General features: G+C 33.7%; 13 protein-coding genes, 1 non-coding gene and 1 pseudogene across 19 annotated transcripts; 5 read left to right on the top strand and 10 right to left on the bottom strand.

Moving 5' to 3' along the window:
• Nucleotides 1-8281: 8281 nt before the first annotated feature.
• On the bottom strand, nucleotides 8282-14308 carry LOC115974350 (U-box domain-containing protein 5-like). The gene is made up of 6 exons (XM_031094672.1): nucleotides 13894-14308; nucleotides 13202-13276; nucleotides 12093-12278; nucleotides 11749-11856; nucleotides 9685-10778; nucleotides 8282-9351 (listed from the first exon to the last, which is right to left on the bottom strand). The coding sequence occupies exons 2-6, from the start codon at nucleotides 13253-13255 to the stop codon at nucleotides 8610-8612; spliced, it is 2184 nt and encodes a 727-aa protein (XP_030950532.1). The 5' UTR covers nucleotides 13256-13276; nucleotides 13894-14308; the 3' UTR covers nucleotides 8282-8609.
• A 15633-nt stretch (nucleotides 14309-29941) lies between these two features.
• Nucleotides 29942-32208, top strand: LOC115977992 (protein RADIALIS-like 3). Its single transcript, XM_031100023.1, has 2 exons — nucleotides 29942-30478; nucleotides 31921-32208. The coding sequence occupies exons 1-2, from the start codon at nucleotides 30225-30227 to the stop codon at nucleotides 31943-31945; spliced, it is 279 nt and encodes a 92-aa protein (XP_030955883.1). The 5' UTR covers nucleotides 29942-30224; the 3' UTR covers nucleotides 31946-32208.
• An 800-nt stretch (nucleotides 32209-33008) lies between these two features.
• Nucleotides 33009-33081, bottom strand: TRNAA-AGC. The gene has a single exon. It is a non-coding gene; the product is annotated as a tRNA-Ala (tRNA).
• Nucleotides 33082-46772: 13691 nt separating this feature from the next.
• LOC115977725 (zinc-finger homeodomain protein 5-like) lies at nucleotides 46773-48574 on the bottom strand. The gene has a single exon (XM_031099744.1). The coding sequence runs from the start codon at nucleotides 47969-47971 to the stop codon at nucleotides 47006-47008; it is 966 nt and encodes a 321-aa protein (XP_030955604.1). The 5' UTR covers nucleotides 47972-48574; the 3' UTR covers nucleotides 46773-47005.
• A 14601-nt stretch (nucleotides 48575-63175) lies between these two features.
• Nucleotides 63176-64436, bottom strand: LOC115959941. Its single transcript, XM_031078620.1, has 2 exons — nucleotides 63536-64436; nucleotides 63176-63420 (listed from the first exon to the last, which is right to left on the bottom strand). The coding sequence occupies exon 1, from the start codon at nucleotides 64262-64264 to the stop codon at nucleotides 63554-63556; it is 711 nt and encodes a 236-aa protein (XP_030934480.1). The 5' UTR covers nucleotides 64265-64436; the 3' UTR covers nucleotides 63176-63420; nucleotides 63536-63553.
• A 3150-nt stretch (nucleotides 64437-67586) lies between these two features.
• Nucleotides 67587-68977, bottom strand: LOC115977043 (4-hydroxyphenylalkanoate adenylyltransferase-like). The gene has a single exon (XM_031098675.1). It carries the CDS (start codon nucleotides 68951-68953, stop codon nucleotides 68036-68038), a length of 918 nt encoding a protein of 305 aa, XP_030954535.1. The 5' UTR covers nucleotides 68954-68977; the 3' UTR covers nucleotides 67587-68035.
• Nucleotides 68978-73264: 4287 nt separating this feature from the next.
• Nucleotides 73265-78656, bottom strand: LOC115974349 (putative DNA-3-methyladenine glycosylase YfjP). Its single transcript, XM_031094671.1, has 2 exons — nucleotides 77227-78656; nucleotides 73265-73728 (listed from the first exon to the last, which is right to left on the bottom strand). Exons 1-2 carry the CDS (start codon nucleotides 78405-78407, stop codon nucleotides 73707-73709), a joined length of 1203 nt encoding a protein of 400 aa, XP_030950531.1. The 5' UTR covers nucleotides 78408-78656; the 3' UTR covers nucleotides 73265-73706.
• Nucleotides 78657-82754: 4098 nt separating this feature from the next.
• On the top strand, nucleotides 82755-86067 carry LOC115975863 (protein TIC 20-I, chloroplastic-like). The gene is made up of 3 exons (XM_031096896.1): nucleotides 82755-82895; nucleotides 84611-84702; nucleotides 85221-86067. The coding sequence occupies exons 1-3, from the start codon at nucleotides 82834-82836 to the stop codon at nucleotides 85652-85654; spliced, it is 588 nt and encodes a 195-aa protein (XP_030952756.1). The 5' UTR covers nucleotides 82755-82833; the 3' UTR covers nucleotides 85655-86067.
• Nucleotides 86068-89817: 3750 nt separating this feature from the next.
• On the top strand, nucleotides 89818-91487 carry LOC115975164 (xyloglucan endotransglucosylase/hydrolase protein 2-like). The gene is made up of 4 exons (XM_031095851.1): nucleotides 89818-90044; nucleotides 90280-90380; nucleotides 90494-90684; nucleotides 90968-91487. Exons 1-4 carry the CDS (start codon nucleotides 89873-89875, stop codon nucleotides 91335-91337), a joined length of 834 nt encoding a protein of 277 aa, XP_030951711.1. The 5' UTR covers nucleotides 89818-89872; the 3' UTR covers nucleotides 91338-91487.
• A 2718-nt stretch (nucleotides 91488-94205) lies between these two features.
• Nucleotides 94206-96684, top strand: LOC115958681 (xyloglucan endotransglucosylase/hydrolase protein 2-like). Its single transcript, XM_031077061.1, has 4 exons — nucleotides 94206-94380; nucleotides 94581-94681; nucleotides 94797-94990; nucleotides 96303-96684. Exons 1-4 carry the CDS (start codon nucleotides 94206-94208, stop codon nucleotides 96682-96684), a joined length of 852 nt encoding a protein of 283 aa, XP_030932921.1.
• Nucleotides 96685-102002: 5318 nt separating this feature from the next.
• On the top strand, nucleotides 102003-107301 carry LOC115974348 (sugar transporter ERD6-like 6). Its single transcript, XM_031094670.1, has 18 exons — nucleotides 102003-102440; nucleotides 102590-102652; nucleotides 102741-102830; nucleotides 102950-103009; nucleotides 103123-103188; nucleotides 103275-103340; nucleotides 103446-103521; nucleotides 104448-104512; nucleotides 104596-104688; nucleotides 104871-104951; nucleotides 105040-105124; nucleotides 105523-105569; nucleotides 105680-105742; nucleotides 105832-105891; nucleotides 106000-106065; nucleotides 106155-106214; nucleotides 106645-106759; nucleotides 106987-107301. The coding sequence occupies exons 1-18, from the start codon at nucleotides 102249-102251 to the stop codon at nucleotides 107097-107099; spliced, it is 1461 nt and encodes a 486-aa protein (XP_030950530.1). The 5' UTR covers nucleotides 102003-102248; the 3' UTR covers nucleotides 107100-107301.
• A 4599-nt stretch (nucleotides 107302-111900) lies between these two features.
• On the bottom strand, nucleotides 111901-114102 carry LOC115974345 (3-ketoacyl-CoA synthase 4-like). Its single transcript, XM_031094662.1, has one exon. The coding sequence runs from the start codon at nucleotides 113800-113802 to the stop codon at nucleotides 112228-112230; it is 1575 nt and encodes a 524-aa protein (XP_030950522.1). The 5' UTR covers nucleotides 113803-114102; the 3' UTR covers nucleotides 111901-112227.
• A 2361-nt stretch (nucleotides 114103-116463) lies between these two features.
• LOC115974347 (7-methyl-GTP pyrophosphatase-like) lies at nucleotides 116464-122992 on the bottom strand. 6 transcript variants are annotated; one of them, XM_031094664.1, is made up of 11 exons: nucleotides 122844-122992; nucleotides 122384-122455; nucleotides 122233-122307; nucleotides 121574-121657; nucleotides 120645-120725; nucleotides 118673-118742; nucleotides 118480-118571; nucleotides 118227-118268; nucleotides 118034-118114; nucleotides 116906-116968; nucleotides 116464-116874 (listed from the first exon to the last, which is right to left on the bottom strand). In XM_031094664.1, exons 1-11 carry the CDS (start codon nucleotides 122868-122870, stop codon nucleotides 116866-116868), a joined length of 696 nt encoding a protein of 231 aa, XP_030950524.1. In that variant the 5' UTR covers nucleotides 122871-122992; the 3' UTR covers nucleotides 116464-116865. The 6 variants fall into 6 exon arrangements, with proteins under 6 accessions (XP_030950524.1, XP_030950523.1, XP_030950526.1 ...); XM_031094663.1 differs by having other exon boundaries at nucleotides 116464-116968; XM_031094666.1 differs by lacking the exon at nucleotides 120645-120725.
• An 871-nt stretch (nucleotides 122993-123863) lies between these two features.
• Nucleotides 123864-134285, bottom strand: LOC115974346 (annotated as a pseudogene).
• Nucleotides 134286-136193: 1908 nt separating this feature from the next.
• LOC115978008 (protein RADIALIS-like 6) lies at nucleotides 136194-137663 on the bottom strand. Its single transcript, XM_031100042.1, has 2 exons — nucleotides 137249-137663; nucleotides 136194-136435 (listed from the first exon to the last, which is right to left on the bottom strand). The coding sequence occupies exons 1-2, from the start codon at nucleotides 137512-137514 to the stop codon at nucleotides 136411-136413; spliced, it is 291 nt and encodes a 96-aa protein (XP_030955902.1). The 5' UTR covers nucleotides 137515-137663; the 3' UTR covers nucleotides 136194-136410.
• Nucleotides 137664-144179: the final 6516 nt, after the last annotated feature.

Below are 144179 nucleotides of genomic sequence, written 5' to 3'. Positions count from 1 at the left end.
TATCTATCTTGTGAAATAACACCATTCATTTTTCCAAAACCCATGGCAAATATATATCAAGCCCATGCAGAAATGTGAGTGTGTGTCATTAATAATTAAGCCTATAGAAATTATATTCAAAACCTATGGCAATTAAATTTAACTATTTATTTTACGTAACACTATTCATTTTTCCAAAACCCATGGCAAACATACATCAAGCCCATGGAGAATTATGAATTTGTGTTACTAATATTTAAACCCATGGTAGCTATTTATGTTACGTAACACTATTCGTTTTTCCAATAACTATGGCAAACATATATCAAGCCCATGGAAAATTATGAATTTGTGTTACTAATATTTAAGCTCATGGAAATTATATTCAAAAACCTATGGCAATTAAATTTAACTATTTCTTTTACGTAACACTATTCATTTTTCCAAAACCCATGGCAAACATACATCAAGCCCATGGAGAATTATGAATTTGTGTTACTAATATTTAAATCCATGGTAGCTATTTACGTTACGTAATACTATTCATTTTTCCAAAACCCATGGCAAACATACATCATGTCCATGGAGAATTATGAATTTGTGTTACTAATATTTAAGCCCATGGAAATTATATTTAAAACCTATGGCGATTAAGTTTAACTATTTATTTTATTTAACACTATTCATCTTTCCAAAACTCATGACAAACATATATCAAGCCCATGGAGAATTATGAATATGTGCTACTAATATCTAAGACCACAAAAGTTTTTACCTTAAAATCTATAGCCATTATATTAAAAACTTATGACACTTATTTACTTCGTACTTTATTATAAATCCATGGAACTTACCTAAATAAAACCCATGGTAATCATTTATCTTATATCACATTATTTATCTCTCTACTATTCAAAAGCCCCATGTAAATTATTTTAAACCCCGTGGCAATTAATCTTTATCTTACTATTTTACAAACCCATGGCACACATTTGTCAAAAGCCCATGGAAAACTATATTACTAGAGTAATTATTTATTCTATAATTACACTAAATAATAAAAGCCCATGATTCAAGTTCAAGGCAAAACTATTTTATCAATGGAATTCAATCCCATAATCAAAGCCCATGGTTCAAACCCGTGGCAAATTATTCATCAAAGCCCAAGCCCAATAATGCTTAGCAATATCTTATCAAAAGCCCAATACAACTTGGCAATATTTTGAATAGTCCATGGCAAAGTTATTTTATCAATGGAATTCAATCCTATAATCAAAGCCCATGGTTCAAGCCCATGGCAAATTAATTAACAAAGCTCATGCAGTTAAGAAGAAATAGCCAGCGATTCAGCAGTGATACCTACAGCAAATCTAGCTCATACTATTTTACTGCTGGAACTCATACCAACCATACCTTCCTAAGAGCTTCCAACAAAGAGATGAAGATCCGATGCTCTCAATTATCATCATCTACTCAACAACCATTAATAAATTCAGCAAGTCACAAAGTTGCCAAGGAATGAGGAACCATTTATTCAAAAAAAAAAAAAAAAAAAAAACTCCAGCAGTAGTTGAATACATATCCAGCATCTTGCCTGGACAAACAAAACAAGCTCCTTATGGCTGGAAGATCCCAACTATCTCTTTGCTACAAAAAATTGATCATCTCAACTGATGGATACGCCATGTCCTAGTTCACAAAGGAATCTAGTGGTTACATCCAAATCAGAACTCTAGCTACTCATGTTCAGAATTCCAGCAGTGTTGCAGTCTATACAGCACCTCCAGCAGTCATACTTCTACTAATCAAGCATATTCAAGCAAAACATCATCATACAAGATCATTACCATAAGTGTCTGAGCTGTTTCAAATATCAAAGTGCCAAGATCCACCGTTGAGCTTGTCAAGGTGCTTCCCACATCACCCATCTATGCTTATCTAATGCCTCTACACACGTGGGGGCTACAATTGGGTATTGATAAAAAAAGTATCAAATATGTCAATAGAGGCACTTCCACTACATAACTCTATTGGTCCAACAATCTCTTTCAAGAACATTTTGATTGGCATTCATCACAAAGATACAAGCACCAAATAAAGCTCTATTTATCAACAAAGATTTATGTTGGAGTCCTATTATATCAAGTCGTGGCAGCCCCCACACATATTTGAAGTCATGATAATCATATCCATCATTCCGCTAGAATCCTTAAAATCTCATTCATCACCAAGGTTGCGGTGATATTACGCTTGGGGGCTTGGTTTTTAACTATTACAGCAGCTCATTCAAGAAAGATACACATGGATCTAGATAAAGATCAATCAATCTACCAAAAAGAAAATGAAGCTTTTAAGTTCAACGAAGCTACTACTCCATCTATGGAAGTTTCAGCTACATCAATCTATTATCGCTGCACCTATGAGATAGCCAATGCAACCCACATGTCCAACAATGCCTATTTTACTACTCTAACAGTACTATCAACCATCATCTCTAGCAACCAGCAACATTAGATTCGCTCATTTACAAAGCCTTCAAGAAACATCTTCACTCGTGCATGCCCTTGCAAAAACAAGCCCTTGCAAAGCAAGCCCATGCACTCGGGGGGCTGAATGTTGAGGATAAATTTTTTAACATTACATGGCTTCATTTCATTGGCAACCCGCACCACGTCAACATTATCATGGATTTTGGGAAAACCTCTTTTAAAGCCCAAAATAGCCCATATTTACACAAAAAGGCGTCAAAGCCCATGGTTCAAGTTCATGGCACATCATCTCATTTTTGGCTCATGATCCAAGCTCATGAGTCTCATCGTGGGAATTTTGGGAGTCGTGGTTTGGAGGGCCAAGAAGTATGTTCAGTAAAGCTCCAGTGGTTCAAAGTTGATAAAGGAAAGCATGTTACTTGGTATGTCTTCCCCAATTCCCTGAACTCCGAGGGGTCAATGTGCAATAGATAACATTTGGGTAAGTCTCTCATATCACATAACACTTAAAATGATAAAACTCCTCATGCTCTTTACATAAAAATTAATATTCATCATATAATATAAGTTTAAAGATGTAATTATAGTATTTCATATCATTTATATTATTATCATCTAAATCAATTCCAAGCACATGGCTAAATATATATTATTATCTCATATCTAGCATTAAAATGCTTTCCTTACTCTCCAAGATTTGGTTAAGATACAAAAAGACTATGATTACATCTCTAAAACTTCATCAAATATATTTTCCAAAAGAGAAAACTTAGCCGAAAACACCAAAACGGCTCCAGCGGAAGCTGCAACAACTTTTGCAAAAGCTGTAACAGCTCCAGCTAAGTTACAGACAGCTCTAGCAGAAGCAGAAATACCTTTTGCAGAAGCTGAAACAGTTCCAGCACATTCTGCAGTAGCTCTAGCTGTGGTACTAGAAAAATCTCATAAAGCTTATCTCACCATTTTTAGTCAAATCATGAATTTAATGCCATATACTTTCCTCCAAGCAAATGATGTCATTCGGATGACATCATCCAATTGTAACAGCTGTGATCGACAGCTGTTACAATTATAACTTCAGCCATTAAGTTTCAAACTTTCTTCTTTTAGCCAAAAAACAAAATACCACTTACTTTGTCAAAGATTTTTCTTGATTTGCTAATTTTCCCTTCAACTAGTTCTGATCTAGTTATATAACTTGGCTCTATAAAAAGAGGACCAAGCCACACACTAAGGGGCTCCTCTTTTTTATCTCCCTCTCTGATCTCTGCCCTCTCTGATCCATCTCGCCCTCTTATGCAGAAACTTCACTCATTTTGCTACAAAATACACATTTTTACACTTCTCCATCTCCCTTACAAAAATATCTCTTCTTATAGCACACCATTACACGCTATCCCTCTCTCATCTTCAATATTCTGAAACTCTATTCATCTTGTTGCCATATCTCTAAAAGATCTCCATATCTTTCTTCATCCCTCTTACAAAACCTCTCTTCATAGATAACAACACAACACACATATTACAACACCATTACCCATTACCCATTATCCATCTTTCCCCACTCCATTATTTTGAAGTATCATCATCTTGCTGCCCAAAAACATATCTCCATCTCATTTTTTATTTCTCATACAAAATCCCTCTTCTTAGAAAGTAACATAACTAATGTCATAATACAAAAAAAATCCCAACAGCAGCTTTTACTACATTTAACCTTCATTTATCTATCTCATACTTCCGTTTATTTTACAAAACACATTCCTTAAAAAATACCCATGCATACTTCTCATATATCTCTAAGCTCCATGTCTTACAAATTATACATATACAAGATCTATATCCAACAAAGTATCTACATATAATTCCCATACATATTACAAACACCATATCTCACAATATATACACATTCCTTACCATCTCCACGCATCTTAAAACAAATCAAACACCCTTTCAAGAACTTATTACTAAAAGCCCTTTCTTATGAAAGATAAAAACTTATAAAATCAAAAGCACTTCTTATGGAAGACAATATCACTCATATTTGATTAAAAACTAAAAGAGTATTACATGGAAAAAGTCATTTAAGCGTTTGATAAAAGGGGATAAATTTAACCAACCTATGCACACTGCTGGACATGCTCTCTCTCCCTCTAGTTGCACCCATTTTATCCCTTCAATCATAAAGTCACCATGGAAGGACTCATAATATCATATTGTACCGCTGGACTCATTCTATCACGCTGCTGAAATGTCTAAGTCCACTGCTGTCCTGCTGTCCTATGGCTAGAGCTCCAAACTATGAAGATAAGTCATTATATTTTACCTCAAACCTATCTTATCAAGTATATTTTGTTCATTATTATTATATCACTCAACTAATGTCATTATACTGCTGAAATCTTACTAGCTCATCAACACTATAAGGCTAGAGCCACAAACTATGAAGCTCACCAACATTATACGGCTGGAGCCACAAATCACATGAAGAACAAGGTGAAGCTACACGGTTGGAGTCAGAAACATAAAAGATAAGTCAATGTTTTATCCATCTTTAAAATTACATTATTGAGTATATGTTAACTCATTATCATCTTACCATTATTTCACCATTTAATAAACATGGTCTCACTAATAATAAACATACATATTAATAAATTGATATAATACCAATGGACATATATTACTTGGACATAAGCTATTATTGGACTTGTATCATTTGAACATCTACCACCAATGAACATATATTATTTGGACATGGACCATTGCTAGACGTACCTTATTATGATGAACATGAACCATGAACCGTAATTAGACATGGACTATTGGATTCATCCCATTGTTGGACATTTGACATCTAATTAATTATTTTCTAATATTGGACATCACTCAATATACATAATAATAATGTATCAACTTATTATTTAATCAAAACTATCATGCTAAGCATATTATTTATTTATTTCAACCATTATCATGATTCTAAGACTTTGAGTTTTATCTATTTTGTAGGCTTAAAAATACACCGGTAGCCATTGGTCTATGCGGCTTAATGTCGAGTTTTGGGTTGACCTCCCCAAAACAAATCCAGGCTTAGTAAAGCCACACCTCCAAAGGCACGTGGCTGTGTGCAAAAAAAAGGCCCCCGACAGCTAATCCATCATCACATTCATATATAGATCTTGCAATTAGATAATAGATCCCAGGCCTGTTTCCCATCTAAAACTATAAAAACTTGGTGTGATTTTGGATAGCATTGAATGCGTGTTTTAGCTGCGTTTGACCTTTTTTTTTGGGTCCCACAACACTGTTTATGGGATCACAAAACTTTGCAAAATGCGCATACCCATGCATTTTTGGGTCTCACAACACTATTTACACTTCTAAAAATTATTTTGCTATAGTGTTTTCAATAATAAGTTTTTAGCAAATAAACGGTATTCAAATAGACCCTTAGTGTGTGTTTGGGTTAGGATTAAAAATTAAAATTATTTCATTATTTAGCTTATTTTTGTTACTAGGGTCTGTTTGGAATCCACTTATTTTGCTAAAACTGAAATTTTTTTGCTGAAAGTACTGTAAATAAAGGTAAAAGTTAGTTGAAATAGTACACTGTTTATGGGATCACAAAACTTTGCAAAATGCGTATACCCATGCATTTTTGGGTCTCACAGCACTATTCACACTTTTAAAAATTATTTTGCTATAGTGTTTTCGATAATAAGTTTTCAGTAAATAAGCGGTATTTAAATAGACTCTTAGTGTGTGTTTGTGTTAGGATTAAAAATTAAAATTATTTCATTATTCAGCTTATTTTTGCTACTAGGGTCTGTTTGAAATCCATTTATTTTGTTAAAACTGAAATTTTTTTGCTAAAAGTACTATAAATAAATGTAAAAGTTAGTTGAAATAATACACTATTTATGAGATCACAAAACTTTGCAAAATGCGCATATCCATGCATTTTTGGGCCTCACTATTCACACTATTAAAAATTATTTTGTTATAGTGTTTTCAATAATAAGTTTTCAGCAAATAAATAGTATTCAAATAGACCATTAGTGTGTGTTTGGGTTAGGATTAAAAATTAAAATTATTTCACTATTCAGCTTATTTTTGCTACTAGGGTTTGTTTGGAATCCACTTATTTTTCTAAAACTGAAATTTTTTTGTTGAAAGTACTGTAAATAAAGGTAAAAGTTAGTTGAAATAGTATAATGAGGCCCATGAATAGTACTAAAAAGTGCAGTGAGATACATGAATAGTAGAAAAAATAAACTGAATGGTAAAATAAGTTGGAAAAAATAAGCTAGCCAAACAGACACTTAGGTTTGTTTGGGATCTACTTATTTTGCTGAAACTGAAAACTTTTTACTAAAAATATTGTAAATAAAGGTAAAAGTTAGTTAAAATAGTACAGTGGAACTTATGAACAGTAGCAAAAAGTACAATAGAGCCCAATAGTAGTAAAAATGTGTTTGGATATCGCTTATTTTGCTGAAGTTAAAAAATTATTACTGAAAGTATTGTAAATAAAGGTAAAAGTTAGTTGAAATAGTACAATGAAACCCATAAATAGTACCAAAAGTGTAATGAGACACATGAATAATAGAAAAACAAGTTGAATAATAAAATAAGTTAACAAAAAATAAACTAGCCAAACATACACTTAGAGTCTGTTTAAGCTACCCCAGCTTACAGAATAAAATTTCTTTCAAATTTTTATGACTTGTGTTTGTCTGTTTGATGGTACTATGAACATTTGACTATTAAAGTAGTAAACAAAAGAGAGACAATTGAGAAATTAACAAGTAAACAAAAGAGAGAAAGTTGAGAAATTAAAAGCAGTAAAATTCATAGAACAAAGGTAACCTGTACAATGAAATTGAGCAATTACATTGTTGCAGCTAAACAAAACTGCAATACCAAAATTGCATTTAAAAAAAAAAAAAAAACAAGTTGTACCTGGATAAAATGTGGGATACAATAAAAAAGTTTGCTTGGAAAAATTTTGTATGGTTGTTTCCAACACTCTAAACTCAAAAAATTAAGTTTGAGCAATGAAAACTGAAATCAAATTTTTCGTGTTATCAAGTTATGAAATATGGGTTATTGAGACAAAATTGTAAGAAAATCAAATTTGTGGACCATTTTTCTGACTTGTCATTGTCAAGTCATTCATACCGCTTTGCTCTTTTTTCTTCTTTCTTCTCCTTTCTTTCTTCAGACAACTCCACCACCAACGGCCCTTTTTTGTCTTCTTCAGACCCACTCCACCGCCAATGGTTTTTTATATTTTCTCTTCTTCTTGCTGGTTTTTTCTTTCTTTCTCTTTTCATCTTTCTACTCCACCACCAATGGTTTTTTATTTTTTCTCTTCTTCTTGCTGGTTTTTTCTTTCTTTCTCTTTTCATCTTTCTTTTTCTTTTTCTTTCTTTCTTTCTTCTTCAGACTCACTCCACCATGTTCACCGATCAAACACACAAACACAAACTCACAACCATGGCTGAGGACGGGTTTTTTATCGCGTTGAATGGGTCGGGTTTGCTTAACAAAGGGTTTTCAGACCTGTCTTTGGTGAATTGCTTGCTGGGTTTGGACGATGATGGTGTTTTTGGCAGCTTGGGATGGGATTTTTGACTTATGGGTTTCGGTCTCTTTCTGGGTTTTGTGACGAGCATGGCAGAGCAGAAAAATGAATTGAAAGAGTGAGATGTTACCGTTCTGTTTGTGGCTTTCGGTCTCTTTGTGGGTTTTGTGATGGGTAGCCATGTTTACCGTTCTGTGCAATACCAGTGGGAGATATAACTCGGTTTTGGAACCAAACACAAATTGTAGAGAGATTTGAATTATTGTGGGATTGGAGATACAAGGTTTTGAGATACGGGTTATGAGCAATCCAAACACCACCTAAACTCCCATTTCTACAAAACAAATTTTTCATTACTGGATTTTACAATTGCTGCTTACTACAAGTGCAGCAGGACTCTACATTCCTATATAAGAGAGGTTTATCTAATTCTGAAAGTGAAACTCATCTGCTAGCATGATTAATGGTCTCAAACTCTACAAAACCACTCATATCCTATCCTACGTTTTGACTGAACATCTGAGCTATTTTAAGCTATCAAAGATAGCTGGCTATACAGACATCTTATTTCCAAAGTACCGAAATGCCTTGAAACGTGATTTCTTTTCTTTACAGTGCCTGCCAGAGTCGCGTGAGGTTTCTAGGCCCAAGCCAGCTTTAGGACTTGTTGAACATTCTGAAACTTCAGTTCTGATATGTTCCAAGAACTGAAGCAATTTGATAGCAATCCCCTTCCCCTTTGAATTCTTATTTTCAGATAAATTGAATAAAGGCTGCATTATGTTCTCTTTCATGACCAATTGACAAAACTCAACACGCTCATGACATAGTGAAAGAAGAACATCTACTGCATGTTCTTGTTCCTCTTCTGTTCCAGTTTCCAATACTTTGGCAAAGGCACTGATACATGAACTAGTTTCAGCAAGTGCAATTCTTGCCTCCTCAATATCGCACAAGTTTCTTATAATCTTGATGCAAAACCGTGCTTGATTGTGATCACCCAAAAAAGTAACCAGTTTTGGAATGAAGTCTAAATATACAATATGGTATCCAACATCAGCATTGCAGGACAACTTACACAGTATCTTCATAACAATACTGTGAAATTCCCTGTACTGTGTATCAAGGAATTTTAGAATGGAAGGAAGAACACCAGACGCCACCATCATAGACTGGTACTTGGATTGGCAAGACAAAATTTCAATGATATCAAGGGCTTCTCCAGTGATTTCAGATTCAAGATATGATGCCAACACGTAAATCTCATCTTCATCGAAGGGTGGCATTTTACTTCTGCATGAAACAGCAGATAGTTGGTTAGCATTGGATCTAGTGATTTCTCCCGTCACAAAAATAATATTGCCATTAATTTTCACTCAAAATCTTCTATATTTTTACACTCAAATGTTAATTTTCACCATCTTTGTCAAAATTACTGATGTGTCAAATTGTAATTAGAGTAATATTACTTTTACATAAGCCTACTATTGACATTACTTTTATTAGCACCAACCACCTTAGCAGCCATGAAAATTGTTGGGTCCCTAGACTTGTTGCTCAAAAAAAATATTAAAATAGTGCCACATAGGATATGAGAAAAAACAATGCCCACAAAAGAATTATCACCTGTTTTCGCTCAAAATCGCCAACAGCAACTCTGCAGCATCTCTCTGAGCTTTTATATCTCTTAATTTAAGTGCATCCTTCAAAAATTTAATCAACGGTTTGATGCACCCATTGCAATTTGTAGAGTGGCATGTGCTGTTTTTGTCTTGCAGTTGGTTTTTCACATTTTCCACTGTCCTGCACTGTGACCCCCAAGAAACTGCAGCAAGTGTGGAAAGAAAGTCTAAAACCTTGCCATAACAATCTACAGATTGGTGAGGTCTTTGAGGCTCTGCATTCATTTGAGTGAGCCTATAACTAAAGCAGTCATCACTTTTCTCTTCGATAATTTCTGAACCATGACTGGACCCTAATGAGGATAGTGACACACTGCTAACTTGAAGGTGCAAATCTTTCAAAGAACTACCTATGCTGACAATGGAACTGGAATGTGAAGATTTCATGGATTCAAAAGAATCAAGGTGTGGTTCTAAAGACGGGTCAGGAATAGTAATTCCATGCTCAGAAGACCACTTTGATATGAGGGCCTTCATTGCAAAGTTTGGAGTGAGGGACAAATGGTCCAGCTTCATATGAGTTATTGGGCATGTCTCATTACCTTCATTAAACCACTTCTCTATCCAAAACCGTTCAAATGTTTTCCCAGATGCAATAATTATTGGTTCATACATCAGTCTCATAGAGATGGGGCATTTGAATTCCTCAGGAGGTTCAGATGTCCCAAAGCCAATGGACTGATAGGATGACTCATCATGCTGCACAAGGGTACTGTCATTCAGGTTTTGTACAATTATTTCCCCATACTTCTTCAAAAGATGAAAGAAATACCTCAGTATGCTCCTCTTTTGGACCACGTGGTCAGGGACCTTATCAAGTGATCTCTGAATAGATATTTTCTCTTTTGAAAGAGCCGAAGGGGTTGTAATATTCAGCCTCAAAGCGGCAAGTTGAATAGGTTCAAGTTCTAAATCATTTATACAATTTGACGTAGGAATTTCCTTCAGAATCAGTTCTCGTACAACCTTCCCAGCCTCTTCTGCAGCAGAGTCAATGGGAAACTTTGCATCCCTAAGATCATGAACAATTCCAGATATCTGCAGACAATTTTCAATTTCGACATTTAGTAATGTAAAGGAATCAAAAAGGATAGTACCCAAATAAATAATAAAGTTACTATGACTGCTGAAGGCAGAATCTGCAATATCAAAATTAGTTTGCCCAAAACACAACCTACAGCATTTTAATTAGAAGTGCCATGGCCATCAAAAATTTTTTTTTTTTGATAGGTAAGACTAATTTTATTGAAAAGAGACTACATCATAAAGAAAATCAAAAAGAAAAACATGAAGTAGCCTAAGAATTACAATTGAAAATATTTACATATGAATTGACTCTATGAAATTATGAAGAGAAGTCTTTATGAACAGGACCATTCATAAAGAGCACTAATGAAAGATGCTACTCATGCTAGCAATTCCATTGACATGCACTCTACATCTTCAAAAGTATGTCAATTTGTTTCCCTCTAGATAGTCCATAGCACACATAAGGTACAAGGTTCTAAACAACTGATAAAGGATTAGAACCCCCAATCCGCTATCTGCATAATAAATCAAGGATTTTCTCAGTGATATCCATTGAATCCCAAACACCCAGAAAATATAGCACCATAAGTCAAAAGCCGAACTGCAATGTATTAAAAGGTGATCTACAGTCTCCCCATTGCATCGACACATTCAAAAACTGTCTTTACAATGGAGCTTGTATTTCACTAATGATGACTTATTGCATTCCAAGAATTTTTAATGGGAACTTGTATTTCACTAATGATGACTTGTTGCATTCCAAGAATTTTTAATTTTATCAAAAAGCAATAAGAACATAGACCTTACAAAATAGGAACAATTTGATACCTATATACAGTAAATAATATTTCATAACAAGAGGAGGCATGAAGAAGGCTCATACAATCTACAAAGTAATATACTCATTAATTTTGAAACCTTTAAATTACATGCCATTACCAAAAATAATTATAAATTAAGGACCTGAAGTATTGCAAACCTTTGCAGCCAACAAAGTTGGGACCATATTTTGGATTTGACTCAAACATAACTTCAAGGAGCTCTGTAGTTTCTCACATCTCAGGATGATCTTACTCGTTGCAAATGCCTGAAAATATTATACCCAAGTCATTAGATACTTAAATAGTGAAGAGTGATGGAAATAAAAGCTATGAGGACATAAGTAGTTGCGTGACTATATAAATTTTAAGAGCAACATTTGGAGAGTATGAAACATTTGCTTCTACTCATTACAAATGCAAGATTTGGAGAGTAAATATTGTGTGAGATATTTTTCTTTCCAAAATGCAAGTTATTTGCAAATTATAAGAGTGAAATGCGTACCAGGTAGAGTCTACTAGACTCTGAGCAGTATTTGAGAAGTAATTTTGCTTTATCCATGGCAGCATGTAATGAGCACAGTGCCTTTATCCCTGATGTACATCGTGGTCGGGCAGACTCAATGTCTGGAAGTATTTTTGAAATTCTATCAACGAATTTTTTAAGCTCTAAACACATTAAACAATGAACCTGCAAAAAATGAGATATAGTCATAAAAGGAAAATTCTGAAATAGACAAAGTTAAAAAAAAAAAAAACAAAAACAAAAACAGAACCATTAAGACTTATCCCCTTCCTGGGGTCACTTCATGGTTCAAAAATGTGATCAATCCCATGAATGGGTGCTAGCTTGGGATCAATCCTTTATGAACTGATAGAAAATTCCAGAACAGTTGCTGATAAGGGAGGGGCAGGGGCATGCTGTGAACTCTAGCCCATAGCCCTCCACATTTGTTGGAAAAGGTCCTAAAAATAAAAGTGAACATTTGAATGTTGTATATTTCCAGATTTTCCATAGTATAGTACCGCAATTCGGGGAGACTTATAGTTACGCTCTCTGTTTTATAAATTTAACTTACAATACTACAGCTATATACAGAGTCACCCAGCCTAGGAGTGACTACTTTTGCTTAATTCTTACTTCATAGTTGGCTTTCTATGTGTTCAAACACCACGCACCTATCTAGAAATGATAAATCTTCAACTAAAAGACTCCATTACAGTAGACGTCTGCTCAACATTGTAACTCTAGTTCCATAATCAAGCTTGAGCCCTATAATGAAACCAAATAGGAGTTCTATTGTTTGGTAAAAAAATGTAAATGACTAACTTTTTATACAACTTGCTAAGATGCGAGTAGCGGACAATTTAAGTAGCGTTCCTGGTGGGCTTATATAAAAGTAATTGTTCACCTCTCACACCTTATCATCTCAGAAAATTGTGAAAAATGTTAATTTTAGCAAAGTTGGTAAATGAAAGGTTGAAATGCATAATTAAATAAATATCTCACTTATCAAAAATAAAATAAAATAACTATCTTGATTCCTTGATTGGTAACAGTTGAATTTAAATCTACCCCAAGCCCACCCTCAGTGTCAAGAAATGATTTTTTACCTTAATGTTACAACCATATGGATCCATGATTTCAGCACCATTCTTCCCCATCATATGTATATCCTCAATCGCAAACTGGTATAAACAACTTGATTGTTTAAACTGAGGAATTGTTATAGAAATTAACAAATCCAAAATAGGATCTTTACACATCAACATTAAATAAATAGCGAGATGGTAAGTCAAACAAGAAACAATAAAAACACAAAACCAACTGCCCCGCTTGCAGACCCAAAAAAATTTGTTTTTGATGGAAGAGGGGTCTATTGTACTTGGTGATTACAAAGGCTCTTTGGAGAGAATATTGACACAACTAAACTTGGCTCACCCTCTTCATTTGTGCTTTGTATACAGTATGAATTATTTTTGAAGTTACATGTAAAATTATTTGCATAATTTAACTGCATATTGACTAAAAAGGGATCCATTTTTCCACAGCAGAAGTTGCAACAAGACTTTGATTCACATTATTCAATCACACAGTGGCTCCTTTCTTGTCACAAAACTAGCATAGAAAGACCAAGGATCTCTATGACAACCATAAAACAAAGCAATAAAATTATGATAGATAATTCAAAGTTATACCAATATCAATATGTATTCACAAGGTCATATTATAAACTTCACAGTCAAACAAGCTAGGACTAAAAGAGCAAGTCTTTTTTATGCAAAGGAGTAATAGAGAAAAATACCCAGCAGTTCAAGTGGCATACTACCAACGCAGAACTTCCGTGAGCTACAAAGTTGGTTTATAGCAATAAGTAACAAGCAGCTGTTGTGTAGTACTAGTATTAGCCTAGAGGAAGCCAAGAACAACTTCAAGCATAGCCAAGCAGCTTAAAGAAACCCAAAGGAAGTACGACAACGCCAAAATCCTTCATTTGGAGAATTCATACTCACATGGTAGTAAAGAAAGCAAAGGTTATGAAAATAGAAATAGCTGAAGATAATACTCATATATGAATGATAGAGTTGGTTGCTATTTGTGGCAACAAAGAGGTTCCTTCCCAGTAATTATCTTAGAAGATTTTTCTTTACCCAAAAGAAATAGACTATTAATAGTAGCTAGTACAACGGAACTCTCTGAGATTACTTGTGTGTTTTGGCATTAGGAGCAAAAGAGCATATTAATTATTATTTTTCTTTGCATACGTACGTACATGACAGTCACCGGTTATGGTCTTGTGTCGTCGTAAAGACATAATTGTCCAATGACAGTGACATAAGATAAAAACTACAGAAGATTACAAAATAATAAAACTAAGACTAAACTCAGACCCAGTCCATGGATTCACATACCAAAATTTTCTGGACTCAGCCCGTGTGACAATTATTCGACTTATAAACTTGAGTTTTCAACATTAAATAAAAAAAAAAAAATGACAAACTTGAATTTGAATGGTACATAGTCATCAATGATATCACCGTGTTTTGATCTCAATCTTGTATTTTTATTTATGAACCAATGATGGAGATTAAATCACTTAAGTTCATGTTTAAATCACAACCTAAACATTCGCAAAAAAAAAAAAAAAAAAAAAAAAAAAAAAAAAAAAAAAAAAAAAAGGGCAAAACATATTATTGGTCCCAAAACTTTATCCTATATGCGATTTTAGACCATGCGATTACTTTTAGTCCCTTGTATAACGTCATCACCCACTGGATGTATTAAGAATTAAAAACGATCACTTTAAATTTATTAGAAATTAAAGGAATAAAAACAATTATTTTAACTTGGTGAACTAAAATCATTGATAATTTATGACCAATCATTTATTTTGGCAAAACATGACAAACCAGTGATCCTAGTCCCTAACTTCTGGAACATATGACAATTCAAAAATAATTTTTTAAAAAATTATAAAATTTTTGAACTTTTTTTTTTTAATGGATACTGAAAAGAAAGCGTATAATAGCACAACCAGTAAATTGCAAGTCAAGAGAATTGCTTAGTCGTCCTTGTTGCTTTGTACTCATCTAATTAATGGGAATCCAGGACCAGCTAATAAGCCAATCAGGATGTTCAACCAAGAACAAGAAGACTAGAAAAGGCTAAACGACTTACGTAGTGGACTGGACCCAGAAAAAATAACAAAATTGGTAGTCTCAGTCAGGATATTGCAGAACTGTGTGAAGATTTCCTATAGTGGGCGGCATTTTATTGTTGTTAAGTTAGGCATTTATTCATTTTTTTTTTTTTTGATAAAAGGCATTTATTCATTTGTAACTTGCATAATGTTCCAGTAAATCTAACAGAAATCCTCTTAGCAAAAGACAAAAGGAAGTAAATATAATAAAGTACAAATTATTTGGTCAGAAATTTGATAGAACTTAGAGAGTTTTCAAGACAACTTCTCAGTGAAAATGAAAAAGGAAAAGCTGAAATTGTAAATTGATGTTCAATTTAAATATTGAAGCTCTACTTGATAGGACTTGTTCGTGGCCCAAATAGAGGCTCGGAATCCCACAAAGAGGCAATGATTCGCACACAAGAAAGAGATTGTTGAGGATACTAGTGAGTAAAGAGTGTATCTGTAAATTTTATGAATATGCAACTTGCATGAAATATAGCCCATCATGATCATATCCAATTTATTGCATAGGCCAAAATTGAGCTTAATTTGAAAAAAGAAAAAAGCAGTGGAGGTCATGGCAATTCTGGGTAGTTAGAGTGTAATAAAGATTTATACAAGTTGAGCATCAGACTGCCAAAGTTTAAACATGCTTTGGATAAAGCCAACTAGATTTAAAAATATTAGCACGTTTTTTGAGAATAAAATATTAGCGTGTTGCGGTGTTGGATAGTCATGTTATTGGGAAGTTAGCATTATAATACACAAGATACTTCTCATTCAAAAAAGGTAGTCAAATCCTGGTTCATTAAAAAAAAGGTAGTCAAATCCTTAGTGAAAATGGGTCAAAGGAATCCCAAAAGGCAAAGCAAGGAAAATTCCTTTAAAAGGTAGTCCTTTTTACCTTCTTGGTAATGGATTATTTGTGTATTTTTAACTAGGCTGTTTATTGGTCGGGTCGGGTCGGATTGGGTTGATTTTCGATCCAGCTCGGATTTGACTTGCCAATGTCGAGTGGATGGTGGAGGGATCCGAAACTGACCGTCGGCGTCAATCGGTCGAGTCGGTTTCAGGTTTGGGTAATGTTCGGTCGGTTCAGAGAGTTGCCGGATTTTGCAAACGTTGCCAGAATCTTCAAAAATACAGTACATTTGCTTTGAAAATCGCTGAAATAAGTTTGGATCTCCTCAAATCTCGCCGAATCTCACTAAATATGGTCGAGATCTTGTGGAAATCAACTTGGATCTCCTTGAATCTCACCGGATCACACCAAATATGGTCGAGATCTTGCCGGATCTCCTCGAATTTGAGCTTGATCTTGCCGGAGTTGTTGGATTTGTATATTACATCGGTCGGGTCGGGTGGCTCGGGTTTTGGAGAAGAAAACCCGCCACTCGACTCATCGGCGTTGGGTCTTGGGCACGAAAACCCGTCACCAACAGACGAGAGCGTCGGTTCAGGCTGAAATCAGGTTGAAATCGGGTGGGTTTGTCGGGCCGACAAGTCTGGGTCTGGTCTGGACTACCCTAATCTTAAGACTTATTTTTTGTTAGTAAGTTTACAAACACGTCATTTTTCACTGTTAGGGTTTGTGTAGATACAACTTATTTTGCTGAGAATTGAAAATACTGTAACAAAATAATTTTTAAATATGTGAATAGTGCCGTGAAACCTATTTTTAATATTTTTCTTGAATAAAGTGGTTGTGGGTCTCATGAATAGCGCATAAATAGTGTGTAAATAGTACATAAACAGTAACTTTGTGTACGTGAACAATAACGGTCTCTTATCCAGAAATGCGTGCATAAAAAAAAATAAATAAAAACACTAGACCCTAACTTGTTTTTTCAGCCAAATCTAAACAGTCACTTGATAACAACATACTGTTACTAACCGTGAAAAATAGAAAGAAAAATAGTGTCGGTAACATTGAGAGATAAAGTAGTAAAGGTTTTCAGTTTTGCTTGGTGCCAAACCACAAAGAGAAGGGTAAGTAGAAAGAGGGTAGATGAATAAGAAAAGAAAGGTTGGGATCCTAATAAATGAGGCCAGGCAATTTCATGTGAAGCTGGTGCACCCGATCAAGGCTACTGCCCTAGGCTAGAATGAATTTTTTTTTTTTCGTTTTTGCCCAGTGATCCACAAGTACTGTTATTATCATGACATCACGATAAGGAGATAAATATTCTTATTATTCATTAATTATTGAAATATCTTTCTTATGATTTTTCTCTGGTGGGCGTGAGCATGACTAAATTCCATGTATTTATTTCACCTAGATGGTCAATTGAAAGGGACTCTGTATACGTATTATAGACTCTTTTTTTTTTTTTTTTTTTTTTTGGAATTATAGACTTATTCTATATAAACCAAACTAAAAGCTAGAAACGAAGCTTTTAACGAAAACGTGGTAATATATCTTTATTATTATTTAAGGGTTTTTTTTTACCAAATTTTTTTGTTTCAAAATATCCCTATTTTTTTAGATTTAAAACTTTAAGTAGAGACAAAACTAAAAGATAACAAAGTAAAAATACATCTTTAATTCCCACTAAAACATTGCCTATAAAATAGGACCACCCTCCCACTAACAAAAAAAAAAAAGAATATTTTTCAAAAGCAAACTTCACTTTTAAACTTTTCTCTTTCTTTATTTTTTTTTAATTAATTGGCCGAAAAAAAAATATTTATAAACCCACATTAAAAAGTTTTTTTTTTTTAGAAATATTATATCTACAATATTTTCACAATATTACCTATAAAATATGATAAATTTAAAAGTTTTTTTTAGAAGAAAGTATTAAGAGATTTGAATTTCATCCATAACTCCACATTTACACTTTTCTCTTTGGTTTTTTATTTTTATTTTTATTTTTTATTATTCCTTTTTGATATTAGGTTCTTTTTTTTTTTTTTTAATTTACATTTCCCTTACTCCTACTCCCTAATATGAGATCTCACATTTTTTTTTTCCAAATCAATTTTACTTTTTTTTTTTGGATAACAATTCTTCTTCTTCTTCTTCTTTTTTTAATTTTTTTTTATAACAATTCTTCTTATTTTGAAATTGAAGAGAGGAATATAACAAAAAAAAAAAAAAAAAGTGAAGAGAGGAAAAAGAAAAACACTCATACTATAAAACTATCACTATAACTTTTCATCCATATCCCTTAAATTTAGACACTACTACTCTCCTGTTGGTTTTCAAATTGCTAACCATATCACCACAATTTGGTTGAATCATTTTTCTAAATGAAAACTCCCACATCAATCACTCTCATATCTCTCTCCCTTTTCTGCTTATTCCATACCCATTTGTTTTGGCACCCTCACATGCATTCTCCAACTTCAATTTCAATCCATGATCAAAACGTTTAGTCTTGTTTTTAGACTTGTTCAAAGTATTTGTATGTAAAATTGGAATCGAGTAATTGCAGAAAATTATTATTAACTTTTTGCAAGGCTCGATCGATCGAAAATTAGACTCGATCGATCGAAACTCGTGCAGATTGTTTTTCTACAGAATTTCCAAATCAGCTCAAGCCCGTATGACGTGTAAGGTTTTATGTTTTGCCTTAAGTATAAAAGGAAAAACCCTAATCACGTTTTATGGTTGTTGTTTATGCTGTGTGTGTGAATCTCTTGTGAGATCTAGAGGTGTTTGCTTTTATACATATTTAGGGTTATCAAGATTGAGATTGATGTCGAGAGTTTGATGATCGTTTCAATTGCTGTATAAAGAGCTTAAAGAGAACACAAGTAGGAGTACTTGTGGTTGCTGTGAATCCAAGAAAGAAGTAGTCTATGGACTTGGAGTTGTCATGTGGTCATGGTAGTAAGTTTCCTACTCGAGGTACTAATAGGATGTTAGTGATCTAAGTCGCTATTGTGTAAACGTTAATTCTTTTATGATGGATTTGTTTTACCTTGAAGATAGCTAGGTTAAATCCTCTCCAGGTTTTTTACCGGTTTGGTTTTCCTGGATTATCAAATCGTTATGTTATTTATTTTCCGCACTGTTTCAATGATATGATTTTTCTGTGTTAACCTAGATCTGCATTATTTATCTAAGTTAATCACTTTGCTAAATAACTAGGTTAATCTGTTTGAGTTTAAGGGGTTTAAAAATGCACACTTTGGTTGATAATGGGTTCTATTTTTTTTCCCCCATTTTATGAACCTTTTTTTTAACACATGAATCTTATTTATACTACTATTTAAAGGGCTTTCCCTGTTTGGACCGATTTTTTTTTTTTTTTTGGTTCCAAAATACCCATACTGGATATATTTAAGTAGGGGCAAAACTTGGAGACAATCTAGTAAAAATGTATTGTCTACAAAGCAGGACCACTTTGCTGTTTGTTTTCAAATTGTTTTATCTACTTATAAACAATTGAGAGAGGGTGAAGTGGTGGTTTTAATCAATGCTGGTGGATCTATGTTGGTATTTTGTCTCTGAAGAGAAGCAGAAGCAGAATCTGAATATAATACCCATATTCATGTTGTCCAATGAATTATAAATCTAGAAGTTCTGTTACATGGTTCTAAACATGTTTATTTCTCTTATTCTTATATGTTGGAAATTTGTAGACATTTCCGCAAGTTGAAGTGGAGTATTTCCCATAGCCTACTGAGCTTGATGATGGAATGGATAAAGAATTTAGAAAGATTTTTAGCAACTTCCAATTTTTGTGAAACTACTACTACTCAGGTTAAAGGAATCCTCCCGTCCCTTCTTTTTATGTAATATTGACTTTATGTTATTCTATTTTTCCGCTAGGAGAAGTATGAGCCTGACATGATTCATTAATTATTCTACCGATTCAGAACAATGATAACAAGGATAAGTCTGCCGAAAATGCAGCCTCAACCAAGAAGGTGGACTCAGACTTAGAAGAGGAAGATCAGGATAACCCACAAAAAGAGAATGGCGTGTCAAACAAGAAGAAGGTATATATATATATATATATATATTACATTTCACGGTAGATGTATGTGCCACATTTATGAACTGTGGTGGCGTGAAATATATTTAACAGTAAATGGAAATCATGGAACGAATGGTCAATAAAATAACGACTTTATGGAATTTCAGTGACAAAATACCATATTGTGATAATCAAGAATGTGTATTTAGTGATTGGTGGATAAGGAATGGTTTTAGAAAGTGTTAGTTAAAACTTAAAACTTTGTGATAGCTTTTTATGTTGAAACTTTTGTGTTGCATGGAGCATATAATTTAAAGGTATTTTTTAAGCAGATTTTCGAATAATTATTAACCTTTTGTTTGTTATATTAGAGGTACATCACATGCAAAACACTTCTATATGAAAAACTTATTTTACCCAAGCAAAACACTCATCACATCTCTAGGTATTTTTGTAGTTAGAAATGTTTTGTAGTTGGAAAATGTATTAATCAAGATGAATTTTTATTATATCAATATTGTAAAATAGAAAAAAGAAGCAAACTCAAACCAAAAACAAAAAGATATCAACAAAAAAAAAAAAAAAATCAAAAGTCTTGAACCTTACACAGTAATATAATCCTAAAATTTGAGGTAGATGCCCACAAAAATTGTTAAATTCTATTGATTTTTTTTTTCCTTTGTTTGACATAATCTACAACTTTCTTGTCATAGAGTACATTTTACCCTTGGCAGAAGTTTGTGATGGTTAATATTAAAAATTATTAATATTTTTTTGGTTGTAATTTTAATAACAAATGATAATGGGAAATTGTGAGAATAACACGAACATGATAACTGATAAGTAGTTTGTGAGTGTTATGTGTTTGTGAGTGAAATAATTTTTCATCACACCCCAAATTAAAGTTGTTATTTCCATCAAGTTGTTATCATCACACCCGTTATAATTTGGGTAAAGGTTAAAATAACAATTTTTTCTTCCGGGCTTATGTAAAGGAAGCAATTGTGGAGCTCAATGTCATTGAATCAATGAAGTTTTATGATGTTGATTCAAATATAATTTTGTTTTCTTCAGATTGATGAATACACCTGGACATCAAATCCTTTCATTCCAAAGGCATTACTAGGATTCACAAGGCTATGAGGAGCATTGAATGAGAGAGAGAGAGTCCATTGGTTAAGACAGAAGAAATTTCTTACCCAGTGATAATTTTTGTTTGATGAACTATGTTTGCAATTTGTTACTCATCTCTTTTATGATTCTTTTACATGTATAATTTTAAACATATATATATACTTTTCCCTGCTTTTTTCAAAACAAGATCAATAGATCTAAAATTTCCCTCTCTTAAAATTTTGAACCTTCTTTATCTTCCTTCCACTTTTGCCTTTTCTTTTAAGAAATATGTGGGTGTTTCACATGAAATTGAGACTCTAGCACTCAAACTGGCTGTTGGCTATCCGATAGGGAAGGGTTCTCATTGCTTGATAAACAAAGTTTTCAGTTAGGAATTGATTTGGAATTGTCTCTATCTAAGGTTCTACCAATATTTGAATTCTATTCTTCATCTCAAATTTAGATAACTAGAAAAGCAAAACTTTATCCTTTTTTTTAAATAAAAAAAAATTGTAACGGTATTTTTTTTGGATAGTAAAATGTTATAGCTCCAATTAAATGTTGCAATGATGTGATCAAGATAATTTGTGTTTTTTGGACACCATAAACTAAGAAAGAAACTATTTTTAGACTTCTAATGACACTAAGTATCCTTTACCCATTGTGTTGAGTTTCTTGGTTTGGAAACTTATTCTAGCAAATAGGTGTACTTACTACTTACTAATAATCTTATAACACCACCCCCCCCCCCCCCCCCCCCCCCAAAAAACCAAAAAAAAAGAAAAACAAAAAGAGGCAGCAGCTAATAGGTGCAACTGTGCAAGCTGATTATAAATGTGATTGCAGCTTCACTACTATACGGCCAATCTGCCATACATACAATCACATAATAGTTCTAGCCTCATACAAAATATTCACCAAGTAGCTGAAAGCATGAAACTTCCAACTCCAAATTATTTCCAAAGTTTCTTAATCTTTTTTCTTTTTTTAGAGAACCTTGGTCCTTGATCTGTCACATACTAATTTTATATGATCATATGGATTATGCATTGTTGGCTTTTGATATTGAATACTTATAAACACATGGGTCTTACGCTTACAATTTTTTTGGAGGGTTTTATTCCATAAATAATCGAATGGGTTATCTCTAACTATAGCCTCTGAGCACGCACTCATGAGTGTACTCAGAGGCTCTTCTATTTTTTGGGTAAGGTTTAATTTAGAGTATTTATTATAATTTGGGATTACTACATTTTCCAATCACAAAAAAAATCTAGGGTGTAATGAAAAATTATTTCACCATATATAATACTCATCACATCCCTAGTTTTTTTTTTTTTTTTTTTTTTATTGGAAAATTTAGTAATCCCAAATTATAATAAATGCTCTAAATTAATCATTACCCAAAAAATAGAAGAGCATCTGAGCACGTGCTCAGAAGCTAGTATGCAATAAGGTTGATATCCCTCTCTAGACTCAATAGACTTTGTAGAATGCATTTGCACATCTTTTGTATACAAGTCTCTTCACAGCATGTGTAGCATTCAGGGACTCTTCACAACGTAATAATATATTGGGGAATTCAGGGACTCTTTTTATATAAAAAAAATGTGTAGCATTTTTGTTGTTAGAATAATTAATTCTAGTTTATGTTTTAAAATGTGTATCCTAATTTCATGAAATTCAAATTCAATGAATTTTCAGTTTATTACTTTTTAAAAATTTAAAAAGTTTACAGACTTAATTTATTTTATTGTAAAATCATTTTCAATTAAATAATGAGATTATTTTTAAAAGTGAAGAAAAGTGAAGATTAAAGAATTCTATTTCAATTATATATATATATATATATATATATATATAAATGTACACAATGTGCACAAGAAATTTTAGAATAGCACTGTTTGTGAACTTTACATATTTGTAAAAATATGTCAATAATATTTCTCTTTTACAATAATGGTTAAAACTTTTTTCCAAGCAAAGAAAGGTTACAGATTAAAATGAAAAGAGATGATAAAGAGCAGAATTAGAAGGTGATTTTCAATTTTTGATTAGCACAGATTTTTTTTTTTGGAAAGAGTTTAGACCTTTTAGGTTCAAACAACACTACTCGTAGAAAAGGAATACTTTCTACAATTTTCTTGTTCAAATATTCTAGATAGAAAAATTGTTATAGCCACTATTAATTTATTATTTACAAATTAACATGATACTAAACGTAATGACTGTCATATGACATATATACAATATTACTTTTTTGTTTTGTATTTAAGAATTGATATGTCGGTTTGTAAAATTTATAAAAACGCTATCATCACTCTTCGCATAATTCAGCTGTAGAATCTGTAGTTTCTGTTGCAAATCTAATGTTCTCCAGCTTGGAGGACAAAACCTTCCAAATAAGTACTCTAAAAAAGAAGTAGGAATATTAAAATTCTTAGGTACTCTCTAAACATGGAGAAATTGTGTTCTCTCCTCTTACATTCATAGTGAACTCCACCATGAATTTAATGAGTAGAGAGCATCATTCTCCTAACTCTAGAAGTACCTAGGAATTACTTGATCAAACAGAGAATTTGGATGCCAATAAGATATTGAAACATAAAATTAACTTTAGAATCTATCACGTATATTATGCTCCAATTTATCTCCCACAATCTCAAGTTGTCCTTTCCCTCCTTTCCTATTAATGGGGAAAAAGGTGTAATATATATCCTCTATCCGAATAAAACCATAAGTCGTTGATTGAGGGCTTAATCAGACAAAAATTACTGAATTTCATGCCCAACATGTTGAGAAGCATATTCCATCTCTCATCGAGCACAAGATTGCAATTTCTCATTGGTTGGTAAATGAAATGTAAGGCATCCCAGTCCTTAATCCTTATCTTTTCGAATATTCATTACTGAAACATCCTTTCACTACTTTCTCCGTCCAAGAAGATTCATTTATAAAGATCATTTTGCAAAACATATTCTCGTCTCACTTTGTTTGCAAATTATCTAGGTCAAAATTGCAAAATACCCATTTCTCACAAACTTTTCAACAAAATACCCCCTGTCTAAAATTATTTAAGAATATGTCCCTATTTTGAAACTCAATTTTCTAAAAATCGAGTTCTAAATGTAAAACTCGATTATGGAACTCGAGTTCCTTGAAAATATTCAAGTGAAACTCGAGTTTCATGAACTCGAGTTCTTTGAATGGAACTCGAGTTCCACAATTTATTTATTTATTTTTAAGTTTCATTTATCTATAATTCGATTGGCCAAAAATCAAGTTTCAAAACAGAGACATATCCCTAAATAGTTTCAGACAGGGGATATTTTGCTGGAAAGTTTGTGAGAAAAGGGTAAAACCCCATTTTGGCCAAATTATCTAGCTTTTATCTTTTTGTAACACATTTAATATAAAAGTTATGTATTAAGAACTATATCTTTTGATAATAACTAACAAATAAGCTACCGAAAAAAATCAATTCCTAAACAGTTTGTTAGATGATCCCACAAGCCTTAAGAAGCTGGTTTGCTGTGAATCAAATCAAGGCCTTCATTTTGCTAAATTAGTTTGTTTACTTTTCTTCTTAAAAACAGTTTGTTTACTTTTAATCTTGATAAAGATTCTAAGGAAGTTTTACGTTCAAACTTATATCCCACGTGAATTTAATTCCAACCGCATAAAAGTTCGAAGGACTACAAAACAAAGGAAATACGGTTGGTTTTTTTAAAAAAAATTGAAAGGAACCCATTGAGACAACTTTTGGTAAGGTGAACTTCTGATGATAAGGATTTTTTTTTTTTTTATTTATTTTGAAACACTGATGATAAGGATTCGAAATATCAGATATTTGTTCTAATTTATGAGATGCTCCAACATTTGAGCATCTCAATCGAAGGACCTAAACAAGTTGTAAAGATGACACCAAGATCCTCTTCATTTCAAACGCAATTAATAGTCTATTTTAAGGTTTAAATTGCTATAAAATAAAGGAAATAGATCAATCATAGTGAATTGAATAAAAAGGAAAATGTATAATAATTTTATATTAAGGACAAGGTCAGTGTTTATTACACACTCTGTTTGCAACAAATACAAAGCATTTGCAGAATACAGATCCATGAAAATGAAACTAAGCAACTTCTTCGCTCTTTAGGTAGTCGAGCAAGCCAATTCAAGCAATATACTACAACCTGTAAGGGAAGAGAAAGGTTTCAGAGACCATGCATGTCATGCGACTGCAACCTCCATGCATCAATTCAAAGGGATCAATGGTTCTAATTGACTTGTATTCTAATGCCAAACTTCGTTATGAACATCAATAATAGAATGAAAACTGTTAAAATATTGTTAATTATCATAGATGATAGACCTTAACTCCCATTTAAAAAGTTGGAACACGTAGTAGTTGCAGTTTATAAAAAAACAAGTCTCAACTTCAATTTTGAGAACCTTTGATAATTTATTGAAAGTTTAAAACAGATAATACGATAAATACAAGATGAAATTTTTGCCCCGACCCGTGCGACAGGGCAAGGACAAGTTTTAACCGTCTCACCCCTAATCACATTTTCTAAAAGACCTTTACATATATATATATATATATATATATATATTTTAGAAATATCCTTATATAAATGGGTAAGTTAAAAAAATTATTTAGTATTATTATCTAGTAAAGACTTTGATTTATGTATTATATTTTGTAATTTTTTTTTCTTTATTGTTTTTTTATTAATTTATTAATATTAAAATAAATTGTTTAGGACAATGCCGGATAACTTGGGGTTAGGCCTCACATGTTGGAGACAAAATGTGATCATACAAGACAAGTTTTTCGACACCTAGGGTTAACGTGGGATGATATTTGATGTGATGCAAATATATAACATTTACATAAGGATAAGTCTCATACTTATGAGGTTCACCTTGATGTAAAAGAGATGTTATATACACTAGGTACATAAAATAAAAATTCAACACACATAATGCAATGAGAGGACAAAGTCAAATAACCTTTACATGGGGGTAGGAACAAGGGACACATAATGTGCCCTTTGTCCTACTGAAATAGGTTAAATTCAATCAAATTCCCCGACTCATTCAGGACTCTAGCCAAGTAGCACGTTTGCATGTGTTTCCAGTTAGAGACACTTGCAGCCACATGATTACGAAGAAGCTGTACCATGACCATCTAATGGATATTTTTAAAAGTAAAAGAAAAAGAAACCAATTATTAATAGAAATTTTTTCAATTTACGTTGTATTAAATACAACGTAAAATTTACATTATACTTTTTTTTTTTTTTTTTTTTGGTGGTAAATGTGTACAATTATAGATATATATATAATATTATACATATTTATTTAGTTTACAAAGTAAGATTTATATTTTTAATAAAACGTAAACCTAGAATTTCCCTTATAAATAAATTAAGGAAGAAATCGCGTGAGCTAAAACTAGTCAATAGGCTGACCAATTGCCAAAAAAAAAAGAAAAAAAAGAAAAAAAAAAAAAGAAGGTAATTCCTACTTCAAGGACCATAATAGAAAGTCTATGAGAAACATTTAGGTCCACCAGGTTTACTTCCGATGTGAAAGTCTGAAAGAGGCTTCGGGAAAACGTCCAGGAAACTAGCATTTGGCATCATTGGTAGACTTATTTATCATGATATAAGAATCACATAATGTCTATACTTATAGTAAATTTCACGTCAGTTCCGGGGGACCACACGCTAGCTGTGGAAAGTATGAGCCTTGGCAAGTTGGCATTGTGTTTGGCTTTTAGAAAAAGAGTAAAAAACTAGCACATGAGTATGATATCCATGGTGTTGAAATTGAGTCCAAATCTTCTTTGTTATTTTTCCTGTTCTACCCTATACTCTACCAATAAAAACTTGTCATATGTTCACTTAATTAATTAATTACTACTATTAATTAATAATAGTAGTATTAATAAGTCAATAATAGTAGTATTTAATTAGTTAGTGAACATGTGGCAAGTTTTTATTGATGGAGTATAGAATGAAGTAGGAAAAGTGAGACAGAAGATTGGTATTAGTTGAAACTAGGATTATACTTTGAATCACACGGAAATATTTGTACAAAACTATCCTATAAATAAGCCAATTAACTTACTATTTATTGACAATACAATAATATAAAAAATACAGCAGTATAGCCGTAAACACAACAGGTATGATTATTAGCACACCTATGGATGTAAACACATTAGGTATGACTATTTTAATTCTATGTTTTAAACATTGAAATTTCTCAATTGGTATTACTGAGTGAAATTTATATTTACCAATTTATCTTAGAGCAATTTTTTTTTTAATAATTTAATAGTTGGGACCGGAAGAAATTAAATTCTAGATATCTTTGTTAAAAACACAAAAAAATGTTAACCAATTAAATTACAAAACTCTTGACTAAAAGAATTAACAGGGAAGAATTGTCACAAACTTAGCCCACACATAATGAGATATTTATATTAAAAAGTTCAAATTGCAAAATTTAACAGCAAAAGGCATAAATCATTACAAATTAAAATTTAACGATTTAATTTGTAATTAAAGTGATTTATTATATAATTATCCCTTACAAATGTTTAGAAAACAAATAGTAATAGCTCCGAGCCTTGAAATGGGAAAGCCAATCCCATGTTAACCTATTTTGTCATTACCTCACATTACGGAAAATAATCATCTCAATTTCTCTTGTAATTAAGATAATTTATTTCTGTTAAAATTTTATTTTTTAAATTTGATTGTATAAAGTGTCATATTATTTAAAATTTGAAATGATATATATATTAGATACACTTTTAGGTCTAAAATATTTAATTTGAACTATAAAATTGATTCATTTCGAATAGAATTCGAAGACTTGTTAAGGGAGAGAGATTTAGTACAATATTATCCAAGGACTAACTATTCGGAAGAAAAAAAAAAAAGTTAAAAAATTCTCTGATCCAAGGACCAAGAAAAGAAGATGACTTTTTTAACTTTACATCTCAACAGTTAGATCATCCCATTGGTTGAACCCTAGTTTGTTTAGCAAGGGCAATAAAGTCAAGAAGCTCATTCTAGGCAAAATCTTCTAAAGGAGCAACACCATGTTGACTGCTGAATCAACCACAAAAAGTGAAGAGTTTGACCACGCGTACTCAGAAGACCAATGATCAGTGATCACCCGAAAGAAATCGCGGAATGTTGCTTAGGAAAAGTCAATAAAACACTAGTTCCAAGTTCTCTCAACTCAAAAAGCAAATCAGTCTACATTATCATGAAAGTGAGAAGGTCATTTCGGAGTTTGATCAGTGTCCCGTCCTCGAAAGAACATCAACAAGCTGGATCCCTTTTTGTAATAAGATAGTCTTTCAAGATCAGATGATAAATCATCTTACTTTATTTTTCGATGCCTAACTCTACCTAAAATTTCACTAGCTTTCTTGGCTTCTAATCTAAACGTCCATTCCTACGCCAATACAGTATAGTAATTGATGGCACTTGTCCAAGTGATAATTTATCATGGTATTAGACGATTTGGTCTTAAGTTTGAATTTTGTTTTTGCTCTACCTTCTAATTAAGAAGCTAAAAATCCTCCATAAATCTCACTAATTAAGGGAGAATTTGGAGTAAAGAAGAATGTTAAAATCATAGTAAAATAATTAAATACACAATTTCCTAACCATTTCATTTTTTGGACGGTTGGTAATTTATCAATATTAACAAACCATGCAAAGACATCGCAATTTTTTACCAGTAATATTAGTAGTGATGACATGGCCCATTTATGCAATGATCTATATAACTAAGTCTAGTATTAAACACAACTCCGCGGTGATGGAATACACATTCTGTGATCAAATATTATACAGAGACTGTCTAAGAAACCAGTCATATCATATGACATGTTAATGATGAAAAAACAGCACTTATGTCGACATTTCACAATATCTATAAGGCATTATTGTTGCTGTTTGTTGTTATATATATATTTTTTTTAATTTTAATAAAGAATGAATCTTATGCTCATTAAAGAGGTATATTATCACAAAAATTTTTTTTTTGGAGAGTATATTATATCACAAGTTGCTCTTATAAGCAAGACAGAAAATTCCACTGACCCACTAAAAAAAGGAAGATAATCTATTAGAAAAAGTTTAAAACTATCTTCTTTCAACTCATTATGTGACGATTATAAAAACCATTTATATATAGTTTTAGTCGATCTCTTTGAAAGAGTCACGTCACTTATTTAAATAATTTTAGTCTTGTAAATGGTTAAGTAGTAGATTTGAGAATATAGCTCTGGTTTGGAACTAAAACTTTGTCCAATCCTATTTGTGTCTTTAGTGGGTCTTAAAGGTCTAGGTGAGTTTATCTTGGGAGGGGAAAAAAACAAGGGGATTGTGATGATAAGCGCATCAACGTTAATTGGTAGGCTAAGAATCTGGATCTAATCCCTACCAGGCTGTAAATTATCAAGAAATTCCACTTGCTGATGATATTATAAAAGACAAGTAAAAGGCTTTGAAAATGTAATAAAGAGAGGCTGCAGTCCTTCGAAACTGATTCTCTTTATTACCCCTTTCTAGGCGAATCAAATCTTGTCGTACCCCTAAAAAATAAAAGAATTCCCAACTTGCATAACCTCACCACCCTCTCCTCCAGTTTATAAGGAGCAAGCATGCATGGATCTCTTACTCAAAACCATTCCTTGACTTAAGCCTCTTCTCTTTCTCTCTTAAGTTTCTTTCACTTTCGTGGTCTTTAGCTTTATTAACCCAATACTCAATTCCTAGCTGAATACACATTGCTCATCTTATCTTTACACCCAACCCAACTCCCCTAATTAAGCTATCTTATTGTCTGTCACCTTCTACTGCCTAAAGAGGAATGGCATCAAGCTCTCTCAATTCTTCACGCGGTTCTAACTGTTGGACACCAAAGCAAAACAAGCAATTCGAGAGGGCTCTGGCTTTGTATGACAAGGACACCCCAGAGCGCTGGCAAAATGTGGCCAAGGCTGTTGGTGGGAAATCTGCAGAGGAAGTAAGGAGGCACTACGAGATCCTTATACAGGACCTGATAAATATAGAAGCTGGTCAAATCCCACTGCCCAATTACAAGAACTCTGGGAACAATGAGAGGTAATGTACTGAACTCTTTTCCCATTACATCAACCATATAATGTCCATGGCTTTATGTTCCCATATCTAATGTTTTTTTGCCTAAGTTTAATAAGATATGCCATATATATAAATGGCTCATCCTTGTGGAGTTCCTAGTAGAGAATGTGTTCAGGGATTGATCACTACCACAATGTCATCTACTATGCTAGATGTCAATTCAATAGCAGGGCAATTAATAAACATTCAGGACATATGAATTGTACTTATCAACAAATACCTTTATGGGGCAGTCCAGGACATTTTCTAGACAACTTTTCTCCACAATCTTGTGCATCTTATTAGACTAGAATAACCATCAGTCTCTAACATATGCTACACGTTCATCAAAAAAAAAAAAAAAAACATATGCTACACATGATGACCAGAATAAAGTATTGACTATATTTGTTATATCTGCATGGATCATGCAAGCATATGTCATATAACTAAATGCGTGAAAAAGTTTTCTGATCCAACCGTCCCTTTCCTCAATAAGCATCAGTCTCTCCAGTGTATAGGAGCATTGGATGGGATACTAAGCCAATACATGGTCATTTTAGGATACGGGTGTGTCCGTGTTGCCTTCAATGCACAAGAACATTGGAAACAATCCAAATTTTACAAATGGGCATGGCTTCTGTCCAGTGTTGTTATGCACTAGACAAATATGTGATCATATTATATTAGGACACGTTCATGACAAGATGCAAAGAGCTTGTAAACTAGACACATTCCCTTAAACATGTTATCCACATACCTTTCCTTTCCTGGTAGGTAACTCACAAGTTCAAATCAAACACCGACCCTGCTGCACTCAAATTGAGAAATAGTTTAATATTTTTTTGCTATTTTCGATCGCTATTTTATATTATATGGCCTATCCATTTCATACACAATTGTGACTTCCTAAGAAAAGCCCACATGAAATCTAATCGTAATGGTTTTGGACCATAGTCACACGGTTCCTATTATTTGGAGCTGAGGCCAACCCAACATACATAAAGTATTTTTTATTAACCGGTGCTAAAAAGATGAGCATCATTCTATGACGCAATCACATTATTTTCTATCAGATTTCACATTCCGCGGTAACCCTTCATTCATCTCCAAACTTATTCACGACAATGAATCTCGGACCTAGCTAAAGAGCTAGTTCAAAAAGAAAAAGAAAACTTTGCCCAAACAAGAAAATAGCCAAACTTGGACATTTAAAATTACATAATACTACTAATAATAAACATATATATAGTTTCTATACCCCTTAATATAATATTTTGATGAATCAACGGTTGGATGCATTACCTCCTTATAATGATTGAAGATGAATCACTGTCTCATATTAAGAGCTACAAAATTATCCTTTTTTCTTGAATAAACTAATGGCATTGTTTTATTTCATTTTTTTACTTTTCCTTCTGCAGGCTCATGAAGAATCTAAGGCTCTAAACTCTAATGAAGTCAAAAAGCATCAGCCATGTGGTCATAAGATCTTTATAAAGTATGTGCACAAGTACAAAAACCAAAAAAGAAGAAGAAGAAAAAGCTATATCGCCAACTGTGGTTCTGCTGCCTTTAGCCGTAAATTTGAGTATTGAACCAGTCCAAATGTATCATAAAAAATAAAAGGCCATGTTTATGAGCTCAATAAACTTGTACCGATTATCATTATGGACTGTCTAATTTGAAGAATTATTTTGTGCGTTGTTTAATGTGTGGTGTTTTATTAGATCTTACGGATTCTTATTCTATATCCAAAATTCCAAATCTCAAGCAATAATAAAGCAGTTCATGTATTCAGATCAAGTGGAATAGGGTAGATTATTCATCGAGCAGTTTCTAAGGATTCGATTATTGACTAAGAATCAAATTAGATGATATTCTGTGCTATCATCAAGTGCATACAATAATCACAATTCAATCAGAAAGTGTTTAGATCGTTCGCTAACCAAAATTCATCTAATATGATTCTGATTCTATATCCAAAATTCCAAATCTCAATCAATAAAGCAATTCATATGGTCAGATAAAATGGAATAGGTCATATTATTCATCGAACAGTTTCTACGGATTGGATTACTGAATAAGAATCAGATTAGATGCCATTATGTGCTATCAAGTGCATGCATGAATCACAATTCAAAACCAGAAAGTGTTTAGATTGTTTACTAACCTTACAAAATCTAAAGCTGAAGACCAAGAACCAGTGCGATCGGCAACAGCTTGAAGATACAGGAACAATGAGAGAGAGAGAGATCCGGAAGATTATAAGAGCAAGAGATTTTTGAGTAGTAAATTTGGGTAGAGAAGCTGAAGTGGCTTTTTATTTTGAAAGAAGAGGAAAAGGCGGGAAAATTGTAATATTTGGGGAGGTTGAACTGGGTGGGTGGGCCCGAGATTTAACGATCTGATCTTGTGGAAGATCAGGGCCGTTGAGTTGTGGTTGATGCGTGGGGATTTTAACGGTTGATGAGGGAAAAGTAGTTGAATGAGGAAATTGTAAAAACGGATCTGGAGATGCGGGGTATCGATCCCCGTACCTCTCGCATGCTAAGCGAGCGCTCTACCATCTGAGCTACATCCCCTGACTTACATTTCTGATATGAACTTTTAATTATTTAATCGTTTCTTTTACTACCTTTGTCTAGTATTTTATTTTATTTTTTCCTTAGTCCATGTCTAGTTCTTGAAACTTTACACAATATGCCATACTTCTTTCCCAGTTACTGCATGCATCATGTCCTCACGAGAAGAAGCAACTAATGTTGAATGGTAGGGTTGGACAATTTTTATTTTTTATGTATATATAATTTTAATTGAGAATTAGAATGATAATAATACCAATACAAAATAAGAGCAAAAGAGTAAATAAAAGAGTAAATTAGTGGGATATCAAGTAGTTCTATTCCAACTCAATTGATAAACAAAAGAGTAAATAATAAAATCATATAATATATTTTTTAAATATATATTAAATATAGTTGGATCGGGTCGGGTTAGGCAGAGTTATGAATCTGATAACCCACGCTCCACTCTACTCACCATAAAAAGAATTTTGACAATCCAATTGAACCCACTAATCTCTAAAAATTGACCCAACTCGACAAGTTTGGTTGGATTGAGTTGGTTTTGTTGGATCAATGGATTGTCTACACACCCCTACAAATTACACATATGAAATCCTTTTTAAAAAGTTTTCCAATGGTGTAATTTGTAAGGGCAGTGTTTCGTATTTTTTTTTTTTTTGTTTATTAATTACACTTTAATTTGTTTATTTTAAAAGTGGATTTAAATTTTAAATTAAATCTACAATTCCAAATTTTAAAACTGTTACGAATTAAAACCTATACTATTGTTAGCTTCAAATTTGAACCATTGACTTATAAAATCGTATAAATTTAAACCACCCAATCAAAATCAAAATTTCCATAGATTGATATGGTTTTAAAAGTTTCTTGCATTTGGGTAAAGATTTTTTATGAATCATGGCAATTTGAATTACTCTCTCCATTCCTAATTGTTGCTTCTCTATTCTATTTTGGAATATCCTAAAATCTAGCCGTCTTTGAAAAATGAATAAATAGAATTCGTATTTTCTCCATCATTTAAAAAGTCAATACCATTCTTTCTTTAGATTTTAAAATAATAAGAGTAGTCTTGGAAATTTATACACTTTTAACTGACAAACAATATATTACATGAATTCTCTGTAAGATAAATTTAGAGTTGCGGAATAAAATAAACATACCTCCAGCCATAGTTGTTTAAATCTTTGGAGAAAAGAAGACTCACTATATGATAGCGTATCTATAAAATGTGTCTTCTAATCTATGGCATTTACCTCACATATTTCCTTTTGATGGAGACAGTCTATATATATAGGCTAGACCAGGGACTTTTAAAATTAAAATTTGTTTCATAACCCTCCTTCCATCAAGGAGTTTAAAACTTGTAACTTCAAGGTACTTATTAACCAAATGAGTTATACCAAATGAAAGATACTTAGAAATTAGTATTCACCATAACATCTTTCATAAATAAAATCTTTAAGACATGAGTTTTCATTTATCATTTAAATGTGGGCCACATAAAATTTTCTTAAAATCTTACATTCTCCCACTTGGCCCACTTGAAATTTAAATTACTTGATAAATGATATTAACTTTAATAGGGCCATGATATTACTCATGTCAACTAGTTGTGAAATGCTTCTACTCAAATAAAGAATCCAATGCATGAATCATGGCGGTAATATCCTCAATTATAATGAGTACTTCCTTTCATGTATTATAATGTATGGTAATCCTTATGTGAGTATTTTATGAGCTATTAATTCTTTATGAATGAACTACCTATTAGCCATTCAGGTCCTCTTTTATACACCCCCATGGATATATCATCCTTATGTATCTCCACAGATATATCTAACTTAAAACATATACTTTATGTGCACAAAATAAAAATCATATATTTTCTTTTCAAAAAATAACAAAATATGTGTCCAAAACATAGAATAATTAGAGAGAAATTAAACATCAAATGAGCTAACAAGTTCCATATGTCCAAAAGACTTTTATACTGCTTTGCTGGCAAACCTTTAGTTGTGAAACTAACAAATATTAGCTCAATAATTTTAACACAATTGACACTTTCAATTTCTTAAAATTCTCTCTTAAGCTGAATTACTCTATGTCGATATGTTTATTTCAGCTTTCACAATCATTGTCCTTAGAGAAGAAAATTATAGCTGAGTTATCTTTAAAAAATCTTTAAAGGTCTCATCATAAAATCGACTAACGTAAAACCTATCCATAATGCTTGTCTTATAGCTTCATAGCATATAGGATATCCTACATGACAAAATCAAATCACTACTTCCAAGTAGTATGTCATTCATATTTAAGAGTAAAAACAATACATTTACTCCCACTGATCTTAAGGTGTATACATTGATTAACAATGTGCCTAGTAAAACCAAATGGCAATGCTATGAAACATAAACTTTTATTCTAAATTAAACAATGTCAATTTAGTAGTAAATTCGACTTTTCTATGGGCAAATGCGCATCATGCATGGATTTACTATAAAACTTTATTCACAAAACTAGTAAATATAAACACTAAGAATCAAATTTTCCATACCTATGGGCCTAGGAAAATCTCATCTTAATGCTACATTCACCATCTTATTCCAATTAAATCATAAAAATAATAACCCCCCTATGGGGCCAAGTCATTATCTTCATGAATTAATTGTCACTTAGATGCCTTTATTCCTAATGAAGCCTCATAAAAATTTATTGATGTGATTACCATCATGGCTTAGGATGCTATGGCTACTCCCATGTCATTTTGATATTCACTACTTCATATGACATCATAAAGATCAACCAATCCTAATATTAATCATGTCAATTAAAATAAACCATAATATGATATTTAAAGACAAGTGTAAGAAATTGTAAATACACTAAAAATATCATATATTTTAATGATGTAATGATCAAATTTTCATATATAGTCACAGACTTTAGAAAAAAAAAAAAAAAAAATTCACAGCACACTATATGTAAGCCAGACAATATAAATTCTACTAGCCCAAACATGTTTTATTTCTGTCAAAGAAACATAATAATCTATATGCAAAGTTATTGTGACAGATTTCCACTTTCATGAGAAGCTTAAATTTGAAAAACCAATCATGATTTCCATAGAAACATTCGGCCAATGCCAAATACAAAAGGAATAATTTTCCATAGATAGTCGTCTATATCCGAAAACTATCTCGTATTAAAGCCATCCAGCCCAAACAATGGTAAAAGCTATTTCAGTGATAGGCTTCAATACTAGATGCTATGGCCCACGCATGAGATACATGGCATAAAACTTACCATTATTCCATGCCTCTTAAAACTGGGTTTGCTGACGTTGGTTAAAAGTCCTAATTTTGATGTCATAGTTAATTTAGCTGAAAGGTCCCAGGACAAAAGAATATGCAATGCAAATACTTTGTTCACAAAGGCATTACCTCAGAATTTCCCAAAGACACCCATAGCCAAAAAAAAAAAAAAAAAACTCTACTATACATTGTATACAAAATATAATGTCTTCTCTAATCTTCCTCCGCCATTGTACAATTGTGGTGCTTCTTAACATTCTCAGCTTGCTCTACCTTGCGCCATTGCCTCAAGGAGACATCATGTTAAAGTTTTGATCACACCTGAAAAATCCTATGACTAGTGGCAACTCTACCCACCCTTCAATATTCAAGATCTTGTCAAGGTGTTAATTTAGAATCCAATAATTCGACACTACACCACAATAAGATAATTCATTAATTTGATTGCAAAAATTAAAGTGTCTTTCCCAAAACATTTACAAAATGGATTATGAATATATTAAACTGTTTGCTTGTCCTTACATACCAAGCAAAGTTAGGCTGGGTGCCTAGCATAGCATTTTGATCCAGTTTGGTTATTACGGTCTAGTTCAATCTACTTCGGTTTATTTCGGCCTTCTGCCCATTCAGTCCACCTCAATCTATGAGGTCTATGTCGGGTTATTTTGGTCCACTCGATCTATGTCAGTCCAATTTGGTCCACTTGGTCCGTCGGTCCAGTTCGGTATTTTGGTCCATTTCGGTCTTCTATTCATTCGGTCCAATTTGGTATATTAGGTCAAGTTTAGCCCATTCGATCCATTTCAGTCTAACTCGGTCCACTTCGGTCTTTCTGTCCATTTCGGTCTAATTTGGTCCATTTCAATCCACTTGTCTACTTCGATCCATTTTGGACTAATTGGGAACTTAAATTGATTTCTTTTTACTTTTTATTTATTTAGGTTGCCTTTTAATTTTTGGGCTCAACTCCCCCCTCCCCCTTAATTTTTGGGTTAAAAAAGTATGAAATTTTATTATATTTGAGCCAAACTCTTTAGTTTTTGGCTAAAAAATACGAACAAAAAATACATTAGAAATTAGAGATATAAGCACTAAAAAAGAAATAAAAACAATAAATATTAACAAGATTACCTTCAAATTTAAGTTTCAATAATATATACATTAATATTATATTTGGGGAAAAATGCTCAAATTCTAAACTTATATAATAATCAAAACTTAATGTAACATATTACATGTGTTCCATGGAATGGGGATGTACATTTTTTTCTTCAATATTATTGGTGTAGGGTCCTTGGGCCCAGAAGTGCATTAGCTATTCATATGTTGGGCCTATGACCCAAGTCGAGGACAAAGATCCACCCGAGGATGAGATGTCTTTGTCAGTGGAAATTACATTGATGAATAAATTATGGAGTTTAGTCCTAAAGGCTTCAGAAAGTTTGCCGAGAATGAAAACTTCCTCGGCCGAGCTTGGCCAAGGTTCTGGGAAATGGATTGACAGCAAAGATGGCAATCCCTGAAATTTGTTTGGGGTGGACAAGCACGGTAGAGATATGAGATAAGGATGAACCTCAAAATATCTGGGGAGAAAACTGTTGCCTCCGCATTAAATGCATTGCAGCTAATCCTCTAACCGCATTAATGTGGAAGTGATGCCTGAACAGTGTATTTCAACCTTACAGCTACTGTTTGAAGACTTATGAGAATGAATGATTGGACAAGTATCAACCCTAACCATCTAGCATATAGGTGGACGGTTGAGGTGAAGGGAGAAGGGAGTATAAAAGAAGAGGAGAAAGAGCAATAAAGGGGATCGGAAATTAGAAAGAAAAAACATTGTAGCAATCCACAATCAAACTTGTAACACTTTCTAAGAACATTATATTAGAACTATTTTCCTAGGACCAAACCGAGGACGTTCCTTCTTCATTTCATAGGAGTTCATTTTTATCTTTTTGTCATGAAGCCTATTCATGTCGTTGTCTGATTAACTAAAGCCTAGTGTTTCGACCCATTTCTCTACAAATTCATTGTTTTGGGCCTCTTGGGCCAAAGTCAGTTCACATTCTGGGCTAGCTTTTTCAATTCGGGTCCTTACAATTGGATATGTTCAAATTATTCAACCGATTATGATATATTAAAAAAAATCTTTTTAATAACGTCTTCTCCATTTATATTAAACAATATTATAATTATGTAATTTACATATTTTTATTAAATTATGTTTTTCATATATATATGTGTGTGTACTTTTATTTAATAAAAAATACATTATATGTTCTATTACATAAAACTTATAAAAATAAAAATAAAAACACTTTTAAATTACACATGCACTATTTAACTTACAAATTTTACATTTAAATTTATAAAATAATTATATTACATTTTCTCATGCATCGCGTAAATTTGCAACTGGTTTAAAAATAAAGAGAGAATGTCATATTTGTGAAAATAAAAGGAGCCGAAAGGTTAACAGCTAAAATTTGAATTTTAATAAAATGGTAAGCAATTGGCACAACCATAGTTACTTTTAAAACTTAACTTTTATTTTATCTATAAATATATATATATATATATATATATATATATATATATAACTCAATAGTTGAGGGTGAGGAGATATGGATAAAAACTTCAAAATGTATCAATTGAATTGCAAAACTGTTTTAGAATAAGGGAGTTTTTAATAATTAGGGGTGAGGAGATATAGATAAAAACATCAAAATGTATCAATTGAACTACAAAATTGTTCTAGAATAAAGGTTTTAATCGTTGGGGGTCAAGGGATATGAGAAAAAAAACGTCAAAATATGTCAATTAAACTAGAAAACTGTTCTGGAATATGGGTTTTTAGAATTGGTCCAAGTTTAGACTTCGGTCTGGGCTGGGACATTGTTAAGCGAAAGCCAAGTGCTAGTGTGTAACCACCTGCACCTCAAATTTCAACCAAACCATGCCACAATGGTTTCCATTTTGTTATGGAAGAACAAATTGATTCACCAAACCAGAACTTCATCAACAAACAGCGATAAAACATGGATTGGTTTCCAACTCTAAACCCCTAAACAAGGAAAAAGAAAACAGACTGTAAGTCCCAGAGTGACCGTTTCTGTAACCTCTAAAGCCAATCCATCACATGAACCACTTGTACCTCAAATTTCAACCAGCTTTGACACGTCAATTTAAAATCGAACCATGTAACACTGGTAATCAAATCTAGGTTTACAACTGAAACCCCTAAACGAGGACAATGAAAAAAGACTATTCCAAAAATTACATATTTGTTAACCAGAGACACGGCTATGGTTGTTTAAGCAATACCCAACTTTGCTTATCCTACACACTATATATTCACATTCTCAGCGCACCTATTCATAATATTACTAGACAATAATATAGAATTTTACGTGAGTTGCTTATATTCATTTATTATTATAAGTAGTCTTGTTTTGGAGGAAGGAAGAGATATGGCAAAGATAGGTGTTGTTCTTGTTTTTGTGCTTTCTTTGGTGCTTGTTTTGTCGATCCACTCGGTGTTGGCTGATGATGATGTAAACCATGTGCAAGCTGCTGTTGATAATGTAAATGAGGCCGTCACCACGGTCCATGAAGCGGCAACGAATACTGCAAATTCTGTGAATACCGCGGTGGATAATGCTAAGGAAACCACCTCATCATGGTTTCAATGGTTTCGAGACATACTAGAGTAAGTTTGTAGAATTTTAGTTCATCCTAATAATTTTTGGTTTTAAATTATTAATTACTTGTGTTAAAATGATAAAACACCATCTTTTAGAAGAAACATGACTTTAATTTGTAGTAAAATGATATTCAATTGGCAACATATTTGTACTCTGTTAGCATAATTATCTCATTAACCATAAATTAAGTTGAAAAATATACTGAAGCATTTTTTAGCAATGCATGATTTCATGCCAACATATATAGGATTCATAAGCTTGAAGTTCGAATTGGTTTTTCTCCTATTTTGAGTACTTTTTCCTTCGAAGGTACTGACCACTCTGTTGCTTGATATGTTTACAGGTTTGTTGGCATTGAAAAGTCAAATGACTAGAAAGAACTGGCAGGAGCAACCTAAGCAATGGGAATATGGATAGTGCAATAGTCCTTATTTCATGTCATATCTCTTCTAAACTTGTGTCCTTCAAACAATACTCAATAGGCTCTCTTTCATAGCTCTAAGATTGAGAAATATGTTCAGCTATGGGCAAAGCCAGTATTTCAATGTAATCGTTGCTACTATATATGTAATGAGTAATGACTTCAAAAAATATCATAGGCTTTGCATATGAACCTTGTTATATATATTTTTTACTATGCTTGGTGCATCTCACACACATAACATACGACACATGATTACAAATGATGAGAGATTATGAGCGAGGCACAAAGAAGATGACTGACCTACCAATACCAACATTATTTGGGTGATTATTATGAGAAAAATCCTACAAAAGGTACTCGGTGGGAGTGATTATGGACATGGCGTATATAGATGGACAAAGCAACACCATATAAAGCTGACATATCCAACTCCATCCATCCTATCTTACATCATAAGAAAGGTTTTCGGTACTTTGAAAGTTGAATGTCGAATTTGATTTTTTTTTTTTTTTTTTTTTAAATCTTCCACCACAATTAAGATGTTTTACCTTCATTCCCTCAAAAAAACAAAAAAGAAAGAAAGATGTTTTACCTTCGGATATCATTAACAAGTATATTTGAAGTTTGAACATTTCAAAACTGATCGAAGAAAAAAAAAAAAAACCTATCAATATATTATTGACCAACAAATTTCAATCATAGCAGAGTTTTACGTCTGTTACAATTTATTTATTTATTTATTTTAATAAGAAGATCAAATTTGGTTTCTTTTCTTTGTGTGTGTTTGCCGGTATTTGATACGCTTGCAGGGCTCTTGGCATTGTTGGAAATGCAGAGGCCTAGAAAGAACAGGCAGGGGCATACTAAGCATTAGAAAATTTGGATAGTGCAATCACATCTCCTGCACAATTATAATCCTGATTTCAAGTTATTTTTTCTTCATGATCGAATTGTGTCCTTCAGAATTCAGATAATATCCAACTGGCTCTAAGATTGAGAAATATGTTTAGCTATGGGCAAAGTCAGCATGTCAATGTACATATACTCATTGCAAATATATGAAATTGATTCCAGAAAAATATAACAGCCTTGCACATAACCCTTTTTTTTTCAATAAGGAATGTTTTACCTCACACACATGGCGTGCAACACATGATTATAAATGGTAAAATGATAGAAGATTATGAGTAAGAAACAAAGAAAAGGACATGCCCACAGCCCACACATGGGTGATTATATGGGTGTGATTGATCATGGACTAAACAGATAGATGGGACAAGACAAGGATACCATATAAGCTTTTAACCTCACTAGACTACAAGAGCTAGCAATAGTCTCTCACTCCCTATCCCCTGAACCAAAACTTACTTATAATTTAAGAAAAAATAACAAGCATATATGAACATTTCAGAACCGAATAGATATAAGCTTTTTTGGAAAGAAAAATTCATTTCAATCAGCATGATACTTTACATCCTTGGAGTTGAGTAACCAGAAAGCCTGGCTCCTCCTCCACCCAAACACAAAAGAGAAGCAACACATTGTACATGTCTCTCTGTTCGGTGTCACTTTTATTTAACGCAAAGTTAGACTAAATCCCATTAATTTTCCTATAATCCTAAGTCATAAAATTTTACGATATAAAATTGATTCCAAATCAAAACTTCATTCCAGCTTTACAATAATGTTAATTATAACAGAGCAAATAAAGGGTCTCAAATAGTACAAAGTAATACCGAAAGTAAACTCCACAGAGCTTTATGGTAAAAAAAAAGTTTGCATGCCATGCCTTTGTGAATCCAATGTCATACGGTCAAACAGGTAAGATGAGCCAAACAAATTTCATAAGTTGAATATAAACTCAACATTTATCAATCGTATCAATCTGAATATGACACAAACTCATTAAAGCTCAACTCATAATCTATTAATTTCATGTCCATAATTTGTTAATTTCGTTTCATGTCATGTTTAGTTTGTAGGTCATATCAAATTTTGTTACCCTAATGATTAATTTAAAGTACAATGACCTAGAAACACAATTTATTTTTACAATTATTTAAGATAATAAATAAATTGTGATTAGAGGAACACACCACCTGTATAGTTGTATTATGTAACAATCACCATATACTATCTTCATACTTGTTAACAAAAATTGTGCATTTCACCCAAAAAAAAAAAAATGTGCAAAAATATCTACCACCAGTCAATGGTCTTCTACTTAATTTTATTCTTCGTCATCAAAGTCAATGCTTGTAATCACACCGTTGAAAGAAGACAAGCAAAACCTCTTGGACCGGATACCTAAGCCCAAACAAGACTAGGAATTCAAAACCAAAGACACCCCCAGTGCTCTTGACAAATCTCCGCAGCCGTCTGATAACATCATGACTTTCTCACCAACGGCCATGATCTCTCCCCACGCCCTCATCACGAACACGTCATTGACCGCGACACACGCTATCTAATCCCAACTTTTCAATTTCGCCGATTCAACTCATTTTGAGGAAGTGAGTGCAAGTTGGAGAAAAACACAGCCGAAACGCCGACCGAAGCAACCTTCTCTCCTTTACAATGGGGATTGTGATTGGTTTGTGATGTTGTTGTTTGGTGATGTGATGGTGATGGACGGTGGAGACTGAATGGAGAGGAGGTGGGCCATAGAGTTTAATGAAGGTGGATTTTTGGAAATTGGGTAGGTTTGGTATGGGGGTTTAATTTAGTAGATATGGATTTTTGTGAGATTGAAAGAGGAAAACTTGTTTGCTTCAATGAAAGAAGAATTTGAAGATGATGATGTGATTTGTAGAATGGCAAATGTAGTTGCAAGATTGTTAATAGAGGCAGACATGGTGTGTGTGAGAGAGATATGAAAGTGTTGATAAATATTAAAATTTGGTTTAGGGTATAAGAAGACTTTGACCATTGTATGTTATTTTTACATAAAGTTACTATTTTTTATCTACCACTTATAATGTGTCCTAAAAAAATTATGACACAAAATAGACGTCTTTTGACTGAATATTGTAGAAAACCAAGTTTATTTGTGATATAAGTACTGTTTAAACTTATTTGGAAAAATGAGGAGAGAAATGAATTTCGGCAACACCATTGCCGAAATTCTGAAAAAAAAAAAAGTAAGAGAAAGGACAAAGGAGAGAGAAATGATGTGATGGAAGTGGGAGAGAGAAAAAAGAAATTTCGGCAATGGTACTGTCGAAATATGTGCCCAAAAAAACCTAGTTGACCTACCCGAAATTGGGGATTGACCTGATTGAAATTAAAAAAAAAAATTGTGGCAAGAGTAATGCTATCGCCACAAACTATTTTATAATATTTTTACAAACTGTTGTTATGGCTAACTTCTTACTAGTTCTCATCAGGGCCCACGAATAATATCACTTTTTTATTTATCAACAATCACTCATCACATCAGCAGTTTGTGAAAGTTTTTGTAAAAAAAAAAAAAATTGTATCTCTATCATTATGCTTAAAGTAGATGATTACCAAAAAAAAAAAACTCAATTGTGGCAATTGAATTGCCAAAATTGGAGGAGAAAAAAAAAAAAAAACCCTCCAATTTCAACAATTCAATTGCCACAATTGATTTTTTTTTTTTTTTTAATCATGCAAAATGATAGAGATAATTTTTTTTCTTTACAAAAACTTTCACAAACTGTTGATGTGATGAGTGATTATTGATAAATAAAAAAGTGATGTTATTGGTGGGCCTTGATAAGAACTAGTAAGAAGTTGGTCATAACAACAATTTGTAAAAATATTATAAAATAGTTTGTGGCGATAGCATTGCTCTTGCCACAATCGGCAATTCAATTGCCACAATTCTTTTTTTTCTTTTTTTTTTTTTTTTAATTTCGGTCAGGTCAGTACCCAAGGGTTTTTTTGGGCACATATTTCGGCAATACCATTGCTGAACTTTCTTTTTTCTCTCTCCCACTTCCATGACATCATTTCTCTCTCCTCTCTCTTACTTTTTTCTCAGAATTTTGGCAATGGTGTTGCTGAAATTCACTTCTCTCCTCAATAAGTTTAAACAGTATCCATATCACATATAAACTTGGTTTTCTACAATATTCAACCAAAATACTCCACAAAATAGTGTCATCCAAGAATTTTTATGTCTAAAAACATCCTCTAAAGTCAAAATTTGAGTTGTCTCCTCGTAATTCACACACCAGTTTGAGTATATTTATGGAATTTGAGAGAGACAATGGTTGGCTTAACAAACATTCAAGAGGAGCCAAATGGAAATTTGCCATTTGGCAAAGAGTCGAAGGCAAATTGAAAATTTTGTCATAAATTGAGTTCTAGATCCTATGATATAGAAACGTGACGAGAGTCTATTGGTTTGTTCCCAGATCTTTAGTTCTTTACATTTTTTCTTCTTCCCAGGACCCAGATCTTTAGTTCTTTACATTTTTTCTTCTTCCACCTCCTAATTTTGATAAAGTCCGATGAATGCTTTATTAAAGTCTCATCATTCTTGCCAAGAGCCTCTCGATTTATCCAATACTTCCTTGTATTTCAAAATATACTCTTTACATAATTGTTAGGGTTCATTTTTCTAACGAGCCTGACATAAAATAGTCCAAATAAAAATAATAGGTTTAATACTACAAAATTACAATCTAAGTGTGTGTTTAGGTTAGGATTAAAAATTAAAATTATATGACTATTCAGCTTATTTTTGCTATTATTTATGAGCCCCACTGTACTATTTCAACTAACTTTTACCTTTATCTACAGTACTTTTAGTAATAATTTTTCAGTTTCAGTAAAATAAGTGATATCCAAACACACCCTAAATCATCTTAAACCTACTATTCTTACATCTCTTTCATAAGGTCTAAGCCCACATAGAAAGCCTATTGGAGAACTAGGAGATGTAATTTGGAGAGCAAGTTCTCAAATTATCAATCACTGATTTTGAGAAGTTTTTGACTAATTTTTGTGTACGTAGGTTTTTAGCTTGGACCATATCTCTTTATGCATTGAATCATAGTTAACCTAATCCACCGGCCAATGTAATTTAAGTTTTAAAACAATGAAATTGACATAACTCGATTCTCAAAAAAAGAAAAAGAAAAAAAAAAACATAACTCATATTCAAGGAAGAAAATAGAACTTTTAACATATACTTTTAGGAAAAAAGTCATAGTTTTTCATAATAATAAAAATGGTTCTTTTATAGTTTTACATTCAATCATCGCTTATTTTAATTTAATGAAAAAATTACAAAATCATAATGATAAATGAATATTTTGTTTCATTGATAGAATTGAGAATTTATATTTGATAGAAAATAAGTTTACAAAGCCTTAGTCCTAGATATAGTCTAAAAATTATATGGCTTCGCTCCTAGTTATATTCTAAAAAAAAAAAAACATAAATAAATTTAATTCATGAATTATTGAGTTATTGAGTGGAAATGTATTAGACACCCACCCTGCGTGGGTGACCAATCTTCTAATATATGGTGGTCATGGTCTGAGAGAGAGAGAGAGAGAGAGAGCAAGAAGAAAGAAGGTCATAAGGGGGTCAGATTATGAATGAATCAACCAACCCATGTTTAACCCATCTCTTCTTTTATTTTTAATACAAATCTAAGTTGACCAGATTTCTTTGAGCCAAACTTAACCATAATCAGAATCCCACCCCTCTCTCTCTTTCCCCCCCCCCCCCCCCCTTTTTCATTAGACGTATTATTTGCAAAATAATAAATTTGTTTATATTCTATTTGTTGGGAAAAAAATAGAATAATAATGTAATTGTAGTTGTTCCTATTATGATTGTTTTAGAGTTCTTAAGATAACTTTACCTCTGAGTCACTAAATTCTTGTTCATTGATTTCAAAATGAGTAAGTTATATTTTGTCACATTATCAATTTTTAAACTAACTCTAACTATCATCATTTTTGTATTTATTTAAATTATTGAAATAACAAATTTCAATCTACTGTCATTTCAACCTTAGGGTTAGGTTGTGTTTGGATAGGAAAACTCCATGCTGGAGTAGATATACTAAGAACTTTTAAGTATTTTAACATAATCGTCGACACAAATAAACTTTCTTACACAATACTGATCAACTAATTATGCAAACCTGCCAGCATATTTAATTGGGTTCATGCCAACCTTTGTGCACCATAAAGTCTGACCAAACTCATGTTGTTTCTGACATAAGAAAATGTCCGTGCACATCTGAATGGTTTCAACCAAGCATTAAACAAAATGAAGAAAAAAATTGCATAAAATGGAGAATAAAGAAAATGTAGGAAGAAGAAAGGAGAGGGCTACAATAAGTGAATTGGGAAAATAATCATTAAGACAAGGCAACAATAGCTAGGGATTTTTAAAAGAATTACACTAATCCCACATCAAAGATTCTGACATAAAATTCTTGATAACCCACCACCCCATCCTATACAAACCTTATCCTAGTCTTTCTAGTTTTTCTACATCTCAGCCTCTATGCCTCCCTCCACTGCCACTGGTTTGGCATTACCCATCTCAAAAGTTTGCCTTTCAGTCTCATTCGGCTTCTTCATTGAATTCTTGTTATTGTGCATCCAAACCTTAAGAACCTGTCTCTTCACTCCAATCTCAGCACAAAACTTCACCACTTCCTCTTCATCTTGTTTCTGAATCCTCCACCCAACCTTCTCAGCAAACTCTAACATCTTGTCCTTCTGTTCCGGTGTGAACTTAGTTCTGAACCTCTTCTTTGACACAGAAAATGGTGGCTGTAGCATTGCCTCTGCATTTGAATGGAACACATTGAGGTCTTCACTTGAAGACTCAGTCCCTCCCCCACCACCACCATAAGCTACATTCATTGGTTGAACAATGGGAGCAGTAGGGTTTGTATGAAACCCCATTGAGAATTTTTGATGGTGTAGCACTCCAGCTGGAGATGAAAGTGGGGGGATTTGAAGAGGGCTTAGCACTATACTTCTTCTTGAACCAGGACTGAATTGAGTCTCACCATTAACCTCTTTTCTGTGAAAGTTCCTGTGGCAATCACAAGCAGCACACTTCAAAGCTTCTAGGGACCCTTCTTCACCGCTTGGCATGAACTCTCCACAGCCATCAAAAACATTGCCTCCAGTGCTCGCTGCGTGATTCCTTAAGCATTCTCGGTATCTAACTGTTGCTGCTGATTGTGGGTTTGAGTTGGATCTGCCTAACATGGGTGCAATTGTTGCACTAGTAACTGGATCTGGGACTGTGACTGTAACTCTTGCTTGACTAGGGTGTTGTTGAGGAGCTAGGGATTGTGTACGACTGCGGCTTGTAGTTCCACTTCCACCATGAAATCCATCTCTTCTTCTCTCAACTTCTAGTGATCCTCCAATGAGATGACCACCATAGCTTAAAGATCCTGGGGTTCCTAGTTCTTTTTCTTGCGCTTTCATTTCCATTATTTATGCACTGATGGAACCTCTCAATCTTCTATCCTAGCTTAGATCTTGGACCGCTACCAAGATTTTGTACCTTGTAACTTCTCTTCCAATCGAAAAGGCCAACAATTTTTCAAAGAGATAATTAGAGGTAGCTTAACTAATTATCGTGTTTTTTTTTTTCTCCCACTTCCACCTTATTTAGAATTAGGGTACTGCTAAACCCACCAACCTATGCTGCTAATTTCAACAGTTCTCACTTACAAGACGCGTGCTTTGAAGAGAAAGAGAGAGCATAAGATATAAAATAATTGGAAACAATAACTCAAAATAAATACAAGAAATCAAAACTTGGACCAAACTCACAGTTGTGCTACTGAGAAAAGCAGCAGGAGCAGCAGCTTTACCATCTATTTAGCTTGCACTTGTGCACAACCACAGAATTAGAGCTAGAAGAGAGAGAGAGAAAGATGGTGTTTTGGTTTTGGTTTTGGTTTTGGGTTTGTGTTTCAGTGCTTCCAACAAGCCAGCTACACATCCAACAAGAGACAGCTTGGTTGCTTGTGGTGAAGCCAGGGAGAGATAATAAGGACTCAAGTGCAAAGAGAGATACTGATGAGAGCAAAGGGCTCACCCCCTCTGTATAAAACAACCGACAACGTCACGTTCATCCTTCTCCCACGCCCTGCCATTTGGGTCCCACCAGGTCCGACACTCCACCCTTCATTATTGCTCCTTTTCTCTTCCTAATCCTAACACAATTGACTCTCCAAATTACACAAAGACACATCATGTACTGCAGTAACATACCCCCAATAACTACCGTAGTGCGACGTAGCTTTTGCTAGCTTTATCATTCTCTTAACAAATCCATACTTCCCTTAATAAAACACTTAAAATAGTAGTGTGGCACATTAGTAGGAGTTTTCATATTATTTCACTTGATATTTAACAGAAGTTGATTGAGCGATTTGAGCTATGGCGTTTTAACAAATAAGTTATATTCATGATGATAGCTTCATTAATATAGTATTATCCATAATTATCATGACGTGTGGTTGATAATTTTATACTACAGAATCTTTTTATTTAGAAAATTAAAAAAAAAAAAAATTAAAACACGTACTTATTTATTAGAAACTAAGTAAGAACAGAAATACAGTACATAGTAGTGGGATCATATTGACATGGGTAAAAACTTGGAAAGTGAAAAGTGGGAATGGTCCACAGTGATGGAGTTGTCGTGTTGTGCTTGTGTCTCAACTCTCAAGCATCGAATGCTAATATGCGACCCTCTGCACCCTCTGCAGCACCACGCTTGCCCCCAAGCAATGTCTTTACTTTTCTGTGATGCTATCGATTGCTTTATTTGTCTCTCTTTCCACGTCTTTGCTTTGGTACTTGGTTGCTAAATATTTGCCTAGTGACGAAAGGAGGAGCGTAAGCCTAGTTTTATAGGGTAGTTAGCCATATGCACCAGAATTTTGTATTTAAAAATTACTCTTTTAGTCATACTCTAGTCATGTGAAATCATCTGCTACATTTATTTAAAATCTCACCCCAAATTTTAGTCAAAAGTCATTTCTTTATTTTAACTAGGCAAAAATTTACTTTTGGTTCCAATAATTTAGGGTTTTTTTTTTTTTTCCTTGTGCTTTTTAAATTTTTAGTTTTGGTTCTTCGAGTTTCTCAATAATATTTTATTTTGATCCTTACCATAATTTTAATGTAGAAACTTACTTATGACATGGCTGACAAAATACTCACCTGACACACACTCACAAAAAGTAAAGAAAAGAAAGTAAGGAAAAAAAAAAAAAAAAAAACAATGAATCTCTAGTCCAGGACAAAAATAAGCGAATAATTAACCAATTTAAAAGCTATTAGGACTCTCTTAATTTTCTGGTTCAAGTCATAGGTAATGCCCACTCATATATGTTTCTTTTGGTTAGTGTTAAATTCTTCAGAACCCTATCAATAACTTTTTCGCTTTGGCGGCACACCACCTCACCAAGACTCCTGTTAATATCCAATTAGCTTAGCCGCACGAGTTTGGCTTATCTTTTTAATTTCTACTTTTTATTTAGTTAATGAATAATGTGTCAATTTTTCATTAAAATAAAAAAATATTTGAGTTAAAAAAATACTGGAGGTAAGTCAAATCTAGCCGCACTAATATGAGATTAGCGATTGAATTCCAAGTCTCTTAAATTAAAAAGGGTAAATTGTAAATTGCACCCCTAAAATTTGAAAGTGTTTGGATTTTATATCTTGAAGTTTTAGAATTTAGATTTTAGCCTCTAACATTTTGGAGTGTTTAAATTTTATACCCTAATATTTCAAAATTTGAATTTTACCCACTAAATTTTAGGAGTGTTTGGATTTTACTCCCTAAAGTTTAGAAATGTTTAGATTTTATATCCTAAAGTTTTAGAATTTGGGGTATAAAATCCAAATACCCTCAAATTTTAAGGAGTAAAATCTAAAATTTGAAAATTAAGGGTATAAAATTTAAACACCCCAAATATCAAGGGTAAAAGCTAAATTTTAAAACATTAAAGTATAAAATTTAAATACTCCCAAATTTTGAGATATAATTTACAATTTATCCCATATAAAATAGAATTATGGTTCACAAATAGCGAGTGACATTTTTGCTTCCATGCCGCACGGCATTCTTTTCTAGTATTCTTCTACCAGGTTCAATGCTTTTGATTGTGTCCTTCACAATTGACAATTCACAAACGACAGAACGGTGATTATCAAGGAACCTATCGCCCTAATTTTGATATCCACAGTACATATTTTCAACATGTCTTTTGGCTCAAGTACTGTACAGTTTCATCGTCCACACCCCCAACCCCAAACAGTTTTTTTCCAGAATTAAACCAAATTCTCTTACATTATCTATATTTTATAATATTTTGTACTTAAAAGAATTTCTTCTTCTTCTTCTTCTTCTTTTTTTTTGTTGTTTTTTGTTGTTTTTGTTTTATATTTTGATTATTTAGCTATAGATTTAATCTACCCCTTGTGTTTGTAACTTTGTATCATGTATGGCTTTGGTTCTAATTTGGTCTTTGTTTTTTTTTTTAAATTCTTACAATAATATAAGAAATTAATAGTTTAAAAGCATCTCCAGCAGATTAGCCAAATTTTTGTACTATTTGGATAATGAAGAGTGACATTTAGCTTTTAGCTGCCCACTTTTTCACTCTATCATTTCTCTATCTCATTTAAATATTATTTCTTCATTTATTCTTTATTCTTTTTTAATCTTTATTTTTTCTTCCTCTATTCATTCTTAACAATTATATTTTCCAACAAAAATTGTTACATTCACAATATTTTTTGCAATACTTTCACAAGAATCATAACAAAATCTTATATGAAAAGTTGTTATTAATTCTAATTTGAACCTACCACTGAAATTATATTTTTACTCACCAATATTAGCTAATAACAATATGTTACTTAAGATTTATTGTGAAAATATTATAAAAATATTGTGATTGTATTTCCTTTCTTTCATCCATATGTTTTTTTTTTTTTTCTCTTGTTTTTTGTCCATTGCACACGTATACCCATATTTCTCCATCCTCTCCTTTTCTTCTCTACTTTCCACTTGATTCCAGAACCTCCCTCTCTCTTTCTTTCTCCAGCTCTCTCATTTTCTACTCTTTTTTCTTTTTCTTTTTCTACTTGATTCCAGAACATTCTTTAGCTCTCTCTGTGATACGTCTCACATAATCTTGCTTGCCTTTTGGTGTCATTATCTTCAAACACACACAGACACGCATGGAGAGAAAGGAGAAATAGCCTTTGCTCCACCTCACAGCCATCGCTGCTCCTCTTCCTCACTGTAGAGTGCATGCAACCAGGGGTCATATCGGCTTCTATTTTTTTTCCTTGTTCTTGATTAGTTGTTGTTTTTTATTTTAGATTTGTCAGATCAGCTTCTTCTTTTTTTTTTTCTTGATCTTTTATTGTTGTTCTATTTTTTTTTTTTTCTGTTCTTGATCTGCTGTTGTTGTTGTTTTGATTTTAGATTTGTTATTTAAATTAAATCAGTTTTATGAGAGCAAGAATTGTTTTGTGAGAAGAAACAAAGAGAGAGAGTGTAAGACCCAAAAACAAATCAAAGAAGAAAAAGAGAAGTGATAAAGGGGGTGTTTGGTAGAGGAGTTTGAGTAATGTTGTTTGTAATTTTTTGAAATACTTGTGGGTGAAAAAGTGTATAATATTGTTTAAAATGTGAAAATGTGAGTTTGAACTTGCCTACCAAACAGACCCAAAATATTAAGGGCTGAAATTTTTTAATAAAAAAAATTAGTTGCTAATCTACAATAGCCCATCAAGTTTGATGGGCTACTGTTCATGAGCAAAATTTTTTTTTTTTCTAGTTTTAGAGAGACGTTGGAGCTCTCTTTTCCTCTTTTTTTCCGGTTTCATTCTCTATATTTTGGATTGAACTTATTGTTGCTGAAACTGAAAACTGAAAACAATGTAGCAAAATAATTTTTAAATGTGTGAAAAGTATCGTGGGACCCATTTTTAATATTTTTAATACGTGAACAGTACTGCCACAGTACGTGAACAGTACTGCTACAGTACATGAACAGTAATTTTTTGTCTCTTCACAGTAAATTTACTGTTCATGCGCTGAAAAAAAAAAAAAAAAAAAAAAAAAAAAAGGACAGAAACGTGAACGTTGGTTTCAGCTGAAACCAAACGCTCACATTGAGGCCGTTTGGATTCCACTGAATCCGGAGTCTGCGTTTTACAGGTTTTTTTTTTTTTTTTTTTTTTTTTTTCCGCATTTGTTGACTTTGGGTGACAGAATTTACTGTTATGAACAGTGTATGCACTGTTCACATACTATGCATACACTGTTCACGTATTAAAAAATATTAAAAATGGGTCTCACGGTACTATTTACACACTTAAAAATTATTTTGCTACAGTGTTTTCAGTTTTCAGTTTTCAGTTTCAGCAACAATAAACTCAATCCAAACGGACCCATTGTTTGTTGATAAGGCTATGATTTGTATAGGTGCACAGTGTAGTATTGTACCATACATCTAGCCACGCTTGATCGTAGCTTATTTTTTTTTGGATAAAAATTGATCGTAGCTTATTGATTGATCTTTACTAGTTGTGAAGCCGTATCAAGTCACCTATTTCTATTTACTACTAGAAATAGGTCCGTGTACGGTTGCTGTTTGATTTCTACATAAATAACACCTATGGTATAGGTTGGTGTGTGTGGGTTGAGATTGAGACAGCTAGGACCAAAAGATAAATAAAAATAAAGAGCTTTTTCAATTTTAATTGACTATAATTCTTTTTGGTGAGATTTTTGTTTTTTGCTATTAATTCATTGTGAACTAAAATGGCATTTACATAATTTTTTCTTCTATAATTTGATGTTTGCAATGGGGGTAGAGTATTACAACTCTGTTTCATAATTTACTAATTAATTAAGTTATACGACTCTATTTAGATAGAGGAGGAGTGGAAGGAAATAGAGTAGAGTTAGCTAAAAATAAACTAATTTTATGTTAAATCTACTCTACTCTACTCCCCCTCTCTCTCTCTCAATCTAAACGGACCATTAGTTCATGCATGAATATTATAATCATTCATATTAGCAATTCTTTTCTTTGTATCAGAGAGTTTCCTACATGAAATACTTGACTACTTAATTTAAGTGGTACCTTTTTTTAAGGAAGAAGATAGAACTTATTTAAGTGATTTTTATTTTCACTATTCCTTGTTTTTATTCATTTCATTTTGTTAGTTTTGCCAAATAGGGTTTAAGTTTGTATATGTAATATGATAGCCGAAATTTAACAAGTCTCCTTGTCATTAACAGGGATATAGTCCGATTGATGGAAATGGATTCAAATGACCATGGAAAGAGGAAACAAAAGTTGGACACACATATTAGATTTGAAGATCCATGTCGAGACATTGTAGAAAAAATCGTCTCTTAGATCCCCTTAAAACCTCGTACCAGAATGAAGTGTGTATCAAAGATTTGGTGTGTTGTAATAAACCATCTTCGTCACTCTAGTTCTTTAAGATCTTCGTCAGCCTTAGTGTACATGTGCCATAATTTGAAGCACGAAAGCTCAAATTTCGTAACATTTGAAGAACAGAGAGGAGTCATCTATGCACAAAGCTCACTCTCACTCAGTCACTCATTCCATGGAGCCAGGTTGGTCGACTCCTGCAACGGCTTGCTTCTTTATGCTATGAAAGACGAAGAACATTTTACAGAGGATGAAGAGCTTTTGAGAAAGTATGTTGTTTCAAATCCAGCTCTTAACCAGAATCTAGAAATTCCTACCGGAAAGAGCTTTTTCTCTTATGGAACTTACGTGTTTGCAGCAATTGCCTATGAAATTTCTCAAAAGCACTTCAAGGTGATATGCTACTCCCTGAACAAATTCACTGTTCATTCTGAAGTAATCGAATGCCGCATATTCTCATCTGAAACCAGGGAATGGACAACACATGAAGCTAGAATTTTCAACTCCACACGTACAAATATTATTGACAAATGTTGTCATACTTCACTCTATTGGAAGGGAAAACTATACAGCATATGGGGGAAAAAACAAGAGTGAAGTCATGCTGGTTTATAATGTTGAAAAGGGGTTCTTTGAGAAAACCACTCTCTATCTCATTGTTATTGTATTAACCAAAACAGAAATGAAAAAACTGAGACTAAAAAATAAACTGGAAAAGCTCAAGTATTATTGCTATGGAAAAGAACAATACAATTCAATCATTTACAAATGAATAGATACTCATATATATAGTTACATCAGAGAAGGAGGGAGAGAGAAGCCCAACGGAGTCTGGTATAACAAACTTGTAACTGTCTCACACGAGTCATAACAGATCCTTACACGTGCGTGATCCTTCAGACCTTCAATACTAATATAATCTAAAACGGCATCGTTGGGTTTTAATGAGAAACGACACCGTTACACTTTAGGCATGTTTTGTATCTAACCACTTTACTACACGACACCGTTTTGGACTGAGAACTAGCCGTTGGAACATTTGCTTCTTCTCCTTCAATATTTGATTCTGAGCTTGCACGGTCATCCCCCCTCAAACGAATGGGAAATTTCCACATAAGTTTGGAAGTAAGCCAATTGAACTGGGGAGAGGGAAGGCCCTTGGTAAACAGATCAGCAAGTTGATCATGAGTGGAAATGAATTTAATGAGCAAGTTATGCCTGAGGACCTTTTCACGAACAAAATGATAGTCAACCTTGATGTGCTTTGTGCGAGCATGAAACACAGGGTTGGAGGCAATGGCCAAAGCACTAACATTGTCACACCAAAGAAGCGGAGGTTGAGGAAGAAAAATACCAAAATCTCTAAGGAGCATTCTAAGCCAATACAACTCAGCTGTAGTAGAAGCTAAAGCACGATACTCAGCCTCTGTGGAAGAACGTGACACAGTGCACTGTTTCTTAGAAGACCAGGTTATGGGAGAATTACAAAAAAACACTACGATACCAGTAATAGATCTTCTATCCACAGGATCCCCAGCCCAGTCTGCATCACTATAATCTGATAAGGAGATGGGTCTTGGAGTAAAAGCAATCCCAAAATGAAGGGAACCTTGAAGATACCTTAGGATACGTTTATCAACCTGAAGGTGATTTTGGGTAGGAGTGCTCATATGCTGACAGGCCTGTTGAACAGCAAAAGACAAGTCCGGCCTGGTGAAGGTGAGATACTGTAAAGCCCCAACAAAACTCCTATAGGATTTAGGATCAGATAAAAGAGGGCTGTCATTGGGAAGGAGATGATGATTAGGAGAGCATGGTGTCTTACAGGGCTTGCAATTAGTCATGCCAAACTTCTTGAGAAGATCAAAGACATATTTGGACTGATGCACAAACAAACCAGTGGATGTATAGTCAATCTGTAGACTAAGAAAGTAGTGAAGCAAGCCAAGATCTTTAAGATCAAACTCTTTGCCCAGAAGGTTGATGATGGTAGAAACAAAAGAAGAGTTATTACTAGTGATGATAATATCATCTACATTGAGCAACAAATACACAATGAAAGAGTGATGCCTCAAGATGAACAAATTGCCATCAGCAGCTGAAGCATAGAAACCCACATGAAGAAGCTGAGAGGTAAATCTCTCAAACCAAATCCTAGGAGCTTGTTTGAGACCATAAAGGGCTTTATGGAGAAGACACACATGATTAGGAAAAGAAGGATCAACATATCCTTGAGGTTGAGCCATAAAGACCTCCTCCTTCAAAAGACCATGTAGAAAAGCATTTGAAACATCCAATTGCTTCAATTGCCAACCATGTTGCACAGCCAAAGCAATAAGAAGTCTAACAGTAGCAGGCTTAACAACTGGACTAAAGGTTTCATCATAATCTAACCCATACTGCTGAAGATAGCCCCTAGCCACTAATCTGGCCTTATACCTGGCAACAGACCCATCACTATGCCTTTTGAGTTTGTAAACCCATTTGCAAGTTACAACATTTTTATGTGGAGGAAGAGAAACCAAAGACCAAGTCTGTTGCTTCTGTAATGACTGGAATTCAGCATCCATGGTAGCCACCCATTGAGGATGCTTGGAAGCAACATCAAAGGAAGGAGGTTCTGCTTCAGTATAATCACATTGTACCTGCATAACTTTAGGCCTATATATTCCATGCTTAGACCTTGTAACCATAGGGTGAGTATTGGTGGAGGAAGGAACAAGAGCAAGAGGAGCAGGATTGGAAGATGATAAAGAAGGTTGGATAGAATCTGGGAGCATAGAGGAAGAAGGTGCAGACACTGAGGAAGGAGTAGTAAGAGAAGTAGGAACAACAGGGATTGGAGAAGAAGTAGAAAGAAATGAGAGAAGTAGAGAAGATAACAAATCAGAATATGCTGAAAAAGAAGAAGAATTAGGAGTATCAACAGATTTAGGGGGTGCTAAAGAAGTAGGAACAGGAGGAGATAACCAATCAGACAAGGAAGAAGAAATAGGAACATGAGGATTAGTAAGATTGGGATTAGCAGCAAAAGGGAAGAGAGATTCATTAAACAGAACATGACAAGCAATATAAATTCTGTTGGAAATAGGATCGAGGCAAATATACCCTTTAGACAAAGGTGGATAGCCAAGAAATATACATGGTGTAGACCTAGGTTGTAGCTTGTTCTTATTATAAGGTCTAAGAAAAGGATAGCAAGCACACCCAAAGGATTTAAGAGCATGAACAGAAGGTGTTTTAGAGTACAATTTTTCCCAAGGAGACTGAAAACTTAACACTGATGAAGGAAGCCTATTTATAAGATAAGTGGCAGCAGTGAAAGCATATGACCAGAAATTAAGAGGAAGATGTGACTGATAAAGGAGAGCAAGACCTGTTTCAACAACATGTCTGTGCTTCCTCTCTGAAACTCCATTTTGCTCAGGGGTATGAGGACAGGAAGATTGATGGAGAATGCCATGAGCAGAACAATAGGATTGAAACTCAGCATTAGTATATTCAGAACCATTATCAGTTCTTAAAATTTTAAGTTTGGAATTATGTTGAGTTTCAACCATGTTCTTGAAGTGCTTAAAGACAGATAAAACTTCATGTTTAGACTTAAGCAAAAATAGCCAAGTGAAACGAGTGTAATCATCAACAAACAGTACATAGTAATTAAAGCCAAGCAAGGAAGTAATAGGAGAGGGACCCAAAACATCACTATGCGCAATTTCAAGAACTGAAGTGGAAACAATTGAAGATTTATTCAAATGAAGTTTGTGCATCTTAGCACTTATACAATGTTCACAAGAGGAATAAACCTCATCAATCATGGACAAAGAAAGAGATGAAAATACACTCTTAAGAACAGAATATAAAACTCTAGAATGAGGATGGCCAAGTCTGTGATGCCAGAGCAGAATCTGGTGTGGTTTGACAGACACAAAGGCAGAGGACTTGAAATGGTTCAATGATGAGGATAGGTCAGAGATGGATGGAATAGGATAGACCCCATCTCTACTCAACCTTGCATAGAGGATCTTCCCCGTGGGCAAATCCTGAATTAAGAACTTGTTGGCATCAAAATAACAAAAAACATTATTTTGGAGACACAGTTTATGAACAGATAGAAGGTTAGAAGCAAGGTCAGGCGCCCTTAGAATATTATCAAGCCTTAAATTATGAGTTAGGGTTTGAAGCTTACCATTACCAATGTGAGTGACTAGCAGTTCCTGACCATTCCCAACAGTGACAGTCTCATTGCCTTGAATAGGTTGATGGTGAAGAGACAACTGTGACAAATCGGGAGTTACATGATCTGAGCAGCCTGTGTCAGTAAAGCCAAGAGTTGGAAGCCTGAACTTGAGCAACATTGGCCACCATTGAAGCAAGTTTAGCAGGGGCATGCCTTCCTTGATATGCAAAGTCCATGTGATGGCAACAGTCAAGAGCTGAATGACCATTCTTTCCACATATCTGACAAATAGGCCTATTGGATTGACCTTGATTTTGAGAAGGTTTAGGTTGATTAAAAGACTGAAATTGAGATGGAAAACCTTGATTACCAGGATTAAAATTCTGGAACTGAGAGCCAGATCCACCAAAAATTAGAGTAATTTCCCCCTCCAAAATGAGAATTCATTGAATTCATTCCATCAGAGTGATTCATTCCAACAGAGTGAGGTCCATGTCCACGAGCACCTCTCCCTCTCTAGTTGTAATTTCTTCCTCCTCTTCCTCGAGGAAAGCCTTGTGAATGAAAGTTTGTAGCCATAGCCATAGCAACTTGATCAACACCATTAGATCTCTTCTTTATAACTCTCTCTTCAGCATTAAGTAATGCATTCAATTCTTCCACTGACAACACATCACTCCTAGTTCTAATAGCAAAACTAAAAGAGTCATAACTAGATGGAAGACCATCAAGAACAATGTGGAGAAGTTCCTCATCATCCACAAACACAGACACAATAGCTAATCTATTACGAGCTTGCTTAATTTTCTGAAAATAACTATCAATTGATTCATTCCCTTTCTTAATTGCATTCAATTCATTACGGAGACTCATAACATGAGATCTTGAAATTGATGCAAATCTCCTCTCTAACACTCTCCAAACACCTCTGGCAGATTTTTGCCCAACTATGAGAGCAAGAATTGCAGGAGAAAGAGTTGAATTCAAGAATGTGAACATTGCTTGTTCACGATTCTTCTAAGCTATGAACGTTGGATTAATTTCAGTAGTAAAATTACCAGATGAATCCTTAAGAAATCTATCTGGAGCAGTGACTGAGTCATCAAGAACATCAATCATGGAGTAGGTATCAAGAATTACCTCGATTTGATGTTTCCATACCACATAATTCCCATAATCCAGCTTCACAGTCATCATAGATGACATATTTGATAGCAACAGCAACAAAGAATTCACTAGCAGACCTGAAGAAACCATAGCAGGCACAACACTAGAAGAAGATGATGAAGAAGATGAACTGGACTGAGTAGAAGCCATTGATATTGGATCAATGCTTTGATACCATGAGAAAACCACTCTCTATCTCACTGTTATTGTATTAACCAAAACAGAAATGAAAAAACTGAGACTAAAAAATAAACTGGAAAAGCTCAAGTATTATTGCTATGGAAGAGAACAATACAATTCAATCATTTACAAATGAATAGATACTCATATATATAGTTACTTCAGAGAAGGAGGGAGAGAGAAGCCCAACAGAGTCTGGTATAACAAACTTGTAACCGTCTCACACGAGTCATAACAGATCCTTACACGTGTGTGATCCTTCAGACCTTCAATAACTAATATAATCCAAAATGGCATCGTTGGGTTTTAATGAGAAACGACACCGTTACACTTTAGGCGTGTTTTGTATCTAACCACTTTACTACACGACACCGTTTTGGACTGAGAACTAGCCGTTGGAACATTTGCTTCTTCTCCTTCAATATTTGATTCTGGGCTTGCACTGTCATTCTTTGATCTCGTTCCATTACCAAAGATGAGTTCTAAGCTGCGAAGTGATTTGGACGAAAACTGTTTGTGGGAGTCCGATGGACAACTACAATTTTGTCGATCAGGATTTTATGGATTTCATATATGGACCTATGAAGACCTAAACAATGATGATGTTTTTCATGGAGATAGAATTGCGAACAGGTGGTTGCTTAAGCTGAGAGTGGAAGAAGTTGAATTGAAATTGAGACTTCGTGAGTTGTTATTTCCTTGTTGTGAGTCTTGTGAGCAAGAAGCGGAGCGTATCCGTCCACATCTAAAGGTTATTGCCTTTGACGACGACCTGCAGATACTTTATGTTAAAACTACAGGATTCATCCTTTCTTATAGCCTAGAGACTCGAAGATTAGAAGAGTTAATGTGGTCAGATCTTTCTTCAATATTGAAAACATGAACTGCCACTATGCATCCAAGGCTCTTCAAGTGCACCGGTTTGTACAATGGTCTTCTTACATGTACAGGCCAAGAGTAAAAGATGCTTTGCGTTTTTATTTGATTCAAATGTATTTGTCAATCTATTCTGAACTTACTCTTGTTTTGACGTTCTACGGATTTTTAAACTCAATTTCGGAAATTCAACTTATCTATGGTGTGGGAGGCGGTGAGAAATTAACAGTGGAAAAGCAATGCATTGTTTTTTTTTTTTTTTTTTTGGAAGTAAAGTAAGTACATGGGGGTTTGGGGTTGGGGTTGTTTATAGTGGAACTTTTGAAATTGTGTTTGTCAGATTTTGTTTTGGGGGGTTGGGAAATGAGGAATTTGAATATTGGAGGTTTCTATTAGATAATATTAAAAAGTATAAACTGAGTTACAAAATTCTTGATAATTTTTTTTTTTTTTTTATAATAAAGTGAAATATGTTTTTTGCTTTTTAAGAGTGAGGAACGTTTCTCAGAATGTTACATATACGGTAAATCACTACAAATCATCCTCCCAATTGTAATTTCTCTTGCTCTGTCCCCATTTCTCTATGCAAATTGACCATTAATCGTCATCGACTAAATGTTGATTAATGACTAGCATTGATTGACAATTGACTTTCTGTCAAACTTTTTTTCACTCAAAATTATGGCTATCCCATAATTGTTAAGAGTAGATTATGAATTTGGAAATCAATTTTCTATTTCGGGCTCCCAAATGGCCTTAAAATTTTTAAATATATACCAATTTGGGAGATGTTTAGTGAATGAAAATTTTTGTATATAAAAAATATTTGGAATCATAAGAATCATTAATGATTTTCCATGCAAGCCAAATAACAAAATGATTTGTTGTTCTTTTTTATTGTCGCAACAAAAACTGAACAGTTTCATTGCAACAAATTTAGTAAGACTTGTAGGCAGCAACTGTTGTATAAGTGAGAAATTTTATGTCAACATGAACGTTTGATTATTATAATAGTTAAGAAATGTTTATTTGATCAAGCTCCAAAGGTATATTGCTTAAGAAACAAAAAGCTCAAAAGGTATATAATAGAGCTTCTAAGTGTAATAACATGATGTGCAAGTCAGAGCCCGTTCGGTTTATGGGTTTTCATCACCAAGTTTTCAGTTTCGATCACTCATTTTCCAAATTTTTAGACCCCACACCAACTTTGTTTGTTTGGATTAGTTTCTTAACTCAATTCTCAAAAAAATGAGTTTGAGTTATGAAAACTGAAAACAAATTTTTGATGTTTTCAGTTTTTGAGAATTGAGTTTCAGTGGCATTTTTGTAAAATTAAAAAAATAATGGGACCCACCCGTATGACTTGTCCCATCACGTAACGTCTCTATCCAAAAATCAGTTTGGCATTCTCACTCTAACCCATTCTTCTCTTTGTCTCATCTCCTTCATTTTGTTTTTCTTTTACCCAGAGCTCTCTCTTCTCTCTGAACCTTCATTGCTCCTCCACAAGCCACCACCACCACACCAGTCATCACCATCACAAGCAACTACCACGAGCCACCGTGAGATCAGTTCAAGCTTAGCCCAGATCGGGCCTTCGTTTTTTCTCTCTCTCTCTCTCTCTTTCCTCCTTTTGCCAATTTGGTTTCTCTCTCAAGCGTTTTTTCTCTCTCTCATCCCTTTTTCCAGATCGATTCATCTTTGTGTCTAATTTCATGATTTGGGTCTTTGATCTAAGGATTTTGAGTTTGAGTTTGCTATGTTTGTGGTTTGGGTTCCCTATGCATTTGTGTGCTGGTGGGTATTGATTTTTTGTTGTGGTTGGTAAGGCTTGGGCAGTGGTTGTGATTGTGGTTGAAGGCTGTTGGTTGTCTGGATTTTTGGTTGTGGTTATGGGTTTCCTGTGCATTCTTTTGGATTTTTGTGTGTGGTTGTTGGTGGTATTGATGGTAATGGAACCTAAGTTTGTTGTTGGTGGTGGTGATGAAACTGGGTTTGGATGTGGGTTTCATGTTCTTCGTGTAGAGTCACGCTGGTAAGGAATGAAGATAGTTGAAAAAGACTGATTGGTGGGCTCTACCATTTTGACAAAAGGTGAACTTAAAAGTTGAGATATATGACTGGGTTTTGTTACCAAACAAAAATTTTAGAGTTTTTGAGTGATAGTGAGTTTCGAGTTATAAGTGATGGGCTTTGAGTTTGAATTGAGTTATAAATACTGAGGTCATTCTCCAAAATATGTTTGAACCTCTCTTTCAAGCTTGTGCTTATACATAACACTTGCAAATGAGCTGTATAAAGAGTCTCGACAACTGATATAGAAAACAAAGGTATGATAGAGTAAAGATTCAATTAAAATATAGGATAGTCTATTAGGAAAATGAGCAGAGCAAACTTGGATTTCTTAGTGTCCACCCTAACACTACATACAAGGTATGGTTCATAGAAAAATTAAGTTGCAATTGAAGGGTTGAATTCATGAATGATTTACCATGATGCAGCAAGACAAGTGGAGCTATAGCATTTAGAGAAGATCTCATTAACTCTGCATCATCCCTGCCTAGTACAGATTTCAAACTTAAGCTACATATAAAATAGTTCTAAGAGACAAATTAAGAATATCAACTTTATTTGCAAAATTATATGCTATTTTTGTTTCATGAAATGGGTTAAGTATCAAAATGAATCTCACTTGGGGCTTAAAGGACAGAATAAACCACGATAAACTAAAAAGAAAGAAGTCACAAGGCATAAACAACAATTTTGAAAATTCATACACTACAATAACATCTCTGTTCAGAATATGAGATCAAATACATTCCATTGCTCTTTCCCTTTAAAAGAAAAGAAAAAAGAAAAAGAAAACAAAGAAAAGGTACAAAGAAAACAACAATCTTGAAAATTCATACGCTACAGGAATCATATTCGTCTGACATGCACAAGTGGGCGCTCATTCATCTAATCTATCCAACAGAGCATCAATTTCATTCACTAGGTGAGCAACTCTAGAATCTGTAAGCCACCTTAGGTTCCTGCCATTTATGTAAAAGCAACTATATTCTGAAAAAGGAAAAAGGAGGGAAAAAGTAGAGAGAACAAAAATCTTGAAAATTTATAGTATGAAATGAAGCCAAGAGTAGTCAAAACCTTTACAATATTACTGATCTACTCTGGTCCTCTTCTCTTTTTTGGAGGAAGAGGAGAAGATTCACGGACAGATTTTTCTTCATTAGGAGCCCCGTTTCTTTCTCTATTTTGAGGAGCAGCTCCTTCAGCTTCGTTTTTCTTGGGCCTGAACTTCAACTTCAACTTCTGCTTCGGTTGTGGTTGTTGTTGTTCGAAACTACTCTCATTCAGAACTTGGTGATCAGCCACATTAACCTGATTTCTAGTCTCATCCAACTTTAACCATTCATCTACAATACCAACCCACCTGCCCACAAGTACGCGAGTTGCCAATAACCTTTCATTTTCAGGCTTCTTTAATCGTCTCACTTGCTCTCCAATCATGTCTACTATACTCTCGAGCAACTCAACCAAAGAAGCTTTGGACTCCTGATGATCAAGACTACCAAGACGCTCCTTTATGTCAAGAATCTTGTTCTTGTGCTCATCCAATTTTACCAACACATCGTGGTACTCGTGATCATCACCATCGTAGTCGTTGTAGAGCTCAACCAACTCAACCATAGCAGCGTGGCACTTTGTTGGGGACAAAAGAGGACCCATTGTTGCCTTATTGATCAGCTCCACGATACTTTCCTTTCGATGCTTTAATTCACTACGGTACTCATCCCAAGAAGCCACGGTGATTGTTGCTTCCATGAGCATCCACAAATCTACGCTTGACCTTTTCAGGAAATCACCCAAATCCATCCTCTAAAATCTGTTCACATGCTACTAATCTCTTAGTAGTTGAGATATATATATATATATATATATATATTTTTTTTTTTTGGTTAAATAGTAGTTGAGAATTGAGATATTAAGCCTGACCTTATGGTTTCTCAATTCTCAGCCCTTATATATCTTCTACAGTACATTTCCTTATCATCTCTCTCTCTCTCTCTCTCTCTCTATATATATATATATATATTGGAATGGGAGGGCTTTGGCACGCGGTTTATAACTGTTTCTTTTTATTTTTTAAGGATTTTTTTATTACTATTATTATCTATTGTGAAGTTTAATCTACTCTATGTATAACCAGTGAAAACTGAAAAATGCTAGAACTTTATTTATTTTTTATTTTTTACTTAACGTGGATATAGTGAATAGTTATTGATAAGTTAGGAAGCACAAGCACAAGTACGATCGAGCATGGGTATGGATATGACATGATGGCATGAGTAATTTTTGAAAAATTATAACATGATACAGTAGATATTATACCAGTATGACATGGATATGTCACCTCAAATAAAGTGTTCGTGCTTCTTAGTTGATATGTGAAAAAATGATATTAGTAATGGGTTTAAACAGGAATAAGTAAAAATTTGTCACATTCAAAATTTGTAAAAACTTTTATGGCTATAACATAACGGGTAGTATATTATAAGTATATTAATTGTCCCACACACTATGTTTGTTAGATTTACAAGACAGTTAAAGAAGTTAAAGGTTTTGTAGCTGAATTAGCATGTCCACATATACAAAGTGTTTAAGAATCTAAAGGGGAAAGGGTTCGAGTGTGATTTGCAGCATATAAGTTCTTAATGGGTATTTTTTTTCTTTGTTTCACTTTTTTTTTTTTTTAAGGATTAGCGGCCTATAAAATGTCTTGTCTATCTGTATTACAATTTAAACATTTTAATTAAGGCCCTAATAAAAATTATTTTTAAATATTATACTCTTGTCAAATGTTCAACATTTTACTAATATGTTTTACTATATTTACGGTAGTTTAAGTAAGTTAAAAATTTGAATCTTCCAAAAATTTTACTCTTTCTTTCTCTCTTTATCAAAATTAAAATTAAACCTAATAATTCATTGTTCAATAACTAAAGTCTAACATTGCCAAGAGAGACAATAACCATTTAAAAAATTATATTTACTCTGATACTAATTATTTCGATATTTTTAGAATTAAAAGTTTTAAAATATGTTTTATAAATATATGAAAATAATCTAGTTAATATATTAAACTATATAAAAAATGTTGGATTCTTTTTTTTAATTCATATATCGCTTATAAAATATCAAGTAGCAATACATTTAGATTTGCATCTGAGCCCAAAATGTGTTAAGTTGGCCTAAGACTAAGCCCTATTTTGTGGACCATGAATTTGAATGAGTTATAAAAGAATAAGCTAAATTAAGGTATTTAATAAAAATGATACAATTTACAATTACAAACTTTTTTAAAAAAATTATTTTATATTTAAAATAATCTACACATATGAAAAATCTTCATAAAAATGTGGCCACGTCTTGCTATGAAAGACATAGCATGCCAATAACATGGTTAATATTACATAATTTTGGCATGGTCATAGTGGTAGTAGTACAAAGAAATCAATTCAATCAAGGTTAAAGTTGTACTTAATATATATATATATATATATATATTAAATTGATGGCTTTTTTGCAAATAATAGTTCAATGATAATATCACCATCGAGATATTGGAAGAAACTAATAACTTTTTGTAAAATGCCTCACTTCAAATTATTAATTTAGAGCACAAAATATATTGAGTCGGTCCTGCTCTAGCTCAATATATCTTCTTTGTGATTAGGTCGATAATAGTTTCCTTACCATGCATAAACTCGCTATTATATAAATCCAATTGTCCACAACTTGGTTCTCCAATAATCTCAAATTATCAGTCCAAGGGAGCATTTTTTACTGATGAGTGCTGATACTATGCCCGATTTACTTTCAAAGAACTCAAGAAAAATTTCTCCTAACTCGTTAGGATTGCCAAGTCTTTCTTTTATATCTACAAGCTTTTTTCTTGTGGTTATTCAACGGCATCAATATATTTCCTTTGCTCCCATTGACTTCATCTATGAAATCCGTCCACTTTTGGATTACTTGAGAAGCCAAGAAAATTACATTTTTGCTCCATTTCTGATCCTTTGACCTCTTATTCAGCCGTCCTAATTCTTTTCCAATTCCGGTTTCAATGATCACTTTGTAATTGAAATCCATATCAAATAAGCTTTGAAGAATGTAAACCAAAGAAGCGTTGGATATATATATATATATATATATATATATATATATTTTTTTTTTTTTTTCTATGGCTTCAACCTCAATTATTTCTTCACAAGATTTGATCAAGGCAGATGAGGCATCTAGTCCACTTTTTCTACACTATGGAAAAAGTCTTGGTGCCATACTTAAGCGAAAGGTTCTTTGTTCTTGTTTTGAATAAATTTTTTCAATCCCTTAAATACTTTAGCAAATAGAGCCCAAAACCCAAGTCATGGCCGAATGAATGTCAAGCTAGGTTTCGAGCTCTTAAACACTTCCTTTTGCTTGTTGTACTATGTGAAAGCTAGTTGTGTTTAATCTAGATTATGACTTAACCCGATATAAAGGAAGTCATTCTTGAAGGTGAAGTTTTGGGTGTAATCCATGCCATTTTGAACCCAACACAATCCCCATATTGGTGATTATCGAAATCTTTCCAATCTTGATCTAGGTACTTTTGGTTTGCTACCTAATGAGTCCAGAAAATCAGCACCGTCCTATAGTCATTGATGAAGCAAACATACGTTACGCATTTATGGTGAGCATTAAAGTGGAAGAGTAACAGACGGAACAATGGTAACAAAGAAGCAATGCATATCAAAACACCGGCTTGTAACGCCTTAGCCGTTGCTAATAAATGCAGAGATCCGTTGCCCATTACTGCAGAGGTAACTATAAAAATGAAAGGAGAACAAGATAAAGGTACACACAATTCTCATCTCAAAAACTACTCCCAAGTTGAATTCTCTCTAAATACACATCGAATGAATATTTTTCTAATTTAATCATCGGAGAGTTTTTCGCAAACACCACACCAGTGTATTACTTTCTGTTTCACTTTCCACTACGGGTTCTACTTTGGACGAACCTGTTTCCATCATCCATCTGCACTGACGAAAAGTTCAACGATTGATTTTTTGCATCATCAAAAAATAAAATAAAATAAAATTACAATGGACCTATACGGACTTTATTGGCTTATATATTCTAACAAAAAAAAAACGGAAGAAGGTAGAATTAAAGTGTCTCCGATGGTTTTCTTAAAAAAAAAAAAAAAAAGGGTCGGCTCCTATGCTCTCACAAGTCATAGGAGAGAAAGGATCGACAGGGTAAGACTTGGAGTACGAGTGAGAGAATTTTCTTCTCTCACTTCTGTTGCCACTTTTCTCTCCTCTTGTCCTCTTTTTCCTCTCCCTTCGTCTTTCCCGTTATTTCCATGAACTCTTTCTGACAAAAAGTTACTATATTGGCCAAATCGAACCTCCATTACAACACCCATTTTGCCACCTAGAGCTTATTCTTGGCTGCCCATCTTTGTATTTTACCTGAAGTAGTTTTTGGCACACTCCCACTTTTAACAAGAACCGCTAGTCCAGCTCAATCTTCTCTTCCTCTGAAACCTTTTTCTTGATTCCTTCACATATGCTCCTCAACACCGTCATATCTTTTTCACTTCTCTGCAACAAGCACAATTGCATTTGAGACCTTAAACGCGGCAAGGCAACCTCCTCTAAGAAACTTTGGACAACTATTGTAAGCCGTAGTTTCTATGTAATGAAGATGGATTTCTAGGTTGTTATGGAGCTTGATGGTGTCTGAACATCGACCAGTCACAAAGAGAAACCTCTCTTCTCCTATAACAATTCCTCTATCGCCTGTCCGGACAAAGCACCGGCTCACCTTATTGCTGAGTCTCCCTTGAAACACCTCGCGAGTTAAAGACGGGTGGCCAAGATAACCAGAGGCATTACTAGGGGATGAAATCCAAATCTCTCCTTCAATCCCATCCTCAACTGGCTCACATGTTTCTTCATTGACTACAATAATGTCCATGTCCTCTTCTTCATTATTCATGCACCATGGAGCTAGTCTTGCACTAGGCAAGAGCTTGTTGTGAGTTGGAATGTTTGGAAAAGAAGTAGAATCTTCATTGCCTCTCCACGCTGTTGAAACAAACGTGCAATTCTCTGCTAATCCATAATATGGGGATATACATGATGGGTTCAACCCAAAAGGCTTAAACACATCCACAAATTCTTCAATTGACTCCCTGCAAATAGGCTCATTAATAATAATTAGGTTTCTCAAGCTCCATAGAGTAATAGGTAGTGTTCCTTTGCCAATACCACCTCGCTTGACCACAAGTGGCAACGCGAAAGATGGAACCGGAGTGCAAGTTGCACTGAACTCTGAAATTAACTCAAGCCATAGCCTTGGACGATTAACAAATGCTCCTGGTGATGTTAGCACACATGTTGCAACAGATACTATGGTCAATAATAGAAACATAAGACCACAGTCATGGTACTGAGGCAGCCAAGAGACTATTATACTGTTTGGATGAAGATCATAGGATTTTCTAGCCATTCTAACGTTGTGAGCCGCTGATACGTACAATGAAGAGGAAAATTTAAAGCCCGCCTTGTTATCTTTGACATCATCCGTGGAGATCCATTTGAGATTTTGCAACATCTGTGCAAGCTTCTTGTCATTGAAAGGTGATGAAATGTATTGCTGAACTTTTGTGATGTAATCCCGGTGAGCTATAGCGGCTTTAGGCTTTGTTTGTGAGAGAGCTCTAACAAGATGGAGATAGTTTTGTTTTGGAAAAGAAGGGTCTGGTGGGAAAATCGGTACGCTCAAGAGGCCAGCTCTTTGGCACCCAAAGATGATTTCAACGAGCTCAAGTCCAGGTGAGCATAAAATCACAACTGTGTCACCTCTTTGTAAAGGAATGAGTAGCTGAGAAGAAATGGACTGCACAGAATCATTGAGTTGAGCATAGACGAGTGTTTTGGTTGCATGGTTCGAGCCATCCTCAGCCCAAATCAAGGCTGGCTTGGACCGGAAGGCAGGTAAATTAGCCCAAAGTGGAAGGTACAGATCGACCACAGGTTGGTCGGGGAAACAAGGGTCATAATTCTCTTGGTTCATATTGTTGTTTGTTTTACTCTCTGTATTATTGACACATGAAGCTCTCTTTTGGGCCATTTTATAGTTGCAAGAATTACGTGCCTGTTGAGGATAAGATGCCTGTTAGAGCATCCGTAGCAGATGTTTCAAAAATTATGTCATTTTACCATATCAAATGCCTACTTTATTATTTTACCATATTATTTTATAACATCTCATTTATCAGATGTTTTATAATTCAATTCTATACATTAAAATAATATTTATTACACATTAAAATAATATCTACTACTCATCAACATAATAAACAAATAATAAATAATATACCACACATCTTCCGTACCGTGGCAAATTTGTCACGGTACTATTCAATGTTGCAAAAAAAAAAAAACCATATCCCATGTCTACTAAATGGGTGAAAAATGGGTTTGGTGTGGGATATGGGCCAAATATTTAGCATTTGGCACATTTCCCACATCTACTGTGGGTGTGGGTGCTCTTACTGTCGCGAAAATTACAAAGACTGGAAGAGAGTACAATGCATAAAGTATAAAGAGATATTCCACATAATATATTTACTTATAATTGTGACATATATGCAGAAAAAACGTGTTCATATTGATGAACCGTTAACCACAATGCTTTTTTATGACTATTTCCAGTATATCTCCCGCAGTCCAATAATATAGTTTTGGATTATTAGGAAATACGAACAGTTTCCCTAATATCATAATGCACCTCTCTCATCACAAATACTTCCAATTTGCAAAGTTTAGAAATGTTGCCAGATAGAAAACAGATCAGAATTTGGAACTTAGTACAATTGAATGATTTGACAATACATATTATCTCTCTCTCTCTCTTTTTTTGTGTGTGTGTAAGAGTGTGCGCTGCGTTACAATGGTTGCTTTATGTGATGTGATCTAGCTAGGCTACAATACAAAAACATTGGCCAATAATAACCAAAGATTCTACTTTATACCATACCGATGCCCAACCCATAATATATGCTACAACGTTGTCCAATAGAGAATGTATACATTTACTTTGTTCACATTTTTAAATGTCATTTATAAAAAACAACATGATTGGATGTCATGTCGTTTTTCTCTCTTTCTTCCAACGTTAAATACAGGGGGAGCGGCTCTTCTCCTGTTTCAAAGTCTCCGGTTCTCTCCTTTTTTTTTTTTTTTCTTTTTTTTCTTTTTTTCAGATTAAAGACACGTGGAATCTAAACAATCTAAGGGTCTAAACAATTTCATAACATTATTTTTCTTTCTTTCTCTCTTACTTTGCCCCTCTCTCTTCCTGTCTCTCTCATTGTGTCACCAAGTTACTGTGCAAACGAAGAAGAAGGAGGAGGAGGTTACAAGGTAAATTCCTTGGCTCTAGCAAGTGTGGACAGAATCTTTGGAATTTTTCTGCACATTGGAATTTCTGCAAATTTTGCTCTAAATCCCCCACTAACCCTATAATTAGATTTTGTTTTTCCTTCAAAAAGAGAACAATAAAAAAATAATAATAATAATAATAAAATAAAAAAAAAAGATGCCTAAATCAAAACTTTAGCTAGCTAGCTAGCAAGAGTCCCAATCATGGTGGAGAAGATCAAAACCACACTGAAGAGAGGCCAATTGATCTCAGTTCTTCTTCCTCTCCTTCGTCTTCTTCTTTGCCTTCGTTTGTACAGTAATTTGGTGACTCATGTATGAGAGACAAAGGAAGAGAAGGAGAGGGGCGAAGAAGACAGAAAAAGAAAATAGATGAAAATTGTATTTAACGTGTCTATGTTCTGACCCTTAGATTATTTAGCTTCCAAATGTCTTTAATCTGTAAAAATAAATAAATAAATAAAATAAAAAAAGAGAGAGAGAATTGGAAACTTTTAAACAGGAGAGGAGCCGCTTCCAAATAGAGGTTAGCTTAGTTTCACCAAAACACAAAAATTCATATTATAGCAGTGGAGTTAAAGATAAAAAATTTACCTTCATTGCTACAGTGCACAGCTATGTATGGTTGTACACCATAGCTAAAAAAAAAAACAATTATTTTGCGTTCACACTACTTTTTTTATTTTTTATTCTTTCTGCATTTCATTCTCCTTTCTTCGTGTCTCTCTCCTCACTGCCTCTCCATCTCTTCTTTCTTCCTCCACATACCCATCGCCGATTTGCACGAGCCTAGTTGCCACAGGCCCATCGCTGATCTGCACGAGCCCAGCCGCCACAGACCCATTGCCGTCGACCTGACCCATCTTGGCCTCTCTTCTCTATTTTCGGTGTTTCGGCTTGTGTTTTTGGCTTTGTGTTTCAAGCTGTGCTTGTGTTTTGACTTTGTGTTTCAGGCTGTGCTTGTGTTTCGGCTTTGTGTTTCGTGCTATGCTTATATTTCTGGTTTGTGTTTCAGGCTGGGTTTTTGTTTTGGGCATGGGTTTCGATTTGGCTGTGCTGATTTTTCTGCTCTCTTTTTTTGTTCTTCTCCACTGGTTTTGATGGGCATGGCGGGGTTGTGGTTGTGCAGTGATTTTTATGGGTTTGATGGTGGTTGTGGTTGTGTGTTGGTGGTTGAATGAAATATTATTTTATTGTAGTGTTTATATTATTTTATTGTGTTAAAAGCTAAAATAGCTCCACTATTGTAGGATGTGATAAGGGATGTGAGAAGGTAAAATAGATAAAGTGATTTTTTGTGGTACTAAAAAAACTAAAAATTTAACTATACTGCTGTGAATGATCTTGGAGCTTAACAAAATTAGAGGCCGATTGTATCGTACACAAGAAGAAAAGACTAGATTTTAGAAGCTTCTGGGGCAGTCCACTCCCAAGCCCATATAGGTAATTCCCAAGCCCATATAAGTAAATCCCAAGATCCAAATAGATTTTTCCTAAAAATTCGGGAATAAAGACGCACCCTTCACCATAATTCAAAAAAAAAAAAAAGGCATTGGTATGGGCTCAGTAAAACTGTAAAACCTAAAGAATTGTCCTACACCACTCATACTATGTCTAACGATTATCAGTGTGCTCCAATTACCACCCTGTGTGTTCTTTGATCTCCATTAAACTTCTCTTTCATTCCTTCAATATCTGCTCCAGTTACCATCCAATGCCCATCCTCTTGCTCAATTCTCATTCCTCTCATGTTTTTGTAGCATGTAAATCAGAGTCAGGTCACAGTAATTACCACCCAATTCACAAATGTTTTATGAGACCAAAACATAGTCGTATAACATAGAGGATTGAGAAATCCTCAGATAGCTTACGTGCTCTTACGAGAAATATAAGTACCAGGTTACTCGTTACAATAACAAATATAATAGGATACCAAAAAAAGTACTATCCGGCGGGAGGGTTGTCTACAAAAATTGATCAAAGATTCCTTATAATGCCCAAAGTTAGTAGAATGCTGATTAAGTGCAAAGCAGTGTTGCAGAAGGTGGACAAGACCAAGCATTTTTTTCTGTTTGGTCAGAGAGGGAGATATGAAGAGGATATATCATGTTTCAGGTGTATATACTATATACCCAACTCGCACATGTTGACATGTAGGACCCACCATAAACATAATAATATAATATCCTTTTGCGGGAGACATGAGGCCACATTGACTTGAGAAAGAGAGAAGCAGGTCAGAGAGTGCAACCAGCTACTCTCTGTACAGATGTTACACTTGAAAGTTACTAGTCTCATTACTAAAAGCTCATTGATATTTCACTTGAAGGAAACAAAAAGACTGCAGTAAAACCTTAAGATGGTATTTTCAAAAACTAATTTATAAACAATGCAGGACAAATTCACAGATTCAGACTCTTTTCGGTACTAGGGCATACTAAATCTTAAATAAATAAATAAAAAAACTAGTTTGGAAATCCCAGAAATATCCATCAAGAGTGCCAAACCACCTTCAAAGGTTTTTTGTAGCACTGTTCTATTAAATCCTATAATAGACATGTAGACAACTTAAAATTGCTGTCCTTCAACTAATATTACAGAATCCTAGCAGAGACGGTCTTTATTTAATCTCACAGAAGATTTACTGAATAAAGTTTGACAAACTGATCTCCAAAGGCTTTGAATGTCTGAACTTTCAGCGCCAAAATTTCCCATTAGACTACCATTCTTGCTCTTGCATTGCTCTGAAGTACATGCGCCCAGACTGATGGATGGACAGAGATGAATGATACCTGAACTTCTCATTTCAATCTAAATCATTGTCCCCAAGCACAGGCCCTATATCACATGGCATGAAGGGTAATAAGCATCACAAAGAGATGAAGAATAACTAGCAGAGAAGTTGACTGTTTCAAGCTCTTTAATAATCCCTAAGTGGCATACAACTTTACCATGGAACCTATTTGGATGAAAGCTCAAGCCTACCAAGGTTTAATAATAAACACTACTGAATAAAATACGGATAGCTGCCCCTAAAGTGTATACAGGACACGATCATGTTGCTATATCACATGAAAAATAAAATCTTCCTGGAAAGAAAATAGACCCAATCAGGTTGAATAAATTCTCTGTGTAGGTTTTGTTCAACAAGACCTCTTGAACTAAATAAGAAAATATCCAACCTTCGATTATAGAATGAAGCAAAACATTTCCTTTGGGGCCTGGTGGCATCCAACTCCCTCCCCATTAATAGGTGGATTCACACACAACAATTCCTTTTTTTTTTTTCAGTTCTCTTTTTAAAGTCTTACTCAGAAGCTTAATAAGGTATAAGCAGGGAGTCTAGCTTCTGGTATTCAACTCTACTTAGATCTACTGACCAAGTATATATTCGTCTTTGTGCAGGTCTTGAAATTGATATTTTAAATTACAAAAATAAAAAAATAAAAAATAAATAAAATACTAGGGATAGTTCAAAACTGCATCTGTACCTTAGTTTAAACTTCAATCACAGGAAAAAGAACAAACGAAATCCACAAAGGGAAGTTCAATATGAAATATTTAAGTGAAAGGCAACAAACATTGTAATGGATGTGTTAAGAATGAAGATCTCCAGAACAACCTACTCTACAACAAGTACTGAGCCATGAGTTTTAATCCCTCAATCACCAATGTCATATAATATAAGGGTTTTTTAGGTTGCTGATAATTACAAATCCTGAGAGTAATAGATTCTAAAAGAGTTTAAAGTTACAACAATTAAAATTTCCAAGAGTTGACATTTATTTTGTTCAAAATTACTTAGAATTTGAATTTAACACCATATTATAAACAACATTGTATATATATATATATATATATATATATACATTTGTCCTTTTATTTGGTTAACTAAAGAAATTATAATTTGTCCCTTTATTTATACTTTTTTACCATTATAGATAGTTTTTTAAATGATTAAAATACCTTTAACAATTGATAAACATCTTATTTGGACAAACCCAAACCCATTAGAAACAGGTCTACCCCCAATCCAAAACCAAATCAATTCAATCCCAACAGTAACCCAACCCTCCATAAAGAGAGATAGCCACCCAACTGAACAATAACCCAGCCATCTGACAAATTCCGGCCAAAGAGAGAGAGGCAATCCTCATCCTCCAGCTGTTGCACACCCCTCCGGACCCAAGTGAAAACCTGAAAAACCCAACAAACCTCCAGCCAAAGAAGGGAATGACAACACTGTCACGTATGATTCAAATTTCTCTAACAGTTGATGAAGCATCTGACTCTCCACAATATCACTTGCAACAAATATTCCAAGTGCCAAACTCAAATGAAAATGTTATAGTCCTTCCATTTTCAGATAACTTTGCAGTTGAGGATGGTTGTTCTAGCCCAAAATTGGACCTTCCACTTTCAGGTGAGCTTTTCACGAAGGAGTGGTAACTCAAATTCACAAACCTTTTGATGTAAGAGGCCCGCTCCTCATGAGATGCCACATGACAACTAAAAGGAGAGGATTAACTTTTTCTTTGATTTGTGACAACTTTTTTATGCATTCTATTAACTGTTATCTAGAGTATCTCCAATTCTCAATGGAACATTCATCATTTAACTAGTTTAGTCCCTTCTAGATTTTTTCTTCTTTTTTTTGGGTGGGCTATTAAACTCCTCTATCACTTAAAGGCAGATAGCGGGAAAGGTGAGCTATAGCTTCATTGTTCATCATCCCCTCGCTACCAATTTTGGCGGAAGAGGGGGGGTGTGGGAGGAAGAAACCCAATGGCTAGTTAGCTAATTTCCGGCCAACTCTATTTTACTCCCCCTCCATCCAAACTAGCCATAAGAGAAGAGTGTCTTCTCTTAGGTCCTTTTATTTTTTCTGTGCAACACAGGAAAGCACCCTCTTTTTATAATCCCTGCAGCTTTCCAGATATTGTATTGAACACATGGCATAGCTAGGACCTTCAAATCATATTTGAGCCTATGTTCAAACCAAACCACCCCCTATTTGAATAAGATTCGAAAGAATGCTTGCCAAGCTACGAGAAGTGAATGCTTCTCCCAACCATTAAAGGAAAGGCTTGACAAAGGGAGGGAGATGCAACATAGGAATGATTCGGAGAGGGAGGGAGAGGACCTGATTCTCAAAGATTCTAGAATGTACAAAAAATGTATGCAAAAAGAAGAAGGAAAAACACACGCACTAAATTATATGAAAAATAATTTATAACTCAAAACAACCTCCTTCAAGTGGAAACTATGTTTTTCTTTTCTTCCTTCAATTGACATTCATGGTTGTACATTTATTGTGTTCCAAATTTTTGCATTCCCTCCTTAGATAGACTAAGTGACAAGATAATGGTCAAGGTGTTTCTTCTATATTTTCCAAACAAACAGACATTGAAGATAATCTTAAACTTATATGATGCCTCGACACGTAGTTTTTTATTTTTCTTCATATGGAAAGAGTAGACAAATTTCCTTATTCTTTCTTTAACATCACATGCCGATTAATTTCTTTCCTCAGTATATTTAACATCGTATTTAACAAATTTCAACACGTGTGGCCAAGTAGTTCTATTCTTCAAATGACAAGGAGAGTCTACAGTGGATAAGGGTTTTCTCTTCTTCAGTTCCTTACAACCGAAAATTTAGAAAACATGTCCAATACATGTTAAACCATGACTCCAGTGTCAATTTGGCAGGCAAAAAACACAATGCACATGTGTCTTCTTTCGTTACAGATTAAAGAGGATGACTCACACTTGGCAACACGTGTACGCATCAAAAAATCATTACAAGAAGCAGATTTGAAATGTTAGTTAGCCATGTCACCTAAAAGATTATCCAACAACCAAAATACTTAAAAGGACATAAGAAATAAATACAGAAATCAAACCCACCCCACCCCCCCCCCCCCCCCAAAAAAAATAAAATGCATGCTCCCACCGAGAATGAGAAGCACAATTGCGAAACAATTGGAACACAACTTCGGATGTAACAGCTATTCTAACAAAAATACAATCCATTTCCCAATGCGCAATAAGCAGAATAACGAGCATCAGAAACACAATTTTTTTTAAAAAAAAACTTCTAAGACACCAAACAAACAATGCCATACTTACTCCATAACAGTTCCAAAAACCCATCCATGATCATCAATCAAGTTCAGATACACTCGAACAAGAAATGAAAATTTTGTAGCAATCAGCCCTATGAGCTCAAATTTCCACAATCCAGTATCAACAGATCTTGCAAGAATTACAAAAACTCGACCTTTTCTACTACTTATGCAAGAAAAATCAAGAATCATAGCGAAGGTAATCATACCCAAGATTGAGAATGCTATTAATTGGATCAATCATCTGATGCTGCTGATGGTGCTGCTGTTCCTCCTGCTGCTGCTGCTGCTGCTGTTGCTGTTGCTGTTGCTGCTGCTGCTGTTGTTGATGCTGCAAACTAGCTCCGGCCGCGACAGCAGCCGCACTTGAAGGAGCTCCTTTCGCTTCGGCGAGCCGCCACATATACCAAGACGCGACGGAGCGGTAAGGCCTCCACTTGTCACACAATTGATCCATCTGCGAAGGGCGAGGCAATTCGTCGAGATTGTAGAGTAACTGAACACCTTTACGGACATTGAGATCATTGATCGGAAGCACGTCTGGTCTGTGCAGCGAGAAAATCATGAACATGTGTACGGACCAAGAGCCAATCCCATTGACCATAGTGAGCATAGTAAACAGCGACTTGTCGTCCATATTTACAATCGCCGAATCGGATAGAATTCCGTTCTGGTATTTTCTCGCTAGGTCGTGAAGGTAACTGGCTTTTCGGCCGGAGACGCCGATTTGGCGGAGCTGCTGAGGGGTCAAGGCGAGAACGGTTTCGGGGAGAACGCCGGGCTCGCCGCCGCAGAGGGAGATGAAGCGAGTGTAGATTGAAGTTCCGGCTTTGTACGCGAGCTGCTGGTAGAGAATGCTTCTGGTTAGGGCTAAGAATGGGGTTTGGAAAGTGTCGAACACTGGCGGTTGGTGGATATCGATTAAGGGAGAGAGAATCGGATCCGAGCTTCGGAGATGGCGGAGAGCGATTTCGACCTCGCCGTCGCAAGAGAGAGACCTCGCCGCGATTCGGGGTATGGATTGGATTGCGCGGGGCTGAGCGGTTTTCGATTTGGTAGATTTCGGTTTCGGAGTTTGGGTTTGGGTTTGGGTTTGGGTTTGGGTTTGGGTGGTGATTGCAAGGGTTTGAGGGGAATTCGGGTCGGGTGAGAGTTTTCGAATCTTTCGAGGACGGAAGGGGATTTTGGAAGGGGGAGATGAGGTTTGGGTTGTGGCTGCGGCTGCGGCTGCTTCAGCTGCCGCATTGGTTATTTCGGTTGGGGAATTAGTTATTTCTGTTGCGGTTGGAGTTGGAGTTGGTGCGGTGGCTTCCACGATTGCGGTGGTTGTGCTGACAGTTGTAGTGGTGGTGGAGTCAAGGTGGGGCTCCGTTTGGGTTTGTTCACCCATAGATGGTGGTGTTTGAAGGTGGAAAATGTGATGATGTGGGTGGTGGGGATTGGTGGGGTTTAGGAAAATGGTGGAAGTATTGAAGGCATAATGGTGTGGGGATGTGATAGTTGCGCGAAACTGAACTGATTGAAGAGTATTTTGGAGAAGGGGGAGATAGATGGATAGAGAGAGATATCGAGGATTGACTAGGACTATTAAAGTTTAAAGTTTGAAGAGGAAACACGCACAACTCGGTCACTTCTTTTATGATTTCTCTCTCTCGCTTCTCAGTGTATACGAGTCTAGTGGGGTCCGGTTCCGTCCCAGGTGGAAAAGTTTCATCCTATTAGAACTGCTGCTTCACGCTCTCTCCTACTGCGCGTGTTACACGTGAATCATCAATTATCATCCTCCTCGAGACTAGAATAAGCATGACATGATTATTCAAATGTGAACCTATCTCCAAAAATACTTTTGTCTATTAGTGAGTGAAATTGACCGCATATGATTTGTTTAAAAATATAATCAAATTATTATTTTTTTTAAATTTTTCCCTTTTTTTAGTAGAGAAAATTTAGGACTACAACTTTTTGTACTATAACTTTGATGTGGTAATTTTTGAATAGTGAAGAAAAAATAATTGATTTGTATGAAATTAATATAGGTAGCCACTTGATGTCTTTCGAATCAAAATTGGGACACAATAAATTGTACTCTTAAAATAATTTTGTGTCTATTTGGCTAGTTTATTTTTTATCAACTTATATTACTATTCAACTTATTTTTGCTACTATTTATGGGTTTTACTGTATTTTTTTGTACTATTTCAACTAACATTTCATTTATCCATAATATTTTTAGTAAAATGTTTTTAATTTCAATAAAATAAGCGGATTCTAAATAGACTCTTAGTAAGATGGTTTCAAACCACATTTTTGCAAGAGCAATATTTCTAAAGAAAAGTTGAAAGATGAAAAGTAACAGTAGCAGCAAGTAATTGATTTTAGTCATTCCTCGTGTAAAGTTATTGTCCTTAAAGTGATTGCCCTTAGTAACATGGAGAAGACAAAACTGTTTCATAGATCAACAAAACCACTTATTTTAAAGAGAGAATCATGAATTATTCATATTTCTTTTGATGGATAGAGAGGCAAATAAAAAACTATAATGTAGAAATTTATAATAGAAAAAATCATACGAAGTAGATATTATTATTTTATATTTTATATCTAAACAATTAGATGAATTATTCATAAAAGAAACGTTCATGTCATAACGGTGGTAGTTGATGAGAATTACTAACTTCAGAAACACACACACACACACAAGTTAGAATCTTTAGAGCTTTTATGATAATAGATAAGTTGTTAATTCTATGATGTTTCTAAAATCATATTTATTGAAATGAGTGAATTGTATTTTGTCAAACCATCAATCATTTAAATAAATATCAAATTAGTGATAATTAATATTAGTTTAAAACTTTAAATATTGATTGCGTGGGAAAATTTAATCCAACATTTTCAAAATGGACGAATAAGATTCAACTCAATATTAGTTGGTAGAAATACTCAATATTAGCTCCTAAAAAAAAATAAAAAAATTAAAAAAAAAACTCAATATTAGTTAGTTTTACCTTAAAACTCTAAAAGATTTTAAGTCCCTTTCAACAATGTCTTTTTTAAACTGTGTGCAACTTTGTTTTTTTTTTTTTTCCAATTTTACTAACTTAACCTAAGTCTAATGATCAAGAATCTTATAATTCAAGTAATAAACTGATACTTTTTTTTTTTATAGTATTTTCAACATAAATATCAACCCTCTCCACTATTGTAAGTTTGTAAGTTGTAACTAAATAAATAAAACAAAAACACCAAGCCCAATCCATCGTCCAAGACGAGGGTTAGTGCTTCGAAATAGTAGGGCGGGGTTGCCCACCTCAATGGGCCTACATGTGGAACCAAACTGGGCTTGTAAGGCTGATAAGTATTTTGTATATAAACCTGAGGTCCAGTGGAGAAAAATCAAGAGGTATAAACTTTCAGGCTCAGCTCGTCTGCTTTCAAATTCAATCTCTGATGGTTCTAAAATGTAAGGGCTGTTCGGTAACGTTATTTGAATAGTAGTTTTTGTTATTTGAGCAATACGATATGTATTTTCACAATATTTTTTTATCTATATGTATTTTTATAACACTTAAACAATGTTATTAGAACAACATTACCAAAAGGACCCTAAATTATACATTTTTCGTTTTTGTGTTTGTTTTGTTTTTCTCTGAATTCACCATCATTATAAATTTTATTTTATTTTTGCTGAATTCATATCATTACATTTTTTATTGATGTTCGATACTAATCATCAATCATGTGTTTTCATATATTTACCTTTTGGATTATATTGTTACTAAATATGTTCTTTAAAAAAATATTGAAACTAAATTAAAAAATAAAAAACAGAAAAGAACGAGGCAATAGTTGTTGGACAAGAACAATAAATAGAAGAAATCTGTAAAATAATTAAATAACTCAAAAAATTAATTTATTTTAGGGATTAAATAAACAAGAACAGTATACAAAGATCTAATCACAAACAATAATAAAAAATAAATTCGACATACAAAAACAATAAATAAAAGAAATCTGTAAAATAATTTAATAACTGACTGATGGAACAATAAATAGAAAAATCAGTAAAATAATTAAAAATGATCAACATCATGTAGAAAAGGCACTAAAATTCTTTGTATTCAACGATCTGAACTGTGTTTCTTTCTCTCTCTTTAACTCTATGCGGATATATGCTCACAAATATTTTCTCTGGAAAGTTTCTTAGTAAACATTTTTTATGAATGAAATGTTATGAATATATACCATGTTCAAAATAAACTGATGTGCACAAACTTAACAACACAAAAATAAAATATGATAAGAAAAAGTTATTATTAGGACAAGAGACCCAGCCCTACACATGCCTAAGACCAATCTAATGATCAACCATTTAGCATATAAACTCATAAAATATATTTTTCTTTTACTATATGGGACTTAAAAATTTTCACCCTTTTAAACAATGTTTAAGTAGACACATTAGAAGTAAATTTCCTATTCACTCCTTAATATTTTTCTATTTCTTGTTAACTCCTTAATATTTTGGGTTTGGGGGGAATTTGGGTTAGGTGGGTGTTTTTGAATCTTTCAAGGACGAAAGGGGATTTTGGAAGGGGGAGATGAGGTTTAGGTTTTGGCTGTTGTTGTTGCTACTGCAGCATTGGTTATTTCGATTGGGGAATAATTTATTTCTATAAGGGTTGGAGTTGGTGTGGTGGCTCCCATGATTATGGTGGCTGGGTTGATGGTTGTGATGGTGTGGCGGTGGAGTCATGGTGGGGCTCCGTTTGAGTTTGGATTAGGTTTGTTCGCCCATGGATGGTTGTATTGGGAGGTGGAAATGTAATAATGTGGGTGGTGGTAATTGGGGGGTTTAGGAAAATGGTGGAAGTGAAGTCATAATGGTTGGGGGATGTGATGATTGTGTTTGTGTTGCATGAAACTGAACTGGTTGAGGAGTATTTGGAAAAAGGAGATAGATATACTAAGGATTGACTAGAACTAGTTTAAAGTTTAAAGAGTAGACACACAATTCGATGAATTACTCATAAAATAAAATTTCACATCATAATAGTATTAGTTAATGAGAGTTACTTACTTTAGAAACACACAAAAAAATTTAGAATCTTTAGAGCTTTCATGGTAACTCTATTATGGTGTTTCTAAATTCTTATTCATTGAAATGAGTGAATTGCATTTTGCCAAATCATCAATAATATAAATAAGCATCAAAATAGTGATAATTAATATTTGTTTAAATATTGATTACGTGAGAAAATTTAGTCCATCAATTTCAAAATGGATGAACTAGATTTTACCAACTCAATATTAGTTAGCATTACCTTAAAAACTCTAAAAGATTTTAATTTCCTTCCAACAATGTCTTTTTTAAACTATGTGCAACTATATAAATATATATATATATATATATATTCTAATTTTACTAACTCGACTCAACCCAATTGTTAAAGAGTATTGTAATTTAACTTACACTTTATCTAGTGTTTCCAACCTATATATATTCAAATCAACCCTCCCCATTATTATAACTAATTAAAAACAAAAAAAAAACAAAAACAAAAAAAAAAAACACCAAGCCCAATCCATCGTCCAAGACCAAGGTTGCCCACCTCTATAGGCCTACAATGTGAAACCAAATATATTAAAAAAAAAAAGTTACAGAAAACTTAAAACTCTCCTCCGATAAACCCAAAGTTGAAAACCTTAAACCCCCACGCAGAAAACATAACTCTTCATCTGCTTCCTCTTCTCTCTCATTCTTTTGATCTCAATCTCCAACAACCCCAAAAATCTGAACACAGCCATCTGTATAGATGATGACTTTGATTGTGCCTGACTCAATAGGCACAGTTTCCACCATTGTCGGTTCTTTTTGGTACGCTTGCTTTTCCCTTCTCTGAATCTTGCAATGCAGAACTACGTTGGTATTCTTAAGTTTGTACAGGTTTTGGTTGTGCTTTGTATGTGGTTTTTTTCCTTGATTAAATTTGTATAGCTATTTAATTGATTGGTAGATTGGTTTAGATTTGTTATGGTTTCAATGATGTCCAGTGCTAACTATTTGTCATGTAAGCCAAATCTAAGTTTAATATTATAGTCTACAAATTAGGCTCACATGTTATGCTAAGCTGACGAGTTCTATATTTGATTTTTGTTTTGGAGAATATGAGGATGAGAGTTGTCTTTGATCTGTTTTCCTTTTGAGCATAGTTGCTGCAGTAGACACCCATTAATCAATAAGTTTAGGGATATAAGACTTTTGAACTTGTGATTGGTGTATAAGAGAAGCAGTGTTAGTAGCAATGTCAGTGGTAGGTTTACATGAATTTGACTTTCTACCTTAGCAAATTGTGAAATAGATTGTGTCCTTAACAATGTTTAATTTGAAAACTTCTCAAGTGCATGGAATTATTTTTTGAATATTACATTCAATAGCTTTCCCATGCCGGGTTAGCGACTAGGAGTACTAGTAGAACAACTTTTCTGGTATACCCCAAGACCATGCCTTTAAAGTCTTAAGCTGGGGAAGTCTTGAAATTTGGTCTTGCAGCCATTGTTCTGTAAATACTATTTTAGACAATGATAGACTTCTAAGTACTTGACAGGAAACAAATTGAATCTTGCATTGGTTATAATTTCCCTTATATGCAAAAGACTGAAGATTCATAGCTTCAATTTGAATCGGAAGAGGACAACAATGCCGAACTTGCAAGTACTTGAGATTTGTTCTGTAACATTGTACTTTGTACTATCTGCTGAATCATTAGTTCTACTATTTTCATTACTCTGATTTTTATTTTGTTATGATTGAAAAAATTGGTTTCATTGGGTTTTGAGAGACCTATAAATAATGTCTGATTGATTATAGTATTATGAAATTTTAACAATGCAAGAGAATTTTGGAATAATTTATTAGTGTAGATCTACATGGTGCTTTTGTGACTTTTAGAGGTCCTTTTATTTTTCTTAAGTAAATTAGTGTGGTATCATTTTTTTTCCCCTGGGTTTGAGTTTTGTAATATTAAATTGAGAACTAATATAGTGAGAAATATATTAAATCAATCAACTTGAACATATTGCAGAATGTTTTGAACAAAATTTTAAGATGTAGCAGCATCTTGGGGGGAAAAAGAATATATTTTGGGGAGAAAAAAATATAAAATATAGAAGGTTATTCATGTAGTTTGATGAGTAGCATTTTGAATGTTTATTGTTTGGCACTAGATACAAAGCATTTTCAAGAATTTGGGTTTTGGCTACAACTCTAATCCTATATGGATCATCATGATAATATATCATATATCATCACTCCTAAGGGGAGAGATGCAAGCTCAAGCAAAGTGGTTGAACTTTTTCTAGGTCTGCATGTTTGTGCAGAAATAGGAAATGATTGCTTTTGAGTCTCCAGAAATCTCCCGTCTTAGGGACAGAAAGAGATACTAAAGGATGTACATATTTCAGATAACATTTAATAAAACTTGAACCTGTTCCGGGAGTGGGGTGGGTCTAATAGGAAAAGTAAGGGGTTTCCCCTTGGATAATGAGTTTTCGTATTGTTCTTCTCATACTGATGTTCGCCTTTAACACCAGGTATAAGGATGCAATTCTACAAAAATTTACCAATACCTTCACAACACATAAATCCTTGGCTAGACGCACGGTTGTTGGATGCGATTCTAAAGGTATATTAATTTTTCTTGTCAACTTTCTCTCTCTCTCCTCTTCCCCTTTTAACTAGATAGATTTTGATTCTTAAAGTTCAAATCATTGAGGCAGCCTTTGGGGAAATGATACAGGTTTAGATAACCAATTTATTGTTAGTGGCACAATAATCCTGGTAAAGAGAACTGATTGCATAATTTTTTGGAGGGAACTGGCTTTGAAGAACCTTCCCTGTTTCTTCCTTTTGCTATCTACCTGCAAAAGTGCTACATCATTCAGAAAGGGAGAGTTTCTACCTCCCGAACTTGTCTTATATTGCTTATGTAGTCAATAATATGGAATATCTACCAATGAGCTATAGCTTAACTAACAATTCCTTCTCCTATAACAATTGGTTGGAGGGTGAGGTTGTGGATTTAAGATCAACTAGGCACTAAGATGGAATATCTAAATATTATTAAGAAGTTTGTTCATGGTTGAATACTTGAATGTGGGACATCCCCAAGGTCATTGATATTCCTAATTGTATAATTTGCAGGAAATTCATTCCCACACCTTTTCGCCACATCATCTTCGTTTTCAAGTGGAAATCAAGGTGACCTACTGCATAGAATTCCTGTATTACCCAGACCACGCAAATCTATAATACCTCTGCAAGCATCCAAGGATAATCCATTCGGTTATCGCATTCCAAAAATGACTGAGAAGCCAGAATGGTGGTGGAGAATCATTGTATGTATCCCCTCTCTTTTAGCTTTGCAGATGTTTGAGACAACATCTTATGTCCAAACCTTACTTGACCAACATGGATTCCTTGAGGATTTGTTGTATTATATCCTAGGAGTAGTTAGGAGTTTGCCTTGGTGGTTCTATATACTACATTTCTACTTAGCATACTTTGGAGTGGTGCAGAATAAAAAATGGCCTCATTATCTAAGATTTCATGTGGCAATGAGCTTTTTATTGGAATAGGCCCTGCAAGTGGTAGTTTTGTCAAGCAATCATGCCACTTATACACTTCCAAGGTACATGTGGATTGTACTATTGGGCAGCTGTGGGATTCTTATATATTTTCATCATGTTGGAGTGTGTAAGGTGTGCTCTTGTGGGTAAGTATGTTAAAATCCCTTTGATCAATGATAGTGCATTTATCCATAGTCTTTTTAAAATTGGGGGATACCAACGGCCTTTCTAGGAAATGCTATTTAGGTTCCATAAAATTTAAGAGCTTGGGATTTGGGGTATGCCCAACATGGAGTCCAATGTTGCCCGAAAGAGGAGGAAAAGAAAAAGAGAAAATATGTTGCAGCACTGGTGTTGAAATTTGTCTTTCCCTTTTCATGATGGTTATTTCTTGAGTTGAAAATTTTGATGAACAATAAACTAATTTTTTTGATGGTACAATGTATAAAATGTCTTGCAACTATGAGAACTTCTAAATCTGTGATTAGTGAGAATGGATTACCAAACAAAAATGAATTTTGTAAGCTTAATGTACACTGTACAGTGTTCCTTTTTGCATACATGTTATGATCACACACTGTCAGATGTTTTGGTGTGTACATTTAATATTATGCAGTAGTTAAATTTGATGTAAAATGATTATACTAAGCCATTTTATGTTTTTACCTCAAAATGGTTGTTTCTCCGATTTGCATAGTAACATGTTGAGGGTTACAAGATAAGTGTTGAAGAAAATGTACATTGATGTTGTCGATGTTACCTTCAAAAAATTATATTCATTTATAGCAGTTACCTCAACACTGTGAAGTTTACATGTTTGACGAGTTAGATTACTAGTGTCTTCATTCATTCACTAGCAATTGTTAAGAAAAATGGACTAAATTATTGAGCACCTCAGACTCAATAAGTATGAATATTGATCACCAGTTTTTTCAGCAATCGAAATTCTCACCAAGATCAAGTGGTACACTTACAGTTACAGATGCAAAACTCTAGAAAATACATTCAACCTGAAGTTGTGAAAAGAGGTATATAATATCCTAAAGCATAATAGAGTTGCTTCAGGTTCAGGGTGCTAATGCTTGTAAAATGGAGCTTTGATATACTATCAGGAATTCTCAGTGAAGCGCAACCCACTCTTTCCAAGTTGCATACCGATAAAAGTTGTGACACAAAGTTTGAAAGATTACAGGTTAATTAGTTTTGTGGGTTGCTTGTATAAAATTTTAGCAAAAGTCTTAGCTAACATTAAACTCAAATAGGACACTTTAAATCCCAAACTTTTATCAATATACATTTCATTTGTGAGGGTGAGATTTGTTAAAAGTACTTTTTGGGTATTTTTTATGAAAGTCTAGGGTGTAAAATCTAGTAATTATATAAGAACGATCTTACAATCACCAAAGCTACTATGTACCATTCCATTATCGTACTTTCTCATCAACACAACCTGTAGTTAAGTAAAAAAAATACCGTTACTAAATAAGTACATCAATTAAAATATTGTTACTAAATTAACAACTTAAAAAAAATTAATTAAAAACAGAAGAGAATGAGGCAATAGTTGTTGGATATATTTCAGAAAATTAATTTATTTTGTAATTATATAAACAAGTACAATATTTACAATTCTAATCACAAAAAATAACACAAATAAATTCAACCGGCAAGAACAATAAATAGAAGAAATATGTAAAATAATTAAATAACTCACAATCCAAACAATAAATAGAAGAAATCTATAAAATAATTAAAAATGATCAACAACATGTATAAGAAGCATTGCAATCTTCGTGCTCAACGAACTAAACTATGTTCCTTTTTCTCTTTTTGACTCTATACAGATGTATGCAGAAAAATATATTCTTTAAGAAATTTCTCAGTAAAAATATTTATATGAATGAGAGATGATAAATATATATGTTGGTGAATAGACACAATGTTCAAAATTTCTTGTGCATAGACTTAACGACACAAAAAATAAAAATAAAAAATATTATTTGGACAAGAGGGCCCAGCCCACACATGCATAAGCTCAATTTAATATCCAATTCATGAACATATAAACTCATAAAATATTTCTTTCCTTCACTATGTGGGACTCAAAAAACTTCACCACTTTAAACATTGTTTAAGTGGACACATTAGGATTTTCCTCAAAAAAAAGAAAAGAAAAGTGGACACATTAGGATAAGGGCAAAGGAAGAGGGGCTAGGGGCATGGCCTCGTGACTTTTCAAAAAGGGATTTGACTTATCTTTAGTACTTTTTTAACTGGAATCTCCTTTTATTTTAGTGAGAAACTGTCATATCACCTACTAACTAAATAAAAAATAGAGATTAAAACTCACTACCACTTGTTATTGTATATTTAAAACAAATTGACGTGTTTAGTTGAAAAAGTACCAGAGGACCAAGCCAAATCCTTTTAAAAATCTCTCATTCATCTTGTATTTTTTGATAAATAAATGTAACTTTAGATAAAAATTTAAATGATATCTCCCTAGATTTTTTCTAAAATCTTGTAACAAATATATTTAGATGACTAATGCATCATTTTTGTTTCCTCTAATTACTCTTATACCATAATAACTCATTAATTCAAAGTGTATTTAATTTATTTCATAAGAATAGAAAATTTTATAGATTATTTATTCACGGTTTCTTTTTTCTAATTACCCTTATACCATAATAGTATTTCCTAGAAATGTATAAGTAAATCTTTTTAATAAAAGCATTATTCACTTCTTAAAAAATTTTCATTTATAAAATTAGAGATATGGAAGCTATTATTTTTCCTTTAGAAGAAACAATAAATGTTGATTTAATAGTTAGGAGTTAAAATTTGTAAGGACCCGATTTGAGTTCCTAGCCCAACATGTGAATGGACTTAGGTCCAAGAAGCCCAAAACAATGAATTTGTAGAGGAATAGGTTGAAAAATTGGGCTTTAGTTGGTCAAACAACAAGCTAGATAGACTTGATGACAAAAAGATAAAAATGAACAACTGTAAAATGAAGAAAGAACGTCCTCGGCGGAATCCGAGGACAATAGTTCTTGTATAATGCTTTTAGATAGTATTACAAGTTTGATTGTGGATTGCTACAGTATCTCTTCTCTCAATTTTTCGATCCCTTCATCTTGTTTCCTCCTCTTTCTTTTATACTCTCCCTCCTTTTCATCTCCACCTTCCACCTATATGCTAGATGGCTAAGGCTGATAGTTGTCCCATCAGCACTCCCCATAAGTCCTCATGTAGTAGCTGTAAGGCTGAAATACACTGTTCAGGTATTACTTCTACATTAATGCGGCCAGGGGATTAGCTGCAGTGCATTTAATGCGGAGGTAGCAGCTTTCTCCTCAGATATTTTAGGGCTCATCCTTATCTTATATCTCTACAATACTTGTCCGCCCCAACTGAATTTCAGGGGTTGTCATCCTTGTTGTCAAACCATCTTCCAAGACCTCGGCCAAGTCCGGTCAAGGAAGTTTTCATCCTCGACATACTCTCCGGAGCTATTATGACCAAACCCCACCTTTTATATATCAGCGCAATCTCCTCTGACGAAGACTTCTCCTCCTCAGGCAGATCCTCATTCTCAGCTTGGGCCATAGGTCCAATATATGGATAAATAATGAGCTTCTGGGCCCAAGGTCCCTACAAAAAATTTTTAGTTTTTAGTTTAAAAAAAAAAAAGAAAAAAGAAAATGAAAGAGAAATGTTATACACACACCTTGTTATATGTAAAAAACTAGCATTTGTTAAATCATGTTATAAGCATATTTTGGGTGAGTGCAGGTTATTCTTTGGATTTGTATTTTTGATATATATCTTTAGCTTGGCACCCTTGTAGAAATTTTATGGCTCCATCACTGTATTAGAAGTCAATTTCTTATCCGCTTCTTAATATATATATATATATATATATATATTATACATCTTAATATTTTTTTTAACAATAGTGAGGTATCAAGATTAAAGAAAATTGTAATGTGTAAATACTAATGATGATCAAAGATTCATCATATGATGTCGGGTTACACACATTAATAGAGAGCAAGATAACCAAGTTACATCATAATTTAGTAGTTTCCTATCCTATTTTTGGAGCTTTTACCTTAACAGGAACCGTAGAGCTTCCTATATAAACACAACACAAGACCACAAACCACAAGATAACTAGATTTCTTTCCCTTGATTACACACGTACACACTCGCACTTTCTTCATGGATTCATTAGTGCTATGCCTTTTTGTGACTCTGCTTGCTGCTGTTGGGCATGCAAGTGCTGCCGAGGATGTTCCTTGGTCACAAAACTATGTCATCTTGTATGGACAAGAACATACCCAGCTTCTTAACCAAGGGAAAGAGATTGAAATTTCAATGGACCAATCATCAGGTTGATCTTCTATTTTATGATTGTTCTTCTAATTAATTTGTTCTTGCATGCACTTATACATGTGTTTGAGATGTTAACTTGTGTGTCTTATTTGTATCTTTATGGCTTTTATAATTGTGAAATAATGATGCTCATGTCTAAAAGAGATGACAGAATCTGATGCTTTAGTTTTTTTTTTTTTTTTTTTTTTTTTTTTTTTTTTTTTTTTTTGTATGTGCATGCTCATGCAACACAGGTTCAGGTTTTAGGTCCTTAAAAACTTACGGTTCTGGATTCTTTGGTATGAGAATGAAACTCCCGAATAAAGATACAACCGGAATTATTACAAGCTTCTATGTAAGTATTTCATATTTTGGACCCCCTTATCTCCCTTGGCTAATCCCATCAATTGCCTTATTTGGTATACATGCATAATAAATTATACTAATACTAGTGTGTGTTAATGGCAGCTAAGATCACATACACCCAAGCATGATGAGCTCGATTTTGAGTTTTTGGGTAGTAAGACACAACAATATATGTTGCAAACAAATGTGTTTACAAATGGTCAAGGTTTTAGGGAGCAAAGAATCTCTCTTTGGTTTGATCCAACTACAGACTTTCATAATTACCAAATACTTTGGAACCAACATCAAGTGGTGTATGAATAATATCTCTCCCATGGCCTCATCCATTTTATTTATGGGTTATGCTAACGAGTGCCCTTAGGGCACTTATTAACAATCCATTTTAGGAAAGTTTTGACATCACTTTTATGGAAAATGAAAAAAACTGTCAAAACATTAATTATTATTTTTTCTTTTCCCATAAAAACTTTCTTTAATTGGATTTTTAACCAATTCCCTAAGGGCACTCGTTAGCATTTCCCTTTATTTATTTGCTTATTCTTGACAATATTTTCTAACATAAAAGTTTATGTATAGGTGGTTCGTGGATGACACTCCCATAAGAGTGTTTAAGAATAACAACAAAATTGGAGTGGGTTACCCGGCACAATCAATGCAAATAGAGGCAACCATTTGGAATGGATCATGGGCTGGTGAGCCAAATTGGAGTCAAGCACCCTTCCAAGCCTACTATCAAGGATTTGGCATTGATGGTTGCTTAGCTCGAAACCACACCATTGGTTTTTCTGAGTGCTCTTCTCCCACATTTTCATGGAATGGGGTTAAGTACTGGAAGTTAGACAGTCAACAACAAAGTGCATACGAAGATGTGAGAAACAAATACTTGGTTTATGACTATTGTTTAGCTGGCTCCAAACCTCCTCCAGAATGCCCAAGTAACCAGTAGAGTTATACCCGGTCTTGTATATGCCATAATATGCTATATTTTAGCATCAAAGCACAAAAAAGGGCCATTACCCGGTCTAATAATTATAATAAAATTTGCAATTGTGTTACAGTACTACCCTAAATTTATAATGGTACTATAACTCACTTGCAAAATTAAAATATTGTTTTCTTTCACTTTCTCTCTCTCCTTGACTCACCACAAAATTAAAATACCTTTTTTTTTTTATTGTTTTTGGTTATATATTTTATTGCATAAATATATTATTTTAATGTGTTGTATAGGAATATAAGAGTTGAAATGTTAGATATATTGTAAAATAGTATGGAATAATAGATAAAGTAATTTTTGAGATGATAAAATGAGATATTTAATAAAAACCAAATGCGTAATATACTCAGAAAATAATTTTGGGAATTTGTGTACAATCTATCAAAGAAGAAGCAACTGAGCATGGATACAATGATATAGCTATTTGTATACAATCTATCAAAGAAGAAGAAAAATCCTAAACTGAATTTCGAGATAAGCGGGAAAATAAGTTAACACTAACAACCAATGAAAACTATACACATGGCTAATTACTAACAAAAAACAGGTAGAAACCCACTTAATTGATGCGACACCGTTTCAATAAAACCATCAGTAAAGTTAGAACAAAACAGTGTCGTATTTACAAAATTCATGAACTCTTTCACTTATGTCAAACGATGCCGTTTCAGTATTGGTCTTTAATGAGTGACTAAACAACTCCGTGTTCCTTATCTTCAACAGTTTGTAAATATATGAATTGTTAGGATAGGTTTATGAGTAATACTTGTGTTTGGATATCGCTTATTTTACTAAAAACTGAAAGCTGAAAATACTGTAAAAAAATAATTTTTAAATGTGTGAATTGTGCCGTGTGGCTCATTTTTAATGAAAATTTTGTTGAAAAAAGAGATTTGTGAGTTTCGTGAACCGTGCATGGGACCCACTGAAAAAGCATCACAGCCACAAAATGCGTTTCAAAAAAAAAAAAAAGCAAACGCATTATAATCGGTATCCAAAAGGATACTACATCTATAAATTATTTTACAATATTTTTATAAATTGTTGATGTGACTAACTTCTTATTGGTTTTTACCTAGTCTCACCATTAACACCACTTTTTCATTTATTAATAATCACTCGCCACATTAGCGGTATCGCTGGTATGTAAAGTTTTTTTTTTTATTATTATTATTATTTTAATTTGTACTCTAGCATTACTCTTCCTTTATTGTAAGAAAAACAAAACTTTCTATAAATAGGCACCCTTAATTTAATTATATTAAATGTTTAATATAATTTGATTCTCTCTTATTTTTTTGTCTAAATATAAAATTTGATTATTATTATACTTATTAATAGATATTTATTATGATTTTTTTTTGAGAAACTATTATGATTATTTGTTATCTAGAATTATATATTCTAACATCAAACATTTATTAAGATTGTGTCTATATATATATATATATAGAGGTCTCAAAAGTTTATGTAACCATCAACCAAAGTCTAATATTTTATATATTATAGATAAATAGATTATAATATGCTATATATAATTATAATCACAAGATATCATATCTATGATTTGTTCTATTTAGTGGTATTTCAGATATTGTCAAATTTTAAACTACCACTGTACATCCTTGATGCGATGGTCACTTCATAAATATAAGTGTTTGTGAAATGTAGGGGACAAAAGCCATGGTTCAAGTCTCCAAGAGTGCACTTCACACACATATACACTTAGATTAAGTTAAAGTAGAATCTCTATCTTGTAAAAAAAAAAAAAAAAAGTTTAAACCAAAAACATTCTAAAAAAATTTAAATAATAAATAATAAAAAAAGTTACAGAAAGTATTTGGTTATCATGTTGTTGTATAAGAACGATTACAAGTTACAATCACCAAAGCTACCAAGTACCATTTCACCTTCGTACTTTTTCATCAAAATAATCTGCAGTCAGGCAATTTGACGTTGGATGCTATTCTTTTTTATTTTTCCTTTAGTGAAGTTGGATACTGCTAGTCATGCATGTGTTTTCGTATTGTCTTAATTGGGATTATATTGTTACTAAATAATTAATTTAATCAATAAAATATTTTTACTAAATAAAAAAGAAAAGAATAAGGCAATAGAGAGGCCTCAAAATTACAGAAATTTGCAATAGTGAGAAAGTTTTTTTATCTTAATGTAAATTGTGAGTTGTAAATAACTAAATATGATAAAAGATTGGTCATATATATGATGTCGGGTTACACACATTAATAGGCACATAATTTATTTTGTTTTAGTTTTTTACATGTACAAAGGCAAAACAATGCTGTAACTCTTATCTTAGCCCAGAGATCTTTATTAAATCACAATTTATTTGTATGGATGGAGGATCTTTCATAGGATCTCTTTCCAGTTCTTTAGCATGATTTTATCCAATCCTACTTACCCTTTCTTAAAAAAAAGAAAAGAAAAGAAAATTTATAAATACATATCCATTGTTTTATTTTTTGTGTTATATTATGTGTTCCGCTAATTATGGTATGTCATGTGTCTGATTTTTTTTTCTATTTTAAATTATTTTATAAGGAAAGTAAAATAAATAAATAAATAAAAACACATTGTAAGTTATGATCGATAGAATACAAAGTAATAAGCTAGCACATGAATTATAAAAAAGTGACACGATTCGTGATTAAGTTGTTTCCTACTCTATGTTTGGAGCTTTCCTTTTCAAGAAGCAAGGTGTTTTCTATATAAACACAACACAATAGTAAAAGACCACAAACCACACCATAACCTAGATTTCTTTCCCTTGATTACACACACACTCGCACTTTGTTCATGGATTCATTAGTGCTTTGTCTTTTTGCAATTCTGCTTGTTGCTTCTGCTGGGGATGCTAGTGCTGCCGAGGATGTTCCTTGGTCACAAAACTATGTCATCTTGTACGGACAAGAACATATCCAGCTTCTTAACCAAGAGAAAGAGTGTCAAATTTCAATTGACCAAATTTCAGGTTGAACTTCAATTTTATAATTGTTCGTCAAATTAATTTGTGCATGCACTTGTGTATGTGTCTGTGATGATGTTAACTTGAGTTTGTGGTATTTGCATCATTTTGACTTTTACAAGAATGTATGATGCTCACGTCTAAAGGAGATAATCCCATGCTTACCTTAAATTTTTTTTCTTCATGTGTGTGCATACACAACACAGGTTCTGGTTTTAGGTCTTTAAAAACTTACAATTCTGGATTCTTTGGGATGAGAATGAAACTCCCGAATAAAGATACAACTGGAATTATCACAACCTTCTACGTTAGTATTTCATTTTTTGGACCCCTCTCCCTTGGCTAATCCCATTGTTTTTCAAATTTTGTATGCATGCATGCATGCAATATATGATGCTAATACTGGTGTGGGTTTATGGCAGCTAAGATCACATACAAAAAACCACGACGAGCTCGATTTTGAGTTTTTGGGTACTAATAAGACACAACCGTATTTGTTGCACACAAATGTGTTTACAAATGGTCAAGGTGATAGGGAGGAAAGAATCTCTCTTTGGTTTGATCCAACGGAAGACTTTCATGATTACCGGTTACTTTGGAACCAACATCAAGTGGTGTATGAATAACATCTCTCCCCTCATTTTACCCTCACACTCATTTTTTAGTATTTACTTTTTTATGTCCATGGTGGATATTTTTACAATGCGAATATTCTTGTATTAATTGTGAATATTGATGTAAAATAATTATTTTTCAAAAAAAAAATGTAAAATAATTGATGTAAATGAGTGTAAGAGTTTTTTTTTTTTTTTTTCTTTTACTTGTTTATTCATGACAATATTTTCTAGAGTTCAAATTTGGTAAGAATAGGATGTAAAACTCATGTTTTAAACCATTCAATAAGAGATTGTCACGTCAACTTTTTACTTAAAACTCAATACATCCTACCACACATAATAGTATCTCAATAAACTCCTAGTTAAGTTAGATTTTCAAATGGGTATTAAAATTGATTGAGTGTGGTTATATCTATTCTTTAATATGTAATATGATAATGTAATTGTGGGGACCAGTTAATTAGGAAGTATCGTTAAAGCAGTATTAACTGGGCCTATGGCCCTATCCGAGGATATTAGACCATTCGACGAGACCCAAATAAGGTTATAAGGGGAATAAAATGGAGAGAGGAGTAGAGACAATGTGAGATAGGGCCCAATAATCGTCCGAGGACAAAAACCTTCTCGGCAACATGTGTTCAAGGTGAATCTGAGTGCCTTATCATCACGGACTTACTTCGGAGTTATATCACAACTAAGGATAGGACATTGGACCAGGGATAAGAATAAAAAGGTAGAAAAATATCTTCAAAAGCTGCTACCTCCACATTAATTGTCTCTCAACCAACTCTCTGGCCGCATTAATGTGGAAGTGATGTCTAAACAGTGATCAAACAGCCTTATAGCTACTGGTTGATGGTTTTAGGAAGTATTGGATGGGACAGGAATTAATCTCCCGAATCTAACCTACATGTATATGGTAAGGATGACACCAAGATTGCAGTATATAACCCGGAAGAATGCATTGAGAGGGGGGATTGGAACTCTTGTATAATTTTATTTTGAAGAAAACCATATGAAACAAATTACTTAATTTGTTCCGAGGATAAATTCTCTAATCTTATTTATGTCAAACCGTCTTGAATTGTTAAGTCTAATTGTTTTTCTTTTGGGATAAATCTAGTTCTTCTATCCACACTCTATAAATTCATTGTTTGGGCCACGGGGGTTTGAGCCCAATCCGGTTTTGGGATCAATCCAAATCCAGTCCCTACAGTAATATACTGGGATTGGAGGGGTAAAACTTGGGTTTTACACCACATTTTCATTAAATTTAATCTTTGTTTTTCTAACATTGAAGTTTATATATAGGTGGTTCGCGGATGGTACTCCCATAAGAGTGTTCAAGAATAATGCAAATATTGGAGTGGGTTACCCGGTACAAGCAATGCAAATAGAGGCGACCATATGGAGTGGATCATGGGCTGGTGAGCCAAATTGGAGTCAAGCACCCTTCCAAGCCCACTATCAAAGATTTGACATTGATGGTTGCTCAGCTCGAAACAACACCATTGCTTCTTCTGAATGCAATTCTCCCACATTTTCATGGAATGGGGAGAAGTATTGGAATTTAGACCCTCAACAACAACGTGCTTATGAAAACGTGAGACAAAAATACTTGGTTTATGACTATTGTTCTGTTGGGTCCAAACCTCCTCCGGAATGCCAAAATAACCAGTTGAATTATCCATAGGTGTGTTATTCTTCTTAAACTAGAATGAAAGGAGCATATGTATGTCAAATTGTGCTAGAACTAGTTCCTAATAAATAGTAGAAGAGGAAGAAAATTTTTTCCCTGGGGGAAACAAAATATATAGGCAAAAAAAAAAAAAAAAAAAAAAAATCCAAAGAGTAATATCATATATTATTTTCTCATGTATGACAATAGTTACATCAACTTCGTATTTACATAAGTTAAAATAGTGTTTATTTAATCCAATCAGCTTGTAAATTGTGAACTGTCTTTTAAATTATATTGCTCACAATTAATATTCTTAAAAATATTTTATTAAATAATTTAGAGACTACACGATTAGAATATACTATCACGTATGAGTATACAACTCTATATATATTATTGTCAAAATATAAAATTAACGTTTATCTTTTAGTGTGGGTTTAAGTAAGCTCAAGGGTTATAGTTTTAGAAGATTAGGAGAAGATTGCACCCCCCCCCCCCCCCCCAAATTAACCTTGGCTTATGCCATTGACTGGCCCCATTTTTTTTCATCCCTTAAAATAAAATTAATTAATTAAAAGTTAAAAGTTGATATGTGAAATAGGTGTTAAAAATAAATGAGTAGATAGAGTCATTAGCATTCTTTCTTTTTTTTTTTTTCTTTTTTTTTTTTTGTGTGTGTGTGCATACTTTCTATTTTTATTTATATCATTATTTTATTTCTTTAAATTAAAATAAATGGTATGGATGATAAAAACATAAAAGAGGGATGTTAATAAGACTCACCTGAGAGATAATCATCTAATGATTATAGAATGACTTATTTGGTTGTCAAGAAAGTGAAAATAAGTGAGTTTCTCCCATAAAAAGTGTGATTGGCATTATTCAAAGGAGATTTTTTTTTTTTTTTTTTTGCCAAAAAAGTGAGAGAAATGAAATTGAAGATTAATTTTTTATTTCATTTAAATTGAAGAACTTATATTTTGTGCGTGCACATGATTTTATTTATTTATTTATACAAATTACGTAATCCAATAACCACGTAAGTTTTTTCCACCATTAAGAGAATGACAATTATCAAAATGATAATTGGTTCAAAAGCTCAAGGATCCAAATGAAAATAGTGTCAAAATATAGGTTTAAAAGAAGAAGAAAAAATTGTTCGAAAGTGGGGCAACCAGCCATAGCAATTCTACTTGGGCTAATTGAGTCTTTGAAGATTAGCAAAACCCGGCTTAAAACTGTCATTACTGTTTTGAAAACCTCATGTGCCCAAATGGCCCAACTATTTAAACGAGGCCTGTCAGATCGGCACCTTCTAGTCTGGAATTTTCTTCTATCTTTTAATCCCCCGAAAAAGGGAAAAAAAAAAAAAAATCAAGAAAATGCTACATGCTGATCCAATGTTATTCTCATTGTTTTATTATTTTTATCATTATGGGCAAGCAAAGACTGAGCCCATTTTTTTTTTCTTTCTCCTTTTCATTTTCTCTATTTTTTTGGGTTGTTACTTGTTGACACATGTCATAAATGATCAAGTAAAATAATTTCTTTCAAGTACAATCTTCTCTGTTAATTGTATGTGGTTCCCCCTTAATGGGAGATGGTTCCCCCTTAATGGGAGATTTACTTTTGAATGGGTGTACTTCTAAATTGATGTGGAGAAACTTCCTCACACCCGCATTGAAGACAGTAATTATTAAGTTTTCTATTAATACAATAACATGATCCTCTCTCCTTTTATATTGATGGTAAATCTTATTAATGTGTTTTTTGAAAATATCTAATAATTTTTTTTCTCTTTTTTCATAAATTTTTCGGTCTATGGACGAAGAAAAAATAAATTCTTTAAGGAAAATGATAAACCCTTCAAACTTCTTAGTTTTTATGTCTTTTTATTATATGTGAGTTTTGAAATTTTAACTATTTAATCACATTTTTTTAATATTCTTAACACGTGTCGAATCTCGTTCAAACAAGATATTATTTTTATTCGATTAATAAACTTATTTTTTTATACATAATTGTAGATCACAAAAACTTGAAAAGTAAATATTTTGTTGATAATATAACTATTTTTTTTAATACAAGATAAAAATTATACTCTAGTTTAATTTAAGTGTATATGTGTATAAAAATTCTCTTCTGGAAACTTGAACTTCGTCTTTTTTCTTTCACATCCCACAAGCAAATATTTGTAAAATAACCACCACATAAAGGATACACGACGGTTTGAAGACATAATTATTTATTTTTTTAAGGACATACACCCAACTGTCAAATTCTCAAATTTTAAAAAGTTTTTTTTCCAAATTAGTTCGGAGAGAGAGTACGGCTGACTTTTAGCGGTGCCATGTTTGGTATGCACGTGCACCATTGCCCTTGCTCAGCTTTAACTTACAGGTGAACTGTAATTTTCTGCATTTATTTAGAGCATTTCCCCACGTGACTATTTTTTTTTTCATTTTCTTTGTGGTTAAAATTTAAATTCTAAAATGGGCATTTTCAAGAATCTTTTTGCCTGGGAGGTTGTGAACTTGTTGTGATGTGACTTGCGAGCTCTCGTTTAACCCACCAAAATTTTGCACATTTAAGATTTAATTATGTATGGTTAAAACAAATACTATTTACTAAAAGTAAAAGATTATGAGGACCGTTAGGTAGAGTTTCTCTCTGATTCATATACCATCTCTTCAATTACCTACAACGGTACATGTATTTTTCTATTTTAATAGGAGATTGGAATGTTTGGTTAATCTTTTCGACATTTTATTTATTTATTTTCATTATCATAATTTTCTATTGGTGGTTTTTTTTTTTTTTTTTTTTTTTTTTGAGAAGCCTATTGGTGGGTGTTAATTGATTGTAAAATAAGAATGATGGATGTGACTATCTAACTGAGGTTTATATAGTGCATAAATTACGACGTGCAAAATCACGTGCTTTTTTTTTTTTTTTTTTGGCAAAAGGAAAGCACGTTGTTCCATTGAATGAACGTGTGTTAAAATTAATTAAGTACTTGTGTTTAGTACTTCAAAGTTCTTATAAAATACGATTATCAATAAAAGTTCTTATAAAATACAGTAGTAATTACTACAAAGCTCTAATAGGAGAAAAACAAATAAAGCAAGTAGTGATAAATTAAAGCAGTAATCAATGTTATCAAGATTAGGCAGCCATGGATCATGTAGAAGCGGACATGAACTCACACGTGGACACAAAAGTAAGCAATGACTCATTGGTGATCCATTAATCCATAGAAATACGATGAAGAACCCTTAGTTTTACGTTATAAGAATGGTTTAGACCAACACTAAAAGTCTAAAATATTTCAAAAAGTTTAAAGACACTCACCAATTTACACACACAATTTAAATACTTGTTAAGTTGTTCCAAACTTTCCTAATTCATGCTATAATAAATTTATTATCCATTTGAAAACAATTTATCTAGTTTTTTTTTTTTGAAAATACTACAAATAAAAAATAGTAAAAAGTTAAATAAAATAAAAAGGTGACTCATGTAAGACCAACAAATAATAAGAAAAATAAGCAAAAAATAAATAAAATAAGTAAGTGTCTCATATAGAATTCATAAATAGAAAGAAAAATAAACAATACAGTGATTTATAATCCTATTCAATAATGAATAATCCTATAGTTACTGTGTGTCATAAATGGTGAACGGGTTTAATCCAATCCAATAATCCCACAACAAATTATTCAATAATTCAATAGTGATCAATCCAAAGGTTAATCACATGTGAGAAATAAGGAATAATAACCCTTTGAGGATCCTCTATTTTCATCATTGAATGGTCCTTAAATTCCTTACAAGTGTAACCACCACCAATGGCCTACCAACTTTTATAAGACTAGTTTCCAATCAAAACAACATAATTGAAAGATATTTCAATCAAAACTTAAAAAAATTAATAAATTCATTCTCTTATCACCGGAGTGCTATTTCAGTAGCATTGGACGATTTATGCTTGCACTTAAAGACACATTGCTTTAGGAAATCTTGGACCTGTTCAACATATCCACATCAATATCAAAATACCCCCTTCCCCAAAAACACCAGGGAGAAGCACAGTTTTATTGTACTAGGCTTTTCCATTTTGCGAAGAAGACCAATGATATACAACTGGACAAATATCTAAACCATGATTTGGGAGAGGCACATTAGTGTGTATATATGCATGATTTGGTCAATATATACCTACCACGCATCATTTTTTTTTTTAAGGTACAGTCACGGTCTATAATCTTACTACTAATACCAAATCACCAATTATATAATTCAATTTCAAAATTTTCTAATATTTATCATAATAAATTACCAATTATTACAAAATGCTAAGTTGTTAGAAATTGATAAATTTAATTAGTTAACCATTATTTTTACCCTGCACTATCTGTAAATAGGATTATCGTTTTTTTTCTTCCTTTTTTTCCTTTTCTTTTTCACACTTTGAATCTATAATAGTAATGCTACACATACAAAAAAAAAAAAAAAAAAATTATAAGTCAAATTTAGATACAATATCAGATTTAATTATCTTTAAAAATTAATAATATTATTAGATCAATGCAATGATGTATATCTGAGTTGCAAAAGATTTTTTTAAAATAATTTTCTTATAATTATTATTTTTAATAAATAAAGATGAGAGAATTTGGATTCCATACGTCTTCATTGAAACCTTAAAAACATTAAAAGATGCTAACCTATTGAGTTGCAAAGGTTTTGAGTGACATATTTTATTATTACACACTTCGTTACAGCTTGTGAATTTGTTAATTTAATTATTTGAAGATCACAATTAATTTCACACCTATTTTTTATTATGATTAACTACCTGTCACATTTATAATCCTCTGCTCACAATCAATTACACCAAATAATTATGAAAACAAATACAAAATTTGGTGTGGTTCTCTAATTTTTTCTTATAATAATCCAATGACCACATGCAAGGGTCGCGGTAAAGTGAGTAGACGTAGCCACGTAGGTTGTGACTGTGTGCCACTACTCCCTAGATTTTTTGCTAAACTAATTGTAGCTTAGAAACGTGGAAGAGCAGGTTGCCAAGTTGGTCTCACGGTTTTTTCATGAGACGGAGCGAAACGGCGTAAAAGGGCAGTTTGGATTTCCAAAGTTTCAACTAACAGTTTGGTCTCTGGTCCCGTGTGGTCGTGGTGGCGTCATTACATTACAGCCCATCAGCCAGCGCACAGACAAAAATAAACAGATAATGGGGCACCACTACACTACACTACAACATAGGCCAGGATCACAATTATTTACGTTGGTCGAGTTGTAAGTAACGGTCAAGCTTCGTTAAGTAACAAGTTGCGACAAAATTTGTTTATTGTGATTCTAACATTTTTCATCTACTTGTACCAATTAGTATCCATTTTTATTCTCTCTCTCTCTCAATATTTTTTTATAAGACACAGTCTCAACACTCAATAGTCACTCAATTCTCTTATTCGTGGCCAAATAAATTCAATACCTCCATTTCTCTCTCACTATCAGTGTTATAGGCTTGGTCTGAGAGAGAGAGAGAGGGAGAAATGAGTTTCAGGGATGAGAGCGAAGAAGGGAGGGATCTCAGGAAGCCATTCTTGCACACTGGGAGTTGGTATCGTATGGGGTCAAGGCAGTCCAGTATGATGGGCTCGTCTCAGGTCATTCGTGACAGCTCTATCTCTGTCGTAGCTTGTGTTTTGATTGTCGCTTTAGGACCAATCCAGTTTGGTTTCACTGTAAGCAATCTTCTTCTTGTTGATTCTTAAGCAACAAATTAAGCTTTTTGCTATTCTGGGTGTCACATATGTAACAGCAACAAAGCTTCAAACTTGTTTTCTTAGCAACTAAACAGAGTTCTATTTTTGTTTTCATGTACTTTTTGCAGTCTGGGTATTCATCACCTACTCAAACCGCAATCACTTCGGATCTTGGACTTTCGGTTTCAGAGGTGTGAATCTATATCTGCTGTTTTTTTTTTTTTTTTTGGTGATTTGGATTTTGTCTTACACAAGTTTCTAACAATATTCATGGGCCAGTATTCTTTATTTGGTTCTTTATCCAATGTGGGTGCAATGGTTGGGGCAATAGCAAGCGGTCAGATTTCCGAATATGTTGGTCGAAAAGGAGTAGGATTTGGTTCATTCATTGCTTTTCTTATTGTTACTACACATTGGTTTTATTTTGTTTTTGATTGTTTTGGTTATGATTGATTACTGAGTATTAACTTTCTTGTGATGAATTGCAGTCCTTAATGATTGCTGCCATACCAAATATTATTGGATGGCTTGCCATATCCTTTGCCAGAGTAAGATATAGTGATTGTTCAATTTTTAGATTTAATTCAACTAGGCATATGGATTTTGGAAAGTGGGGGCCAAAGCATATCGTCTTATATAAAAAATTAACTGATGTGTGTAGGATTATTCATTTCTCTACATGGGCAGACTGTTGGAAGGGTTTGGTGTGGGAATAATATCTTATACGGTAATGTTGCAATTTTGATCTTCTAGTTTGGTATTCTGTGCAAAAGATGATATCTTGGGAGGTTTAACTTTGTTGATTATCTGTAGGTTCCTGTGTACATATCTGAGATAGCACCTCAGAACATGAGAGGTGGTTTGGGTTCAGTGAACCAGGTTAGCTATGTTTGGTGGTTTATCTTAGCATGAGATGGTGTCAATAATACTATATGAGACCAATCACTGGCCAATTCAGTTATTTTTCTTTTTGTGTTTTCCTAGCTTTCAGTCACCATTGGAATAATGCTGGCTTATGTGCTGGGACTTTTTGTTGAATGGAGAATACTGGCAGTTTTAGGTAATCCTCTGAAAGATTCAATCTGGTGGTCATATATGTACTCTCATTTTCTTTATATTTTTTCTCATACAGATGAAACCTCATCTTCTTTGTAAGAGATGATATTGATTAAAAATAAAGTTTCTTCTATACCTTATTTGTCTACCAAACCACTGGTGAGCAGAGATGCTTACCAGGCAGAAAGCTTGCTTTCATTAATTATAGTCATAAAGTTTCAGGCCTACAAAATTCAATTGTCTTTATTAATAAGCTTAATTTTCCTAAATTTTATGAAGGGTAAAAAAAAAATTGTGGTGATGGGGTTCTTGACAGAGGTTTTTTGTGTAATACAATGGGAGTGGTGAAACTTGTTTAGCTCAAATTTTGTTGAGAAGTTAAATTTAAATGTATTTCTAACTTAGTAAGGCTCAATGTCTAGTTGGTCTGTACTGTTTGAGTTTGATAAGGTTTATCTTCATGAAGGTGTGTTCATAAGCTTTAGGGTTTATCTTTTCATGTAGTGTGATAATCCAGTTTCCTTTTTAGTAAAATCATATCATGTGAATAATATTCATTTATTTTTTGGTATTTGAAAAGAAAAGGGCTAAAGCCCTGCTTAAGAAGGCTATATCAACAACAAAAGAGACTCAATCAATCTACAATAACCCCAAAATTTTAAATTTTTGAGGCTTATTCACATGAATACTTGAGACTTTGGGTTTGGGGTGCTCATTGGATTTGTGGTTACTTCAGTGAATTCTTTTGTGGTCTATGAACAACTTCGCACTCGTTAACTCCTTGTCATCAATTTATAAGTAAGAAGTTAATTCTCCTACATGTTCTAAAGGAGTAAGGAAAATGTGAGCTAGATATAATTGAACAAAAGGCTTCATATATTTGAAAAGCATCTTGGGAATGATAGAAAGTTATGACCTCTTCTGTTGCAGGTATGCTGCCATGTACAATATTAATACCTGGTCTGTTTTTCATTCCTGAATCTCCTAGATGGCTGGTAAGATTTTTAAAATTGGCTTTCTTAATTAGGTGGATAGCTTATTATAGTTTCTTGATTTGTGTTTTCCTTCCTCAATCCAGGCAAAAATGGGTATGACAGAAGAATTTGAAGCTTCTTTGCAAGTTCTCCGGGGGTTTGATACTGATATTTCCGTTGAAGTAAATGAAATCAAGGTAAATGCCACTAGTCTGCAAATTAAACTGGTTTTATAATTTTACTTTATTCCCTGTCATTAAAAGAAGTCAACCCTTTGACATTCACAATTTCAGGCTAGAACTCTTGAAGTACATAATTATTTATTCCACATATCTGGGAAATTACCTATTTAAATGATGGTCAAATAAGCATTTTGCAGAGATCTGTAGCATCAACAAGCAAAAGGTCAACTATCCGGTTTGCGGAACTCAAACAAAGAAGATATTGGTTTCCTCTGACGGTATTAATTCTTTTTCTAACATGTTTAATTTTGTCAATCTTTGTTGTGGCTTCTACCTAGTTGATTTTGGCTAATTTATTTCCTGCAGATTGGAATTGGATTACTTGTTCTGCAACAGCTTAGTGGAATCAATGGTGTCCTATTCTATTCCAGTACCATCTTTGAAACTGCTGGTAAGCATGAACTCAGTCATCTTACATTGAAGCGTTTCATAGAGGTAGTGTACCATAAACACAGTAGTCTTAAAATTGAGAGTGTAAGATTGCATACTCAGAAGTTTAACACAGAACCTCAAGAAACTACTAGTTGTATCAAGCAACGTTTTTCATTTTAAATCCTTTTTGCAATAAATAGTTCACTTTTCAGTATCCTTATATTGTTTTATAATCTATTATTGAACAACCTTACTTTTACATCCTGAAATAGCTCAAAGCTTGTCAATGTCCCCATGTTGGTTTTACCTGAATAAGGTTGCTTGTCCAATTTCACACAATTCTTGTATACAAACTAGTGAACTGGAAAATCAAGCTTAATGCTCAAGTGTCTTATTAGATGCCATAATTGTCTACAGGGGTTACATCAAGCAATGCGGCTACGTGTGGACTTGGTGCTGTTCAGGTACAGCTCAAAGATAAAATGCAGTATATGTAAATAAAATACTCGATTTCTTTTCCTTATTGTCCAATGTTCTCAAGTCATAATCACACATAAATTTGTATGCCATCCAGGTCCTTGCCACTGGAGTGACTCTATGGTTCGTGGACAGATCAGGGCGCCGGCTTCTTCTTATTGTGAGTTGGAACATTTTCCTCAATGTTTATTCACCAGGTAATGATCTACCTGGAGGAGAAATGAAGAATTTTTTAATTTTTTGTTTCAGATTTCTTCCTCTGGAATGACCGTTAGCCTCCTAATTGTTGCAGCATCATTCTATCTAAAGGTAATAATTTAGTGGATTTTGTGGACAGAAGGATTGTGATATGCATGCAAAAAAGTTTGTTATTCTTCCATGTTCTCTACAACTTAAACTGTATGATTATGATCCCAGGATTTTGCATCGGAGGATTCTACTTTTTATAACGTATTGGGCATTGTTTCAGTGGTTGGAGTTGTGGTATGCCTATATTAGTATATTCCAACTCATTATATATTAAAATTAATGCTATAATTTCCTTTATCAGTCTAACCTATTATTTCTTTCAGGCAATGGTAGCGACCTTTTCACTAGGAATTGGAGCCATTCCATGGATTATAATGTCAGAGGTACCACCATTACATTACATTTTCTCATTGGATTTCTTGCTTTTGTCAGAAAGGCTGAAATGAGATGCTTTTGACAATGTCCCTCTTTATTTTGAACACCACCATCTCTTCATTAGTGAAACTTTACCCTCTATTATTTCCACTTAATCTCTATAGAAAGGGAGAAGCATAAGAATCTGCTTGAATGTCAAACCTTTTACATTGCAAATCTTAATTTTAGCTGTAAAATAACGTTTTGTAAGTTCAAAAGTTATTGTGTAGATTCCACCGGAAGCAACTCAAAAATAGTTGTTCATCACTATGTTCACTTTGGATTGGAGCATCGACTCATTACCATATGACCTCTATGTAGTCAAAAGAACATTTTTATCTGTGTAACTTGCTGCAGTTAATGTTACAGCTCACGTATTGCATGAATTTGGTGATGCAGATTCTTCCAATCAATATTAAGGGCCTTGCCGGAAGTATTGCAACGCTTGCCAACTGGTTCATTGCCTGGGTGGTGACCATGACTGCAAACTTACTCTTGGACTGGAGCAGTGCAGGTTTGCACCTTTCTCCCTTTCCCTCCAACTACATGTGCTTAACACCATGCCAGTTACTCTAGGGAAAAAAAATGCAGGAGATGGCTTTTGATCTTTAGTCAATTACGTACATTGACCTACAGACAGAATTGTTTATTTTAATTCTCTTCACTTTAATCATGTTGCTTCTTTTTTTCTAATGGTTTCATTGGTCTTTAACTAATTCAGGCTGTCTCTGCTATTGACAGGAACCTTCACCATTTATATGGTATTGTGTGCCTTTACTGTGGTATTTGTTACACTTTGGGTCCCTGAAACTAAAGGGAGAGCTCTGGAAGAGATTCAGTTTTCCTTCAGATAAAATTTTCCTCTTTCTTTTTGTTTTCACCTTTTCTATTAGAAGAAACAAATTTCTGCGATTCCAATTTTGCAATGATTCTGCAGATCCTGTGCGATGTAAACATGTATATCTTTTGCCCATGCATAAAGACAGCTTTTTCAGTGAGCTGTGTGTTTCTACAAATAGCTGTATTCTGTGTTCAACAGTTTCCTCATTTTTTTGTTTAATTCATTCATATCAATTTTTCAAGAAAACAACATTCACTTGCATATATTGCTAGATATTAAGGGACCAAATCCAAATGCAACCTAGAGAATGTGTAAATCGTTTACACGATAGGATACGATTTAACACTCATGGTGTCTGTTATATGATAATTCGTTTTTATTATTATGCCAAGACATCAATTGATTTTTTGTTGTTATAGTTGGGAGTTGAACCATTCTCTCATTCCACGACTCGAGTTTACAGGAACCCACTACATGTCTACATGATTAAGTTGTCACATCATATGCAACTTAGAGAAGTTAGGTCAAGTGTATAGACACTGACCTCTCATTACTAGACAAAACGTATCTACCATCCTTTATGAAGAGGGACAAAAGGTATCATATATGAGAAGAGATATATCTACCCTTAAATAAATTTGGTGGTTACAGTATCAAATTGTCAATTGCTCTTGCGAGCTACTGTCCACATTTTTTGGTGAGTAATGTCTAGAAGTTTCTGTATAGCTGGACTGACCCCATCCTTGATATAATTTACAAGCATGATTATGTGCTTTGATTTGATGGGCATCATAATCAGTATGTGCATTGATTGAACTAGGGGTTATAATCAAATTGTCGATTACTCTTGTACGAGCTTTTGTCCACATCTTTTGATGAGTAATGTCTATGAGATTTATGTATAGCTGGACTGATCCCATCCTCAATATACTTTACAAGCATGATTATGTGCATTGATGGTCATCATCATCATTATGTGCATTGATGGAACTAAGTTTTTATTGACCTATTTTTGTACATTATGTTGAGAATTTGGATAGGAGATTTGACGTCCATACATTAAACTGCAAATGAGTTTGTACTTGGCTTCAATTTCATAATACCATTTCCATTATAAAAGATTGGGAAATTTTCAAAAAGCAAAACCTGACCCACAAACAATCTGAGCTTGGCCCTCAACTTCTTGGCAATCTAGTGGGTAGACCCATAACATGAACTCAATCTCATTTGGATGCCCCCACTGGGCCACGGGATGTTATAGATAATATATTTTCTTAATCATTAACCCAATGAGTTAACCTCCAAAAAAAAAACACACACACACACACAATGAATTATTATTAGTTTATTACTTATTAAAGTACCTCATATTTACATGGACTCTCAATTTTACACCATTTTTATTAATACCAATCTTTGAAAAAAGAGAGCAAAATTTGGTCATAAACTTATAGCTATATTTTGAATGTGCTCTGACCTTGCCTCTTGTTGGGGGTAGGGCTTATTTATTCAAAACATTTGAAAAACAGATGGCTTGTTTTCTTTGGTCAGTAAAAAACACATGATTCATAAAACCCATAAGAGGAAACCATGGATATGGTTTACCCATCTCACTGGTAGCCCATTGATTGGCCAATCCAATACAACTTTAAATTCGTCATACCTCTCTTTCTCTGACTCAAAAAAAAAAAAAAAAAAAAAAAAAAAAAAAAAGACTGCAAATTCAAATATAAAATTAGGTATAACAGAACCATCCATGATCCAACGGCAAGTCAAACCATCAATTTGATTGGTAGGCATGAAAACGGTAATTTACAGCCATACAATCACTAAAATAACAGGACTAACTTCTAGATACAAGTAATAGTTTGGCAACAAAATTACAGTTTTTTTACAGGTAGCTGGTTATACAAGTTTCTTCAGAGCCCTCTCATCTCTGCTTAGGTGAGATTAAAAAATGAATAAAATACTATTTTAATCTCTAAATTTTATCGTTACTAAATTAAATTTTTTTTTTTCATCTTTAAACTTTGTAAAAAGTTAAAAAAAAAAAAAGTAGTTTAGAGATTAAAAAAAAACATTTTCAATAGTTTAAGGACGAAAAACAAACTTTTGATAAAATTTAAGAACATAAAATAAAATGAACTTTTGATAAAATTTCAATGGTTTAAGAATGGAAAACAAATTTTTAATAATTTAGGGACGAAAATTGTTCTTTTGGTAAAATTTAAGAACCAAAATAGTATTTTAACCTACAAAAAATTAGACACTTTTTCTACCAATTTGTGAAAGATCCCAGGGAAACCATGAGCCCAAATGATTTATCAAAACTTCATACCATTACCAGCCTCTGTTAACTTATCAAACTTCTCAAACCAGCCTCACTATATACCCCTAAATTTCAGTCATAACTTTTGTCAACGCAATAGATTGTATTATAAGAATTCTACTACAGGCACTGAATTTTTCAAAAAAAAAAAAAAAATCAAATACTCTCTCAAACTCACCAAACTGAGACCCACCACAAGGTCCACATCATAAAAAATACATAATTTGGGTGAGGCATATTTTTTTAACCATGTTAGTATGACGTTGTAATGATGGGATCAAAAGATGGATCTGGAAACGCCCAGCTCTACCAAATTCCATTTATATAATCTGGAAAAGAGTTCTTTAAAAGTAACAAAAGATTTGTTACTTATTTTCCAAAAACAAATCTTTGGTCCACGTCTTTAAAATTGACAATAGCGTGTATTTTTGTCTTTACAAGAAAGTACCTATTAACAAAGATAGAATATCTTTCCCAAGTACTGTAGGAGCAAATATTACATGATAGTTAGCAAAAATTTTGAATCAGTTAAACACCGTAAAATCTAAGAAAGGTTCTATAATTGCTCATGTAATCTAACCAAATAATGATGTTAACGCAACAAAATAGCTAGAGACAACTAAATGTTATTCTTTACTATTGTTTTGAGTTTATAAAAAAAATGTCACTCTCTAATGAGACTGACCAAACTTTTTTTTTTTTTGATAAGCAGAGACTGACCAAACTTGATCTTGCATATATTAGGAGGCATCCACAGAAGTAGAAGAATATGCTTGCAGATTCTCCATTGATAAAAATGACATTAATGTGACACAATGATAGGATCAAAAAAATAAAAAAAATCTAATCCTGCATGTATTAGGAAAGCATCCAAGGAGTAAGAGAATATGCTCGTAGATTCTCAGTTGATATAGATGACATTAGGATGTGCATAAGAGCATATATATATATATATATATATATAGATGACATTAGTATGTGCATAAGGCTCATATTTCCCACATTGACATCAAACACACTATCAATTTTGCAGTTCCTTATGTATCTCAATAATTTAGAGGGACCATCAATACATATTTCTCTTTCATTGATACCAAACCCCACTATTATTTTGCCATTGATTTAGCTTATAGTTCCAATGCATACTGAATATCTGCAACAGTTTAACAGAAAACAGGGTCCCCAAAAAGTCAAATTGGAAAACAACAATAAGATCAAAGGAAAGGGGTATCCAATGTTTAGATGGCTCTGCCAATTTCTTTGGAAAACTACCATTGTAATTCCATCCTCATCTCTGGGATGTAGAGCAAATTTAGGGTTAACTACGACTGTCCACCCTAAACTTTACGTTTGTAATGTACACCATAAACTGCAAAGTCCTGCAATCAGTATCTTAATTCAAGATTAATTTGCAAGGGCAACCCATGGTCAATAGCGACATTTGCAATGTGTATCCTAAACTACAAAAATTCATCAATCAACACTCTGATTCAAGCCCACTAATCTGTTAATTTAGACAATAACTTGGATAGTGACTAATTAATTATAATATAGAATTAGGGTGTTGGTTGTAAAAACCTTGTACTAAAGGGTGCCTTAAAGTTTAGGGTAGATAGCTGCAACTAACCCACAAATTTAAGAGATTTAGAAGGCTGCATTTAATGCTATACTCTCTACAAAGTGCTACAGATTACATTGAGAGAGAGAGAGAGAGAGAACATCCTAGTTTCACCCCTTTTCTTGAAAAAATCATAAGATAAATGACATTGGGATCTTTGTATAATTGTCATTTTTCCTGCAGTAGTTGGAACCAAAAAGAGTAAAGCATTCTTAACCGATCATCCCAACCAGCCAATTTCTTGCATATCAGATCTTATCCATAAGCAGCAAAAATAAACCTTGGCAAATGGCAAGCCAGCAGAATCAGAAGTATTACCTAACTAACAGTGTTACATTAGCATAGGAAAGGGGAAAAAAAGCAACCACTGATCCAAATCTTGTGCGACAGAGAAGTCACCTATATTTTGAATTATATAGATTAAACTTCTACATAGCGGTGTGTACAATAACATAAAATATATACATAATCGAGAAGATGCAAGAAAATTTTAGGAAGAAAGTCTACATGTTTCAACTATTCAGGGTGCATATACATTTGTAGATGAATTCTTCTACATTACTTGTTCTTTCTGTATATATGCAGTCTTAACTCTTAAGCACTAAAAATTAAGTTATGCTACATGGACAAACAGGATAATTGATGTCTTCCTTCCATTAAGAATTTACATAAGAAGGCACGAGTTCATCAAATAGGGAACAACAATCAAACACATATCCATAAGAAAGCTAGTTGCGGATAGGCCTGGCATCTAGCTATCTTTTCAACAGTGGACAACCAAGGACTTCACCTAAACTAAATTCTAGTTTTACATAATTTCACATTTCATGCAACGCTTCTCTCTATCAAAAGAATGGAATACGAGACTTCAAATACAAGTTGAGGATATTCCATAAATTTATGAAAACTCTTTATCATTAACAGAAAATTACAGATGAACAAGATTATGCAAGTTGAAATTTTGGAGCATTATTAAATTACAAAATCAGCATTTCTCCAAATCATAGTACTCTGGAAACATAACTGAAACATACAAGAATTGTGAAGTAAAAAGGACCACAATTTGACATCTGGTATCAAACAAAAAAAAAAAAAATCCAACAAAAAACAATCTCAGGAACTGACAAAAGGTTGAAATAAGGATGGTTAAGCTACCAAAGAAAAATACCCAGAATGGAGAGTCAAACCAAAATGCTATTCAGAGAGTGTTTTCACAGGATAATTGTGAATACTGTCTTCCCAAGGACCGTTATGAGACGGCCTCACATTCCGAAGTGCCTGCCAAACTGCACTATTGCATTTGAAACCACTTCCAAATGCAATCTGCCACACACGATTGCCCTTGCGCATCCTCCCCTTAGCCTCTATATAGGCCAACTCATACCAAATGGAGCTCGACGAAGTATTCCCAAACCGGTGAAGAGTCATCCTAGAAGCCTCCACATGAATTGGCAACAACTGAAGATTCTTCTCCAATTCATCAATCACAGCCCTTCCCCCAGCATGAATGCAAAAATGATCGAACGCCAACTTAAAATCCGGTATATAAGGCTTGACATCCGCATTGAACAACTTCTTAACAAGCAGGGTCGCGAAGAACAGAAGCTGCTCACTAATTGGCAACACAAGAGGACCCAATGTGGTGATATTAGTCTTAAGAGCACCTCCGGCAATAGCCATCAATTCCTTTGACAAAGAAACACCCGTCTTCCCATTATCATCCTGTTCCTGATAAACACACCTAAAGGCCTTATCATCGGCCCCACGATGTGTCCTCACAACATGAACCAGCTTATACTTAGCTCTTCTCCGATCCACAGACTTATTGGAGAGCAAAACCGCGGCACCCCCAACACGAAACAAGCAATTGGGTATCAACATAGACTTCTTGTTCCCAAAATACCAATTCTGAGTGATATTCTCAGTGCTCACAACAACAGCATTAGTATTCCTATGAACTTGTAACAAATCCTTAGCTAAATCAACAGCTATAACCCCAGCACTACAACCCATACCCCCCAAATTAAAACTCCTAATATTACCCCTCAGTTTATACTTATTCACAATCATAGCCGAGAGCGAAGGAGTTGGATTAAACAGACTACAATTCACCACAAGAATACCGATATCCTTAGGTTTCACACTGCAATTCGAGAATAGCTTATCCAAGGCACCAAACATAACCTTTTCGGCTTCGTCCCTCGCGGCCGCCATCGTCGGCTCCGGCGGAATCGCATGCATCGCCTCCGGCACATACGTGTCGTCGCCGAGGCCCGAGCGCTCGAGGATCTTGCGCTGAAACTCCAACGACGAGTCGTCGAAGTCGCCGGTGAGGCGAGAGTGTTCCATGAAGGAATGGGACGGAGCCTTGAGATGATCGGGCGGTTTGTAACACGAGTAATCCACGAGGTAAACGGGTTTGGGTCGGGTCATGATGTAAACGGTCAAACCGAAAACCAAGAAAGCCGAGCAAATGATGACGCTAACAAGGTTGTACTGGAGGTGAAGCCAAAGCTGCCGAATGTCGTCGAGTTCCATTTGCGAGGTTTCGATTAGGGTTACGATGATTAGAGGAACGAAACATAGGGTCAAAAGGTTCGAAATCAGGTAATGGTAACCTAATTTTACGTACTTGAGATTCACGCTCTGTAGAAAATCCGGAAGCCTACGTGACTGGTGGATCTGAACACCAACCGAACCACCACCACCAACAACGACGCCGGAGCCACCGTTAGCGGCGGTTAAGTGGGTTGCGCGGCCTTGGTCCATGGCGGTGGGCCAATCAGTTTTTTTTTAATTAAATGAAAAAGAAAAAAAGTAAAGGATCTGAGAGATTTTGTTGTGTGGGGTAAGTAATAAATGAGAGAGATTTAGTGGTAATAGCAGGTATGTGTGAGTGTGAGAGGACAGTGTTTGTTAGACGGTTATAAAAAAGGGAAAAACAAATTAAATAACGGCCCGTGGAGAAGAAAAGGAATCTACGGTGGGTTTGAGATTTTGACTGTGTTTTTTTAGCCAATCAAAGTGAGTCTGTGTGTGTGTACAATGTATTTTTATGCGCGTGTAGTTTTGCAGGGAGGTTATAACTCCTATAAAAATAACAAACAAAAGTTTCAGTTCATTACGAAACGAAAAACTTTTGTTTAATCAAAAAATTCAAAGCTTTTGAATCTCGTTTTTTGACGTGAAGACTAAACGCCGAAACTAACTACTACTACACATGGGATGATACCTCGGTAAACATCGTTTTCAAAGCCGGATTTACTTTCGGATTTTTCGGGGTTTTTGCCGTCTTCGAAAGTTATTCCTTATTTCTTATTCTTATTATTAAACCTTTATTTATTTATTCTAGTTTGATTTTTATTTTTGCTTTTACTTTTTTAGAGGTCATGTTTACTTCTTTTTTTTTTTTTTCTTTTAAAGACCATTTAAAGAAAGTTTAAATTCTAACCATAATTTTTTTTTTTCAAAGTTTCTAAAATTATTTTTTAAACTGGTATTAATATTTCCCTACTCTTAAAATTAGAAATCATAAATTCTTTTTTTGTAATTTTTTCATATAACGGTATTTTTATGTAAATGATTTATATTCTATGTACTATATTTTAATTTGATCTCTAATATTTCATTTGTATCAATTTGGTCCCTAACTTTTTAGTACCGTATCAATTTAGTCTATGTCCTTTTTTTTTATGAAAATTGATGTGTCAAATGACCAAAATAAAAAAATTAGCTTCCGTTTATGTGACAATAAACTTAAATTTTATGACTGTTTGACATGTCAGCAATTTTCATCTAAAATATAATGACATGGACTAAATTGACATGATATTAAAATGTTAGAGACTAAATTGACACAATTGAAAAGTTATAGACTAAATTAAAATGTAGTGTCAAAGTTAAGAACTAAATATGTAATTTATCCTTTATTTTTAGACAAAATAAACCGATGAAAGTTGAAACTTTTTTTTTACTGAGGGATTTTTTAGCAACTCGTCATTTCATGTATCTCATCCAAAGATGTGTGATGAGTCTGTTGGCTCATATCCACTGCCCTTGATCAGCCCCAAAAAAAAAAAGTAAAAGTTGAAAAATATGGTTTTGTTCTTAGCCAAAAGAAAAGGTGTGCTTTCATCATCCAAAAAGAAAAGTTTGCTTCCTGTACCGGGCTACTGACTTTGCAGATTGCAAGTGGAAGAATAACTGAATAAATCTCACATTTATAGGGTAGTGAGCAGTGAACATTAACAAATCCTAGACCTTGCTGTAAGCAACAAGCATACTTGTTTTGTTCTCTGACAGCCCATGATAAGGACCTTGTACTATGTAGCTTTATCAAATCTTATGGTGACCATCTAAAGTGGTGTTTTTACGCTTGGCTGCTCGTTCCACTATCCACACTTTAGATACCTTTAGTGGTGGTGTACGTGATTCAGTCTGAATGGTTTGGGAAATAGCTAGCAAGGTGCATATACATGGACTAGCGGGACATAATGTCAGATTGCTTGGTTTTTCACCATACGTGTAGAGCACGTTGTTATTGGCTCACACGGCACAACCATTTTGGAGCCTGTAAGTATGGAAAAACAGTGGCAACGCTCTCTGCATCGAGAAGAACCATGCTCTCTCGACTGAAAGCAATGATAAGTAATGCAATAACTACCAATGAGAAAGGTGTAGCGATCACATCGAGAAAGTGAATATGATACATGCATTCTCCCTCTTGTAATATATTGATCTCATGCGACTGTAGAATCAACACACTGTAAGAGTCAAAATACATATATGATATATGATGCCTAAGATAACTAATGGGTCACATCAAACAACAATGGGAGCTTATGATTACAACCACGAGAGCTTATTGTTTTAGGACTGGAAGAATGATCAGAATGTCTAGCAAACCCATACAACTGCACCTAACTCACTTGGTGGAGAGAGAAGCTGCCCTCTCCTACAAGACCATTAAAATGTTGAAAAAAGATGATGATGCCTCCCCGTACACACCTCAATTTGAAGCCTCCTACAAGAAGTATGTGGCTTTAGCTTCGATCCTCCTATCTCGTTTAAGACTTCATATTTTACTTGTTAATATTCAATAGCCCTTCATTCCAATTCAGCTAAAAAAAAAAAAAACATAGAAATGAAAACAGAGACGTGACTTGTTAAGACTCCAATTATTTTGTTTTACATTTTTTTTTTTTTTTTTTGTGGGTAAACAACGAATGAAATTGACATGATTTTAGCTATGTATTATTTTGGACTGGCAATTTGAGTAAATAGCTTTTATAGAAGAAGAACAGGCTGTATTGCCAACGCTCTTTTTCCTTTTTTTGGTGGCTTGCGGCCCACCATTTCTGTGTTTTGTAGCCTTTTGACAATTACAATGAATCACCATGACTGCTCCAGTTCTCACATGGTGATCAAATCCTTCTCAACCATTGACATGTCAACATTATTTTGCTCACCAAATCTTACACTCTATAGCTTCTACAAGTTGGACAGTGATAAATGGCCTCAACAATCATATACCCCCATGTGTTCTTCTAATGGAAAAGAATCATTAACTGTAACAATATGAAGGGGCATAACAATGAAAGCTAATAGGGCCCAGCATTCGGATAACTCATTTTGAAAAATAAAAGCAGTGCGCAACAGGTGCACGTGAACTGGAGCAATTAACACTAACAACAAGCCTTAATCCCGAATGAACTGGAGCAATCAATTACGAAATTTGAAGAAACAAGATCGGAGGTCAAATAACAGGAGGATAAGCTGTGTCAATTGGGTAAAATACCGAATAGGCCTGGAAGATTGAAATGGCTGCAGCAGCTAGAGGGCCTCCTTTTTTTTTGCTAAAAAGCTAGAGGGCCTCCTTTATAAGCTTTTCAGTGAGAGCTTTGGGGAGTCCCATCACACTGTCAGTTGTCCCAACCTGCACAGAGTATCACCAATAATCATGCCTTATTATTATTATTTTTTTTTTTTTGGGGGTACGTACTAATTAATGTCTACCAAAACATGAAAGAAATATTTGTCAGTAATTAGTAACCCAGACCAAAGCTAAAGACAAGCCATTTGGAAAACATTGAAGCAACTTATCCAAGCAACCTTTTTTTTTTTTTTTATAAGTACTTATTAACAGCTAATATTCAGAGACACAAGAAAGTTTCTCAGTATTATTGATGGTGGAAAGGTTTTGATCAAGAGATTCAAGACCATCACCCTGCCTAATTGAAAGACAAATTTACTTCCCCGGATAAATGCTTCAAGAAATTGAAGCAAAATGAATTATAGACACATTATATTTGTTTTGCCTTTGAACTTCCAAGTTGCCAACCCAAAACTAGCTCAACTTAGATCTTATAAAAAGGTGAGTTTAATTATTAGTCAATATTCTAACACTCCTCATATGTGGGCCCAAGCTTCCCCACAATTCAGAGACCCAATACATGGAATACTTAAATGCAACCCAACATGCGGAATAAATTACAAAGTGAAGACGTGGTTTGAATTTAGGACCACTTGCTCTAAGACTATACAAATTACCATTAATCCCAAAAGGTTCAGTTTGATAGAAAAGGAGTGAATTTAATTATTCAATCAATATTCTAAGTAACAGGCATGTCTAAAAGGATCAAATAAAGGCATGTCTAAAATGTAACAAATTGTCTGCCATGCATAAATGACACCTCCTTTCCTTGTAAAAATAAAGTGAAGGGTGATGTCATAGGGTTCAAGACTCATTTAGGTGAATATGTAACTTACCAATAATAAAAATAATAAGGATAAAAATAAAAAATCAATCAGTTTATTCAAGTGTATCGGAAGGTCAACACATGAGCTTTTGGGGAAAACATCCCATCAACTAAATTTTAGGAACCAATAGAGGGGACCGCAGTTTTTGAAATGAAACTCTGCTTTTCCTTTATACCTATTATCTCTATTATTTACAATTTTGGATTTCTGTTAACGGGTACTCAAAGATTAGCAAACTAACCACTTGTTTTACAAAGGGCAGTATCAAAGGATGCTCTATGATCAGTCCCCCAGCAACATAAAGCACAGTCCCCTCCTCAATCTGAAAATAAAGGGGGAAAAAAGATCAGTGGAGTGCTATAGCCTATAAATCATTATCTCACCAAATGATGCAGAAGCAACCCCCAAATTCAATGAAAGAAAACAACTATTACCAGTTTCTCAATGGTTTCATCTGGTATTGTATGGAAATAGATCTGCAATGCATCACCACATAAGTAAAATTTGGCAAATGTATCTCTAAAGACAATAATTAAGAGCCTTGATACTCAAGAAAAAATGGAATAGCTTTTTAATGGAACACTAGTAGGACAAGATTTATAAATAAAAAAAATTTAAAATTTAAAATTAAGAAAAACCCTCAACAATAATTACTGAGTTTCACAAAGCAATAAAAGCATATGGTACCTCCACTCGGTCCCATTCTCCTTTTCTGAATCCCGTCTTAAGATTTGTCACGAGCACTGATCCCACAGTTGCTGCGTGGCCACCAGAATAGTCTGCAATCCATGTTGATAAAATTTCCTGAGTTATTAAATAGGAAAACAATAGGGAACTAGAAAAAAAAGGGGGCGAGGGGGGAGCAGAGAGTTAAGCAAACCTTTCAAAAACTGCCGTGCTTCTTCCTTACTGGATGGTTTTTCCCTGACCACACCTTCATAGACCACCACCTCCAGATCATTTGATAATAACAGTAAGAAATAACACAAAATAAAGTTCAGTTCCTAACAAGGTAAAAAATGAACATTCCTACATCTACAAACAATTCTTGTCACCAGAAGGCCATTTATGTTTGAGGATACAAGGTGCAATTTGCACATATGGGCATAAGAAACATCAGTGTCCATAATACCTCTCCAGAAGTATTGAGGGCATATGCAAGATCATAATGATATAGATACCAACAGGTGGTGAAGAAAACTCTAGCCTCTAATCTACACGTCATGCAAACTAGGAAATGTTCCTTTGAGAGTACAAATACCTTTTATTTGCCTAAAAGTATGCCGCATCCCATGACATACAGAGATATATATTCTGTTAATTTGCCCAAGGCTAAATAGAAGTTTTTGCCACTCCTCAGATTATCCATAATAAGCAAACTAGGAATAAGATCTATGGCAGAGATGTTCCAAGAAACAAAAGCAGAGCACAGAAGTTAAGGGTATGTTTGGTAATTATTTTTTCCCCTTATTTTTAATTTTCAAAAACAGTTTTCTATTTTTGAGGCTAAAAAACTTGTTTGGCAACCCAAAGCGAACAGAAAACAAAAATTGTTTTCAAAACTCAATTTGTGAAGGAAACTGAAAACATGCAAAAGACTATTTTCAATTTCTAATTTTTAAAAGTCAATGAAAAAACACATTTAATTTAATGAATCTGTCTCATTTAATGAGTTAGCATTAGAGTTCAAATCCTAGTAACAACATATTTTAGTATTTTCTATTTTTTTTTCTTCAAAAAACTATCTTTTTAATTTCAACTAACCAAACATGTTTTTTATTTCAAAAATACAATAAAATTGTTTTTTCTTTATATTCCCAAAAACAAGTTTTTGAAAATTGAAAACAAAAACTGTTATCAAACATAACCTAAGGTTTTTTTTCTTTTCTTAATATCACTGTTTCCTTATACTTTTGTTTGCTAATTTCCCACCCGTAGAGAAAAAAAGGGTTAAGGCATAAGTGCAAGAAAATAAAGCCTTAATGATATTCTAGCATTCAAGAAAATAAATTAATTAATAGAGTAATTCCATTAGAGAGAGTGTGTGTTGATTTCGGGGGGAGGGGGGAGAGCATATTCATGTCACTTTATGTTAAAAACGTTTCAATGTTGCAGTTGGCAGGCAAATTTTAGATGGCTAGAAGTATGCCCACAGCTGATAGTTTTAAATAAACCCTAAGAGAAATAAAGGAAAAAAGGTTGGGCCTGGTACCAAGCCCACAGCTGGAGGTTTTCTAGCAATCAGATAAGTTCTTTTGGCTCCCACAAAGTTCCAGATATGTGCTGGAATTGAAACCCTATCTGTTACTTATGAATTCTGATCTAAAAGAATTAAATCATTGCTGGCAGCACTTGCCACTTGGTTAATCAGAAGATTAATGCCCGGTTTATTTCGCTGCAAAATTTGGTCAAACCTGAAATTGTTTTCCATTGACCATAAAATCCTTTATAAAATTTTGTAAAACATTTTACCAAAATAAATTGGTAAAAGGTTTTACAAAGCACACAGTGGCTCTCCCCCCCATCTAGTGGCTGGGCTGCCAGTCAGGTGGATGAAGCCACCGATGGTGGCTGAGAAGCAGCAGTTTTGGTGGCTTGTGCTTGGAGAATTTTATGTCACACCAAGCACCTGAAAATATTTTATAGCAAAACTAACGGAGCATAGGTCTTAATAGATTAGACTTATCTAGGTTGGCATGGAAAGAAGGTTAGTTTCCAACTAAACTCTACCAGCCAATTCCCTATACATCCTTTACATATTGTGGACATTTATTTCCTAGGTTGAAAAATGAAAATGCAAGATAAGTGCAATAAATCAGGAATATAAATATATCAAAGGACTTGATTTATACTTGGTCACAAGTAACTAACAATGTTGGCTCAGCATCCTTTACATAGTCACCAATGGGGAGCCTTTGTAAGATGGCTTCTGCCTGAGAGTAAGGTTCCATCAGCTATTGTCAGTACAGAGTCACAGTTCCACTATAACCAGAAACCAGTAGACTGTATTGAGACAATAACCATGGCAATAATGATTGTACGGAACTATGCATGTTACCAATCAAAAAATGATATGGAAATACGCATGTTACTGGCAGAGAGAGCAGAAACAAACACAAAGTGCATTAAAAAGATATAATTCCATAGATGCAACAGTTGAATATTGCAGCACCATAATCAATATATTGGTTTTCCTCTTAACAAATAATGAGTGTGCAGTCAATGTCCCAAATTAAGACAAATCTAGCCTTGAAAACAAAGAGTAACCAACAGCCATAATATTGATTCCTATCAATATTGATTCCAAATCAATGATCACAACAAGCATATAGATTTACAATTTTTTTGAAAGATTAACTAAATACATATGTTCTGATATCCATGCTCAGAAAATAACATGGTAATGAAATCCAAATCCAGGTTTACATTTGTGATATCCAGATATTCATCTACCATTGATAAACAACTTTGATTTGGGTTTTTACGAAAGGAAGAGAAAACCTAACCAGAATGGCCTCATCTCCCTCCCTTGACTAACAGCATGAACTACATTACATCTGTGCTTAACAAAGCAATGGAAGTGAAGCACTCATGTCTGACTATGAAGATCCTGTGAAATGCAAGATCTGTGGTGCAGGAACTGAAGAACAATAGTTCCCCTCTCTAAAGGCAATGTATCCTCAGTCCATAAATGGCACTAGGTGATACCAGACCTAATACACCCTGTTGTTGAAACAGAGAGTTGAGTCGATAGAAAAATAAAAAAGAAAGCAAGACATACTGTGTCAGCCGCAATCAAAATTTTTTGTTCGTCATCCTTCTCTTGATTACTGATAGTTTGTAGTTTTGATAAGATGGCATCAGCCTGAGATGCAATACACACTCAATCAATGGAAGAAAATTAAAAGTAAACATTCCCACTCTTCATTTGTGTTACGAATGGAACAATAAGACAATAAACACATACAGACAGAAAGCATGACAGTGAATGACTACTAAAATCAAATGTAAAACAAGAACAATCTACATCCTTCTACATAATCACAAGAATGGTCTATAAATTAAGCATTTAGTTCACTACAGTGTTTCAACAGTTTGAAAGTATTGATTAATAATTGTAGGAGAGTTTATTATCCATATTGCTTCTGTATGATAACTAGCATAAGAATGAGAATTCTTTATAGCCGTAGTGCACATATCAACCCAAAGTTGCCAATGAGCTATAACTCAACTGGCAATTCCTTCTCCCATAATAATGGGATGGAGGGTGAGGATGGTCGGTTCAAGACCCACTAGATGAATTTGCAACTTACCACCCCCCCCCCCCCCAAAAAAAAAAAAAAAAAAACCTTAAAACCCCAAGTTAGAATATATATATATATATATATATAACATTTACTAATGCACTTTGAATTTGAAATTCAAGATAGAAATCCCCACCTTAGCCTCAGCAAGAGCCATAACCAAGTCCTCTGGCTTTTCCTTTCGGATGCATTTTTCATCAATATCTGCTGTCTAAGTAATTAAAGGAGTCAACTTTCTGGCTATCAACATGAAATGAAATTTAGTAGCCAGCTGAGAGTAAAAATACCATAATTGTGAATTCATATCCCATCTCAGCTAATATTTTTCGACGTGCTATTGACGATGATCCCAAAATTATCTGCACAAAATGCACACGCTAACACTCAACAATGGTGGATAAATCATAAATCAATCATCTCAAAGGTCATAACTTCATGTCCACTTCAAATTTTACATGACTTCAGGCACAAACTTTATTGTATAGTCCTAAAATTTAAGATAAAACATCTCTTACCACCAAAAAAGAAAAAGCAAAAAAAGAATAGAATAAAATGTTCAATAGTCCCAAAAGTCTAGACTGTTCACTGCTCTCAGTTATAACTTATACAATAACATACTCACTCAGCGAAGAAATTGCCAAGGTTGGAACTTGGAAGATAGTTCTTTCTTATTTTCTACAATTCCTTCGAAGAGTAACCAAAATGTTTGATTTTTTTTTTTTTTTTTTTTTGAGGAGTCATACATACCTTGAATGGAGAAGTAGTCGCTTCCATGTTTCTCTCTTTCGAGCTCCAACGAAGATGTGAGTGATGGTATACAGGTGCAGCAAGAAGAGGAGGTTCAGGTAAAAGTATTAGCTATGCGGTTTATACTAAGGAATAAAATGTAGCAAATGCTAATAAACTTTTGGGGTTTTTATCTGTGCTGTGGTTTGGGCCGAACTAAAGAAGAAAGCCCTTTTTGGGTTTTTTCAATTATTTTGGCCCACTTCTTTTTTTATTTTTTTTAATAATAACTGGCAGATTTTTTATGGAATCTGACCACAATAAACATCGATTTTTAAGCCAGTTTTACTTGCGGATTTTATGGACCTCCGTCTTCGGAAGCTAATCCAAAATTCTTAGATTATCATCAATTGTTTAATATTTTTCTGGTTCGATTTTAGTTTTGTTTTAATTTTTAAAAAGGAAATTACATTTTTATAATTAAAAAAAAAAAAAAAACAAGTATAACGGTACTTTTACTCAATTTTTTTTAACAAAATAAACTAAGCCATTAAGAAAATATTTTAGGGGAAGATATTCTCCCTTAATTTTAATTCAGTGTTGTTTGTTGAAACTATTATTACTGAAAGGAAATTTATAGCAACAGGTTATTTTACGTGTCTCATCCAAAGATGTGTTAGATGACTAATAAGTAATATTCAGTGCCTTTGATGCAAGTATAAGTAGGAAAACTGGAAGTGTTCTTAGCAAAATGACAAGACCATGAAAAGTATAAGCTTATTCAATCTTATTATGGCGACCATCTATGTGATGTTTACAGCTTGGTTGTTTATCCCACTATACACAGTTTATTTGTGGTATACCTGCTAATGTTTGTAGGGTTTGGGAAATAGGTAGCAGGGCACATATTCATACACTGGCAGGACATTATGACAGCTTGCTCGGTTCTCACTGGATGTACATATCAAGTTATTACTAGCTCCCATGGCACAACCATTTTGGAGCCAGTAAGTATGGAAAAATAGTCTCAATGATCACTCACTCTGCATTGTCCAACAGCATAAAGACGAACTCTTGCTCATGCTCTCTCAGCTGAAACCAATGATTTGTAATGCAATAACTATTAGTGAGAAAGGTGTAGTGATCATGTCAAGAAAGCATCTCATGCGTGTAAAATATGCATCCTCTAAAAAATAGTGTATGCGTCAGGTGCATGAGATACCATCTCATGCATCCTCTCTCTCATAATATATAAATCTCATATGACTATAGAATCGACAAATAGTAAGGAGAATGCAAAGGATAATTAGTGAGAAAAGTGTAGTGATCATGTCAAGAAAACATCTTGTGCGTATAAAATATGCATCATTTGAAAAATAGTGTATGCGTCAGGCGCATGAGATACTATCTCATGCATCCTCTCTCTCACAACATATGAATCTCATGTGACTATAAAATCGACAAACAGTAAGAAGGAGAATGCAAAGGATAATTAATGAATCACATCAAACAACAATGAGAGCTTACGGTTTTGAGACTTGAAGAATGATCAAAATGCCCAACAAACCCAAACGACCACACCTTGACTTGCTAGGTAGTATTTTTTATAATTCAATAGTTACAACTTACAACAACCGGAGGTGAGGGGAGAGAGATTTGAATCTTAAATTGTTGGGGAAAAATCCTAATCCCCTCTATGTCTATGTGTGAATTAAAATTAATGACTATCAAGCAATAGCAATATTATGGAAACAAAAAAAAATTCAGCAAGCACCACACAACCACAACACAAGAACACCAAATCTTACGTGGAAAACCCTCTAGTGTAGAGGGAAAAACCATGGGGCAGCTCAGAAAAATATCCACTATAAATAGAGATTACAACTATCAAGTTTATGCTAAACTTGTGTTCACAATAAATTAGATATACAACAAATTAATCTCAAGGAGTAAATACAATCTCACCACAAAACCAGTAGCAAAATCTTCCTTCGAATACTCCAACTCTCCATGGTTGTAGCACTCAAAAACTCCATGAGAACTCCACCAATTTATCTTCCTTGTGTGAGCAAAGAAAAATGTCTCCTTTTTCTTTTTCACTCTCTCACACTCTCACTGTGTTTCTCTCTATTTTTCGGGCTGCACCTCCAGCTGAAGCTCTCTCTTTTTGTGTTTTGCTCTCTTTGGAACTCACATACAATGGCCAAGAAAGGCTCTCTATTCCGGCTTTTCTCACAAGGCCGAATGGCCTTTGTTTTCCTTCTTTTCTTCTTTGTCAGTTTCAGCGTGTCTCACACGCCTAAGTCACTGCCCAGGAAAAAATGGCATGCTGACTTTGGAACACTTCTCATTAAGAGAAGTTAGACCTTTCCATTTTTTGGTCACTTCTCAATAAATGGAAAGCTAAATTTGAAGACTCTTGGAACCAAGCTCATAAATGAGCTTTGACAAAGCATGGCAAGCAAGTGGGCTGGACCCACACGGTAAGACACCCAACATAAATGTCATAGGCACACTGGAATGTGCCAACTAATTGAACTAAAAAACTTTTGACACCCTAACTCACTGAGTAGTGGAGTGAGAAGCTCCGCCCTCTCCTGTGACAAGAATATTAAAATGTTTGAGAAAAGATGAAGATGCCTCCCCGTTCACACACCTCTATTTCAAGCCTCCTAGCTGTAGCTTCCATCCTTCTATCTCCTTTAAGACCTAATATTTACTTTGTTAATATTCAATAGCCCTTCATTCCAATTCAGCTAGTAAAAATGGAAATAACCCAAAAAAAAAAAAAAAAAAGGCCATGAAAAAAAAATGAATATAGAGACGTGGCTTGTAAAGACTCCAATTGTTTTGTTTTACATGTGTCCTTTTTTTTCGGTAAACAACGTATGAAATTGACATGATTTTAGCAATGTATCATTTTGGACTGGCAATTTGAGTAAATTGTACTTGGAGGAGAAGAATAAGATGTATTGCTACTCTTTTTCCTTTTGGGCTGGCTTTAGGCCCACCATTTCTGTGTTTCGTAGCCTTTGACAGGTAAAATGAATAACCATGATTGCTTCTTCGGTTCTCACGGTGTCCAAATTCTTCTCCACCATTGACATGTCAACATTACTTTGTTTACCAAATCCTAACCTCTATAGTCTTAACAAGTTGGACAATGATAAATGGCCTCAACAATCATATACCCCCATGCAGTGGCGGAGTCAGGATTTCAATTCAGAGGGGGCAAGATTTAAAGACTATTTTTAAAAAGGAAAAAACAAAAACAATTGTATAAGAATTCGTTTAAAACTTGATTTGGACTCATTATTATACTCAGGGTTTTCCATATTTTCAATTAAGTACAAATATATATTTCACATCGAAACAAAAATAACCAATTTATAGTTACAAACAATTAAAGTAAGAGATTAATCTAATTACATAAAATTTAGATATCTAATTTGATTCCTTAAAATTTAGATATCTAATGTTGTATACATGTCTATTGCTTTGATTGCTTTTAAATAATATCTACCATTCAAATTTTTTGTTCTCTATTCTTCAAAGTATTTAAATTTGGGTTTGTAGTAGAAACCTAGACCTAGAGTTTAAAATTGAAATGTCTAAGAGATGGACGAGAGAGAAGATAGTGGAGGTTTAGGGTCTGAAACTATAGTACAATTAAGGACTTAGTTGGTTTTTTTTTTTTATTAATAATTATTTGTATAAAATATTAAAATATAAGACCTACCATTAATTGAAAATTTATGAAATAAAAAAGAAAAGAAAGTTGGGATAAACGTTCCAAGAATGGTAGTGACATGCTTAAATCTGGGACTTGATAAAAGTTTCTTTTTAAAACCAAAATGATGTGGCATGTTTTAACAGTGGCGTCAATCCTTCAATTGCTGTGTAACCTTTTTAGCTTTTCTTTTTCAGTAACAGAGCTATTTTGGGGACTGCATTTTGTTTTTTTCTTTATATCAGAGGGGGCAAACAGGTTAAACATTTAATGGAGTTTTTGCTCACTTCTGCAGTATGTTACTATGAACTTTTTTTGGGTGGAGTCAGAGGGGGCAAGTGCCCCCCCTCGACCCCCCCTGACTCCGCCCCTGCCCCCATGTTTTCTTCTATAGAAAAAGAATCAGTAACTGTAACAACATGAAGGGGAATAAGCATAACAATGAAAACTAACCGGCCCAGCATTTGGATAACTCATTTTGAAAAACCAAAGCAGTGCACATGAAGTGGAGAATCAACAACAAGCCTTAATCCCAAATGAACTGGAGCAATCAATTTTGAAGTTTGACGAAACAGGATCAGAGGCCAAATAACAGGAAAGGATAATAAACTGTGTCAATTGGGCAAAAATACCGAATAGGACTTGAAGATTGAAATGGTTGCAGCAGCTCGAGGGCCACCTTTATAAGTTTTTCGGTGAGAGCTTTGGGGAGTCCCATCACACTGTCGATTGTCCCAACCTACGCAGAGTATCACCAATTATCATGCCCTTTTTTTTGGAACATACCAATTAATAAGTCTACAGCACAGAAGAAATATTTGTCAGTAATTAGTAATCCAACAGCTTATAATTAGCAAAGCAATTACAAGCTGTTTGGTGCCTTATATAACTGCAGTTGACTCTGCAGCAAATCACTCACCATTTCACAAACTCAGATCAAAGCTAAAGACAAGCCATTAGAACAACATTGAGGCAGCAACCTTGCAATGAATTACTTTCTAACAGATAATATTCAGAGACATGATAAAGTATCTCAGAACCATTGATGGTGGAAAGTTTTGACCAAGACCATCACCCTGACTAATAGAAAGACAAATCTACTTCCCCTTGTAAATTCTTCGAGAAACCTAAAGAAAAATGAATTATAGACACATTGTATTTGTTTTGCCTTTGAACTTCCAAGTTGCCAACACAAAACTAGCTCAACTTAGATCTTATGAAATGGTGAATTTAATTATTAGTCAATATTTTGATGCTCCTCATATGTGGGCCAAGGTCCCCCTCAAATCGGAGAGCCAATATATGGAATACTCAAATGCAAGCCAAAATGTGGAATAAATTACAAATTGAAGACATTGTTTGAATTTAGGACTAATTGTTCTAAGACCAAACAAATTTTTACTTATCCCAAAAACTTAAGTTGATAGAAAAATAGTGAATTTAATCATTCAATCAATATTCTAAGTAACAGGCACCCAATAAAAGAATCAAATATAGGCATGTAACCAATTATATGCCAGAGAAAGATAAATGGGCACCTCCTTCCCTTTTAAAATAAAGTCAAGGGTGACGTCATGGGTTCAAGACTCATTAGGTGGGTGTGTAACTCACCAATTAAAAAAATATCGATCATTTTATGCAAGTGTATTGGAAGGTCGATATATGAGGTTTTGGTGAAAACATCCCTTCAGCTAAATTGTAGGAACAGAGGGAACCACAGTTTTTTGACATGAGACTCTGCTTTTCCTGCCTCTATATATTATACCTCTTATGTCCATTATTCACATTTTACAATTTTGGATTTCTGTTAATGGATACTCAAAGATTAGCAAACTAACCACTTGTTTTATGAAGGGCAGTGTCAAAGGATGCTCTGTGATCAGTCCCCCAGCAACATAAAGCACAGTCCCCTCCTTAATCTGAAAAAGAAAAAAAGGGGGGGGGGGGGCGCTGGGGAAGAGATCAGTGGAGTGCTATAACACATTATTTCACGAAATTATGCAGAAGCAACCACCAATTTCAGCGAAGAAAACAAATATTACCAGTTTCTCAATGATCTCATCTGGTATTGTATGGAAATAGACCTGCAATGCATCACCACATAAGTACAATTTGGCAAGTGTATCACTAAAGACGATAATTAAGAGCCTTGATACTCAAGAAAAAAATGGAATACCTTTTCAATGGAACACTAAGTAGGAGACATAATTTAACAAATATATCATTAACAGAACAAAGAAAATAAAATAGAATCAAAGAATTTTTAACTTCAATAAAGTCTGATGCCGTGACCATTTTAACAAGAATCCTAAAATATATATATATATATATATATATATTTTTTTTTTTTTGGAGAAAGAACCTAAAATATATTTTGTATGCAACAAAATGTGCACAAGTCCAAAAGTTTCAAATGAGATCTCCTAGCCCCCTAAGATGCAACAAAAAGAACTCTAAGCATAAAAATATACAGTTATTTTCTAAAGGTTCATATTAATAACTGTACAGAATCATGCACAAAGAGACTATGAATTCTAATAGTTTCTTCTTAAGTTTATTGTAGCAGGATCATCTAGTAGCCGTCCCAAGCCCTTCCAAGTGATCTTTATATGGACCCAAAAAATCGGTAAGTGTTTACTTCTTTTGGTCTCCAAGTTAGGATGCTAGCAGCCATGCAGAAAAATATTTCCCAGAGCTCTAGCAATGAAATTATAGGAGGTAAAACCAGAGAGCAGGCACACATTTCTTACATGTACCTCGTAGGTTTTAGCCTTACATTGGGAAACCTTGCAAGGTCTTCAACACATTGTGTGAGGACGTCATCATATAACACCACGCTTTTTCATCTTTTTAATTTCTATTAAATTTTTTCAAAGCACCAGTTCTACACGGCATGATAAAAACCTAATGCCTTTTATGACAATAACAACAACAACCAAGCTTTGGTCCCAATTTTTTGGGGCCGGTTATGGACCTCAACAGATTAGTCAAGGTCAGCCACATATATTGCAACGCATTGCTAGTAGGGAACACCCCCAATGTCTTGTGTGACAAGATAAAAAAAACATTAAACAATAATTACAAAGAGTTTCACAAAGCAATAAAAGCATATGGTACCTCCCCTCAGTCCCATTCTCCTTTTCTGAATCCGGTCTTAAGGTTTGTCACAAGCACTGATCCCACCGTTGCTGCGTGTCCCCCAGAATAGTCTGCAATCCATGTTGATAAAATTTCCAGAGTTTTTAGATGGGAAAACAACAGGGAACTAAAAGGGAGAAAGGGGGGGGTGGGCAGAGAGTTAAGCAAACCTTTCCAAAACTACAGTGCTTCTTCCTTACTGGATGGTTTTTCCCTTATCACTCCTTCATAGACCACCACCTCTAGATCATTTGATAATAACAGTAAGAAATAACACCCAAAAAAAAAAGTACAGTTCTAAACAAGGTAAAAAATGAACCTTCCTACATCCATAAACGTATCTTGTCACCAGAAGGCATAAGAAACATCAGTGCCCACAAACTCTCTCCAGATGTCTTGAGGGTATATGCAAGATCATAATACTACAGATACCAACAGGTGGTGAAGAAAACTCTAGCCTCTAATCTACACAGCTCATGCAAACTTGGAAATGTCCCTTTGAGAGTAAAAATACCTTCTTTTAGCCTAAAATTATGCCACATTCCAGACCATACAGGGATATATATTCTGTTAATTTGCCCTAGGCTAATAGAAGATTTTGGCCACTCCTCAGATTATCCATAATAAGCAAACTAGGAATAAGAACTATGGCGAAGATGTTACCCAAAAACAAAACAAAACAAAAGTAGAACGTAGATGTCGAGGTTTTCTTCTTAATATCACTGTTTCCTTTTACTTTTGCTCCTTTTAATTTCTGCCATAGAGAAAACAAGGGTTAAGGAATAAGTTCAAGAGTGCAAGAGGGCTTATGCTGGAATTGAAACCCTAACTGTTACTTAAGAATACTGATCTAAAAGAATTAAATCATTGCTAGCAGCACTTGCTTAATCAGAAGATTAAGTCTGAATAGATTAGACTCATCTAGATTGGCAAGGAAAGAAGGTTAGTTTCCAACTAACCTCGATCAGTCAATGCCCTATAAATCCTTAACATATTGTGGACATTTATTCCTTAGGTTGAAAAATGAAAATGAAAGACATGTGCAATAAATTAGGAAGATAAATATATCAAAGGACTTGATTTATACTTGGTCACAAGTAATTAACAATGTTGGCTTAACATCCTTTACATATTCACCAATGGGGAGCCTTTGTAAGATGGCTTCTGCCTGAGAAGAAGGTATCAGTTATTGTCAGTACAGAGACACACTTTTACTTATCAAAAAAAAAAAGTGCAGAGACACAGTTCCACTACAACCAGAAACCAGTAGACTTTATTGAGACAATAACCATGGCAATAATGATTATACGGAACTATGCATTTACCAATCCAAAAAAGATATGGAAATATGAATCTTACTAGCAGAGAAAGCAGAAACAAACATGAAGTGCATTAACCAGATATAATTCCATAGATGCAACAGTTGAATATTGCAGTACCATAATCAGTATATTGGTTTTCTTTCTAACAAACAATGTGTGCAGTCAATGTCCCAAATTAAGATAAATCTAGCCTTCAAAACAAAGATAACCAGTAACCAGTAGCCATAATATTGATTTTAAATCAATAATCACAACAAGCATATACATTTGCAAATTGTTTGAAAGATTAACTAAATACATATGCCCTGATATCCATGCCCAGAAAAATAACATGATAATGAAATCCAAATCCAGGTTTACATTTGTGATATCAAGACATTCATCTACCATTGATACACAACTTTGATTTGATTTTATTTTTTTACAAAAGCAAGAGAAAACCTAACCAGAATGGCCTTATCTCCCTCCCTTGACTAACAGCATGAAGTCATGAACTACATGACATCTGTCACTGTGCTTAACAAAGCAATGGAAGTGAAGCACTCATGTTTGACCATCAAGATCCTATGAAATGAAGAATAATACTTTCTCTCTCAAAAGGCAAAGTATCCTCAGTCCATAAATGGCAGTAGGTGATACCAGACCTTATACATCCTGTTGTAGAAACAGGCAGTTGAGTCAATAGTAAAATAAAAAGAAAGCAAGACATACTGTATCAGCCGCAGTTAAAATTGTTTGTTCGTCATCCTTCTCTTGATTACTGATAGTTTGTAGGTTTGATAAGATGGCATCAGCCTGCGATGCAATTCAGACTCAATCAATGGAAGAAAATTAAAACAAACCCACTCTTCATTTGTGTTATGAACAAAAAGTAAGACAATAAACACATAGATAGAGTCCATGAGAGTGAATGGCTACTAAAAGTAAATGTAAAACAAGATAGATCTATATCCTTCTACATAATCACAAGAATGGTCTATAAATTAAGCATTTAGATCATTACAGTGTTTAAACAGTTTTTTTATTTTTTTATTTTTTTATAGGTACAGTGTTTAAACAGTTCGAAAGTATTAATTAAGCATTGTAGGTAAGTTTTAATATCTATATTGCTTCTGTAAGATAAATAGCAAAAGAATGAGCATTTTTTATAGCCATAGTGTACACATCAACCAAAGGTTGCCAATGAACTATAACTCAATTGGCAATTCCTTCTACCATAATAATGGGATGGAGGGTGAGGACAGTCGTGCGCTCAAGACCCACTGAATGCATAAGTAACTTAGCAATAAAAAACCATAAACCCCAAGTTAGAATTTATAACATTTACTTTTGCACTTTGAAATGCAGGATAGAAAACCCCACCTTAGCCTCAGCAAGAGCCATAACCAAGTCCTCTGGCTTTTCCTTTCGGATGCATTTTTCATCAATATCTGCAGACTAAAGTGATTAAAGGAGTTAACTTTCCGGTAATCAATAGGAAATGAAATTTGGTTGATAGTTGAGAGGAAAAAAAAAAAAACCATAATTGTGAATTCATATCCCATCCCAGCTAATATTTTTTGACACGGTATTGGTGATGATCCCAAAATTATCTGCACAAAATGCACACACTAACACTCAACAATGGTGGGTGAATTATTCATCTCAAAGGTAAAAGCTTCATGTCCAAATCAAATTTTACATGTTCATCATATTTTCACAACACTTTCACAACAAATCCAAGGAAGTAAGTTGTTATTGGTTCTAATTTGAAATTTACCATTGAAATTACTTTTTTCCCTAACAGCCAATAGTAACATGCTACTTGGAATTTATTGTGAAAATGTTATGTACATAACATTTCTGAATTTTTCATGACTTCAGGCACGAAAATTATTATATAGTCCTAAATTTAAGATCAAACATCTCTTATTGCAAAAAAAAAAAAAAAAGTAGAATCAAATGTACAATAGTCCCAAAAGTCTAAACTTCGTGGGGTTTCAGTTGATAAAAAAATCTATAAAGGGTCCTGTTAATGTGTGCCCTAAGGGCACATATTAACCATCCATTTTGGAAAATTTTTTTATGGGAAATTGAAAAGGCTGTCAAAACAGTAAATTACTTTTTCAGTTTTCCATAAAAAGTTTCCTAAAATGGATTACTAATATATGCCCTAAGGGCACGTGTTAGTAAATCCCATATAGGAATACTAAGGTTGTAAATGAGCTGAGTTTTGCCGAGTAGTGTATGTTCAAGCTTGGCTCATCGGTAAAATTAAAAAGCTCACGCCAAAATATTGTTTGTGCTTGAGCTTGTGGGAAAGCCAAAAAGCTTGAGCTTGGCTAAAATTGGCTTGATTCTTTAGTCAAGCCAAGCTTGAGCTTAATATCAAATTCAAACTCAAACTCGAGCTCAGATCAAGCTTTTGAGCTTGAGATCCAACAAAATTATCTTATCAAATGCTTAAACCTCCCAAAATCAAGTAAACAAAAATAAGAAAATAGCATACTCATTTTATCATGCTTCTAGTCTGACCTCTGATTAGCCATTGTTCATATTGTAACTTTACAAAATTAAATTCATTCATTCATCCTTTATTGTCTATAGCTTCATCAATTGTTTAAAAAATAATTTTTACATCTACATTAGATGATAAAGAACTAGAAAAAGACTTGTTTGTAACTATTATAAATGAGAATAAATTAACATGTTTTATAACTTTATATTAGATAATGGATAAGGAATAACCATATGTGGCCCACTAATAAATATTTTTAAAAAGGTAACTAAAGTCTAAAGTGGTACCTGATCAGTTTAGAGGGAAGTGAAAAATTAAGGTAAAGGGTAGTGGTCCATTATGAAATATTTTATTATTAAGATATGTGTAATAAGTTTATTTAGAAATCACATATCAAGCCAATAAATAAGTCTATACTTGACTTGTTTTGTATCGAATCTTATAACTCACGAGCTTATTCATAAACAAATAGTTTTGCTTGGGCTCGGCTTGTTTACTAAACAAGTTTAAAACTAAGGCTCAAATTTGACTTATTTATAAACAAACAAACATGAACAAGCTTTTTATCTAATCAAGTTCGAGTTGTTTTTAAACGACTTAGTTTATTTACAACCCTAATGAATACCCAGTTTTTCATTCTCAAAATATTAAAAGTTTACTGCTGTCAGTTAACTTATACTAACATACTACTACTCAGCGAAGAAATAGGCTCCAAGGTTGGAACTTTGGAAGATATTTCGTACCTTGAACTGAGAAGTACAAGTACTCGCTTCCATATTTTTCTCTGTGTCATTTGAACTCGAACTGAGTATAAGGGTGCAGCAAACAAGTTACAATAGAAGAAGAGGTTCAGGACCAGGCGTGTTTGCTACGCTGTCTATAAACTATAAATAGGGAACGATAATTAGTTTTTAGTTTTACCTGCTGTGAGTGGTTGGGCAAAGCCCAAGAAAGCCATTTTTTGGTTTTCTCAAGTATTTTGACACACCTTTAAAAAGATCCAATTTTTTTTAACGGTACATGCCTTTTGTATACATTTGTTATTTTTATTTATTGTATACTATGATTTAAACACATGTTTAGTTTAAAAAGATATTGGACACAAGCTTCACCGATTATTTATCATCCTTGTTTAATGGTTAGGTTAAGTTCTTATTCCACATCCTAAAATCATTGATATGTTATGGGAATTTTAAAGATTATTATCTCAAGTCGTTTAATAATCATTACCTTTAAATTTAAGGGTTATAATTAAACTTATCAGTGAAACGCACGCTGTGAGGATTTTAAAGACTACTATCTCAAATCATTTGTTAATCATTATGTTTAAATGTAAGCATTATTGTTAAACTTAAGATTCTTGTACCTTAACTAACATATTGGTGCTTTTAACTATTCCTTAACACCATCTATAATTCCCAATCAAAAACGAACCACAAAAAAAATTATTATTTTTAACAATATTCTAACAGTTGCTTTTGCACTTTAAAATATTTGTTGAAGGCTTCTATTTGAGGAAGACTGCAGCCTATGTGCAGTAGATTCACTCTATTGTTGAAGTATATATTCTAGTCATTAGCTCGTACTCGTAGGATGCATAAAATAAAGTTTATTAAAAATTATTTATAAATCATTCATATTAAATATTTATCAAGACAAAAATCTAAATATATATATTTTTTTTAGAAACATGTAATGTAATTAAATTATATTTTGTTAAAAATAATAAATGTAGTTTAATCAACGTGTTTTTAGTGTTGGATTACTGTATTCTAATAAAATAGTGAGTTAAATATAGAAAACAAACAAAAAAAAGTAAAATAATAATTAGAAGAAGAAGTGAAGAAGGGTGTCAAAAGGTGTGAGGTTTCAAAAGCATAGGTATAAGAAATAAACTTGTTATATCGTATGTCATTATAATTATCTTATGGGTGTGTCATAAACTTTGCCCCTATTAAGTCAAATATTGATTCTGTCAATGTATAGTGTGAAATCCATATTAATTCCATATAAGTGAAAAGTTGATATAATATTATTGGTTCCAAATCCATAGCCCTAAAACCACCTTATATATAAACTTCCCCCAAGCTATTATACAGACATAACACTGGCAATCCCGTTTTAATTTTTGACTTGTATTTGTGATTATTTGAGGTGGGTTTTAGTCTTCTTTCTGAGTGTATGCATGCAAGGATGCAATATGGGTTATTACTTATTAGGTGTCGTATTGCGTACTTGAATGTTGCATGCATGGAACGTTATTCATGAGTCAATTAATTGGGTGCTAGCTATTCCTTCAATATTGAGCAAAGAATAGTGTACTATTGTATGCGGCTTAATTTGTTCCTTCGCTTTAGGAAGATTGTATATAAAGGTAAATAGATGCCTCTTATTGAACACGTTCTCAAATTAAAACTCTCTTTATAATTAATATTGTACACAAAGTAGTTGAGAGATTCTTATTGTTGGTTCGTTTTATTGGATTACTTGGAACTTTGTTGCGTGTGTTTGACTGCTCTTTTAACTAGTGAAACCAAACATTTTTAGCGGATTGCATTACAGATATCCAACTGATATACATAATAATGAATTATCAATAGCAATCCTTTGATTTAATGCTTATTTAAATGTTCATTACTCAAGGAAATCTAAGCTTTTATTATTCATTTAAACCAACTAGTTACTTGCATTCAAAGATTGACATTTTAAATATTTGAACGAAGTAGAAACAAGTCACTTGATGCATCACTTTTCCTTGATACATGTAAACGAAGGAAATATACGACGTTGTACAGAAAGTAAGTAAATTAAAAGTAGATATCTATTACACATCACATCTTATTCTTTGGCATTGTAGTACTGCATTTGCATAACGGACTCGGCTAGGCTTCTATCCATGCTTCATTTCAGCCTCAGATTCCTCAGCCTGCATTGACAAATATGATTAGCACTAGAGATAAAACTTCTCATGCCATAAGAGTAATGCTAGGGACACATAAAATGACACAATTTTGTCACAACTCGCTCATGTGGCGAGTTATGAGTGGTAGAGGTGTGTTTTCACATGGACCCACCATCTTACCTTTGCCACTCACAACTCGCCACATGAATGAGTTGTGGCACAAGTTATGTCATTTTATGCGTCCCTGGCATTACTTGAAAGAAAAAAAAAAATCTGTGATATTCAATAATTTTGATTGATTTTATGCTAACCCTGCAACTCATGTATCAAGATAATATGGCATTAAATATATTAGAGATTTAGAGATTATAGAAGGAGATAAGATAGTCCACGCCTAAGAGTTAGAGATATATACATGGAGCCATTATGGTAAACTTTAAGCATAATTTTTTTAATACGTAGGTATTACAACTATAAGCAAATAAAAAATGCTTTCATTTTATCTCTTAACCAACGAGAATAAATATACATAAATATCAACATTACTTAAAGTGAAAGTAATTGTAACAAGTAGTATCAAAGTTAGATGGTAGGTATTGAAAGTGGATCAGCACTACAGTTATTATATTTATATATATTTGGCTTCTATATGATCATGCTGTTTAATTTTTATTTTTGATAAAAGGATGCTTAATAACTAGATGATTGAATGATTCAGTCTCATAATTTATAAGTGGTTTAGTAACAAAATTATTAAATTAATATTGATGGACACAACAAACTCAATAGCTTAATATATAACATTAATTAATATAAAATTTTATATATATATAATACCTTTGTTCTTCATCCATGTAATTGTAACCTTTGCTGTTCTCTTCAGTGTCTCTGTAATTGGGCAAGGGAACATGGCCAGTCTCAATCTGCCTGAGATCTTCCACAAGTTCCTCATAATGCTTAATCACTTCCTCCACAGTTTTCCCACCCACTGCTCTGGCCAAATTGTGCCAGCGATCTGGGGTGTCCTTGGGATACATAACCAAAGCATTCTCAAACCTTTTGTTTTGTTTGGCTGTCCAGTTAGAGTTACCACCTGAAGCCATTTCTTACTTCTATATAAGAAACTTTTACTACACAGAAAAACCTGGAAAGAACTATGGAAAGGTATGAACTATATTAAGCTTGTATGAGTAAAGAGAATGTCATTGGTACACCCTTTTATAGAGGAGGATTGGAGAATAGGTAGGACGGTGGGTTTGTGTGTTTTTGCTGAGCTGTTACTTTCCTTGCAAAACAATGGGATTAGTAAAACATATAGGCGTGGTTTCCTTTTTACTTTTCCAGGTAATTTGATGGGCTTGGATAGGCTTAAAGCTCAAGAAATTGATATAAGTCCATGCCTCACTTTCTTTATCCAAGAAAAGTTATTCCTCAGTCTATTCACACGTACTCATTGTTCTTGCTCTCTTGTCTTCTTTCTTGTCACGGGCGTTCTGTTAATTACCGGGTTTTATGGGCCATTCAGGACTTTCATGAAAGGGAAACAAGTTTAACCCAGACTATATTGGTTTTAGAGTGAAATCTATACCTGCGCCTTTATGGTTTCATTTTCATATGGACTTTGTTGTAACATTTCTCAGCAAATCATATCACTTGAAGATAAAACGAATTAATAAAAAAATTATAAAAAATATCAATTGCTTTTAATTATGTGATCTTTTCAGAGAATAGATCTTTAACTAAAAGTGTACAAAGTGGCATGTTGTGTTAAACTAAACCATAAACTAGATATATTTTAAATTGAGAGATTACTTAGAAAAATATGTTCAGCCCATAGGCAAACCGTGACCATATGTGACCAAATTCTAGGAACCTTAATGTATCTAGAGTATGTTTGAAGTGTATTTCAAGATCAAGCCAGGTAACAGGTTCAAGCAGCAAGAAGACTCAAGTTTCTAGAATCTCAACTCCAATTCAATCCCTACTCGACCGATTGAGCTTTACTTAACTCAACCCAGTCCATTTATAATGGAGTTATTGGAGAAAATTTTCAAGTGGTGGTTGAAGTCATGAGTGGGAGTTAGGTTCACGTTCAACAAAGACTAGAATAAAAGAGTCCATAGATTTGGACCTGTATGTGGTTACGTTAGTAAGTACTACATGAGAAAGTAGTAGATTTAGGGTTAAGTCTATTGTATAAATTTCAATTCTATTTATAGGTTAAGCCCTTCCAATGGTTTTTACTTTGTGACAGTTGTTTCATTGATTTTCTTAGGTTAACATATTGTATCTTTTGTATGTTCTTGTGTTCTTTATCTTGTCTGATATGGTGTATGTTCATATACTATTTAACACTCAAGCATAATTGGACTAATAATGAATAATCTAATTGGCTTTAAAATTGGTAATTTGGCACTACCGGGATCTAAATCTCTAACAAAATAAAACTACTTTAAAAAGTTGTACATATGTCAAAAAAGTTAAGGCATCCAAGTTCTAAAACCACCTTAAACTTATGAAACGTTACTGTAGCATAATTGAAGATTATAGTTACTGATGAAACACACACAAAAAAAAAAAAAAACAAACAAACAAACAAATTAATAAATAAAAGTTCAGGTCTCTTTCAATAGTCACCAACCTTTGAGTTTTTTCCCATTAAATCTGCTTGACCAAAAAATAACCTTGGGATTGCGTTGTTGGGGGGGCCTTATATTATTCCTAACCAATCTTTTATTTTATAACTTATAAGGAAAGAGAATAAAAACCAAAGACCTTTTTAAAAAAGAGTTATAAATATCTCAAGCTATATCTTTTGTGAAGGAAAAAAATATCTTCTTAGACTCGTTTACATCATTATTTTACATATATATATATTCACAATTAATACGAGAATGTTTACGCTTTAAAAAGTTAGAAAAAATTGTCAACATTTAAAACATGAAAATGAATGTAAAATATGAGTATAAGAGTCAATTGTAATGAGGATGACACTTTCTCTGCATGTCACTTAGCCATTTGGTCCAATATAGAGCTGCTGACACTTGGCATGGACGGAGCCATGGTTGGATCTCCCAAATTAAAAAAAAAAAAAAATTATTATTATTATTATATATATAGATATTAATTTTAACAATTTATTTTAGAAAATTACACTTTTGTCCCCTTAAAAATATCATTGATTCTTTTAATAATATTTTTATAGTTACAAATTTTTCTATAATATTTTTACAAACTGTTAAAGTAACAAATTCTTATTGGTTCACATTTGGACCCATCACTTACATTATCACTAATTTGTAAAAAAAATTATAGTTCAAACATTTTCCTCATTTTAAAGACCATTAAAAAATATTTATAAGTCTAAAATCTAAAAAAGAAATATACATGCCCAAAAAAATTAGTATAACAACAAAAATTACTAATAGTGAAACTAAAATATAAAAAAAATTAAGCCTAATCAACCAATTTTACCTAAAACAAACAATCTAACCCTTTAAAAAATTTTAAACAACCAATAGTTAAGCGACTAAGTAACAACAAAGTTGAAGGCCAAAATCACTGCACACAACCAACAACAAAGTCACTCCCTTAACTTTAAGTTCTGTCTTCGTCCTAGTGTGTTGGGTATAAATTCTAATTTAAAGTTTTTGGGGCAACAGGCTGATTGATAAGATAAAAAGAAAAGCCTTGGTCTAATTATCACATTCGTTTAGAACTTATTCAACAAAAATTTTCAAAGGAACAAGAGGTTCACAGCAAGCAAGTTATATAAAAAACCAAGCATGATATCCGAATGAATTTACTAGACCTTGATATTAGCATGTTTGGATTCACACACACGCAGTCAAGTGCTTCATGAAAGAAAGAGATCTTGGCACAAGCAAGCATGGAACCTATTGAAGTGTGAAAGTTCTTGTTTCCACGTGGTAGTCCATGGACTACAGGCTACAGCATTGTGATTTTTTTGAGACTGAAAAATGATCAAAAGGGTTCGTCATTTTTGCACAACACAATATCGTGATAACTCATCATGCTGCTGTGCAACTTGTATAAAATTTTACATAAAGTGATCCTTTCATCCTTCAACGTAGTGACGTACATGATCTCTTACTGATATTATAAGAATCCTTATCATCCAAGTAGGGGTACCGGTACATATCGATTATCGAATTTATCTCCCTCTAGATACCTGTCCTTTCAATTTCAAAAGCTTTGTGGTCATTTTCCCTCCTCCCACTTTGCCCCTAGTTTCACAAATTGCAGCTGAGTGACCTATGGCTCACATTGGTGGTCATTTTTTAGATTCCTCTGAGGCCAAAGGCCAGATACTGATCGATCATAATGTTCAACTACAGATACTGTCGAGTGGGAAACCCATGATTCTTATGATCTTATCAAGAGAAAAAGTTACTAATTTTAGACCAGTCAGCATGCATATACCATAGCTAGCTAGAGGGAACCGTATCAAACACATGAAGCAACTGCAAAAATGAGAAACAGATCTGTTAAAAGAAGGGAATTTATGTTTTTGTGTGACTACTAGTTTCCATTGAATAATTATTATAACAAGCACTTCCACCTTTTTTTTTTTCGGCCAAGTAATTAAGAAGAAAGAAATGATAGATGAAGACTTATAAATGTAAGCTCCAATCCAAGCCTAACTCCCCTTAGCCCTTTTTTTGAAAAAAGCTAAGAAGCATAGACACAGCAAAATGCTCAACATGCCTACAAAGTGTAGAGATTTTTCTTTTCTTTTCTTTTCTTATTTTCATATTTGGTTGGGACAGAGTTGAGACACACGTGAAAAACAACTTGAAAAATGCAAGATTTTTAACAACCTAGCACAATTTGAACAATTTGATCAAGTTTTTAGGTTTGTAAAGTTTTCAATCTCTCTTTGGAACTTAGGAGCTTTGTTCTTTGATCACTTTTCAAACATTTATTAATTACTATACTTAATTGTTGTTGTGCGCCTGTCATATATATATATATATATATATATATATATATATATCATGTCCTACCTTTATCAACATGTCTTGTATTGTATGTCTTATGTCATATGTGTTGCTTTTTAGGCCACAACAATAACTTAGATCGTGGAGAGTGGGGACTTATCTTTTCGTGTGGTCATTATCTCAATCGAACAAATGTTAGTAAGAATTTTTTTCTTTCTTTCTTTTAGGCTAAGACATCAATTGATTATTGATATAAATAGGATTCAAACCCAAGTTCTTAATCGACAATAAATATTTTACCAATAGAGTTAACTAAAATCTATTTTTTATTTAAATTTATGGCGTCATCTTGATATAATCGAAATTTAAACTCAGATTCCTTATTTTTTACTACTATAAACTTTACTATAACTCAAACCCATGTAACACTTAAAAGGAGTCTTGAAATTGGTTTTAGTTTAGACCTCTTTTGTACGATGATCGGAACATGATGCTCAAAATCAATTTTGCATTGCCAAAATGTTGAAAAGAAGAAAAAGAGGGGTAGGGGACGGGGGGGACGGGGGAGGGGGTGGTAATAATGGACATGCAATAATAATCATTTATTGAAAATGAAATGAAATTTTGCTAGGAACCTATTGTAAAAGTTGGTAATATCTAGAATCCTTATCATCCAGGTTTATTCTTGCTATAAAGTAACTGTGGATACCCATTCTTTAATCTCATTGCCAAGAGCTTTGGAGTCTTTCGTATCTCTCTGGCTGCGGTCCCTCCTTCCAAGTTGGAGGTGGTCATTATCTTCGCTAGCTCTTGGGCACCAATTGTTCTTGAGGCAGATGTTTTTAGATTCTTCAAGGCTCAATTGTATATTTGTTGGGGCCATGGAACCGTGAATCCCGTATATACGTAGTATTTCTTTTTCCTAGGGAAAACAAAAGTCTACACCATTAGGGTCTGTCGCTGTACTATTCGTTGAAGCCTTATTATAGCAATTCTTAAATTTTCTTTAGGCTGTGGAATCGTGAATCCACAAACTTCTTTTTCTTATTAGGAGGAAAGAGTCCACCATGGGGACCTGAAGGACCTGAACTATATATTCAGCAATCAGCCAATCACCATGCAAGAATTTTTTTTTTTTGATACGAACCATGCAAGAATATTGAAAAGGAACGGAAGCGCTCAGTTCCATATAGATACATATAGTTTCCTTGAGGTGTCCTATTTTTTTCTTTACACACATACAAATGTAAATGTATTTGAATATGTATATGTGCACATATACAGTCTATGGTTAACTCAGTCCAAGATTGGGTGTGCATTTGGGAAGTGCTTAAAGTTGTAGGCTTGTAGCTTATTGTTGATTTTAGCCTATTTTTGCTATTGTTTATGAATCTCACTACACTTTTTAATACTATTCATAGGTCTCACTGTACTATTCAGCTTATTTTTTAATTTTTTTTTCTACACTTTCAACAAAAAGTTTTCAGTTTCAACTAAATAAACTATTCACAAACGGACATGAGATATATTATACTGGTTTTGAGTTTTGACACCTCAACAACAACAACATAGTTCATTAATTCCAATAATATTATAATAACCACATGAACAATGGGAAGTTTAATTTATTCAATGTATCTCGGTGTCAGGGCCGGCCCTACCCTTAGGCGAATTAGGCAGTTGCCTAAGGCTCCAAGTGGAAGGGGGCCCAAAATTTTAGAAAAGAAGGGGTAGTAGAGGCAAAAAAAAAAAGTTTCAGATGAATTAGAAACATCCAGAGGGAGTTTCATACACATTCTATTTTGTATCAAAAAAAGAAATATCTGGAACATCTTTTTAACCAAAAAACAAAAATTTTGATAAATCGAGTTAAACATTGGCTCTAAACAAAATTATTACTCAAAAATAACATTATTATCCTCTAGATAAACCAAAAATCAACCAGATGAACTACAAATCCGGTCTAAGAGATTAACCACAAAACAATCACAAATCAAAACAAATAAAACAGCTTAAATCCCTAAAATTTTTAGTTTTACCGTTCCCTCTGCTTCTTTCTCTCTACTCTCCGCCTCTCTCAAGCTTCCTCCGCCTCCCTCAACTGCTCAAGCAAGCTGCAAGCTTTCTCCGCCTCTCTAGCTCTCATTCCTTCTCTGAATCTCTGATTCTCTACTCTCCGGAGTCTCCGCCTCTCTCAACTGTTCTAGGACTTTGAGTTTTCTTATACAGTGCAGTGCGTATTAGGTATAATATTTGGGCGCTTGGCTTTCAGTTCAGCCTTTCTCTTTATTTTATTTGTCCAATGGACGTTTCACTTTGTTTGGGCCTTCAATTTTTTTTTTTTAATAAAGCCTGCGGTTTTTTTGGTGGGTCTTATCAATAAGTCTTGTGTTATGGCTGTGTTTAAATTTTTGTTATGCTTGTGCTTAAATTTTTTTTATTTTTTATTTATTTTAATCTTGTGTTTTATATATATATATATATATATATATATATATATTTTAGTTAGTGGTAATATATTGAATAAGTCTTTATTTATGTAGGTTGAGATTGCTAAAAACTTGTTATTGTTCGCTAAAACTACAACAATACTTTTTATATAAATCAGGTTCTATTTCTCATTTGCTCTACACTTGAAAGTTATTTTTTATTTTAGTCTTTATAAATATATTGTTTGATTAGAAATGTCTACTAGAAAATATACATCTGGATATGAAAAACTTAAAAAAAGAAAAAAAAAATTAATTGAGTCTCAAAAAGGATCAATGGATAAATTTGTTATTAGTAATAAACAAAATATAACACAA

Source organism: Quercus lobata, chromosome 2 (genome assembly GCF_001633185.2).
Source record: "Quercus lobata isolate SW786 chromosome 2, ValleyOak3.0 Primary Assembly, whole genome shotgun sequence".
Taxonomy (NCBI): domain Eukaryota; kingdom Viridiplantae; phylum Streptophyta; class Magnoliopsida; order Fagales; family Fagaceae; genus Quercus; species Quercus lobata.
The sequence above is the reverse complement of the archived record's forward strand: the minus strand, read 5'-3'. Positions and strand labels throughout refer to the sequence as shown.

Bases quoted from the DNA above. Each gene is read 5' to 3' on its own strand.
- LOC115974350 (XM_031094672.1), bottom strand. From the start codon at position 13,255: ATGATGGGGAAGAATGGTGCTGAAATCATGGATCCATATGGTTGTAAC. The intron at 10,779-11,748 runs GTTTGCAATACT...AATTGTCTGCAG, and splicing joins CAACTTTGTTGGCTGCAAAG to ATATCTGGAATTGTTCATGA. The intron at 9,352-9,684 runs GTGATAATTCTT...TGTTTCATGCAG, and splicing joins GCGATTTTGAGCGAAAACAG to AAGTAAAATGCCACCCTTCG.
- LOC115977992 (XM_031100023.1), top strand. From the start codon at position 30,225: ATGGCATCAAGCTCTCTCAATTCTTCACGCGGTTCTAACTGTTGGACA. The intron at 30,479-31,920 runs GTAATGTACTGA...TTCCTTCTGCAG, and splicing joins AACTCTGGGAACAATGAGAG to GCTCATGAAGAATCTAAGGC.
- LOC115977725 (XM_031099744.1), bottom strand. From the start codon at position 47,971: ATGGAAATGAAAGCGCAAGAAAAAGAACTAGGAACCCCAGGATCTTTA.
- LOC115959941 (XM_031078620.1), bottom strand. From the start codon at position 64,264: ATGGATTTGGGTGATTTCCTGAAAAGGTCAAGCGTAGATTTGTGGATG.
- LOC115977043 (XM_031098675.1), bottom strand. From the start codon at position 68,953: ATGGCTAGAAAATCCTATGATCTTCATCCAAACAGTATAATAGTCTCT.
- LOC115974349 (XM_031094671.1), bottom strand. From the start codon at position 78,407: ATGGGTGAACAAACCCAAACGGAGCCCCACCTTGACTCCACCACCACT. The intron at 73,729-77,226 runs GTATGATTACCT...CATGTGATATAG, and splicing joins AATAGCATTCTCAATCTTGG to GGCCTGTGCTTGGGGACAAT.
- LOC115975863 (XM_031096896.1), top strand. From the start codon at position 82,834: ATGATGACTTTGATTGTGCCTGACTCAATAGGCACAGTTTCCACCATT. The intron at 82,896-84,610 runs GTACGCTTGCTT...CTTTAACACCAG, and splicing joins ACCATTGTCGGTTCTTTTTG to GTATAAGGATGCAATTCTAC. The intron at 84,703-85,220 runs GTATATTAATTT...TATAATTTGCAG, and splicing joins TGTTGGATGCGATTCTAAAG to GAAATTCATTCCCACACCTT.
- LOC115975164 (XM_031095851.1), top strand. From the start codon at position 89,873: ATGGATTCATTAGTGCTATGCCTTTTTGTGACTCTGCTTGCTGCTGTT. The intron at 90,381-90,493 runs GTAAGTATTTCA...TGTTAATGGCAG, and splicing joins GAATTATTACAAGCTTCTAT to CTAAGATCACATACACCCAA. The intron at 90,685-90,967 runs GTATGAATAATA...GTTTATGTATAG, and splicing joins TGGAACCAACATCAAGTGGT to GTGGTTCGTGGATGACACTC.
- LOC115958681 (XM_031077061.1), top strand. From the start codon at position 94,206: ATGGATTCATTAGTGCTTTGTCTTTTTGCAATTCTGCTTGTTGCTTCT. The intron at 94,682-94,796 runs GTTAGTATTTCA...GGTTTATGGCAG, and splicing joins GAATTATCACAACCTTCTAC to CTAAGATCACATACAAAAAA. The intron at 94,991-96,302 runs GTATGAATAACA...GTTTATATATAG, and splicing joins TGGAACCAACATCAAGTGGT to GTGGTTCGCGGATGGTACTC.
- LOC115974348 (XM_031094670.1), top strand. From the start codon at position 102,249: ATGAGTTTCAGGGATGAGAGCGAAGAAGGGAGGGATCTCAGGAAGCCA. The intron at 102,441-102,589 runs GTAAGCAATCTT...TACTTTTTGCAG, and splicing joins CAATCCAGTTTGGTTTCACT to TCTGGGTATTCATCACCTAC. The intron at 105,892-105,999 runs GTAATAATTTAG...TTATGATCCCAG, and splicing joins CAGCATCATTCTATCTAAAG to GATTTTGCATCGGAGGATTC.
- LOC115974345 (XM_031094662.1), bottom strand. From the start codon at position 113,802: ATGGACCAAGGCCGCGCAACCCACTTAACCGCCGCTAACGGTGGCTCC.
- LOC115974347 (XM_031094663.1), bottom strand. From the start codon at position 122,870: ATGGAAGCGACTACTTCTCCATTCAAG. The intron at 118,269-118,479 runs GTACCATATGCT...GATGCATTGCAG, and splicing joins GAGAATGGGACCGAGTGGAG to ATCTATTTCCATACAATACC. The intron at 118,115-118,226 runs GTAATAGTTGTT...CTTTATTTTCAG, and splicing joins ATGAAACCATTGAGAAACTG to ATTGAGGAGGGGACTGTGCT.
- LOC115978008 (XM_031100042.1), bottom strand. From the start codon at position 137,514: ATGGCTTCAGGTGGTAACTCTAACTGGACAGCCAAACAAAACAAAAGG. The intron at 136,436-137,248 runs GTATTATATATA...TTGTCAATGCAG, and splicing joins TACATGGATGAAGAACAAAG to GCTGAGGAATCTGAGGCTGA.